We start from the raw sequence: 137,796 nt of genomic DNA, 5'->3' as shown, positions 1-137,796 counted from the left end.
TTTTTTTTTTACTGTTAAATCCTAATCTGTGAAATAGTCATTAATGATAGCAGTCAGATACACAAAGTGAAGCAAAAGGTAAAAATATTTTCCTCTGAAATCTAACCGAGTATAAGCATAAAGTTTGTACATAAAATAGACAAGTACTTCAAAATTTAAGTATAGTATTTGAGTGTATTAGTATTAGTAGTAGAACATAGTATTATAAGTAAAGGGTGTGCAGTCAAAATGTCACTAGTACTTAAGTATTTTAAATTAAAAGTATTCAAAGTATCAACAATAAAAATACGCATAAATCAGATACTATAATTTTATACTGTTATATATCATTGGATTATAATTACAGATTCATTAATGTGTATGTAAGTTTATTGTTGCGGTGCATAGAGGTGGAGCTCATTTTAGCTTGTTCATAACTTTAGCTTTCAAATCGGTGTAATGGATCAATGTAATTTACCTCTGAAATGTAGTGGAATAGAATTAGAAAGTAGCCTGCTATGATATGGTTGTAAAGTACTAATACCTCAAAATTGTGCTTAAGCACAGTACTTGAGTAAATGTATTTAGTCACTTCCCATGCCTTCATAGTGTGGCAAGTCAGAAAAGCACCAGTGGTGGAGGAAGTATTGAGATCCCTTACTTAAGTAACAGCAGCAATACTGAAAAATAAAAATATTTCAAAACAAGTGAAAGTCCTGTGGTGAAAATTTCACTCAAGTAAAAGTTCCATTTTCAAAAATAAAAGCATATGTGAGTATTATACTATTTTAAAGCACATTATTGGATTAAGATTTTACATATAAAACATATGACCACCTTAAACAGGTAAGTGTCAGTTTTATTATTTCCCCAGGTACCCAGAAACTAACCAGTATGCTAAAGCTGAAATGATAAATTGATTAACTGATTAGTCTATTGACAGAAAATTAACTGGCAACAATTTTGATAATTGATTAATAATTTAAGTCATTTTTAAGCACATACCAGCCTCTCAAATGTGAAAATTGGCTAGTTTTTGTGGTTTTCTATGATAGTAAACTGAACATATAGTATTTTGGCTTTTGACTGTTGGTCAGACAAGAGTGATTTGAATATGTGCACTTAGGCTTGAGAGAATAATGATGGGCATTTTCGGACATTTAATAGACTAATCAATCAGTCAGTTATTAAAGAAAAGAACTGCCAGACCTATTGGAAATGAAAACAATTTATGGTTGCAGCCTTACAGTACTGCTATGGTGGAATAACATAGGTAGGTTTTCTGTGTGTTGACTACTGGAAACTTAGAAATAATGGAAGCAATTTGATAAAACATAACTTTACAACAAATAAGCTCAGTATAAACTAAAACAATTATGTACTTAAAACTAGATTTTGACACAAGAGCGGGGGTCCCTAGATAAAGGATGGGAGACCTGACATAGTTGATACTCTACTTCAGTGGTGCAAATTTCCAATAAATTTGTAATTAATCAAATCATTTAGACCCAAATTATATGGAGTAAATGTGGGGTTTTGGGCCCCTGGGGGTCTGGGGCCCACGGGTGGTTGCACTCTTTACCAGGATGGTTAATCCAGCCTTGAAAATTTACATCTGAAATGTTGTAGAGTACGTGGATAAAGTATACAGTGGAAAAACCCAAGTCGGGTACCTCAGATGGGCTCCTGAATACACTAATTAGAACTTTCCACCACCGTCGTGTGATGCCTTTTTTGTCAGCTTTGTTTGATTTACTTTCAACAACAGACACGTAAACAGCCTCGCTGCTAGTGACACTGCTGTACACTGTACAACGTTTTTGGGGCAGGCGGGGAGGGACAGAGGGAGGGGGCTGCTTCTGCTTCTGCTGCTGCTGCTGCTGCTGCTGCTGGAGGAGCTGCTGCTGCTGCTGCTGCTCCTGCTCGGTGAGAGGCAGACAGAGCAACGTAGCGAAACACAAGGTAGGCTGCTAGCTGAGAAGGCAGCATGGCGGGTCTACAGGACTTCCAACAAGGCAGCCACTGTCACAGGAAAACGTGGATCAATATACTACTAGGAATACTACAATTACTTTTGCCCTACGTCCAGCACGGAGGGGCTCAGCTGCAAGGTTTGTCTTCACCTTTATTTTCCGCTTCGGATGTAACGTTAAAACGACCGTTGGAGAAAAAAAAAAAAAAAAAAAAAAAGGGAAAAAAAATGTACGTTAAGTTAGCTAGGCTGACTTGACAGCAAACGTTAGGCTGGAAAATTGGTAACGAGTTGAGTCGTCCAAACTGCATATAAACTAAAGACAGGCGACACATTTTCCCGAATACATTTCCACGCAGTGACTTGGGGCATATTTTGATATTTACCAACTTAGTAGAGGGCTATAGTTGTTGTTTTGTCAACCTGCTAGTTCATGCTAGCTGCCAGTTCCCCGTACTGTTTCTAAACGAAACTAACTTGTTCAGGCAGGGAACTAAGCTAACGTACTAACGGGACTAAAAATTGGTATTTAACGGTTTCTGTGGTCAGTGTAGTGAAGATACACCATGCAGTAAGCTAACACTACAGTCGAGTGTGCCGCAGTAGCAGTATAGATGTGTTTCCCAAGTTCGTTAGCCACCGAGCTAATCTTCCTGCTAATCAAGCAGCTAGCCAACAGCCTTTGTCAGCCTGCCGAGGCGAAGTCATTTCCTCACTTGTCTGTATGATTAACATCAACTACGTTTCAGTTTATTCATTTGTAATAACCAGTAATAATAAAGTGAATGTGACAGTTTGCATCCTAATTGTTTCGACAGCTTAAATTCGTTGCATTTCCAGTTCTCTGTCTTGCCCAGGTTACTAAATTTCCAACCCAACACCTCACTGTTATTTTCTTGCTCCCACAAAGCTCTGAGTCAGATGTCCACCAGCGTGGTCGAGGTCTGGCAGCCAGAGGATGCAGACCCATTAGTCCCGCTTCAGGTAATCATAATTTCTCTCTGGGGTGTGTTTTGTATGGAGGAGATGAGAATATCTATATGCAAAACACAGATCACCTAACAGAAGCTTTCGAATGCAGCCAGATGCACGCACACGTGTGCGGTTAGTGCATCCCCATTGTGTTTGGCTCCACTTTGCAGCTAGCGGAGTTGTCCATATTCAGTCCTTTATGTAAGGAAAGATCGGTACCCATCCGTGATTTTGTGATCATAGTTTTGTGCAGAAGTTTTAGACATCGAGCCAGAAGCCACAGTTCAATACACGACTTTGAAAAGAGACTGGAGCGGGAGGCCACCTGCCATGTGGCTTCTCCTTATTTTCTTTTGTACATAGTGTCCATTGTGGAGTTCAGTCACCAGTAGGCACTGAGAGCACGTTAGGAACGATGCAGTTAGAATACTAGTTTGTAGTGCTTTCCTGCATACTACTTTTCAGTTTTTTTTTTCCTGCTCCTTTAGTTTGCATGTTTTGCTGTTTGTTGTGCAGGTTTTATTTTTTATTTTTTTTCTTAAGAATCTGACATTTTCAAGTTGGCTGCTGGTGTGATGATTATGTAATCATGGAGCAAGACAAGCACAAACAGCTGGAGTTTAGTGTTTACTGATAACCTGTCATGAGGTCACCAGCTGACTGTCATGTTACCTTTGGGGGGTGTGGCATTTTCTTCAGGACTTTGTAAACATATAGAGTTGATAATTTGGTTACTTTGAAAATAAGCAAAAGGTTTGCAGGTTTGCCTTCCACAAAAATACATATACATAGTTTACTTGGTTAGTGTGTTCCCCAGAGTTTTTAAAATGCTTGTATTGCCATCTGCTTACTGCGTTAATTACCGTAGACCAGAGATAACACAGGAAGAGTTGGTAATTCATTCATTCATTCAACACACTCTTAGAGTGTGTTGAATGAATGAATAAATAAATAAATAAATAAGATGGGTTTTAGTTGGTGTTTGGACTTGTTTTTTCCACTCACCTCTATCTTGCAGACCAATTGGCAGACCGCAGAATTGTTGACATTGTTAGGTGTCATGTTTAGATAGGCAGCAGTGAATGGAGTGGCTGTCTCAGTTACATTGACTATATGAAAAAGAGCATGACATGGATGTCTTTCTGCTATAGTCCAGTCCTGCACGTGGTCAGCTGGTTAAGTAATGCATGTTGCTAAAGGCTCATTGAAGTGCTGATCCAGGAGATAGCGTGTCATGTGCCTTGACACATAGTTAAAATCCAATCAGATATTAAATTTGGGTAGGAGACATAACTGAGCAGATATTGTGTGCATATCTAAGGCTCGTAATTTTTGCCATCTTCATCTCCTACCTCTTGTGATTTTGTAAACATTGACTTGTGTTTTGGGTTTGACTATGGATCATGTGTTTGGTTTGGCTGCAAGTTTAGATCCAGTCCCTTAGTAATTGTTATATTAATTCGGGTTCCATCTCTTTCATTTGCCTGGTTTTGTGTTTTTGTATACAGTCTCTTGTCCTAAAAAAATTAAATCTTTGCATTCATCTTAAAATCCCTGCATGTAGAATTCAATGAATTTACAGATGCTCCAGTTCTGCTTTTGAATATTCCCCCTGCTTTAATGGATCACCTGCTGCAACAAGCAGCAATAGCGTGTGCTCTGTCATTGTTGTGCTTAATCAGCTGGAAAATCAGTTTTCTCGTTCATTTAAGCCATTAGCATGCCAGGCTTCAAAGGTGGTGGTGTCATTATAGGATATAATGTACAATAAGACAAGGATACATCAGTTGGAACCTTTAAAGCTGCAACTTGTAACTATTGCTGTGTTTAGACAAGGGACGTGTAGTGATGGATATAACTGATATATCTAATTTTATAATCCAAAATTTAAAACATTATAATGCAAAGGACCAGTAAATTCAATGGAAAAACTGTTTAGAATTGAAATAACAAAACAGAGATGTCTTTCTTTTTTGGTTAATTCACTAAACTAAATGCCTTACAAACCAAGGCATCTCATCACATAAGCGCATAAATCGTATTAATGCAATACTGCTATAAATCAGACCTACCCTTTGATTTGCAACACTGCCTACAATAGCTTAATATGCTATAACCAGAGACATTTAAGGAGTAGCTACCTCAGTAGAAACAATGTGGCTTATATTCTTTATTATCTCACAAAAAGAGCATGTCACTGTTGTGAAGATGTAATTTCTTTGTAATTGTACCAACATACTACATTCCTAAAGGTGTGTGTTTGTATCTGGTGTGAAATTAGAGTAGTTTTCAATAGAGTGGTGGTGGAAAGATGGGGGAGGGGCAATAAAATGCCTGACAGATCATGGTCCACGGTAGTGTTGCTCAGACCACCACTATACTTACATATGTCTTCCATTGGTGTTTTGTGGGGTGATCATGAAGCCATAACGTAGCCATAAGATTGTTCCTATGGAAACCGGATGTTCACCATTTGATGAGACCAGAGCTTATCTCTGTATGCCATGCATGGTGCACATAGCCTACTACACCGTAGTTAACAGTGTTTGCTGTTTGTACTGCTGTGGTGTAATTCTCAGATACCTACTTAGCAAGCCTGATTCAATGAAAGTAAAATATACTCTCATTTTTTGTTTTTCATACAGTACTACATGTATGTGCATTTTGAAATGTTCTGCAGAACAGACTGAAACTGATCCTTATTTTGCGCACGATCAAAGCCGTGCCATTGCAACATTGACAAGTAAGTTGTCAGTTAACTATGAAAGGCACTGCTGGTCAAATTTTCTTTCAAGAGAGGGTAACTAAGTACATGTAGTATGTTGACATGCACAGTGTAATCTGATTAGGCAATGGTTAGAAGTGTGCACATGGTTTAGAGTAACTATAGTTTTCCCAGTTGACAGGATTTGTGATAACTGTGAGAATGTCTGGAAGGATATTCTGTAGTCTGTAGGAAATATATCATTAGTGCTACAAAGTAGGAGAAAGAAAAATGTAGGGAACTCAGCTGTACTGTAACTGGACTGGACTGGATTAATCATGTTGATTTAATTTTATTGTCCTTCACAACTAGCAGAGCATTGAAATTAGGTTAATGGATATATAGAGGTTTTAACCAACACAAAAACCATATGATTAACTAATGAATAAAAAAGACTTATCGTGTTGAGAAAAGAAAAATTAAAAGTTGTATCAGTCCTGATTAACAATTACATCAATGTTTTTGTTTAGTCACCGATCTTCAGAAATTCTGTATTCATTCAGTAATTCCATTGGCACAATGTAGTGGACAACAAACTGGATGTTCATTGTTTTATTCTGATTCTGAGAACATGAGTATACCCTGCCAACACTGGCAGAAAAGGCTGCCTGCTGTCTAATTTGGAGTCAGGGTGGCAAAGATTTAATGCCTGTTTTTTTTTCCCAAGATTATTTCAGTTTTCTGATTGGATGTCCTGCTTTATTTAAAGTGAAATCATATTTTATGCAAAATAAAATCTTTTGACATTTCAAGAAATAAAATGCAGATGCACAGTGAAACATATCAAAGGAGTTGTTGGTTTATCAATATGCATCAGACCTCTTGATTATGAAAATCATCATAGTAGCAATAACATAGTTTGGTATACCAGTAAATTTCCATTCCACTGAGTCTCCTGATATGGTTTCTTTCCAGGCCACAGTGTTGATGTAGAATCAATGGGTTGCAATTAGCTATTTTGACCATATTAACTAAAATGTCTTTTCTTTCAATTTCAGGTGGAGAAGGAGCGAAGAAAAGATGGTCTTCCACTAGACGACAGGTAAGCTTTTTTTAAAAATCCATCTTCTGTGGGAACAGCGTAAAACTGAAACTCTTCAATGGGTTCTTGCACACATTTGTAATATATTGCACATTTCATGACACAGCAACCCACGATGAAACAGGCATGAAAAAACATTTAAACCATCTAACTTTGCTAGTTCAAACATTGGTCAGAGAAAGCCACACATACATTCAGCAAGTTTAAAGTGAATGATGTTGATGAAAGGTTTCCACCTGTTAAAGAGTGACACTCGGGAGTACCTAGAGAGGTTCCACCAAGCCCAATTATTACGAACAAACCCCAAACCAACGTACGGATTACATCATCCTGAAGTGTTTCTCTGGTGTAGACTAGAATTATACCATAAGACACACAATGAAAGCAGAGCTGTGGCGTACATTTGGTTTGTGACCAGCCCACTGGAAAAACATGCTTACCTCTGCATCACCAAAGAAGGATTACGTGCTTATGTACAGACAAGAAGTACTATGGAAAAAAATGTGCTCCAATGTACTATGAACATATTCAACAAATTGCAAAATATAGTACAGCTCTGTTGAATGGTTTATTTAATATGCCGAATCACACTGTAGCTGTAAGGTGACATGTTTTTGTACTCACATAGACAAATGATGTGGTGTGTTTTCAGGGTAACAAGACTCAAGGTTTCTAAAAAGCTTTTTAAAAGTCTTACCCTGTATGCAGGCTTTGTTGTTTATGTTGGTGAGTGAGGGGGTGTGTGATGGAGAGAGTTTGGGGGCGTGTGTTAAAGAGGCACAGAACCAAATTCCTGACTAATTTTAGAACTCCTTGAAAGAAAAAGGAGGGGAGGTCTGTCTTTCCCAGCTGTTTTTGTTCCCGCAGAATATTGTTTGGAGAATGGATGTTTGCTGAAAAATATCATAAAGTCATGGTATTTAGTAATTTGCTGGTATTGTTGGTGTTTGCTCAGAAACAATAATATATTTAGGCTTTTTTTGTCCCTCTTATTGAATAACCCTCTTATTGAATAACTAGTTTTTTTAAGTTACACATATATTCATAGCTTTTGCGCCTGCTTCTGCTCCTTGTTTATCTGTCTAGAGAAGCAATGTCAGTAATGTAAAGAGCCAAGCCTGTCATATACCCAAAACTAGCTCAGTATGTTCCCCACCCTTAACTGTTTCTTGCCTAGACGTTTGTATGTCAGCATGTTGGGCTGTCTTGTCTCTGCAAGATGTTTGTATTGCTCTGATGACGAGTTATGTCAAAGTCATGCTATTGTATAACCAAACATGTACTTGTGGCTATAATATGAAAATAGTTCGTTGTCCAAATAGGAAAGATGTGCTAATGCAACCTAGCATAAAAATTGGGTTCACTGCAACTGTATGTAAGAACTGCACCACACATTGAATAATTTGGACTAATTGGTGCCGTAACATTTTAAAAACACTGTTTTGTAGTACAATACATACATTTTCTGCAGTAAAAGTGTGTTAAATAGACACTCTTACTAGTCGTGAGGGGTACTACTCAGGCTGTGAAAAAAGTTGTTTAATATTTTCTGTGGCTCTGGAGGGAGGTTTCCAATGTCTGAATAAAATAACCCTTATCTCAGCTTGAGCTTGGAGAATGTAAATTTGTATCAGAAAGCCTGCATTATAACTTGTGGGTTTGGAGTTTAAAAGATATGGTCACTTTACCAGGCAGGGTCAGTCTAATAAAAAGATGCTATCAAGCTTCCTTATGGGAACTGTAAGACTAAGTTTTGTTTTTTTGTTTTTTTTGGGTGCTTGACTCTGGATGTCTTGGCTTTTGATTGCGTCAATTTTTGACAACTCTTTTTTTCAAATCTGACTCTTGTAAGTCTCCCTAACGTTTATGAAAGTGCAGTATTAAATCTCTGGAGTACTCCTTTAAAGAGAAAGCCTTTCAGTTTTGATATAAAGTTAATCTGGTTTACATGCAGCCAACATTTGCTGAACTGGGTTGGAATATAGCTATTTTTATATCCAGGGAGGTGTGAGGCAATGGAGGCTTTGAAGTGCTGGTTGACCTCGAACCGTCCAGAGCTGTGGGCTGTGAGGCCTCTCGTGCTTGGGTTATCAGGCACTTGGCAGGCCTGCCATCACTCTCTCCCAGCCTAAAGAGCAAAGCAGGCTGCAGATGCAGAGGTTAATGATATCTCTTTCTCAGTCCAGTCTTGTGTCAAAATGTCTTGGCTCTTCTTCTCGCCTTTTTTTTACCTCTTTTTTTCTTTAATTGCCACCACAGTCATTTCTTATAATGCCCCTACTCCTTTATTGTGCTTATGTGGTGTGCCACATACCTACTCTTTGGCGTTGCATTATGTTAATAATTTGGCACAAGTACTTCTGTGTCATGTGGTTTTAATTTCACTCTCAGTCTTATTGTTTCCCTGCTTTCTACAAATGTGTGTGAGCACCAGTTGACCTAAACTCTCCTCTGGTCCTAACCTCTTCCCTGGAGCATGGCTGAGGTCACTGCTAACACTGACTTTGAGTTAGATCCAGGGGATCAAATAGCAACAAACATAACTTGTTATTTTTGTACTGTGACAGTGAACAGAACCTTTGGACTACAGCTCAGTGGTACGCTTATCGAGAGACTGAGTTTTTCATCAAGGGCAGCTGCTGCTGATTTCAGAGAAAATACTAAGTTACTAATACATATGACAAGGTAATGCCATCCTTCAACTTTAAAGAAGTGCATAGGAACCTGACACTTAAAGACAACCTGACACTACTAACTATTTAAGTGGCAATCTCGAAGATTTTAATTTAAACAAATGTCTGTTAAGTCACTAGCTATTGATGAATGAGGTAACACAATGGTGACTGAGCCTATGGCCCACTGGTGAAAGTATTACAATATTTATATATTTGCAGTATTATGATCTGGGCGTTTGTAACAACATTCCTGGAAAAAATGCTGTATTAAGTTAACTGATAATTCGAGATTGCTGCTAATGCAAACTGAACATTTCCTACTGCTGCAGCTTCACATTAAAAGCATTTAACACGAGTGGAAAGTTATTATGAAGTAAGTACAGGAAATGCAATGTGTTAATCAGTGAGCTTAGTACTTACCGCTATCATTCATCTAAAAATGCACCTACAAAACAAGACAATAGTCATTTTCAGCATTCTTGGACAGCGGATCAGTCTGAATTATTGCAGGGAGTAATGGAATAAGGAGCAGCCACAGTTAGCTGTTATGTGAAGAGCTGCAGGTGACAAGCTGCACACCTCCAACTCCTTTCACTGTGCCCTGCTGTTCACTGACTCATCCTGTATGCAATGTAAAATGAGATTACTGTTGCTCACAAAATGATGGAAAAAGGCCAATTATTGCCTGACTTCTTTATTAAAATGACATTAGTTTATTTTGCTGCCCCCAGAGTATTAAACCGCATTTGCTGTTACCAACAGTAACTACAGGCTTCACCAAATCAAGCAGGACTGAAATCTTAGAGATTGCCACTTTAAAAAGAGTTCAGCATGTTTTCCACTTTGCATTTTAACTTGGAATCTGGCTTTTGCATTTTGAAACTAATCAGTTTTACATTAATCAGCATATGTGCATTTTAATTAGGTAGTGCATTCCTAAACCTTGTCTTTTACAGCTCTTTTATTCCATAATAGTTATGTTTTTAATTAGATAAATGGCTATGTGATATTGAAACTGCTGATCTTAGATTTCCACCAACAGATCTATATCAACTTTTTGCCATTACACAGGACGCCTCTGTAGAGGCATACGACCTCATTTCCCCTAGACATTTGACCCCTCATATGCTCACTCACACGCTCCGACTAACACTGTTTGAAGTTATACTGTTTGACAAGTTATGAATAAACAATTGGAACTACAGAGAGCATGAGAAAGAGGGGGGCATTTGTTATATAATATGTAAGATAGTCTCATCAAGTCAAACCCCTCTGCCGGCTTATTTCTGGTTCTTTATGTTGTAGTATTGCATTTTTTTATCGCAGGCTAAATCTGCAGCAGGAAGACAGAGTGGGAAATGATAATCTGATGTTGTTAAACAGGTGGTAACCATGAGGCGTTATGACAACTCAGTCCCTCAGAGCAGGTGAATGAATGGTTATGACTGGTTGAAAGGCAGAAACTTACTGTTGGTGATAATAGGTTGCAATTTCTGCTGCATGCATCTATAAAATATTGTCAACCCTTTGACACCAGTTTAGTTTGAAGTGAATAGAAAGATACTACAACAGCAAACAAGCAAGACACTGCATGCTCACCTCCTACCTTGCTAAGGTCTCACTGGATGGTAACCTACAGTGAAACATCTTTTTTACATTATAAAATAAGGGGATAATAAGGGGATTTTGTTGATATCTGCCAGAGCTACTCATGCTTGTTTTTATATTTCGGATCCCTTCTTTGTATCCGGTTCCCTCTGTGGCCTCTATGGCATATTTGCATAATGGCAACAAATCAGACAAGGATGCATCTGTTACATGGCTCGGTAATGTAAAAATTTGATATTACATTACATTGATTTGGCAGTCGCATTTGTCCAAAGAAACATAGAGTTAGTGCACTCAGCCTCAATAGGACCAAGCTAGATGTCATCAACAATTGGAAGTGCATCCCTCTTAAACAAGCAAATAAAAGCATGTTCACTTCTATAGTATAAGTGCTTGTGGGATCCAGGTGTGTTAATCAGGTTACACTTACTTTGAATTTGAACTGAGATAAGGTAAAGGAAAAGGTGTTATTTAAGAATCCTGCAAGAATCTGAATTGTATTAATCTGATCATAATCAAATTGTTATTGTGCATGCACACTACCGGTCAAAAATTTTAGAACACACCCATTTTTCCAGTTTTTATTGCTAAGTCCAGTGAAAAACCTTAAATGGTAAAAAGTTTAGGTCACCAAGAACTGAAAAATCCTGTAAATTAATAGAAAACAGGCCTTTTCATGGATTGAGAAATTGGTTAACTTACAGCTTTCCTGCAGCAGTGTAAGTAAATTAAGCCTTGAAAGTTGATGCAAACAATTCCTAAAGGTTCTCCTGCTTTAGCTGATTACTTACAGACCGTCTGTCTGTACAAAGGCAGTGTTGGAACAGACTGTGTTACTACACCCTCTGATGTATTATTTGGACAATACTGTACTACAGAAGTAATACTGTATATTGCTATCAGAATGGTGAAAAAAAAAGTCAAGTAACAGAGGAAGACAGAGTGGTTGGTCGGTGGTTCATGCTACATCAAGAAAATGACCCAAAACACTACAAGAAAAAAATTAGACGGCTTCACATGATGGAAGACCAGCACAGTCTCCAGACATAAAACCCATGGAGCTGGTTTGGGATGAACTGGAGAGCAAATGAAAGCAATGCAAACTACAAAGTCAATACATTTGTGGTAACTTCTGCAACAGTGTTGGGACAAATTTTTTTAACAATATATGATCTCCATTCTTGAAAGAAAATCACGAGTGTGTTCAGCTGCCGGACGAATCAAAAATTTAGGTTACATTTAGTTCAACAAGAAGATTCCATGATTCCTTGTTTTGTAAAATCGCCGATTTTTAATTTGTTCTATGATTTAATTTCATAAAACACCGAGACATCGGATTATGTAAATTTAAATCACAGCTGCAAAAATTGAGGTGCTTGAAAACTTTTGCATCCTTTCCAATTGCCTATATAGGCTTAGCTGCAGCTCAGAAAGTGACCCAGTTCACTAGAGCTTTGGCACAAGTGGCTATTCACAACAATACAGCATGTCAACTTAGTGATTTTTGAATCCTAGCAGTAAACACTGTTAAACACTAACCAAACTAACCAAAACAGAAGATACAGGTCTGTACAGGTCTGTACAACACTCTCAGACCTTGCTGTTAACTCTGGCTATCTCAACTATGAGCAGATTGAACTGAGATGAGTCTGATTTCCTGCACATTAACTTCACGCAGTTAGAAAAGTTGTACTGGGCTGGCTTTAGCAGTACTCAAATCACTCTTAACTTTGGATTAATTTTTGTCAAGTAATAGTCACACTTAAACTCAGCTACATTTGTACTGACTGTTATAAAGCTATAGTCTATACTGGAATTTATACGAAGAGGTTATATGTATAGTAATGTTTATTACATGAGAAACTATCAAGACCAGACAGAAAGTGAAAGCAATGCAAACTACAAGTGCAACATATTCGTGAGAACGTCTGTAACAGCGTTGGGACAAACGTCAATATCTGATCTCCATTTTAGTAAGAACACCACAAGTGTGTTCGGCTGCTGGATAAATTTAGTTAAACCACTACAAATATTGCAAATGAGATTGCTGATTTAACAGGAAAAGGTTCAATCTAAACATTTCCTAATATTTGCATTTACTATATAAACAGTATGTACTGTTACATGTCTGTGTATGCCTGTTCATAATTGAAAGTCTTCATGAGTGATATGGCACTGCCTGTTTTTGTTGTAATATATATAACCTGTGAATATCGCGAGTGCTTTGGACATGATGCTCAATTCATAAATCATTTTTGGTAGAAAACTTGCTTCAACTTTTCTGTCCTTTTTAGAATGAGTATTTAAAGCAGCTTGCCAGGGAGTCCAGGTGTCTTTCCTTGGTCACTGATTCAGATATTTCTATAGTCATGAAAAATCATGGATCCAATTATAAAGAGTTGCTAAATGATGTCCCAAAGGAGTGTGGGAATTTTTCAGCAATCCTACCCCATGTTTTAGGCGCTAAAAGTAAAGTAGGGATGCTTTCAAGATTAATGCCATGAATAGTTTTTATTTATCAATTAACTTCATACAAAGCGAAGTAAACAGAAAAACCTAAACCAAATACATATTTGCTGTGACTGCCTTTTGCCTTTAAAACAGCACCAGTTCTCCTCGGTATACTTGCACACAGTTTTTCAGGGTTCTTGTCAGGTAGGTTTTTCTAAGCATCTTGGAGAACTTGCCACAGTTGTCCTGTGGATTCAGGCTGTCTCAGTGTCTTCTGTCTCTTCATGTAATCCCAGACTGACTCCATGATGTGGGGGCCAGACCATCTGTTGCAGGACTCCTTATTCCTCTTGTCTCTGAAGACAGTTCTTCATGACACTAGCTGTATGGTTGGTGGTGGTGTCATGCTGCATAAATGAATTTGGGAACGATCAGACACCTCCCTGATGGTGCTGCATGATGGATAAGAATCTAAATATTTAAAGTGCCTAAAACTTTTGCACAGCACTGTCTGTCAGGATAACATCAGGAAGAATGCAGACTCTATCAAGGTAGTTGTTATGTAAAAAAGTGAGTGCCCTAAGGGGGAACCTTGTATTTTTTTAACGAAATTCTTCATTAAGGACTTTCTCAAATGTGTTGAAATCATGCAAACTTGCAAGACTAAGCCCGCATACTGTGTGTTTGTTGTTACCAAATGCACAGCACATATTTTGTGTTTCATAAAATGTGTGTCTGGTAAAGGTCTATTGCTTAAAAACTGATATTTCTTACATCTGGAGTTTATCTGTTGTTTTTGAACTCGGTTGTTTTAGATCAGTGTAAATCAGATAAGTCTTGCCCCTCATATACAAATTACAATGTCTTCCGCCTCTAGCTTGGTCTTAGAATCCGAACTGTAACCCCTGCATCAACTGCTTATCACTTCTTCTCCTGTTCCGATGACAGAGTGCAGCCTGCTTGTTTTTTCTACATAATACACCCCAGACTGCTATAAAGTAGCTGAGGCAGATGACTACTGGTGACTGGTATGAGGAACTGTTACTAATAAGACTAATCACCTGGAGCTCAATTCATGAGCTATTTTACATAGCTGTAATGGTCAGGAGAAGCTGCTAAATGAGGGAACTTATAACCACTCTCTGTGTGTGTTTGTAACCAAATTTAGACTGCTCACCCTGCCTGTGTGTTTAACAGAAGTGTCATTGAAAGAGGACCAGTTTGAATTGGCAAGCTGTAGTGTTGCTACTGTGGGCTTAGCAGAATACAGTCTAGAGTATTCTCACTTTCTGCTGCTGTTCACTCATACTTTAATTCCTTTTTATTTGTGTTGGTACATACTAATTATGTGCCATTAGAGCTGAAAGAACTGATTGATCGGTTAGTCAGTCAACAGAGAATTAATTGACTGACTATTTTGATAATCTTGAATCGTTTAAGTCAATAATAGCAAATATTCTCTAAATTTAAGCTTCTCGGGAGTGAGGATTTGCTTTTTTTCTTGTGATATGTAATAGTTAACTGAACATCTTTGGGTTATGGCTGGATGTTCGATTGATGCCACTGTATTTTGATTTATTCTTTTATTTGGCACTAGCATGTCTTTCTCTGGGCTTTGTAGCTGTCAGATTGCAAAAGGAGCAACTTAAAAAGATTGGCTCTTCAGCTGAAGAATTTAGATAAATAACACACAAGACTTTTGAATCCTTGATTTCCTTGGCGGCCAGTGTGTTTTTTGACTCAAGCCTCACAACTGAGGTGACTCTAAAAAATTGTTTTTCTGCATATAACAATGCAGCTTTTACTAGAGCTTTAGCGTGGCTCTAGATGTAGACTTGAGTTGTTAGGGTCTGTCTCTGTATTCCATGTTCTTTTTTTCCTCATTAATGAAAGCCTACAGAAAAAGAACTTATTTATTAATGGTTACGTTACAATATTTTGCCTGTGTGATCTACATGAACAATTAAATTGTGGTCTGTCCACTTACTTGCTTCTATCGGTCAACAGTTGTGTGAGTCTTCTGTCAACAGGGTTCAGTCTTGTTTTCACACACATACAAACATAGATGCACACACAACTTTAAATCAGCTGCTGTCCCCCTGTTTCAAGGCACCCGTTCCCAGAGCTCATTAGCACACGATGTCTCACACACCGTCACCAATAAAAACACAGTGGAGGTCGAAAAGGAGCTGCTATGACCTCATACAATCCACATTTTCACATGATCACAGTTTTGTTAGTTGCTTTTTTGTTGTTTATGCCATTACATGACATGAGTTTCTAAGTTTTAAGTGTTTTGTAATATGTGTGAGATCCAGTGTTTCATGGTTCCTGTTTTAAACCTAACTTGCCGATTCCTGCTTTTTGACAAAATATTTTGTGATTTTTGCTAAATCACTCTCCATGCTGTTACATTCATACAAAATTTGTTGAAAGTGTTTGACCCATGTACTCAGCATCAAAAGATAATGTAATCATGGTTTAGAATGATGTAATCTGCTATCTGTGAATACATAGGAAATCAAAAATTTTTAATCTGAGAAAATGACTGACATTTATTTAGGACTACGATCTTGTCTGGAGAGATCTGAATTTTAGTCGAAATTTTTTTATCTCTTATTAATAGTAAACTCCCACTTTATACAAGCTCTGAGCTCTTCATTAGAATCTTTGATCGTACCCTTGTTGTAGGTTTAGACCTCCGTTAAAATACACACTATTTATTTATCTGATAAAGGTCCTGAACGATTGTTGAGGAGATGTGCAACTTTTTCCAAAACACCCTAATTATCCCGAGCACTGTGAAATATTGTTGTAAAACAATATTCAATGGAAATAAGTGTGTCTTCATTCATATTATGATCCATGATATCCTTTGCTTGCATCACCTCTTTGTGTGATAGTTGTCTAACTTCTGTGCCGGTATGATCCTATTCACTTTGTTAGGCAAGGAAGTAGATGGTTTGTGGAGTGGCCTGAGGCTGTAATACTTTCAACTGTTAATTCATCCCTTTGAACTGTCACATGCTCTGTTGGAAAAGGGACACAGTGTTCCTGTCCTACATTGTTCGTAAAATGTACAAACAGATGTTTTTTGTCTCATGTTTTACATTTTTAGTGAAACTAATTAAATATAAGTATTTTCCTTTGGCCTAATGTTTTTTTCTATTGTGTTTTTCCTCTCTCCATCAGCTCCTCTCCATATACACGGGAGAATGGGAGGCCCTTGCATTTTCAGCCCCCAGCACAGGAGTTTGGGACACAGTAAGTACTGCTCTCACTTCTTAGTTTAATTATTGTTATTGTACTGAAAATGATGAAATCCTTCTTTAAGCACCCAGTACGATAACACAAGGACAAGAAAACTCCACTGACTCAATTCAATCTGTGCTAAAGACAGTGACGTCATACCAGGTGATATGTTGCTGTAGTGAATACTATTGATTTGGAAGATTTCATAAAGCGGGGGTCCCTGCGTAAAAGAACAGACAGAATATCCAAGTATGGCAGTAAGCTCACTTTCCCAGCGTCCAGGCGCATACTGGAGAGGGTTGACCTCAGTCAAAAGGACTTGAGGACTTTAGTGTCTGCTTCCATACTCCCAAAGCAGAGCGAATATCAGATACTATGTTGGACAGTGGTCCCCATTCCTTCTGTTCAAAACAAACAGTCACAAGCAGCATCTATTTTGTGATATTTTATATCATACATTTGGAATGCAGAAAACAGGCAAATTACAAAAGATTCTCATAGTATTGTATAAATATTTGCCCACAGAAACATAATTGTTTCCAGGAATTTGTATTTAAGATCAAATCAGGAATATGACTGAAGTCCAACACATCATCTTGTGGTTTCCTTTGTGTGTGTGTGTGTGTGTGTGTGTGTGTGTGTGTGTGTGTGTGTGTGTGTGTGTGTGTGTGTGTGTGTGTGTGTGTGTGTGTGTGTGTGTGTGTGTGTGTGTGTGTGTGTGTGTGTGTGTGTGTGTGTGCTGTGTGCGTGTGTATGTGTGTGCGTGTGTGCGTGTGTATGTGTGTGTGTAAAAACTGTGGGAACAGTCATAATTCTACTGTTTAGTTTCACCAGTATTATTAATTAAACTGTATAATTGAGCCCTTTTCCTGTTCTATTCACACATCGACTCAATCAGACATTACACGGACTATGTACTGGGGAGCTGCCAGGGTAAAGTCTGTTTAATGTTCGGTTCAACTGATTTAGACATTTGCGCTCACACATACAGTTCCTTCATGTAATGTCTAGAAAAGTACAGGTTTGCAGTGCATGTGTGAAAGCAGCTTTAGACCAACACTATCTCCTGATTTATATTCTATTGAGCATGTTGTTTAGTTGCTTAAAAACGACATTAAAGTCTTCAATTGAGGTTTGACAAAACATTTCAAATGAAGATGTCAACAATCTGGAAATGATATGTTGTAGACTTGAAACACTTACAGGATGAAGTCATATTGAAGTATTTTTTCCAGTGTTTTTTCTAACCTGGAATTGGCTGTCCTGGATCAAAACAAATATATTTTATTATGTATTCTAATGTACTCAAATTAAATATGAAATTCGCACTTTGGTCTTCATGTTCACCTTTTGACCTGAGAAACAGTTCAGAAACCTCTATCTGTTTTCGTCTGCATTTCGTCTGCAGCAAAATTAGACTTGCAATAAAAATTAGGATTTCTTGTCCCACAAAAAAATTAAAAGAAGTGAAGTTAAATTGGGAAAAAAATAAAAAAAAAGATTTATAATGCACTGTTCCTTTCCCAGAAAAAAACAAAGGATTGGCCTACCTTTGTATTCCTGGGCTTCCTCTGCACTCAAGTACACACAGACCACCATTGACTCCACACTAATTACATCAGCTTCTCCTCAACAATTCCATGTGCTTGGTGTTTAACTATGTCCAGCTCTGTTTAAGCACAACACACTGGCTGTTGACTCCCCCTTGCACATGTATAACTTCTCTGCATTGACCAGCTAGAGAAGACTGTTTACACATAGTGTGTAATACCTGCAATATCTGAGTCATGGTCATAATACTGTACCTTAGTATCCTCATGTATAAACTATCAAAAAAGTCTTCTCAGATAAAACAAAAACCCATGTGAAGGAAGAAATACATTAGACCAACATGTCAAAAAGCTCTTATTGGCCTTAAATATCTTTTGAAAGTTTTCGGATCACATAAAAATATTTGCTATTACGGCAGTCTAAACACTGCAAATGTTAGAAAACCTTTCAGACGAGTACATACAAGTACTTGGTCAACATTTGATTACCAGCCTAGTCGTACACTAAAGGTACAGATTGGAACAACCAGTTCTTCTAATAGTACTTCTGGTAATTTGTTGTTACATTCCAAGAATAGTTCCCGCTGCAGCTCTGCCAGCTTTGTGTTGTGACAACAGTGTCCATGAAGCATTTATAGACCACAATTTGAGAATTCTCAGGGTGCATGGTTTGGATTTTTCCAAGTATTTTAAAGTCTAGAATTTAGGAAAATCTAGATATCCCTACGAAAAATCTGTGATCTCCAAAATGGTCCATATGTGTTGCAGATTGTGTAGATTAGTATATAGGTCAAGTGCAGCAATCCAGCAACTGATGTAAAAACAACACACTCTAAAGGCAAATATTTGTCTATAGTGTGTAGTATTTGTGTTATGGTAGATTCACAACAGGTTCATTTATTGTAGCTTAATTCAATTCAAAATAATTTCTCATCATTTGTTCTCTGGTGTTTGATTAAAACAGGAAGAACATACAATATTCCAAGCTTCATCTACAAATAACAATGTACATTCCACATTTAAATGTTATGTATGGGTTGTGCACAAAATCAACAGAACCAATGACAACTCAATACTATCATGCAGTGTAATACAACAACATGAACTGTGCCATCCAGATATACCATAAAGATGAACCAGCACCTCTCTGGCACAGATTTAACTAACACTGAACTATAAAAACCTCAAAGTGGTAGTATTTATTGCAAGGCTGTCGTATTGGATTACATTATATTGTATAGAGGTTCCTGTTATTGCTACTACCCTCCCCTGCGAGGGTAATAAAACTATAATTGCATTAAGTCATGCACATACTTTGCATTTTCAAGATTTTCTCTAAGACCCAGTCATCTTGTATTTTAACCCAAATGAAAGTACTTCAAATCCCACCTTAGTCAGTCATACATTGCTATTCAACATCCGTTATGAATATTGGTAAACATTTAAATGGATTTGTTATTATATTCCGTGTGTGAGAACACAACATTTAGAAAGTAAGATTGCAAACAGAGATTTGTCTTTTAATTAAATTGGAAATATAATTAATTAATTAATATAATTGGCTGTCACCAGGCAGAAAATGTTGAGTGGTAGCGTGGGACTGTAATAGATTACAGCAGAAATGGCCAAATCCAGAGAGCTAATCTTTGATTTAATGCAAACTAAAGCCTTTTCATAGCCTTTCTTATGTCCATATTTGTATATGTGGTTTTAATTCCGACACCGGGGCCTTCCTCAGATTAAAAATGAAGAGGTCATACTTGTTACCCATCTGTTGACAAAGAGGCAAGTGGCTGGCTTTCTTCTTACAGCTTCCCTATTATGAAAGAATGCAAAATGCTCAGTGACTCCCATGGTTTATTTCTGAATTACTAGGCTAAACTCTAATTTTTAATCACAGACTCATGGTGGATTTTAAAGTTTCATTTAACCTTTATATAAATGCAAATGAAAATGTGTAAAACTGTTTCCCAGTTTTGCTCATCTAAATGTCACCTGAAAAAATAAGCTATTAGTTCACATTAATTGCTGTTACACAGGACCCACTATAAGAAGAGGAAAGCAATATTCTTGTTTGGTGTTTTATATATGACCTTAAACTTGTGATCATGTAGCATGGAAAAATTGTGCTTGGATTATGTGACATCATGTAAAATTAACATTTTGACCATAATTGTTCCAATGGAAGTTGACCAATAAATGATAAATTTTTTAAGTTAACATTAACCATGTTCACTCCAACTGTAATGGGTTAAATGGGCAGCAGAAGGATGCAAAGTAATAGCTAGCTAGCCCTAGAGGACTCATGAATAAGGTAACTCATGTTGTATAGTGAACATTTTGGTGCCCGTAAATTGTGGTGTGCACCTTTTAGTTTCTCAGCTGGCAATTGTGCTTCCTGGGTACCAGCTCAGTTGAGAGCCAAGTTATTTATGATGCTGTTCTGTCTGTCTTTACAGGCCACTGGGGCTGCCAAGAGCTGAAACCATATATATACACAACCCCAGCCAGGAAGTTCCTGTGACACTGCTGTCAATGTTTACATCCAGCAGGCATTTTTACATACCTTCCTTTCACAGAAGAGTAGGTATCCATGTGTATACACCAGTAGGTGCACAAGACATTCACAAGTAACGATGTTTAGAACTAATTCTGTTCAAGTAATTTTTCTATCTTGTAATGATTTATTGTCTCATTTTTCCTCTCTGTCCTAGGTGATCCCACCCAGAGGGAAAGCATCTTTTAAACTAATTTTCCTTCCGTCTGAGGAGGGCAATATAGAAAACACATTATTTATAAACACATCAGCCCATGGGCTGCTGTCATACCAGGTCAGTCCCATTAACTCACCTCCTGCTGTATTGTCTCAGACCATGTTCTGTTGGGATAATGGTGAAAAACCCATCATAATGATTGAGGTCCTTCTTCTCCTTCACCTTTTATCTCCAGATAGAGAGTGAAAAGCGCTCATGTGTTTGTTATATTACCACATTATGAGTTTACTAACAGCATTACTCATATCAGACTTTGATTTTCTTTAAATATTTATGATCCAAAATAACAGCCAACCAGACTGCTGCTCAGAACTTTGCTAGCATCCATAATGTTTGTTTTCGTTTTTCCACCCACATGCACATGCTCATAAACAACGGAAGTCAAAAACTATGTTACTTATGCTCTACTGATTAGTTGATCACACAAATCATGTTGGACCATTGCTTCAAAAACAACTTGTGTTACATATTTAGGCCCAAAAATTAAAAATTTTCACAAGTCGGTCATCGTCAAACTAGTGGGCACTTTACAGAAAAGGTGTAGTTGTTGGTGTTTCCAATGAAAATCAGTTGATTGAGTACTTCACTATTGCCTCAAGATTAAAAAAAACAAAAACCCCTAGTTTCACACAAGTAACATCTTGTTCTTGCTTTAATGCTTTTGGTTTTAATTCCCTTGAATAGACCCACGTTTGGGTTCTGTCTAACTAGAATAATAAGAATACAGTCTGGAAATGTGCATTCACATGCTTTAAACCGCGGTATCCTCTGGAGTTGCTTGCACTCCAGTCCCTGGGTCTGTCTTGTTGCTCCACCTTAACTGCTTTTGCTACCACTGTAGCTCCATTTAATTGAATTTTAGACATTGGGGGCAGCAGAAAATGGTTTGAGTTCCAGGGCTGAGAAAGAATGTTATACATAAGTAAAATTGTTAACATTGTGCTACATTACAGAGAAATACAAAAATGTAATAATGAACCACGCACAAATTGAACCACCTGTTTACAACACCAATAAAAGCAATAATGACTCTGAATGAACATGACTGAACATTTTGATGATATATTTCAAAACACCACACAACTAATGAACACTTGGATAAGCCACACAGCGCATGTTTATCTAGGCTATCTAACATTACAGCAAGTGACCATGCTAAATGGCTAATGGTAGGCTATTTACATGTTTCAAATGATAAGCCATATTTGAGGTCAGCGAATTATAGGCGAATGTTTGCTTGCAGAGTCTGCATGTCACTTTCTTGGGGCTGTCCTTTACCCTCTGGAAATGATCCCACACTTTTGGATTTCCTGCCCGACATATGTAATTATTATCTTAAAACAACAGAAACCAGCCGTATAAACAATATCTGTCCGTGACTGACTGAGTTACTGAGGGTCACCACTTCCTATGGAATTTGATTTTGTTTCTTGTTTTTTTGTTTTTTTGTTTGTCTTCCCCTTTTGGTGATACATTATTATCTCACCTTGTGCAGTATTTGTTTTTATTTATAACCACAAAACGTTACCTACATTCTACAAACTGCTCCAAAAGTTCAATTCAGGCCCACTAAATGATGCTATTCCTTGTTGACTGCCTGGACTTAATATAATGCACACTGTGTAAATAGAATACTTTTATAAATGTTAACTGTTCCTTTTCCAGGTGTATGGTGTGGGAGTTCACTGGGGTTCATTAAAGTCTTTCCAAAGAAAGGATAGTCTGCTAATATTCCCTCACATCCAGAGCATTAAGCTGACCCAAACTCAGGTATGTATTTAAATGTCTGTGTGTTGGTTTGTGCATGGCATACAGATAACTATATAACAGCTCATCATTGGAAACAGCTGATTTCCCCTTTCCTGCCATCCCTGATAAACAGATGGGTGCATACGTACACACACAGGCTTTGTGGTACACACTGACAAGCACTTGTTGTGAAATTACTGAATGTGTTTCAGTCAGCATGAAGGATCCCACAAAATGTTTTTTTTTTTGTCATGGTCAAAACATGAAAATGTTTGCCTGTATGAACCATAAACACTCAATTTAAAATTATATGAGCTTTGTACAATCTTTCATTTGTACACACATTTCAAAAGCACACACCAAAAACCAATGACAAACTAGTGTATAGTTTTAGAAACAAGTCAAGGCAGTGAAAGTTTGTGAGAAGTCATCTGAAAGGGATCTGCGCCTCCACAACAGGAAGTGGGGTGGCAGTTACAAAATGTCAGCTTGGCCAAGTGCAGAGAGGCGGTAACTCTCACAATCACTCGAGACTTCTACTGCCTCTAATAATTCCTTTTTTTTTCTTTCAATGAGCCCCCCATCTTTTAACATGTTGTTAGGCAAAACATTCTCCACATATACAGTACACTTACCTTCCTCCTGGGGTTAAGCATCAAGTTGGTACACTTGCTCCAAATTCATATTGTGTGAGTTTTACTGTCTTTTTTGCAATTCTGCTTCATATAACACCATATTTAATTTCTACACTTTCCAGTATCTTTTATCATTGGCTTTCAGCAAATTGAGGACAAGGCCACAAGGCTTTGTCTTATAGTAGGATATTTAAAAAGTTATAATAAATTGATGTACATTAAAGGAGCTATTTGCTATTGCTACATAGCCAACGTTACTATTAGCAGTGGTTTACTTACCAGTCTAGAAAAAACGTTGCGAGTTCAGCACCGAACTTCATTCCTTCACTCACCGAGTGGTGCCGCCAGCGGTGAAAAGCAATGCCAGTGTTAACCCATGTTTTGCTTCTATTTCTATCACTTATTTTCCTCTACTGAAGTAAGCATGCTAACCAGCTAGCCCCGGCCCAGTTGGCCTTTTTCGTCACTTTCTGACAGCAAGTCACTGTAGCTTCCAGTCTGCTCTGAAGAAGTACCACTGTTCAGAGAGCATTTTATAACCTCTTGTGTTGTAAATGCAACGGTGGCTTAAACTCTCGGCAAGCGACCATACACCGGCTACCGGCAAGAAACAACGTTAAAAAAAAAATTACGAATAGCACCTTTAAACTGTTATGAGGTGATAATGGCTGGGCAAAGAACATAGCAGCGAGTGTGCATTCTAACAAAATGGCACGTTTATAATATGTTGCCATACTTTTTGTGCACATTAGCAGCAGAAAATAGAGGTAGTCCCTCCATGGATATTCAATTCCAAACAACATGGGGGGCAACGGAAAGATCAGCCCAGTTTAGACATAATTACTATGCCACAGGGCTGCCCTCTGACCATTTGTAGAATGAATTGACCTTTGGGTTTACTGGCTAAAATGTTAAAGGGGTGTTTAGAGTTTGAATAATTACTGTATACTAATATTGTAAGTCATGAGCCAGGTGCTGTCATGAATTTGTGTTAGAATTCAGCAAAGAAGAACTGCATAGCCTTTGTGCTCTGTATTTCATTGTGCTATTACTAGATGAAGATGAATTTTTGTAGATGTGTGCATTCACTCTTATTAAAGACAGCCTGTCACATACAATTTATTAATGCAGATTAACCTAATGTAGATCCAATATACCCCTTTGCAGAGTCTGCCATAATAAGCATTATAATTAGTGTTTACCTGGACAATATTTAAACCATGTTTAAAGACTGCAGGAGTTTACAACCTCGAGGTCCCCAGTTGTTCATTGGTCTATGTTTGTGGATCTGTGAGTGTAGACGGTCATTATACTGCTCCTTTTAATTTGCTCAGTAAGAAACCAAACCAACTAAAGCTTCTCTGTTGAATTATTGAATTGCTAAAATGTGTAGTGCACTGTAACACTACTAGAAGTCAGTAGAAGTGTAGTAGCCACTGATTACTGAAACGCCTTGTAGCACATACCATATAAGATACATTTTTAAGATATCCTTCTTTAATGTCTATAGTAAGCCGTTTAATCCCTGATTGCATTGCCTTTGCTATGTTGTTTCTCCTGCAGGAAGATGCCTCTAACATCACTATACTGGGTCTACTCCTGGAGTGCAACTTACCGAAGAGTTTGTTCAACAATCCTCAGGTACTTCTTTTTCCTCAAATCTGTTTCAGCAATTGATATTGGTAAATGCTGTCAAGCCCTTGAATGGTTCATTAAAATTGCACAATCTTGAATCTGCAGGCAGCAACTGGTTTTCTCAGTTGACATAGGGCAGATTTTAAGGAATAACAAAGAAGAAGGGCAGTTCACTACATACTTTACCTTTTTATGATTTGTTACATCGTTTTTAGTTTGTTCCTACTTTGCAAAAATGCAGCTGAGTCATTCTCACTGCTCTCGTCATGCCCACTCCTGTGAGCAGAAGGCCAGCTAGTCTAAATTTTCAACAGACAGCCGGGTTCGTCAGCTGAGCGCCTTCTGTTTTCTCCAGAACCCCTGAGGAGGGTGAGATCATGTGCCAGACTTTTTAATTGCTTTCTCAAGAGACTCTATAATTGACACAGGGCTCCCAGTGCTCATGTGGTGCAATACTCATGATGCAAGAGAGGGCTGCGGACAACCTAACTGAAATCATCCATACATTTTGTTGCATGAGTGTCCCAGTGGTGACCTTCAGCTTGTATCCAAGATCAACACCTGTTCCTCAGTTTTTTTTTTTTTTTTGTTTTTTTCAAGACTTCGCTTACAAAATTGTGAACTGGCCTTTGGTCGGTGTCGATTCTGCTCACAGATTAAATGAGCCTTGCCGGAAGTTAGCAGCAGCCTGGGTTTCAAGAGATTAGGTTTGCTATTGTAGGCCGTGAGCCTTGGTGGCACCAAGCCAGAGTGTCTGTCTACAGGTCTTCAAGTGGTGATTCACCCACCCACTTAGGCGAGCCCTGGTTTGCAGTGAGATTTGCACTCTCCCTCTACTGATCTCAGGGTTTCAAGAGAGTGTTAGTCACGGGTTTCTGTTTGTCAATGTACAGTAAGAGTTGGTCAACAGCAAAAAAAATCATTAAAACTTTTCCATCACCGTTTTTCTGGATGTGGATGTGGGGACAGTGGATTTTCTTTCCACTGTCACCTCAACAACTTTAATTTATAAAGTTCATGCATTCTTTCTGTTCTTATCATCTGGACTGCCATTTTTGTTTTTTTGTCTTTTGTATATTTACAGGCCTCTTCAGCTACTCATTGTTCTCATGTTTGTCTTTTTTCTTTCTTACCCGAATCTGTTTGGTGCGTGACTGGTATGCCTTTCCTGTCCCATCCCAGGGGTCCTGCCTCCAGAGTGAGGAACGCCTCAGTCTACAGATTAATCTGTCGGCACGTGGTGACCGGCCCGCTGACCTGGACAAGCTCAAGCCTTACGTCATTGAGCACATACTGGTGCTGCTGGTGGCCCCCACTGATGGACAGGCTGCAGTAGGTAGGTGTCTATGACCTCTCTGACCCACTGTCTGGAGGCAAATTCACTACGGGAATGCATTACTAAAACAAACCATACAGCTTGATTATGACTGATTTGTCATTCATAAATAACATTGCAGTATGGAAAGAGAAACATCCGATCACAGTCGCGAACTGCTCCGTTGTCAGCCTCAAGTCAAATTACCTCAGTAAATGTCTTATCTGTCAGACTTGTTTCTGTGGTGTACCACTATCAAAGCAAAAGTTCAAAATGTTGAATAGTGTTTAGACTGTTGTTGAATCTAACCTTAATGAAGTTTCTGCAGTTCCTGTGGCTGCTTTTTCCTTTCATTTGACTTGACTCACCGGAAGAAAAAAAGAAAATAATGTTCATGATGTGAAAGAACTGACAGATGAGAGATATGAGGGAAACACGAAAAGACATAACATCTGCTTTCCTGGACTACCCTTATAAAGTTACAGAGGCTAAAGATCAAAGAACAAATAAAAGTAACCACTTGTGTTTACAAAGTATTTTCATCCACATCATTGGTGTACAATTACTGTAAATAGTTTTGTCATGAGCTCGCACAAAGGCTTTGTCATTAAACCACATCAGCAAACCAAATTTGTGTTTCTAAACACGTGTCATAATTTTCATTTTTACAAGGTATTACACTCTTTCTGTCAGCAGCAGACTGCGACTTGATGTAGTCTTGTTAGAACTTTTTGTCAAACTAGTTATGTGAACACAAATGTCATTATTCATTTTCTTTCTAAGGAAATCTGTGTCTGCCTTGGCAAGCAGGTTTTCAACACATTCTAATGACTTATAAAAAATGTAAGCGAGATCTTTACATAGCAGAAGATAGAGATATGCACATAAATCAGGATGACATATAACTGTGTAAACTTCTCAATAATTGATTATATTATACTCTACATGCAATGTGCACTGTTTTTATTTGTCTGTTGATTTGTCTGTTTCCTACAGGGGAACCAAAAATAGGAGTTTATATGTTAAATTCTGGAGGCAAGAAACTCTACTTAAAGGTGAATTTTTCTCTTTGTTTTGCTTTATCATGACCTATGGTAGCATTATTAGGGTTTGACAGGATGTGTTGACATCCCCAGGAAATGCAGGTGCTATCAAAAGTGGAGGCCAGCCTTGAATTTAATCAGGTTCCTCTGCGACCAGAAGCGAGAAATTTCACTGAAGTGGCTATCCTAGCTTGCAGAGGTGAATACTTATTTAATTTCCAATAATTTCTTCTTAGTTCTTATAATTACCTTCAAAGTCCAATTTAATTTGACCCAAATGTCTTGAAATGTTTGACTAATTAATTTTGTATCTGATGTCAGGTTCATTGCCAGGCCATGGAAGGAAATGCTTAAGTCATATCAGTTTTAAAATTCTGGGAAACAGGACAACCTACGGCTTCCCTGGACTACATATCACAAACAAGTAATGTGGAGACCTTTTGCCATTTCACACCCAAGTTGTCCTAAGAAACTGTTAGCAAAGCAAAGCTTTTTGTCCTTATGTTTGAAAACACTGCAGTTGTAGCTAGTGACAAGCACCTGGAAGTACACATATTTATTGTGTCTCCTCTTATGAGCATAAATCCATTACAGCAATTGTTAAAACACTTAAACGCTTAGGAATTGTTAAGAACATGTGATACTGAATAACAGAGGATTATGGTGTAATCTGTTGTAATAAATTGTTGCTTTCTGCAAATGAACCATGGGGGATTTATTCAGTTTGTTCCAGGTGAAACAAAGACATGCAGATCAGGTGGATCTGTGGCTGACAAACCCCCACCTCCTGCCCCTCACTGTGATGAATGCCAGCGTCTCACAGAAACTAAAGGGAGTAATGAAGGTATGCATCAGTGCATCATATAATGATAGGAAGCAGATCTAATCACAAAATGATAAAATGGTGATCAGCAAACCTTCTGTCAGTTTATGCCAAGTGGATTCCGATGTGGGCAAAGCATACTACATTTCACCCATTTATCATTTGGATGCTAAGTTAAGGACAGGTTTTGACACTAATGTCTCTGCTGCCCCCTGTCTCTCAGGTGATGAACTTCACCAGTCCACTGACAGTTCCCCAGGGCTGCTGGCGGATCCTGTCCCTCCAGGTGCTCAGCAGGGCCCTGCCTGTCAATCAGCTGTCCACCCTGAGTCTGGATACCAGCCTGGGCTCAACTCTACACATTCCCCTCTACTTTAACTCTACTCCTTCCAAGGTAAAAGGGCAGCTCTGGTGGTTAGTTAGTAGTATGTCGAATTGGGGACCAGTATACAAGATCAGATGTGGTACTGTAATTGAGGATGTGTTCATTCTCTCAGCAGGGGGAAGTGGTATTTGAGGCAGAACGAGAGTGTGGGCGACCTTGCCCACTCAGATTGTCTGAAACAGGTGAGACATGGCATGTCATAATCCCTTGTGTGAGAGAAAAAGTCATAATCTGAGTTTTTTATTATTCATTTTTTTCTCTTGTCACATCAGGTCGTTCAGAGTGGCAGCGATCTCTCCTACCAGACTTTTTCCCCTCATCCTGGGCTGTAGACAGCAAACTGGCTGCTGAACTCTGCTCTCGATGGCAGAGCCACAAAGACAAACTCCCCTGCAGGTCAGTTTTAGATGCAGCACACTGCTTTTCTTTTTTTGCCATTGTGAGCCTTGTAGTTGGTCATGACACAGCATTAACGTCATTAATCATGTGAATCCTTCTGTCCTCTCAGGTGGCCTAGACTCCCTGTAGAGACATCTGCTTCTCTGGACTTTGGTGCTACACCCGTCAATGAGAGCAAGGTTAGCAACCCTTGAATATTCTTCACTGAAAATGATGGTTTTATTTTAATGACAGACTTGACTTACTTGTGACATTTGTCTAATAGAAAGTGTTTTTATGTTTCAGGTGAAGACTTTCATGCTGAAGAATCCTTCCTCTTCAGTCGTTTCTGTAGAGATTCGAATCCTCTCCCTGTACCCTGCACCTTTAGAGGCTCTGGACCTCCTAACTAAATGGTACGCACAGTACAGTAACTGTTTAAATCACAGACAATGATTCAATTGAAACTGATTTTCTGCTTCAGATGTTTTTTGCAATGATGCTGCTGCACATGGCTCTAGTTAATTTTGTGAATTGTTTCCTTTGGCAGGTTTAATATCAGCCCCCTCTCTGTCAACATCAGCAGCACAGAGTTTTCTCTGTTAGCTTCTTTCCCAAAGGTAAATCATGAAAATGCTCCTGGGAAATAAAGTTGTGGAACTGGTTAATCTGTTAGTATTTACTCAGCTTTTTGGCTGACAACATTTAATTCTTATCTAACTTTTTTCATTCATTACACACAATTACAACACTGGCATTCTTGTTGTGCTTCAGTCTTGCCTATGCTGCCTCCCCTGCTAACTTCCCCCCTCTTTTGTGTGTGTGTGCATCTTCAGGAAGGTGAAAATGTGGAGGACATTACACAAGAGGGTGTCCTACGTATGCTGCTGCAACCCTGGGAGGCCAGAGAGGTCGCTGTGGTCTTCACTCCCTCTGAACACAAACCCACCACTACCATTCTCATTATCAGGTACTGATTCATATTAATAGGATGAGAATGTTCATACCTTTTGAATATATATGGTGTTTAGTTTTCCTAACAGCAGAGAATTTAAAAATCTTCTTAAGAGACATTCACAACTACAGTTTATTTTGTTGCCTGCCATTTTTAAGGCAAATGGTGTCCTGTAAAAGTGCATTGGAATATGTATAACCGCCCACTCCAATAAGACAGTTAATGAGAGGGTTTTTGGAAAAATTAAAAAAAAATCTATCATAACTGTTGATTCCCTACATGGTAAAACAAAATCTTAAACACTGAAGAATACATTTTAAAAAATGGTAACAATTAAATGGCTTTGACTTAAATGTTAGTTCATATTGTATCTCTCCTTTTTAGGTGTGAATAAAGGCCTTAGTTTGTGTGTATTCTTAACTGTTTTTCAGGAACAACCTGACAGTGTTCGACATGGTGACGGTGCAGGGCCATGGGGCGAAAGAGTTGCTCAGAGTTGGAGGCAAACTGCCTGGCCCGGGAGCCTCACTGCGCTTCAATGTTCCTCAGTCAACTCTAATGGAGTGTCGTGATGGTGAGATTGATTTTTGTTAAGTAATATTGTCTTTCATTTTATTAGTAAGTATTTACTTCATAAATGGCCAAACATTACTCTATGTCATTCCTAGGTCTGCGTACGAACAAGCCACTTTTCGCCATCAGAAAAAGTTTCAAGGTGGAGAATGCAGGAGAGCTTCCTCTGACAGTCATGTCAATGAATATAAATGGATATAAGTGCCAGGGATTTGGTTTTGAGGTGCTGCAGTGTCGCTCCTTCAGCCTTGACCACAACACCTCCTCTGAGATCACCATTGCGTAAGTGGAATTTTAGACGTCTTAATTATTTACAGTGAATTGTTTTTAATGTTTTGCTTAGTATTTGAATCATTGACAAGTAATATCTTTAGTACTAGGTGCATATTACCAAGTCTGTTAAAATGGAGAAGGTTCTAATGTCTTTCAACTACAGACAGTGCCCACATTTGTTTACTCATTTTCTACTGTCTCTTCCTTTTTTCCATCCTTGAGGAGCATCGCTAAGATCGAACATTTTCCGTTTGCTATATTATTATTTCATGCTGCCTGGACTGCTGTAACTCTTTATATTCTGCACTAAACAAAAAAGCACTAATTCGCAATTTGTGTAAAATACTGCTGCTGGACTCTTAACTGGAACTACAAGAAGAGATCACATTACCTCAATCTTTGCATCCCTTCACTGGCTTCCTATTGCTTCTAGAATACAGTTCGAAATTCTGTTACGACACGTTAACCGGATCAGCTCCAAGCTATATCTCTGAGCTCTCTCTGCTGAGCTCATATGTATAAAGACACACAATTAGGTCAGCAGAAAAGGTACTTCTTTCAGTTCTGAAGTCTAATCTTGCAACATGGTGGGCTCCATGGAAGAGGACTCGCTCCCAGTGTAGATATGAAGGGCTCATTCTAAGATAAAGTAAACAAAACAATTCCTAGTTATAGGTGATTATAAACTAATAAAAACATAGTTATGAATGTAATACTCCGTTGCTGCCAATAGAGACCCTAAATCCTAAACACTAGCCCTTTTAAGAAAATTGCTAAAGATTATTATTATTATTATTATTATTATTATTATTATTATTACATCTTTTCCTCTGTCATTATCTCTACATGTCTGTTTCCTCAGGTTCACCCCAGACTTCACCTCATCCTGGGTTATCCGGGACCTCACTCTGGTGACATCTCGTGGCACCTCTTTTCCTTTCACCCTCAATGTAACGCTGCCGCACCACATGTTGCCTCTCTGCGCTCAGGTGGTTCCTGGTCCAAGCTGGGAGGAAACCTTCTGGGTGATCACCCTCATCTTCACATGGTTAGTACCTTCTAAGCAGTTATTTTATTAAAGGATCTCCTCCAAAAACATTTTAATAAATGTAAAATTGTCTACACAGCATAAGATTTTGTGAAGTATGTTATATCCCCAAAAAATGTATAATGAATTACTGAAAATCATTTAAAATCCACTCCCTCTCGCTCACTGACAAATCAGAATCAATTAATTTGAAAAGCATACATATATATACCATCATTTGTCCCCTTACTTTACATTCTTAACACAATAACAAGCTAACACAGCCTCACAAACACACATATCATGTAAAAGTGGTGTTTCATGTTCAGAAATAAGCACAGAGAAGGTGCATGTCTAAACTGTGACAGATTGTTATTATAAAGAGATTATTCTAATCCTTGTAAAACTAATCACAACAATAAGTTGTTTTTTGTCGTTCAGATCTTCCGATAATATTTGTATCTCTATTCTTTGCAGCTTCTCGCTGTTTGGTGTGTGTCTGATGGCCTTCCATCAGGCTCAGTATATCCTGAATGAGTTCTCCACACCCAGCATCAGAAGCAACCACAACTCTGCCCTGTCCCGGGACAACAGCTCCGTCAACAATATCACACCCAATGGAGTAAAGTATGTCTAGTGTTTTTTTTTTCAGTCATTTACATGCAAAGTTCATTGACTAATTACTGTTTGCACAAATTCAAATACTGCACATGATTTTTTTCTGGTGTTAAAATACTTAGATATGTCTTTTTTGTATCTTGTTTGTGCAGTAAAACAAAGGGAAGTTGCAAGAGCTATGTGGACACCTGTCACACCTCTGATAAAGGTAAGGGGCGTGGCTCTCCAGCTTTGGCCAACAGCCCTGCCCCACGTTCTCAATCCTCGAAGAAAAGCTCCTCAACTACCCCTTCCCAGCCACAAAAGAAACACAAAGTTTCACTTTATTACACCAAGTACAAGTCCAGCTCATCTACAGCAGCACCTGGTGCTGTGACGATGGATGAAGAGCATGAAGACCTGACACTAGACGCTCCCCTGACCCCAGACCCCGATGTCTGCAACAACAATGAACCAGCTTTCATCAGTGAGCTGGATAAGAAGACATCCACAGACTTTAAAGAAGAACCTCACAGCACTATAGAAGATAGAGTGCCAGCAGCAGTTATGTTTCCCATGGAAATGCCTGCTGGTTTCCCAAATAACATCGCATTGGGTCCAGGACCTAGACCAGGCCTGTTAATGTGCAGTCTTGTAGAGAAGAGCTGCACTGAGCACTATGCAGAGAAGATCGACTCTGACAAAAGGGACAGTTCTGAACTGGAGGTAAGACAGGGGCAACAATTTACAATGCCAATGCCTATTGCAAAGAACATAATCTAATGGGTTTCTATGAAAAAATAACCATTATCACTTTATGGTTTTGACCATTCCAGCTGAGAGAAGATGGTAAATGCCAGAAAAAGAAAGCACAGAGTACAGACACTGGCAATGCACCAGGGAATAATAAGGGAAAGAGGAGTCGCAGGAAGACAGAAAATATCTCCAGGTAGACCTCACTTTACCTATTTTTTCATCTATGAATCACTTAAAATTAATTCTGATCTTTCATAGTAAAATACCATATGAAGCTGGTCTTTGTTGTGTGATGTTTAAAGTGTGAACAAAGAGCCACATCTTTGGAACTAAATATAACAGACACTGTTATCAAGCACCAACAGCAGTAAGTAAAAGTAAGATAAAATGTTTTGTGTTTCTGCATTATTACGGAATTAGTGCTCCTGAGCACAATGTGCTAATGATGCCAGAGAGGGAGAAAGAACCTGACTGGAAATCGGGGGACCGTAACATCAGTGGAACCCGCAACAGAAACCGCTGCTGCAACAGCTCCAAGTCAGAAGCACTTAAGCCTGGATATAGTGCTGAGGGCCCCCTTAAACAAAATGGTGCGTATGCTCCCAGCCTGTCACAGTTCTCTGCAGCTTTAATTCAAGCACAACTGTAGAGTTCATTTTAATGTCACTGGCTTTTGTTGATGTCTTACAGGTGTGTGTCCTTCCCGCCCTCGAAGAAAGTGTGCTGCAGAGCGGCGTGGCGGTGGAGTGTGCGAGTCAGGCTCAGACTCCGGCAGCTCAACAGGCAGTGTGAGGGCCAGCAGAGGGAGCTGGGGCAGCTGGAGCAGCACCAGCAGCATGGAGGGAGAAAAGGACGCCATTGCCCGGACACATGCCTGCACTACCTCATCTAGAAAAAGTACAGAGTGCTTATGCAATACCTTTTCTAGGAATATTAGAGCCTCAACTCAGATTTTAGCGCTGCAGTACGTCCCTCTTTTGAGGTTATAGTCATAATATTCTATGCAACAAGTTTCATAACTTTCCCACAATCAGATGCATAACCATTATGCAGAAAAATGGACAGTAACCGTCATTTTATTATAAATAAGAATGATGATTTGCTAAATTTTGACATTTGTCTTCATTTTACAGGGGACTCCATGCAGTGCGGTGTCTACCCAGCAGAGAGAGACTGCTACCAGACCATGAATACAAACTACAAGGCACTGAGGTACTAAAACAAACACAAACTCAGATGGATACAAGAACTGGCTCTGATGATTGTATGACCACAGAAACATGCTCTTATCTTAGGGTTTTTTTTGGACATTGTCAGCAAAAGATGATACTAGTTCATCTATTCCTACGGACTAAATTTTAAAAATTTGTTTAAAAAAAATCAATGAGAAATGCACTCAGAATTTTTCAAGTTATATAAAAAAAGTAGGTAATTAGGGGAATTAAAACACTGGTAATGAACTAAAAACTCTTAAAAGTTCAGTGTGAAGGATTTAGTGGCATCTAGCGGTGAGTTTGTAGATTGCAGCCAACTGAATACCCCTCACTTTCCAGCATGTAGGAGAACCTATGGTGGCCTTCAGGTACGTGAAAGGCCCTCTCTAGAGCCAGTGTTCGGTTTGTCCATTCTGGGCTACTGTAGAAAAATGGCGGTGCAACATGGCGGGCTCCTTGGAAGAAGACCCACTCCCTATGTGGAATCAAAAAATAATTATGAATGTAATATTCCATTTCTGCCAGTGGACCCCCCTAAATCCCACATATTGGTCCTTTACAATATTGCAATTAAATATATATAGCTAAGGTGCACAGGAATGTTTTTTTAATCTTTTCTATTAGTTTTTCTATTGCCACAAAATGTTGTCATTTACAAGAGTGGACTAAATTTTATTTAAACTTGTGAATCAGAGAGAAAAATCAGATGTTTATGTTATCCACTTGTCACCATGACCAGGCCACTGTTGAAAATGTCCAGATTGTAATCAGTATTGTTTGAGAGAGGACTGTGAAAAAAATTTTTTTTTTCATCCAATCCCTGTTTGACTTGTAATCTTTGCCTTCTCTCTGTTTAGCATGAACAGCTTGTACCGTAAAGACTTGTGCCAAAGCCCTGATCCCACAGCTTCTAGCTTTGCCCCGAGTTTTGCTGCTGTTGCTGCAGGAATGGACAGGAACATGGGTAAAGGCATTCATAACAAATACATACTTGCTGTTTTTTAAGGAAGAGCAAAGTCTGAAACCGGTACGTCTCTTTAGCTAAAAAGCTTGTGCATAACTTCTAACTTCTAATGAAAAGTTGTTGTGTTCCTCCTCAGACCTGACTGGTCAGTATTTGCCCGAAGAGACGTGGTCGACTCAATCCATGCCCCTCACTAATGAGTTCAGATACAACACCACTGAGGCGCTGCCCTACATACCTCAGCAAGCAACCACCGGGCCGTACAATGGGTAGGTATTTGAATGCATGTAAATGTCTGTATTTATCTGAAAACTCTATTGATATGATGCGACTTAACCCTTCTGTGTAAACAGCATCCCTAACTGCTTAAAATAACCTTATTAGTAATCACATAGGTCTGTCCCGGCATGGTGCTGATACTAGTTTATAGTTTGAATAATTATCTTTCCAGTGCTGTATCAATATCTGTGTGTTTCTGTAGATCAGTGTTACCGTTTTATCTCCTCCGTTAAGCCGTTGGATGGAATGTTTCCTTGTTTCCTGCAGGTTTACTTGGAGTAGTGCCAACAGCCATTGCAACAGTCCCTACACCTACTGTGAGGAAGCCAACTACATAGGTACAAGCTCATGATGTGCAGTCTACTTATATTGGAATCCAGTTTTATATTCAAATTGCATTTAGTATAATGTGTAATTTTAATGAAAAAGAAAGAAGTGACCTGGAATTAAATCACTTGAAACTCTTACTGCAACAAGTATTCACATTGCGTCCTTAGGGTTTCTCTGGACTCAAGCTAAGCATTTGTTTGTCGTAATTATTTTGTAGGTAACGGAACATTCCCGAGTGGTTTTCCCGGTCAGGATGGCCAGAACACACAAAGCAATCAGACCTGCTGGAGTGAGGAACAGCCTCAGGAATCGCCCTCAGCCTGGGACACAGCAGCCTGTGTGGGCAGCAAGGTGACGACTCACATTACCAAACTCTTGTATCTGATCTTGCTGCTGAACTGCTGCAGCTAAACAACATTTACCAAAAAGCTTAAAAATAGCTAAAACCATTATTTGGTTATCAAAATAGTTGCAGATAAATTATCTGTCCATCAACTAATCGATTAATTCTTGCAGCTCTGCTATGTTGTGATGCAGGTAAAATGTCTCATCCTGGTATTGCAGGCTGCAAGGTGCTGATTGAAATTGACAACGGCGCCTCATATACATATTTGTAATGATTATTTTCTCAGAAATCATACCTCACATTATTGTAATTAAGTTTTAGAGTATTTAAATCTGATAAATACTGCCCAACTCTAGGCACATATAGTACATAAACTCGAAGAAGATAAAACCTTGAGAAACGTTTTTCCCTCAAGCAGCAGACAGTTGCACTTAAATACAGATGTATAGGATGTGGTTAAAGTTGTGTTGTCCGGAAATGAAAAAATAAAGGCAGTAGGTAAACGACAATTAAAATCATTATATAAATTGAACACAGTTTGAAATAACACTAAATCTTAAAAGTTATTATTCATTGGGACTATTGTAAGGCTATATTATAAACATTAAACAGGTAGAGACTATGGAGAGACATGGAAGGTAATTGCGGTTTTCTAACACAACTGATAGCACTGTAATTACAATGTAATCACATTATAAAGCGCATTGACACAGGAGCTTCTTTTCTGTTTTGACTCATGTACCTTTTAGAGGAAGTTATCGACTCTTGTACTTTAATAACTCCACTCTCTGAGCAGAAATGAGGAACAAAGGCATGTGGTTTAATAGACTCACTCGTACCGAAAGGGGGTTTTTATAAACCCCTTGCATCTGCTGCTTCTCCTTTTTACACAGCTGTGTGAAGCTGGCGCTTCCTATTGCACAGTGTTCCATGCACTTCACATGCAGTCTTCCTCATGTTACTTGAGCATGAGCTGATGTTATCAGCCAATATTGTCTTGTCACAGATAAACCAGTGTTGGTGTGTATGTTAGCAGATGTCCAAAAAGAAACTGCAGTACATAAATATTCTACAAAACTGCAAATGTACCTTTGATAGGCTTTTCTTGATTTTAATATATAGTTATTGCAATTGCGTTTTAATCGGTAGTTTTATAAAAATTCGAGCATGGTTTTCAGAATGTACCCTCTTTATACAATATATTTAGTCTTGCTTTCATAAACAGCACTTTATTAACAACTGTAAAATACAATACCTCAGTTCAAATCTCTCAACTTTTAAACAAAATTGATGGATGCTTACCAGAACTGTTTGTGCCAAAAACTTAGTTATATGTTTGTGTGAAAAAATTACTGGCTGATATATTATCAGATTTTTTTAAGAATGCATTTAAAAAAAAATTCTTTATATATTCATTTTGTTACATTTATACATTTTTTTTAACTCTCAAAAATTGGCTTTAAAAGTCAGCCTCGGGATTCTGGTATCTGTTGTGATTAATGCAAACTCAGTGAGGTAACAGTTATATAAAAACTTTGTAATGACATTTAAGATCAGACATCAAACAATGAGGAATTGCATCTTGTAAATTGGCAATAAGCGGAAAATGACCACACGCTAAAATACATTTCTAGTTTATAAATGTTACATGTTCCACGCAGCAAGTTGTACTTTTTAAATTTTGTTGTTGTTGTCCTGACAAACAGACAGAAAATATTTCTGTAGCCTTTGTATGATTGAGTCTGGTACTATAGGCAAGTGCCAAGGCAGAAAATCAAAAAAAAAATTTTTTTTGCTTGAAACTTTGAAATATGGGCTGCAGCTGAAATATTTCTTGAAGGCATAACCTTTATTTTGAGAAAAGATTTTTATGGTATTTTTGCCTGAGACTGTGCCAATAGCAACAGACTGGAAAGATTTGGGAAGAGAAGAGTTTGACACGCAACAAACCTCCCCAGCTGTAATCAAACGGGGGACATTGTAATTTCATGGCAAGCGTCTTAACCCGAAGTCACGGCGACACCTGAAGTGATAACTTTTTTGCTGCGGATGGGGAGATACTTTGCCGCCTTTTCTAGAGCAGGAAGGTCATTTTATTTAAGCTGAAAAGGCGAGGTGAGATTTAAAAGCTGCAAAATGACAGCCACGTCATCACCACATGGGAACAGACAGCCAAATGTCCAGTGGTAGCACAGTTACAGGTAAGGTTAGAAAATGTCATGGAAGGATAATAATGGGATACAGCCTCTTTAGGCGGCTGTATGCAGTTGCACCTGAGCACACAAGCTAGCTACAGTAGCTCAGAAAAATGGCCTAAGAGTTCACGTTTTCCCTCTTTTCCTCCTTCACAGCCATACTTCTCGGGTACCCGCAGCCTCTCCCCAATGTCCAGCCTGTTTGGATCCATCTGGACGCCTCAGCGCGAGCCCTACCAGAGCAACTTCCAACCAGAGCGATCAGCCCCGATGTCCCCCGTGTCCCCCATCACCCCACCTCACTCTCCCTTCAACCGGGAGCCAGAGGGGACCTGCAGACCGATCCAGTACTCCAGCTTCAACCCGTTCGGCCCACACATGAACCTGGACATATGGAACTCTTCTTCCAACCGCAGCTCCAACTCACAACTCTCCAACGACTCTGGCTACTGTGGAGATGTTTAAAACAAAAAAACAAAACCGCAGACCTTAAAAATAATTGCAAACATATAAAACATTGATATGTAAAAGAAAGGAAATAAAAATGAATGTTCTTTTATTATTATTGGGGAAAATGTGAATATTCCTTTTCTTTTATGTTCCCATTTTCAAATGTTAAATGTTGTGAAAGGTTAACCATCTGTTGTATATTTTTCTAGATGTTTTGCAGTTTTGATCATAGAAAATAAAAAAAGGTTTTGTATTGAACACCATAGCAGTCTTTTTCTTTATAACACAATTTACCTACCTGCCCTAATTTCAATCATTTGTCAGAGCCCCAGAGTTTAGCAGCTTGGTTTTTTTTTAATCCTCTGCATCATTTCCCACGCACCAGTCTAAAAGTTTCAGGTAAAACATATTAGACCACTGAGGAACTGTTTTCTGAGAGTGCTGCCAAACCAAGGCATCTCCCGCCTCCTTCATACAGTTCTGTGCAAAAGTTTAAGCACTAAAGGTAAAGTAGGGATGCTTTCAAAAAAAAGCCATGAATAGTTTTTTATTAAACATTTCATTTCAAACAAAGTGCAATAAACAGAAAAAACCTGAATCAAATCAGTATTTGTTGTGACCGACCAGTTCTCCTATATACAGTTGTGCACATTTTTTAACGGTACTTGTCAGGTAGGTTGTTCCAGGCATCTTAAGAATTTGCCACAGTTCTTCCGTCTCATTTGTGACTCCATGATGTTGAGATCGGGGCTCTGTGGGGGCCACACCATCTGCTGCAGGACTCCTTGTTCTTGTCGCTGAAGACAGTTCTCAATGACTGGTTGTATGTTAAGGGTCGTTGTCTTGCCGTAGAATGAATTCGGGACACACCCGACGCCTACCTTGTGCGCCACTCCAGGTAACGTTCTCATTGTAACTGTCCTTGTAAAGTATTTTTAGAACTTGCAAACTCCCGCACTCACTGAGCACACAGAGGTGATGTTCATTAAAGGGGTGCACTGTCATGCAGGTAGAGGACTTGTAAGACACGAGTTTAAAAAAAAATAAATTGTGCTGCAGGAGCTGATATGGTACATCCTGATTTTTAATCTGTTACAGGGCAGACTACAAAGACTCTGGATCCTACATTTGATTTGATTCTGTCATAAACAACATACACATATCAACAAAACAAAAAAATTACACCTACAGGTGTTTAAGAGTCAAACTCGTGCATCTGACTTGATTAACAACTCTGATTCGTTTTTCCTGTCAGTCACAGTAGAAACACATTCATTAATGTTATCATAATCAACAGAGTAAATGTTGTAAATGTTTGTTCAAATAAAATGGCACCCGTTAGTCATGTAGCAACCTGATGGGAGAGAAGGGTGTGGTTTGTTGCAGGTGCTGATCCACCTCCGGCATTTCAGGCTGTTTTTGCTTCTGTCAGCTGTCTACACGAGACTGAACTGTGAACAAACCACGACCTTCCGGTTGTTAATGAGATTATCTAATTCCAAAGTTGTGCCAGGAATCAAGCACGCCACTTCCTATTGGGCCGGATAAAAAAAATGAAAACGGGGAAATAATTTACAAACTAGAGAAGTGATGCAGAAATCTGAATCATTGAATACATCTTTCTGTCACGCCATGACTGTGCTGAAGGAGGACAAGAAATTTCAACTGTAAGCAAGACATCGAGACTCATCAAGGTATTTTCACATGATTGTCAGTCCTTTGTCATGCATTGTAGATTCTCCTGCAGGAGTATTTACTGTAGAAACCTTCTCAGTGTTTGATTGTAGATGATAAACTGTCAAATTTTAAAAACCTATTATAAATCATTTAATTTATTGTATGTTTAAATGATGCACTGAAAACTCAAAAATAATAAAAAATAAGACATCTTGTAAATGGAAAAACAAACATTTAAAAGCCTTTTTAGCATAATTTTGCATAATTTTCCCTTTTGAAATTCACAAATTAATTAATTGTCTAGATACAGAGTATAGACACACAGTCGAAATATTAAGTAGTCATATCAAGTATTAAATGTGAATATAAATCTATTATTGCTTTTCTTAATTTATCAGTTTATGATTTGATGACCGATCACAGCCACAGAGATTTCACAATTCGGATTGGTCAGCAGAGGTGCATCAGTAGCTAGTAATTGGACAGCATGGTTGCCATTTTAAATTAACTTGCCAGCCTTAAACTGTAGATAAAAACAGCAACAGTGGGGCTTGCAGTAGCTAGAGAGCTTGGAACTTGTGGTATTAGTGCAACCAATAAAATAGATAAATATCTTATCAGCAAGAAAACAAAGTCCATTTTTAATGTGTCTGATATTTCCATGAATCTGGCCATACAGCTTGAACATACAACATGCCAGGTAACATGTCGCCCTTAAACACTGAAGGACATAATTATTTCTGTGACGCATTCCAAACTCCATAATAGGCATTTTTCTGGGAATACACTTTGACATGACAGGTGTAAGTGATAAAATTAATCATGGCTAAATTCAATTTAGCTGCTTCAGTTTCAGGGTCAGTTTGTTTGTTCAGTTTGTATTGTACGCGCTGGCTCATCGTCACACTGTCATTGCTGACGAGTCAGAATGTTTGCTGTGAAAAAGGCCTATATTTTACTGAAACAGAATTGTGAATCTGTGTTTTACAGGAACTCAAGATGAAAATCCTGACATTTCTCATGTTTGTCATTCTGCTAATGCATCAAAGCTTCTCACTTTCCAGGCCACAGTGACACATCTGTGAACAAATGTCATGTAACTGCTCGAGACAAAACCGGAGGAAAGTCCCTGCAGCCCCCTCAACGCTCATCGCTGAACTCGATATCTCATTCAACAGACTGGAGACAATAATGAAAGATGATTTTGTTGCATATGCCAGTTTAAGGTCTTTGATCCTGAATAACAACAAAATCAAAACAATCCAGGAACAAGCATTTGTCCCACTGATTAATCTGGAGAAATTGGACCTGTCCATAAACGGTATAAACCGTTCTTAAACCATAAATGGTTTAAGAACCTTTTTTCCCTTCAGTACTTGAATCTTTTGGAAATATAAAACATTGGGTCTTAGCGAGCTGTTCCCTTCACTGAAGAAATTAAAGACCCTACATTTTGGAGGACCTCACCTTGACTCTGTCAGAAAAAGTGACTTTTCAGGGCTTAGTGGTCTTGATGAGCTGTTTTTTGATGGGAAAAACCTACAGGACTATGCAGAAGGAAGTTTGAGGCAAATTGGGCCTATTAGCCATTTGACACTTGGTCTGAATGGTCTGTTTCAGAGAAATCAAGTGCTTGTAGAAGTCTTACCGTCAGATGTACACCCAAACACAACGCTTACTTTCACTGACACATGGTTCTTCCCAGAGTATCAATTGTTCCCATTTTAAGTGTCCGACAATGGCGGTACTACAAGTGTTATTTTTAAAAATGTTACCGTGACGGTTGCAGCATGTATGGTACTTCTAAAACTGCTGTCAGACCTTGATATGACTATGTTGGCACTTGAAGATACAAAATTACTCTTAACACCTCTGGATGGCATTATGTCAATCCCAAACATCGAGCATTTGAAGGTTGTTGTCCTCAAAAATGTGGATGACCCTCGGCTCTACAGTTTTCCAGCCCTCTCTTACCTGCAGCCACTACTCAGCGAGGTGCGAAGGTTGTCTGTGCTAAACTCCAAGTTGTACGCCATTCCCTGTGAGTCCTCTACTGATCTCTCAAAGCTGGAGTATATAGATATCAGTGACAACTTCTTCAGTGATCTTGCACTGAGCCAAATGATGTGTGACGGCAAATGTGTGCTTTGGAGCCTGCAAACCATCAATGTTTGCAGAAATCACCTGCTGTCGATCAACAGCCAGCTCTTCACCAAACTAGAAAAGCTTAAAAACATCGACATGAGTGGAAATATGTTTCATAGTATGCCTGAGACTTGTTTACACATCCTTGATCTGTCAGACAATGATTTAACTCAACATTGGACTATCTTTTCTCACAGAGTTATACATCTCTGGCAACAAGATCATTAGTTTGCCTGATGGCGGTTTAAATCCTCGTCTTGTATCTTTCTCCATTCAAAACAACAATTTACAGACATTCAGCAGTAATAATCTGAATGATTATAATAATCTGAAGAGTCTGGAGGCTGCTGATAACACATACGTCTGTTCATGTGACTTTGTAGCATTCATGACAACTGACTTGATGAAACATCGAGTCAGAATCGGAGGTGAGTTCAGGTCGTACATCTTTGACTCCCCTGATACTATGAGAGGAATGAGTGTAGCAGATGTGAGGTTGTCAGTGTTTGATTGCCACATGGCTTTATCTTTTTCTTTACTCTGCCTAGGCATCCTGGCAGTGATTCTGCTCATTGCAGGTTTCTGTCATAAATTCAGCATCGTGTGGTATATGAAGATGACCTGGGCCTGGCTGAGAGCTAAGAGGAAGCCAAAGTTAAAAACAGGAGAGCTTGAGTATGACGCCTTTGTGTCCTACAGAGAGATGGACGCTGGTTGGGTGCCGCGCATCTGGTCCCGGAGCTCGAGCAGTCTGAAAACCCTCTCCGACTCTGCCTCCACAAAAGAGATTTTGTTCCTGGAGGATGGATTATGGACAATATCATGGACGCCATTGAGAAGAGTCACAAAACAATCTTCATCCTGTCTCAGCACTTCGTCAGGAGTGAATGGTGCTAGTACGAACTGGACTACACCCATTTTAGTTTGTTTGACCAAAACAACGACACAGTTGTGCTGATTCTGTTGGAGCCCATTGAACGAAAGACCATCCCCAAAAAGTTCTGTAAGCTGCGGACAGTCATGAACTCTAGGACGTATTTGGAGTGGCCTGATGATGACAACAAGATCACCAGGTTCTGGCAGAGTTTGAGAAGAGCTATTAAAAGACCTGTGATAATGACAGGGTAAAAATATTCAATGCGGCTGGTAATTTGGTGTTTTCAATCACAGTTTTTTATATATGTAGGTAATTTTTGAAGCATTGCTGTGTCACTTTCAGTTGGGTAAAAGCCTAAAAATGTATTGTCTCATTAAAATATCCGTGATCAGCACTCTACTCAATATTTCTCGTGTCCATCCATCCTTTCTTCATACTGCTTATCCCATTGAGGAATGCAGGGGGCTGGAACTTATCCCAACACACACTGGGGGGCTGATTCACTTGGGCGTTTTCACAGCTGTTGTAGATCTATACATGCTGCAACTGAGGTCAGTATATGTGTGCCTTCAGTTTAAGTGCTGAGCAAAACCTCAATTTTTAGTTCCACGTGTGAAGATTTCTATATTAACAATGGTTCAGATGACTATGTGAAATGTGAAAGGGGTGACTCGTAAAAGAGAAACCCATAGACAGTTATTACCCAACTCTGCGGTTCCCTTCTGCGGAGCACTGTGACGGCCTTTAGCTCATACTGGTTCACTCTCACTTCTCTCATCAACATCATTTCCATCAGAAGCAGGCAGTTGTTTTCAGCCAAATGACTCTGATAAAAGCCGCTGTACGTGTCCTGCCCAGCAACGAACAGTTAACAAGTTTGCGCCTAGCTCGTGAACATAGTGGAGCATTTAGCAGCTAAAGAGCCAATCCAGAACGTGCCAGTTGAACTTAAAATTTGTCAGGTGGCCACAAACACGACTACTAACGAATGCTAATGTTTCTTTGTGTCAGCTGGATGTGTAAACTTCTTTCTAATATCCAGTTTGCTAGGTGATAATATGCCAATGTTGTGTTACAACTTCAGCAGCCCCCAGTGGCCAAAAAAAAAAAAAAAAAGAAAAGAAAATCCAGCAATTTTGCTTTAAAGTAAAGTGAAATCTTGTCAGGAGGTTCTTGAACGAAACACATGTAATGCAAAAGATGCAAACAGAGCAAATTGAGCAGTCGCATCATGACCACCAGCGTTTTAATTGTTGGGAATTTAATAATGAAGACTCATCTAAACCTATAGAACTCTATCGATCTGTTGCACAGTTCAGTGTAACATAACAGGCTGGGTTTGACTGAGTTTCCTGTTTTCTTGTTACCAGTTAAATATAGCGTAAATGTGAAGATAATATAGGAAAGAGGTATGAAAAAAATAGGTTAGTTGAACAGAGCATATCACAGAAAGGGCAGCAGACCACAACAGATGATTTACCATTCAAGATGGTTGGAGGTACAACATAACGTTTTCCTTGTAAGCTGAATTTACAGTAATGCATTTCCCATCACTTCAAAAGAAGGTGACAATTATTAATCAGCTATAACACTATACATGTATACGGAGCTTAAATGTGTGGACAAACATCTAATCTACAGTATTTAAAGAAATTATTATTATACATCCACTGCAATATTTTTGTATTTGTGTTTAATGTTGTAACATAGAAAAACCTCCCTGATGTTTAGCCTTCAGATAAACAGACACCTATAGAAAGTATTGATCAGCTTTTTTTCTGGAATATTGATTTAACCATTGTAGCTTTTGCAGTTAATGTTTTTCCATTTAATATGATAAATTTAACCTATGAGACAAATCTGAAAAGTCTGTGTGCGGGTGTGGGTGTGTCGGTGTGTGTTCATGTGCTTGTGTGCCTAAAAACGTGTGTAATTCATTGTCAGGCTCTTGAGAGTTGACATATTGCCGCTATTGATCTTTAGCCCTAAAGTCAACACAGAAGCTTGGATACTGATGACAGGGAAGCCAGGGGAGCCAGGGTGTCCTGATAACACACACATACACTAACACACAAGCACATTAATGCTCAACATGCACACATGTACAGAGTTACAGATGTCCGTAAAAGTCAGTAAAGTCTGGTGAAGTGCACGACTCCATCAACGGGACGTCATCAGATCATTGCTTTCAGGATTGACACGTTGTATAATTGCAGGCCCTGACACATAACTCATCCACGGCCGTACAATAAAGTGACATGAGTTTATCTACCAGGAGCGATTCTTCACACCCACAGAATTGTATTTTAAAGTTTGAGAAAGATGTCAGTGTTTTCAAAGTTCTTAAACACGTCAGGTTAAAATGTGGTTAAATGCAAATAAGATGACACACAACGCATCTAAAATATTTTTCATTCAGTAGTCATTTAGTCACGCAACACGTAGATACAGAATATAGTATCCCTTTATTTTATGAAAACCATCATTTTTTGAAATTGAATTTTAAATTCCTAGTATGTTTCCTGAACAGGACAAACATTGAGACTGTTATGGAACAGTATATCTCATACTTCTCCACTTATTTATTTGGGTTTGTAAGAGAGAGCTAGTAAATGATCCAGTAATTGGGATCAGTTTATAAACAGCTTTTCATTTCCAGAAAAAGGATTGATTAGTACGAGCTGCTAAAATCTTAATTCCTGGTACAACTGATAGAGGAACATTTAAAACCATGTAAATATTCCTCTTTAGGAAATTATAAGGAAGCTGATGAAATGAAAAAACAAGAGGGCATTCGGACATTAGGACCAAAATAAGCATAAATTGATCCTACTGACAGGTATTCTGTGTAGCCAGAGCCTGGTATATCATATTACTCTGTGCCAAAGAGCTTGTTGTTCAAAGACTATTAAAAACACATGAATAAGCCAAATTCACAATTTAGCCCTGTTTGAGTCATGTCTGCTAAAAGCTACTGTACCCAGCTGTTTTAGGATTTTAGCCTTTTTTCAAAATAAAACCATATATTTGCAACCGATTTTAACTTTTAGATTAGTTTTTTTAAATTTCTGTCATGCCAGACATCTGGCCTATCCCACACGCGAATACAAGACTCTGCTATTTTACAAAACATGTCTCCTCTTGTAGTACAGGGATAAAAAATACAAAAAAAGAGAGAAAAAGGTTACAACATTATCAGTACTTCTATATTTTTTCGAATAGCATATGTGTCAATAAAATCCAAATTATCTGCTCACAGAAAAAAAGTGCCACAGTTAATTCTGATAAAGGCCTTTTTTTTTTTTCCTTTTTTCTCCACGTAAGTGGTTAATTCAAATGTTTCATACATGAACATCCAATTCAGTCTCTCTGCATTATCCATATTTACAAAGACAATTTCTGTTTTTTATCTCTGGCAACAAGATCATTAGTTTGCCTGATGGTGGTTTATATCCTCGTCTTGTATCTTTCTCCATTCAAAACAACAATTTACAGACATTCAGCAGTAATAATCTGAATGATTATAATAATCTGAAGAGTCTGGAGGCTGCTGATAACACATACGTCTGTTCATGTGACTCTGTAGCATTCGTGACAACTGACTTGATGAAACATCGAGTCAGAATCGGAGATGAGTTCAGGTCGTACATCTGTGACTCCCCTGATACTGAAAAGGACAATGGAAAATCAGTCGGACAGCATGTTGAACAAATCTGCTTTTCTTCCTCCAGATTGACATACTGTCCTCTTTCAACAGCAAGTGGTAAAATACCTCAGCTGAGCACATAGCGATCTTTGCGTTTTAGCTAAATTATATAGAATGTCACTCTTAGTACCATATTTTAAAGTTTTACCTTTTAGGTAAGATCAAAGTGGCCTGGCGCTGAGTGCCACAGACAAAGTAGGGAAGTGGGAAAGTATTGAGAGATTTACTAACGCATTGTTGCTTTTGGGCTTTTTGTGGGACTATAACAACCATATAGAATATCATATCTTTTAAACTGGCCTTTTTCTTGGTTAAGTGGATTCATAATAATTAATGCTTTCAGAGTTGTCATGCAAAGTGCTGACCTGCTCAGCGGGAGCAATTTGTTACTTGAGGGCGCTTTGTTTTGCTCTCCTACCAGATCTATTTTCACCCCAACAGAGTTTTATACTCTAAGTCGGTCAATGACCACAGGTGAAGCTGATGTAGTGTCTGAGAATTTAGTCATCCTCTTGTGGTCGAGGCTCATGGCTCTTGGGGAGTTTGATGGGATCGAGTCCTAAGAGTTTGATACTGCATCCCATTTAAAAAACATTGTGGTGCGTCACGTGTTGCGGTGAGCCGCGTCTGGCCAGGTGTTGCTGTACCCCTGGTGTTGTTGGTGACGAGTGGTGGGCTGATGTCGGTTCAGAGTGTTCCCCTTTAGAAGTCAAAACAGCATATGATTTGATTTCATGCTCTTTTATGCTTTAACTAGCCTGATAACAGGGACGGAAAAGGCAATGATGTGTGTGTGTGTGTGTGTATAACAACTCTTCATCATCCCCTAGCAGAGGATCCATTAGCCTTGGACCCCCTCCATGGTTGCCCAGTGATAAAGTAAACAAAGTGTGTTTGACCAATCCGGCAGGCAAATATTTGATCTGGACGCTGCCTCATCCGACAGGAGACACACACACGTCTGCAGCCGTGCGCTGAGGTATATATACAGTGACAATCCTACTGGACCAGTATTACATATGCACACACACAAACAGAAAAGTAGATCCATCAGTGACCCAGGCCAGACCTTTTCTTGGACACAGATTCACCTGAACCTGGCGGACAATTTGCACTTCCCTGGGTAATAAAACTTTAACTTTTTCAACCATTTTCAACATTTCATCCTGTCAACAAACAGCTTTCCTGTGAGATTCTTACCTTTTCTCTGCTGTAACTGTCTCCTCAGTGCTAATAAGCCAACATGGCAGCAGGCATCATCAGGAACTTCCTTGTCCAGGCCCAGACTCCAGCCTACTTCCCCCTGATCTTCCAGCACTCTCCGTGCAAAGAAGACGAAGAAGAGAAGCTGGAGGAGAAGCAAGAAGAGAGGGAAGATGAAGAAGAAAGAGAAGAAGAGGAGGAGGAGGATGAAGAATCTGAAGCTCAGGAGGAAGAAGAAGAGTGTTTAGAGGAGGTTTTCCTGAACCCGGCCCATTATGCTTTGGATGTGACCAAGCAGCTGCTGAGGTTTGCAGACCTCATCAGTCGTGATGTTCAGCGGTATTTCGGTCGCTGCTCTGGTGACCAGGAGGCTTGTGACATCTACAGCGACTCCGTCTCCGTCACAACCAGCGGGCGTCTGCGTTACTATGATGACCTGCTGAGAATAGCGAGAGCGGGAAGTCCAGAGGAGCAAGAAAACAGCTTTGTGACTTGTAGTGATTATCGAGGAGTTGCAGTTGCTAAGAGCAACAGCAGTTTGGGGCCCCTGGCTGAACTGTTCAACCACATGGGCCCGAGTCAGGGCCGTGGCCGACCGATGATCAAGCGGCATCTCCCGCTCAGTTTCTGGACTGAGCCGATGCCCTGCTGCTCTCTGGTCAGTTTCAGTAACACAACTGACGTCACACACACAAACAGTGACACACCGTCACGGGGCGGCACGCACACAGACGCTAACGCACTCGTGCACTACAATGCGCTCACACACCACAACACACACACCCTCGACAACAATCAGCCGGACTTCAGTGACTTGCTGGCAAACTGGGACCCAAACCCAGAGCTCACACACGCACTGACGGAGAACACACACATGCAGCATTAAAGCCTGCTGGGACTGACGGCCGAGTGTAAGAAAAGACTTCATTCATGTCCTTTACGGTTTTGATACATGCTTGTAAAAGTTGAATAAAAAGGAAAATAACAGGAAACAACTAATTTTCTGTGCACAGTTTTCTTCTGCTTGTTTTAAAGGGTCAGTTCACCCAAATACAAACAAAACATTATCTGACCTACCCATAGTAGTCTCTAGTCATGCAGACAGTTATGGTTTTTTTGTACCCAGGTTTTGAGTTATGCGTCTCTGATGAGATTTCACTACTGCCCTGATAAAATACTGGTGAATGGAATTTAGTTAGTGGAGCTTACAGCTCCGGAAAATGACATTTAAATAATTCAGCAGCAACTTTCCTTTCCGGAGACAGTGTCTCAGTTACTCTGGATATCTGTAGACTTCACACTGAACTGCTTTAACCACTTATTCACTAAGAAATAATGAGAATGAGAATAGTTCAGCCAGTTTGTTAGCATTTTCTAAAATCAATTTTCATTTTTCTTGATTATAGTCAAGGCAGGCCATGTTCTTTGTAGTTTTTGCCGAACTCCGGAGGTTTAGCTCCAACCCCACGTGACACCGCTGTTGGGTGTGGATACAGGTGCAACAGATCACACCTGTGACCACAGCCATCCGTGATGCTGGCAGTTCTGGAGGGAGTATTGTGCCTTATTTGAGTAGAAGTACTAATACCATGCAGTAAAAATACTCAAGTAGGAGTCCAGTATTCAAAATGTTACCCAAGTAGGTGAGTATTATTAGCATTGTACTTAAAGTATCGAAAGTACTAGTAGTAAAATGTCCCTTGTGACTGTTATACCACTATATATTATGTTATTAGATTATTATTACTAATGCATCAATGCATAACCAGCATTCTACTGTTGTTGCTCCTCAGGGTGGAGTTCATTTGTAACTTTTATAGGACTGCAGCTAATGATTATTGATGAGCTTTTAAGCCAGCACGAGCAAGAAGTCTCTTTTGGTTCTTCCAAAACAATGGAAATTTTATCATGTACAACTCCGGGACAATTGGGCAAACTCCATCTGCTGACAAAGATCATGTGATATGATCCAAAGCTCCACAGTAGCTTCTGGATCAACCCTGTGGTGATTGTTTTGTCAGCTAATATTTCAAAACCTCAGCACATACAGCAACCCACCCAACCAACACTATCTGTCTGACCAGACATTACGAATTTGGGTGAACTGACCCTTTAACGGGAACTAAAATATATAACCATCCTTTGATTAATGCATACCATGAATCTGCTGACAATGTCCTAACGTCAGCAACAGTATAGTCTCTGAATAAACCTGAAATTTCAATTTTATGTTGCACGCTTGAAGCAATAAAGGTCAATTTCCTGTGTTTCTTACCGACGGTAGAGCGAATGAAAGGTTTAAAGGAGGGTGCGAGAGAGGAGGGAGAGGGGAAAGTGTTTACTGTAGTTTAAGTAAACAGAAATGGTGAGATAAAACAAAAGAGTGGAGAAGCGAGAGCCGGAAATCCACGCAATTACTGTGCTCACACTGTTTTTAGGTAAATGAGGGTCTGATAAGGCCCAGAGAGAGGAGTCACAGTGGGAGGACGGAGTGTCTACATGTGCATGCTCCCATCTGTTGGGTGATGGGCTCTAATAGAAAAACAAGGGAGGAGAGAAGACAGATAAAAATACGTGTACGTGTGATGATGTCCTGAAGCCTTAACAGTCAATCAGCTAGTTTGCCCTGTTCTGACTCTACAGGTCACCATGCGACTGGTTTAAACTGGAAAAAGTCCCTCGCAGGCGCACCTCCTGATTGGATGAGCAGAAAGGCCAGTAACATTTCGACACACACTCTCTATACTAGACACATAAAAGTACCAACTTTCAGTGACACATATATTGAAGGTGCCCATACCTGAGCGGAGGTACCACAGCGGCTCAGACCGGAACGCCAACATGAGGACGTGCACGCTTTTGTCCATAACTCTACTGGGCCTGCTGCTTTGGGCCTCCTGCATCCGGGCCGACAACGCAGACGAAAACGGCAACACACGGACAGAAACACAAGAAGAGACATCAAAGGAGACAACAGGAGAGACTTCAGGAGAGACAGAAGAGGAGGAGGAAACCAAAGAGGCACCAAAGAAAGAGAAAACAACGGAGATAGAGGAGGAGGAAGATGTGATGGTTCTCCACATCAACAACTTTGCCAGAGCTCTCAGCGAGAATAAGTATATACTGGTCGAATTCTGTAAGTAGTTACGACACAATATATAAATAATAGAAAATAATAAAAATAATTCTCATGGTGAATTTACTCTTTTGAGTAGTATAGTTTCTACTAAATTCTTACAATAAAGTTAATTACCTCTGTTTGCTTTCTTTTTGACATTTGTGATGTTTTTTAGCACAAATGACATCAGTGACCACATGTTGGGATAAAATGGACTCATTGACAATCCATTTTGGCTGATAACGACATTGTGTTATAATGTCATACAGATGTGTGGTTTTTTTTTGAAGACATGCAGATGTGATCTTTTTTGAGACCGATAACAAAACTAAAATGTTAACTGAGTGTGCAGGTTCACTCTTGACCTTGGGAACACATATACTGTGATAAAAGTTCTAGGATCCGGCCGAAAAGCTGCAGGAATAGTTAAGTATGTGAACCTTGAGTCCACGTGGCCTCTCCCGTCCAGATGTTCTCCTGGTTCAACTCTCCCACAGATGAGCTCAGCAGTAGCAGAGGAGAGGTCATGACAAGGAAAACAGCAAAGGGGATAAAGGCGGAGCCCAACCGCCACTGTTGCAATCAGCAGCCTATTTCCATGTATATCTGGACATGCTGATAGCAACCAAAAGTGGACAGAGCAGAGGCCTGGTTTGGTTCATAATCCCCTCTCAGTTTTCAGTATCTGTTCTACGCGTACCGCAAAAGCACGAGAGCGATGATCTATATGTGTTCACTTGGACAGACGCTCCCTGGTGCGGTCACTGTAAACAGCTGGAGCCAATCTACGCAGAGGCTGCTGGGAAGCTGAAGGAGGAGGAATCGGCGATGCGTTTGGCCAAAGTGGACGCCATAGAGGAGAGGGAGTTGGCTGAAGAGTTTGACATCGGCGGCTTCCCCTCTCTGAAACTGTTCATGAACGGAGACCGCAAGCAGCCCATCGACTACACTGGTACACCAAACACAAACTCACACATCACACACAAAATCTCCTCTTATTCATCAGTCATCAACTATAAGCCCTACTGGTAAAGCTGTTGTCCATCTTTCCAGATTCACAATCATATGTGACTTCGTCATCAATAAGCCTGACTGTAACCTGAACAGAAATCTCTGAGTCTAGTGTGTGTAGTGTGTGTGTTATGGAACAAATTCTTTGCGAGCACATTAACAAACTACTGTTCCCGTAAAAAAAAAAAAACTACAAGCACTATTTGTTTTTTGGACAGAGACAGGCTAGGTTTTACCCCTGTTTCCACTCTTGATGCTGCACCGTAACCCGCTGCCGTCTGTCGCTTCATATTTTCCATGAGAGTGGTGTCAATCTTCTCATCTAACTCTTAGCAAGAGAGCAAAAAAGAGCATTTCCCCAAAATGTCAAACTTTTCTGTTAATGCTGTTTTTCAGACACATATACCAAGAGTTCCTTAATAGTAAACCTGATCGTGACATTAACAGACATTTCTGAGCGTGCATGAATGTGCGTGTGTTTGGTTATCCTGCATGTTCGATGTGTTAACTGCTCGTTCACCCACTCACCTCAGCCTATTTGTCTGAGTCCTCACAGACTTGCATATTTTTACCACCTGTTGGTTTGAGCTTCACCGTTACTTTTGTTTTTTCCGTTAATCTTATACCTTGGTGCCTTTAATCAGCTGAAATAACTCTTGCGTGACTTGACATGACTTCATCTGTTTGCGTTTGTATGTGTTGCCCAGGTAAGAGGTCAGTAAAGGCAATAATCCAGTGGATGAAGCGTCGTACAGGCCCTGGTGCTCCAGTGCTCGACTCTGCAGAGTCTGCAGCTCAGTTCATCGATACCCATAGCATCGCTGTTGTCGGATTCTTTGATGTACGTTTTTATCTATTTTCATCCATCCAGTGTTACCTATAACTCATAAAATACATTTATATTCATATTTTGATTTCATTTACATTAGAATCTGGAAAGTGAGGCGGCTAAGGCGTTCAAGGAAGTTGCATTGGATATAACTGACACAGAGTTTGCCGTGACTGCGACTCCAGAGGTTTTCCAGAAGTATGAAGTAAAAGCCAACTCAGTGGTCCTCTTCAAAAAGGTATGAGCATGTACTGACATTGACAGAGAGGCAGGGAGTCCAGTGTTTTACATAGAGGCAGCAAAGCTAACATGATTAGGCCCTAATCATGTTAGCTTTGCTGCCATCTAGCGCCTAGATAGAGTGCATACAGTATTTTCCTGTTAGACGTCTAGTATAGAAAAATTGGGTATTTTGCTGATGCTTATTTCTTTAAAGGGTTTTCTGACCTTAGGATTTTGATTTATTTTCACAAAATGACCACAGAGAGACACAAAATAACCGTAAAGACACATGGAGACAAAAAGAGATACAAAACAACTACACAGACACAAAAAACAACTACAAAGAGACACCAAATAACACAAACGACACAAAATGACCAAAGAGACACAAAATGACCACAAAACGACACGGGCAACCACAAAGAGACACAAATTGGCCGCAAAGGGACACAAAAAAATATAAAACAACACAAAGAGACACAAAAAAAAGCGAGAAACAAAAAAAACAACAAAAAAAAACAAAACAAAAACAAACAAAAACAATGCAGTGATGCGTTTTCAGTCTGGGTGTCTTGATCCCCTGTATGTAGGATCCGGGGCCTGTCCGTGCCCAGAGGCTAATCGTCTCATAATCCGCCCATAGTTACAAACTATTTAGAGTTTGTTTTATCTCATATTATTTCTTAGCATGTCCAGGTTGAATCTGTGGGGTTTTTTGTGTTGTGTGAGTATTTAGTGATGTGGGTTGTGTGTCATGTTGTTTATGACCAAATCAAATTAAATACTGTCGGGCAGAAGATTGCTTGTTTTGTCAGTCCAAATACAAAGATATGGAATTTTCAACGATATAACGCAGAGAAAAGCAGAAAAACCTCACAAATGAGAAACCAGCAACTGTTTGGAATTTTTGCTCGATAAATCAGATAAACAATTAAGCAATGATCAGATTTGTTGAGGGATCATTTTCAGTCGACTGCTTAATCAACTAATTGTTACAGAACTAGAATAGTTTGGGCGATTGGGGTCATGGTCTAGCGAAGTTTGGTAAAACAAACTTGTGTGTGTCCTAGTTTGATGACGGCAGAGCAGACTTCGCATTGTCAGAAGAAGGGACGCTGGAGAAAAATAATCTGACCTCCTTCATCAAGGAAAACAGCCTGGAGCTGATCATCCCATTCAGTGAGGAGGTAATATATACGCATGCATACACACACAGGATTAGAAAACTAAAATTACATGTAAAATTATATTGATATCATACTGTGTGTGTGACTGTGTGTGTGTGTGTTTGTTTGTACGTGTGTTTGTATATGTGTGTTTTCAGACTGCAGATAAGATCTTCACCTCTAGCATCCTCCTGCACAGCCTGCTGTTCATCAACTCCACTGTGGAGAGTCAGACAGCCCTGGTGGACGAATCCAGGACTGTTGCCAAAGAGTTCAAGGGCAAGGTAACAGTGTCATGTGTGCGTGTGTGTGTGTGTGTGTGTGTGTGTGTGTGTGTGTGTGTGTGTGTGTGTGTGTGTGTGTGTGTGTGTGTGTGTGTGCGTACGAAAGTGTGTCTTTGAAAGTAAGTCAGTGATACAATGACCTAAAACTTAACTTAACCTTATTGTCATGTTTTTTTATGTCCCGTGTTTGTGTGTGTGTGTGTGTGTGTGTGTGTTATGCAGATGCTGTTCATTGTAATCGACGTGACAAAAGCCCTGTCTCACGTGCTGACATACTTTGGCGTGTCCGCGAGCGACGCCCCCACTGCACGCATCATCAACATGGAGACAGGAAAGAAGTTCAACATCGCCTCCCGGGATCTCACCGCAAATTCACTGCGACAGTTGTGCCAGGAGGTTGTGGATGGCAATGCCAAGGTAAAACACACAAAGACACGTTTCATATTCAGTCACACAGTAATATTTAACCCAGTGGTGGAAAGTAACTAATTACAGTTACTCAAGTACTGTGCTTGAGTACAATTTTGTGGTACGAGTACAGTTTATAATTCAATACATTTTAGAGGACAATAATTTACTTTTTTTCTCCACTACATTTATCTGACAATTTCAGCAACTAGTTACTTTTAAGATCAAGATTTTACATAAGAAAAAAACACATGTAAATACTATACATTATTAAAAATGAACGCAACCATTTTGAAACGTGACAAGTTAGAAAAAACTTGTCTTGTTGGCGCCCTTTGTCACAGATGTCTATGAGTCATTAGCAGCTGAGGGGAGCGACTTCCTCTCTAAACTCCTGAGAGGTTTCATTTAAATAAACCGTCTGTAATTACCAGAAATTCAGAACAAAATCAAAGATTAGAGAAGAATCCAACAAATGAAATCAGATTTCTGTAGCAGAACTTTGGTTTTTTCTTGTCAGGACCCCTCAAATTTATCGTGTGACCCTTTGGAGAGGTTGACCCCTAGGTTGGGAACCACTTGCCTAAGCTACCCAACATCAGTAATAACATCTTATTAAGTCGCGGGACATTTTACTCCAGAAGGAGTACTTTTACCTCGATACTTTAAGTACATTTTGCTGATAATTCTTCTGTGCTGTTACTTAAGTAGGATTTTGAATGCAGGACTTTTACTAACTACTGAGTATTTTGAAACTGTGGTGTTCGTTCTTTTACTTACATAAATGATCTGAATTCTTCCACCCACTTTATGCCACACTTGCACCACTGACTAAACCCAATAACTTCTCCCGTTTTGTGGTGTAGCCCTACTATCGGACAGAGGAGATCCCGGAGGACTGGAATACAGGACCAGTCAAAGTCCTGGTGGGGAAGAATTTTGAGTCTGTTGCTCTGGACCCCACCAAAAACGTCTTTGTGGAGATTTGTAAGTCCGTCAGTCTGTAGGAACTCTGACTTGAATTTAGTGAAATCAGCTGATCTTTTATCATTAAATCCAATCCATTTTTCAATTAAACTTAAAATTGCCAGCTACCATTTTCATTCCCACTTTAGAATTTAAAATGAGTAGCTCTTGGCTTCAGCTGATGTGATGTGAAATGATGATTTAAATGAATGATTTACAGAAACGCTGGCTCTGTCTGAATTCTGAACTTTAAGCTTTATGCACTGTATAGTGCTCTCAAGAATTCCCTCAATATCGTTACCATTGCAGTGCAATGCAATTCTTCACAGTTTCTGAAAATTCCATTTTGCTTGTTTATTATGTAGTACTTTCTGTACTTTGCGGATTTCCAGCTTCTATGTACCGTTCACCAACCAAGTTGTAATTACAACTGGGAACCTCAGATTTTCCTGATTTTGATATACGTGAGATAGAAGCATGATAAATCTGACAGCTGCTAACTTTTGTTCAATGAGGTGAACGTCGGAATTTTTCCCATTCCTACCTTCCATCCGACATGGACGCAGCGTTATTAACATACATTGTATTTGTCCAAAAACTCTGCGGAAGACCTTCTCTCCAGCTTCAACACATTGGGTGATCACTTGGCTATCATTTCTATTGGTTATGATAACATTGTGCTCACCAACGCCATTGCTGGGATTTGGGAACACTGCAACATCAGTAGAGCGAAGTCCAGCGGGGCAAGAAACATGAGCTGTAAACAAACCAACAATTTATCTCAACCATTCTGAGGTATTCTGACCATTTCTGAGGTAAAATCAAAAGTGAGCGCGCCCAAATTGTCAGTGATAATTCCTTATCCCCTCATGTATAACTTTTTTTTTTTTAAGCATTGTTGTTGGTGTTCTCAGATTTCAGCAATTAACTCGGTGAGTACGACGTATTATTACTAATAGGAGTTAATAATAAATGGAATGATGGAAAGAACAATGAAAATAAGATCCAAATTGTACAAAACCCTCCAGAATGATCCTTTAAGAGTCGCAGAAACCAAATCTCTAGTCTGTATTCTCTTTCAGTCCCCACATGCTACTTAAAATGATCTAACCTTTTCAAAGCTTTAAGGCAGCAGAGAAATATGTGTTTTTATTTATAGTGAATTCATTGTGTGTGTGTGTGTGTGTGTGTGTGTGTGTGTGTGTGTGTGTGTGTGTGTGTGTGTGTGTGTGTGTGTGTGTGTGTGTGTGTGTGTGTGTGTGTGTGTGTAGATGCTCCATGGTGTGGACACTGTAAGGAACTGGCTCCCATCTGGGAACAGCTGGGCGAAAAGTACGCCGACCATGACGACATTATCATAGCCAAGATTGATGGCACAGCCAATGAGGTGGAGTCTCTCGAGATTCAAGGATTCCCCACACTCAAATATTTCCCAGCCGATGGCAAAGAGGTACACACGCAAACACGCACACACACACACACACACACACACACACACACACACACACACACACACACACACACACACACACACTCACACTCACACACACACGCACACGGAATGTTTGTTTGAATGTGAGTTTTTGACTATTTCTCTCCGCCACTGCCAGGTGGTTGACTACACCGGAAAAAGGGATCTGGAGACCTTGTCTAAGTTCCTGGATGACGGAGGAGTGTTGCCGAAGGAGGGAAGTAATGAGGAGGACGATGAGGATGACGAGGAAAGCGAGGAAGGTGATGATGCTGACGACGCCGAGGACGATAGCGAGGTTTGTATTTCTACTCTTACTTTTCATATATTTCTCTTAAAAACAACTCCACTCCGCTCACCACTCTCCCATTTATTTATTCTTCCCTCTTTCAGGAGACTGATGAGTCTGCAGAGGTACCGACCAACATAACATCTAAAGATGAGCTGTGATGTCATTTTGGTTTCTGGCTAATCAGAATCAACCTAGCATCTTCCAATTTTTCTTAATAAAATTAATTTTGGTTTAAAAGTGTTGTGCACTCGTGACTATTTATTTAAATGACTTTAAACCTTGCTTTTGTTTGTGTTAATACTTGATTTGATTCTATTCCCTTTTCTCTATAAATATACAAATGTCTCGTGAAGCAGTTGTTGTAAATAATGATGGACATACTGAACATGCTGTGGAATATAGTCAGATTGAGATGAAACAGTAGGTAGAAATAACATACAGCACTCCTGTGTTTGACAGAAAATACCAATATTACCTAGTATGAGTACCCAGATACAAACTCAAAGTCTTTAGCCAGGCTTGTGTCTCTGTGAAGCTGTACTGAAGCACAGCGGTGCCTCGAGCTGAGTGTTAATGTCAGCACGCTAACAGGTTCACAATGATAATGCTACTGTGTTGATGTTTAGAAGGTATAATCCTTAACATCTTAGCTTAGCACTAGATGGCACTGGATGATGTACAGGGATCAAAGTATTTGTAAAATATACCTCTGCGGACTTTTGAATGTCTGTGAAAACATTTGATATTAATCCAGCCAACAGTAGTTATCACGATGTGATATTTCAGTAACAGCCACAAACTTCAACCTCATGAAGGCACATGAGGAAAAATTAGGGGATCACCAAAGTCATCGGAACTCATTGTCTGGGAACCGTGAATGTCTGTACCAAATTTAATGCCAATCGATTGAGTAGATGTTGGGATGTGTTGACAAATAAAAAAGTGGTTAAGTTATTCAGTTTCTGTTGACATTTTTCTTTTAGGAGACTGCAGTTTGTGATGCTGTTGAATTGGATGACACTATACCGACAGGTGTTTCTATTATTTTGTCCACTCCAGTTGCATCACCGAGCATAGGCTAAATACCAGAAACACCTTTCTTTAAAATGCAAACTGAAAATGAAAACTGAACACTATAACCTTCATGAAGGATTTATTGCAGGACTGTTGTATTAGACAGTGGGTGTAACCAACAGCAACCTAACTGGCAACTGAGTGTACAGGTAAGTACCTTTTTTGTACCAAGATACTGTAAATACATGGTGATTACTGCATATTCGTTTATAGTTTATGACTGTAAGTATCACCAGGGAAAGTTTGTTCTGCACCTATTAATTTCTTCATACCAATGTTATTTTGTGATATTCACTTTTGCTTTTCATACAAACAATTACTGCGTTGTTATCCAGTAAATACTTTTACGTCACAACTCAGAAAATCTCTGGACTCAGAAGCACAACTCAACACCGTCTAAAAGTTCAACCAATTCACAATTCACTGTAAAAACACTCAAGTCACTCTACAAGTAGAAGTCCTGCATTCAGAATGTTACTTAAATTAACGTATGTATGTATTTGCAGGAAAATATACTTCAGCCTAAGTATCAGAAGTAAAAGTACTCATTGCAGGCCCATGTGAGTGTCTTCAGTGTACACTCACCGGGCACTTTATTAGGAACACCATAATGATACTGGGTAGAGCCTCCCTTTGCTCTCAAAACTGATTCAGTTCTTTGTGCCATGGATTCCACAAGATGTTGGAAAAGTTCCTTTGAGACTCGGGTCCACGTTGACACGATTGCATCGCATCATTTCTGCATATTTGTCAGCTCCACATTCATGTTGCCAAGCTCCCATTCTACCGCATCCCAAAGGTGTTCTACTGGATTCAGATCGGGTGACTGTGGAAGCCACTGAAGTTCACTGAACTCACTGTCATGTTCATGACACCAGTTTGAGACAAGTTTTGCTTTGTGACATGGTGCGTTATCATGCTTGAAGCTGGATAACTGGATAACTTTACTGCATATTCGTTTATAGTTTATGACTGTAAGTATCACCAGGAAAGTTTGTTCTGCACCTATTAATTTCTTCATACCAATGTTATTTTGTGATATTCACTTTTGCTTTTCATACAAACAATTACTGTGTTGTTATCCAGTAAATACTTTTACGTCACAACTCAGAAAATCTCTGGACTCAGAAGCACAACTCAACACCGTCTAAAAGTTCAACCAATTCCCAATTCACTGTAAAAACACTCAAGTCACTCTACAAGTAGAAGTCATGCATTCAGAATGTTACTTAAATTAACGTATGTATGTATTTGCAGGAAAATATACTTCAGCCTAAGTATCAGAAGTAAAAGTACTCATTGCAGGCCCATTTGAGTGTCTTCAGTGTACACTCACCGGGCACTTTATTAGGAACACCATAATGATACTGGGTAGAGCCTCCCTTTGCTCTCAAAACTGATTCAGTTCTTTGTGCCATGGATTCCACAAGATGTTGGAAAAGTTCCTTTGAGACTCGGGTCCACGTTGACACGATTGCATCGCATCATTTCTGCATATTTGTCAGCTCCACATTCATGTTGCCAAGCTCCCATTCTACCGCATCCCAAAGGTGTTCTACTGGATTCAGATCGGGTGACTGTGGAAGCCACTGAAGTTCACTGAACTCACTGTCATGTTCATGACACCAGTTTGAGACAAGTTTTGCTTTGTGACATGGTGCGTTATCATGCTTGAAGCTGGATAACTGGATAACTGGATAACTGTGGCCATAAAGGGATGCACATGGTCGGCAACAATACTCAGATAGGCTGTGGCATTCAAAACACGATTGATTGCTATTAAGGAGCCCAAAGTGGGCCAAGAAAACATTCCCCACACCATTAGACCACCACCAGCAGCCTAGACTGTTGACACAGATTATTCAGACCGGGCTACGATTTTCCAGTCTTCAACTGTCCAGTTTTGGTGAGCCTTTGCCCACTGCATCCTGTTGTATCCCAGTCACCTCAAAGCTCAACGTATTTTGCATTTTCAGATTCTTCTCTGCTCACCAGAGTTGTAAAGAATGGTTATCTGAGATATCGTAGCCTTTCTGTCAGCTCTGACCTCTCTCATCAACAAGGCGTTTCTGTCTCCTTACTGGATGTTTTTTGTTTTTGGCACCATTCCGCATAAACCTTAGAGACTGTTGTGTTTGAAAATCTCAGGAGATCAGCAGTTTTAGAAATTCTCAAACCAGCCCGTCTGGCACCAACAATCATGCCATGGTCAAAGCCCATACTGATGTTTGATGTTTACATCAACTGAAGCTCTTGACCTTTATTTGTAGGATTTTAATGCATTGAACTGCTGCCACATGATTGGCTGATTGGATAATTGCATGAATAAGCAGGTGTACAGGTGTTCCTAATAAAGTGCTCAGTGAGTGTAGACACATGCATATACACATGTACACAGTCGGTTTTATCTGTGCTGTTGTTTTTATGCTGATTCTTTTTTATCGAGTTATTTTTTGGACGTTTTAACCTCAATTTAAAAACACTATACGTTACATCTGTTGCGCTACTTATCTGTTTGTAACAATTTTTATCTGTATGGTCCCTGTTAAATAAACAAACTAATAAGTAAATATATAAACTGCCAAGCGAATGTTTCACATATTACTATTTTATGTTTCGGCAATTACCGTGCCGTGAATGTCTGCCAGAGAATGATATAACTTTGAGGAAACAGGTGAGTGAACAGGTAAAGAGCGTTGGTTTGCAGTCAGTGGTAAGAAAAATGTTTCTAATTCCAGAGGAAAACAGGTTCAACTGGCTGTGATGTCACGACTGTCACCAACATGGTACGTGTTTCCTCCTGCCAGCCGAGCTTCGTCATTCGTCCAAGGTAAGACCACTGCTCTACTCTATCTCACACATCACACTGTTTAATTAGCGAGGGGGGACACGTAGTGCTCTCTGCAGAGAGTATTTGGAGTTTGTATATGGTGAGGGCAGGTTTGTGCTTCAGATACCATGGCTTGGCTGTATCTTGTTTACATAAGAGAGGAGTCCCATGTGAGCTACACTTACTTGGCTGCATTCAGCAGGCCTGTTCAGTGACTGATACAGCTGGTTTTAGGTGACATATTGGCATGAAAACACTTCTTGTGGAGAAAAGGTGAACTGGAGTCGCGTGATTCAGCATTTTTTGTGTGGTCAGTGTTGTTTTGAACTTACAGTAAGTGTTTCACCGGGCATCTGAACTGTAACAAGGTGATAGTGAACGTGACATTTAAAAAGATAAATACTTCACAGCAATTTCATTAAAGGAAAAAAATATTTCAAATATACATTATTATGTATGTTAATATATGTTTATTTAGTGTTCTGGACTTATTCTACACAGGAAATAGCCCAAATCTTTTGGGGGAATTAACTTTGAAAGATAAATGTGTAGTACCACACAGTGTGTAAGTAACTGAAGTAAAGGACAGGATCTCTACTTTGTCTTTGTACTAGCTATACTGCAGTGTCGTACTGTGTATGTGGTGGTTTGACGGTGTCAATTTTAAACCTCCACTCTTCCAATGAAAGTTCAGATAGGTGAATACGGGATGATCTCAGGCGTAGAGCGAGGAGGGAGGATTTGGTAACAGTAACTTGCACAAAAGAATCAGAGCAGCCGACTCGGCTGCAGACGTGACATCTGACATCGGACAACTTGAAGGACAGAAACACTCGGGGCTGAGATGTTCAGATTACTTACAAAACTCAAAGACGGACATCTCCCTCTGCCACCAGCGTCTGTACACACAGTGGGCTGGTAAACAGGTAGTATAGCCACTTGATAATTAAATCGAGACCTCAGTGCCAGTACAGTACATTTCCTTTATACCACTTACTGGAAAGTGTCACGCTGTAGAGTAAGAATGAGAAGAAAGCTATTTTCATCTGCAACTGAATTCAGATTTTCATGAAAATACCTATTGTGAGAGACAATCACGGGATATATCGTGTGCCGGATTATTTTCAGTCAAGTTAGTGCAGTGGTTCTGTAGCTCAGGTCAAAAACATTGCAACCTGCTGTAGGGCATTTTTGTCATATCATGCGAATCTTAAGCCGCTGTGCATCGGCTTTTTATTAAGTACTTGTAGAATCTTCGAAACTGAAACGTATGTGTCGCTTTCAGTCCATTCGTTCCCAGTAGCCACGCTCTCTGTAGGAGCTGCCACATCACAGATGTTTGAATCCTACATAGAGGCACTTGGATATGCAGCTGGATCCAGATCAGAGCTTTCAAACCTTTTCTGCTTGTGACCCCTTACCACAGCTCATGGTGCAGACATGACCTGAGATGTATTCTCTGGAAAAGGACTATAATTTAGAGGAACAAATTAAACACTTGCAGGGTATTCAAAGGCACATGTTTAAACTGTTTAAACACACTCTCTCTCTCTCTCTCTCTCTCTCTCTCTCTCTCTCTCTCTCTCTCTCTCTCTCTCTCTGTCTGTCTGTCTGTCTGTCTGTCTGTCTGTCTGTGTGTGTGTGCATTACAATTAACGTTATCTACATCTGTGTCTGTCCTCCTTTTCATCACCAGCGTCCTGTTTGACTGGACGATCTCCTAATGGAACCTCCTTCGTATGAAGAGGCCAGTCTCCACCCTCCTGCTCTGAGTACAGAAGGATTCAACATCCCCCCTCCCCCCTACTACGACGCCTCCCTCTCCTCCCCCCCGACGCCTCCTCCCACCTATGGAGAAGCAGGTGAGATAAAGTCTCCCTGGTCTCCCTTTACTCATATCTCTTCACAGCTTATCAGTTATCGAAGAGAATTCACCCGCGCTAAGACGGGTGAACTTGTAGATTCATCTTTTTCTCTCCGTTTTGGCCCCTTGTCCACATAAACCTGGGTTTTGTTTTTTTCTAAACCATTTCCTAAGCTTTCTTGAGACAGTATACAATATGTAAATATATAATATAATAATATATCTAATATGATATAATATATAAATCTGAAAATGCCTGCTTTGTTTTTTTAGCCTACACCAAAAAATGTAGCTTTTCCAAAACAATGAAGCAAGCCTGCTAATTTAAAAAGTCAATATAGGCGATTACAGGGTGTTAGCTGTTGTCATTGACTGTATTTACGTTTAGTTTGTCAGGCGACTTCATGGTCATATAATAGTGATTTTGCCAATGTCTCAGTGTGTGAAAGGCTGTTGACCTGCATTACAGGTGGCAATATCTATATTCGCAATATGTATTCGCACACACTGGAACACCAAGCCGGCGTTTTGAGATTTACACCCTCGCTGGAGGCTGTTTTGGAAAAGCTCGGTTTTGGGGTCTGCACAAAGGGCTGAAACAGAAAGACAAAGATGTGTTTACGAATTGAATTTTTAATTTTACTGTGGACGTGCTCTGAAGTATTTCCTCCTTACTAGTTACGATCCAGCCGGACCCATTTCCCGTCCTGACTTCACCCTCTGTGCCAATTGCTGTGACATCACCTCCCCAAAACACTGGAAACATAATCCATCCACATACACAAGGTATTAACTACATTTTAATTATTGCTTTTAATAACATACATATAATCCAACTGAGCGGGTGAAAATAATATTTCCTCTGCTTCCCGCCTCCCGTCCTTATTTCCCCCTGGTATCCCCGTCTGTCCTTCCTGTGTCTTCTGTTTACCAGTTGGTGTAACACCGACTGTCAACGGCAGACAAAGTCAGCCAGTAGTTGTGACCCAGCCACAGCCCGTCCCTGTCTCGGTGGCATATCTGAGAGACATCCCTGGTTTGGTATGCTGCCCACACTGCCACCGCACTGTCACCACTAAAGTCACATACCTGCCTGGGAAGGCTGCCTGGTGCATGTGTATACTTCTCACACTGATGGGGTGAGAGATGCAAATACACACGCGCAAGTGTTTGGATGTCAGAGTGCTGTTACAGCTTTAACAAAAGTTAAACTATGTATTCTGTCTCTGCATGTGTGTTTGTGTGTGTGTGTCTGTTTTTTCCAGGTTGGTATGTGGTTTCTGTCTGATACCGTTCATGGTACGTGGACTACAAGATGCACATCACTCCTGCCCACAGTGTGGGAACCACCTGTACATATACACAAGATGACAGTGACAGGATTAATAAGGCTCCTTTTGTCCTCAGTCCCCCCGAAATCTTATAACCCTCATAAATTTATCACAACGTGGATAAATAGTTTGTGGTGAGTTAGAAATAAGTAAGCGGCTCACTGTACAAGCTACAAGGGGAAGCGGAGTGTATTTACGTGATAATAAGTGTGATAAGAAGTGGATTATGCCACAAGAGCAGTTTGAGAAGCTTCTGCGGACATTTGTGTACATTTTTTTCCACTGCAACAAGTTGTCACAGTTGAAATCTCTGTAACCGACGGGAATTCAAAATACCTCCCCAGCCTTTCACAATTAAAGCCTACAGGGGGTGAGTATACAATACCAAAAAGATTTAATTTTTAAGTGTGAATATTACTTTTCTAATTATATTCCATCTCTGTAGTTGGCATTTTTGAACTTTTTAGGGCATTCTTCACAGCTACACAAGCATTTCTGATTTATATTGAAGAAAATATTTTACCACAATTCAGAACACAAACAGAAGACTGAACCGAGAGGACATGTATGACAAAACAAGATGATGTCCGACTTAATTTGTATTTCCGCTTTTGTTTTTCATGCATTGTAATGATTGTATTTTCCATATTTAAATACTAAAAGAACAAAATCTTTGTTTTTTCTCTTTTTCTAATGCAGGCACAGCTAATGCTAACATTTACCGAATGTAATGAAATGGGAGAAACTTGTCCAGGTATGAGTGCCAGGCATGTTGGCGTTTGTTAAACCAAACAAAGCCTAATGGAAAGCATGTGAACTTAACACACTATCATTTATTTTTCTGCATAATTCTTCTTTTAAAAGCTCTGCATACCCACACAGTGGTTTTAATTGTTCTGGCTAGACCTCTTCCGAGGACTGTGTCACTTATTAGTACATGGACATGAGTTGACCTGATGCTTCAACCTCAGCAGGTCTACGCAGACAGAGTGAGGTAAAGCACCTGTGTGGGTGTGCAGGGCCCGTAAGTTGCGATCTGTGATCCAAACGCTAACAAACATTTTTGCTCCAACTGAACTTTTGATACACAGAGCAACACAAGACAGAAACTAAATGTGAACACAAAATGGTGATCTTCAACTCCTAAATTCAAACTCAAGCTCAAATTTACCTCAGATTTATCTAGTGAAAAAAAATACACGCAGTCCTTTAACTGAATTACTGTGATACATACAGAATGTACGATTTTTGCTGTCAATGAAGCAGATTATATGCTAGTTTTTCAAATTTAATTCCATGTGATAAATTTGCCTATTTGCCTAGATGTTATAGAGAAAAAGACAGTGTGTAAGTAGTTGCCCTTATCTTTACAAATTTGTATTTTGAAAGGATAGTTTATAGTCATCTTGGGAAAAACGCTTATTTGCTATTCTTGCCGAGAGTTGAAAAGATGTTTGGTAAATATGAAGCCGGAGCCAGCGGTTGGTTAGCTCAGCATAGCATAAAGAGTGGGCTCTTAAATTAGCTGAACTGATTGTGTTAATATTGGAATTTTTAAGATATAACCGCCAGCAGCCATGTTTCCAGTGCTTTGTTTAAACTTCTATAGTTTTTATCAGCAATTGGGAGATATCGTTGTTCTCAGAAATCCCTGATATATCCAACTTGGACTTACAACTATGATGTGATGTGAACAGTTTCTGCATCTCGGTTGTTCGTACAGTCTGAACAACGTGAATGCCGCAATAACCCGGTGTAAAACACCAAAAGTCAATCAATCAGTCAATGAAACTTTATTTGTATTGCACCTTTTGTACAGGTTAGTGCAATTCAAGGTGTTTTACAGATGACTGACAAGATAATAGAACATGACAAATATAAATATATAAATATACAAATATATTTTAGAATAATAATAAGTTTAAAATAAATACATTAATACATTAATAAAATAAAGTATATAAAAGGCTATGACAAATAAAATCATGAAATGGCATAGAACATTTTCAGATATTAATAAATCAATATAAATGATTAATTAAAATACTTGATGACATAAAACATTCTAATCAAAAGCCAGGCTAAACAGGTGAGTTTTAGGTTTATTTTAAAGATACCACTTATCACTTTCAGCTCACCATTACACTTCGGTTTATGTACAGATTAAACGAATCAGGTTAGTGAGTTTTAGAGGTGTTAGTAGGCGGATTTCTTTACCTTTTGACGGAGCCAGGCTAGCACCCTCAATGCTAAGCTAACCGACTCTAAGCGGTAGCTTCATATTTACCATGCAGATAACGTATGGGAGTACGGTATCGATCTTCTCATCCAAATCTCGGCAAGAAACCAAATAAGCTTATTTCTCAAAATGCTGAACTATTCCTTTAATGATACAGACTTGACGTATACTGTGATTGGACCTGCTGTGGATTCCTGGTGTAGAAAACAGGGTGGAGGTTGTGGATGAAGCATGTGGTAGTGCCTGTACTGCTGAGTCTGTGCACTGCAATGCAATGACTGACTAATGCATCTTCTTCACCTGCCGTTGTAATGATGTGTAACGCTCAACGTCCCTGCCAAATTGGACTCCGATTTCTTTCTTTTTTCTTTAACTGAATCAAAATGTTGTCATGTTATTATTTATCATTCTATCATGTTGATAGGGAAATAAAAGTGGTCCTGGCTACTTTGACAAAGCTGTGCTTGTTGTATTCTGCGCCAGTGGGTGAATGTTGCATACGTTGCATACGTGTATGTGTTTAATGAGTGTGTTTGCATGGGTTGGTGCTTCCATTTTGACCTTGTTGAGGCTAACAGTGGTAGGCAAAGGGCATATGGATATTAGTAATATACTTGATATGAACAGCAGCCAATAGCAGAGATCCAGCAGGGCTTAGATAGGAAAGTTAATCAGCTACAGACTGGTGGGTCTAGTCGGCAGATAACAGAAGCGTTCACCACTACCAGCTCAGCACTGATACACACGCACGCACACACACGCACACACACACACACACACACACACACACACACACACACACACACACACACACACACACACACACACACACACACACAAATACACACACATATCAGCCCTTCCTTTCACCACTCCCTTCATACCTTCCCGTCAAGCTTGTTCCATTGTCCAGTTTGTCAGATTGTGGGTGAACCGTCATGAGGAGACTGTTGCTGCTTGGGGTGACAGCCTTCTGTCTCTGTGTGTTTGTCGCCGCTGACACACAGCTCGACCGACAGGGAGACAAATCTTTCCCGGAGAGGGATGGAGTTTTACAGCTGAAGAAAGGAAATTTCAACAGGGCACTGAGAAAATACAAGCAGCTCCTGGTGTATTTCTGTAAGTCGCGCACTAAGGCTTGCACACCTGGATCTCGACCTACATGTTTACATAGGCTAAGCATAGAAATGACACCATAAGAGTGATTAAATGGTTTATCAGGGTCTTTGGAATAAAATAACCACCTCACACTGCAGCATATTTATCATATCCTTGTTTATATTCTCTTGACGGTGCGTGTTTGTGTCCATGTGTGTAGATGCTCCTCTATCTGGACAAGGCCATCGTGTATCAGCAGCTTTTGAAGGTGCTGCTGCAGAGCTTCAGGAGTCTGAGGTCAAACTGGCAGTCGTCGATGTGGCAGAGGAGAAGGACCTGGCTAAGGATCTCAACGCCACAAGTCCCCCAACAATCAGGCTGTACCTCGCTGGAGATAAACACAACCCCATACTCTGCCCTGGTGCGTGCGGGTGACAAGTGGTATATCCTTTACTCATTCATACCTGCAGAAGTTTTACTGTTTTCCTAACAGCTGGGAATGCTGTTATAGTCATCTGGTTTCAGACAGCTCAAATGCTGTCGAGCTATTCAAAGGTCTGGAGTTGCTCACAGGCATTTTCCTGGTTGAAGAACAACTGAGCCAATAGGAGCCTAATTAAACATACTGCAGTCAGGGTGAGCAGTTAAATTGCTGCTGGTGATAATGGGTTTGTAATCGTCTAATAAGTACAAATTAAACATGCTGTATGACAGTGGTGGGCAAATAGCAGCCCATGGGCCAAATCTGGCCCTCCAACAAAAATATTTGGCCCCCAAACGAAAGTTGAAGTTTTCCCTTCATAGTTTGCATCAAAACTTTTGCATACATTTTCATAAATCTACTGTCAGTAACAATGTAAATAAGAGACTCGTGTAACTCGCAATGAAGATGACCTTGTAACTACAAATGTAATCAATGATTTGTGTTTCAAACATTAATAGATAGCAGTCTCAGTTACACATGGCCCGCTGATAAAAAATAAAAATTATATGGCAATGATAACAACAGCATTTTCATTCAGCCCTAAGCGAAACAGGTCACTGTTTAATGGGTGTGGATAACACTCAGTGGTGCAACTCAAACCATACATTTGTGTATATGTGCATGTACTGGACGTGTATGTGTAGTCAATTAACTGATTAGTTGATCAACAGACAAATTTGACATTTGAAGACATCACCTTCGGCTGTGGGAAATTATAAAAGGCATTTTCCACTGCTTTCTGACACTTATAGACAAAAATAATAATTGATTAGTTAATGAAAATAATTTTTAGTTGCAGCCGTGATAAGTCATTTTTTGTCAGTGGGGAAAAATGGCATCTGTCCTCAGATATAACGCTAAAGCAAGTTTTATAAAACTCTTTTATTATTAAAAGCAACTAATCGTCTCCAGCTCCATAGTGAGATTGGTATCGATCTTTTCAATTAACTCTCAGCGAGGAGATGAACTGGTGTATTTTCCCCAAATCTCTTTAATATAGTAACATTGAAAATTATTTGGTTTGGTTAAAATATTGAAGGTAAAATTGATTTGTTTTCCCGGATTGTAATTCAGTTCCTCAGAGCTCGGCCTCCATCTTGACCTGGCTGAAACGGAGGGCGGGGTCTGCTGCTGACCTCATCACTGATCTTAGCCAATCAGAGGCCTCAGAGGAGCTGACAGTGGTTGGATTCTTTAAGGTGAAAACCAGCTGTTTCATTTACCTTTTCTTCTCCCTGGTGTAGCGACTTTACTCGAGTTTAACAATTTGTGTGTGTTTTTGTGTATGTGTGTTTGTATGTGCGTGCGTGCATGTGTGTGTGTGCGTGCGTGTGTGTAGGAGCTGGACCACGAGTACGTCCAGGTGTTCTACACTGCAGCCATTGACCTTCCTGACGTTAGCTTTGCTGTGACACAGACCAGTGAGGTTATCAGTAAATATGGTCTCACACACGATGTTGTGCTGCTGCTCAAAAAGGTGCTTCACATACTACTTATAGTTGACACACACACACACACACACACATTAGTACACAGGGACGTACAGGACCAGAACCCCTTTAATGAAACACTTTTTTTAGAAATCAAACAAATGGTATTTCATCGCTGCAATTATAATTCACAAAAAGAAAATGGGTTTGATGCATTGCTGTCGGTGTAGAGACGTTACATTTCAAATCTGTCAGCAAATACAGAAATTGTTTGCAAAGACTTTAAATGAAGACAAAAGTATGAGATTATTTGAAAATTTAAAACATGAAAGCTTAATCACATCTGTTAATTCTTAATACATAAATACATCAATTTTAGCAATGTCAACATTACATCCACAGTTACAATTAAAGAAAAAAGGAGCTGTAATAGAATATGGAGTTGAGGATTTTACTGACTACCAGTGTATTATTGTGTATCCTTCCGTGTGTGTGTGTGTGTGTGTGTGTGTGTGTGTGTGTGTGTGTTTGTGTGTCTGCTGCAGTCTAAGCTCATCCAGGCTTATAAAATGATGCCTCAGACATCTAAAGAGGAGCTGATCATCTTTATCACTGTCTACCAGATGGACCCAGTCACTGAGTACACCGGAGAGGTTGAGTATTAGATGCATGGTACATTTCCACACTCATATACTGTAACGGCTCTGCTTCAGGGCAATGACAGTTTAGAGCAGTTTTGTCTTTTTTTGTGTTTAAACTCACTGGGATTATTTGACTATATTAATATATTGGGATTATTTATTGTCCACTCTAATGATCAGCTGACTCTTTGTACGTTTATGAAAAGTATGAAATTCTCAGACCGATTAGGCCTCATATACACTCAACTCAAAATCTGTTCAGTTCCAAAGACCCGTGGGCGTGACCCATTGCTATTAAAAGCATGTATGTTGCTTATATTTGTTGTGATTGACTAACATAAGCAGCTACCCACATGTAAAACAATGATACCTTTTCCATTGGAATCCACTGGAACAGACATGAAATCACGACGACCAGATCCATTGTTGTCCATGAAGGTTAAAACTACGCTAACTTTTAACAGCCATCTTTTACGCATACAACCACAAGTCTTCAAGACTAACAAGATAGATTTTAAGCCGAGTAGGCAGTTGTATACAATAGTTTGGGAAAATTACATTCTGTGTTGATCTTTAAAGTGAAAAGAAGTAAATACATTTCCATTAGACATTAATAATGATCCTTTTCTCAAATGTTAATGCACTTTACTTTGTATTCCGTGAATTTAAAAAATCGAGAAAAAAAAATCACAATCTAAATGCAGCATGTGCAGAAGTTTGGGTAGCCTACTAAGTCAGCACATAATAATCCTGCCTTTGGCAGATATCACAGCTTTCAAAGACTTTTTGTAGCAGCTAAGAGTCTTTCTATTCTTGATTTATGAATTTTCACCCACTCCTCCCGCAGATTACTTTAAGTTCTGGGATATTTTTAGGCTGTCTTGCCCACACAGCATGTTCAAATCAACCCACAGATTTTCAGGGGACTGTGAGGGCCGCTCCAAAAAGCTTCAGCTTGTGTTTCTTGAAGTTCCCAAACCTTTGCACGTGCCACAATTACTGTTTAATTTTTTTTACCTTCTTAAGTTGATGAAATAAAAAGTAAGAGCGCATTAACATTAGAAGAAAGGTTTATTTTTGATGTCTGTTTGCGACAGGGGTTATATTTACTTCCTTTAAAACATGTAATCTTTTTGCATACCACTGTAATTTAATATTATATCCCGTCCAGTATGTCTTGACTGCCAAAGGCACTACACTGCTGTAAAAAAAAGAAAAGGTAAAGATAAACAGAACAAGTCAAAACAATGGTAAAATATTCAGACATGTAGAAATATCTTTTTCTTACTGCCACTGGAACCACAATAGCAGCATAAAAGTGGTTGGCAGGTGTGGGCACAAGGCATGTAGTTACATAGCTGCTAATTTTGATTCAACAATTTGCACTGTGTTTAACTTTTTAATATCTCCATCTACAGTCTATGACGTTGACTGAGTACATGAATGTTATTCCATCTCTTGCAGACAGCCACTCACATCTTAACCTCACCTGTGTTAAACCATGCCCTCCTGTTTGTCAACAAAAGCTCTGCAGACTTTAAAGAGATTTACTCTGCCTTTAAGAGTGCTGCGGAGCCATTCAGGTTGAAGGTACACACACACACACACACACACACACACACACACACACACACACACACACACACACACACACACACACACACACACACACACACACACAGACACAATCTTTCAAACAGCAGCATTGCAGCACATACGGTATTAGACTAACCTCATGCAAACTGTTTGAGTACTTGGCCTCTGCATGTGTATGTGTGTGTGTGTGTGTGTTCAGATTTTGTTTGTGTGGGTGAACGTGGATGAGCCTCGTAATGGCAGGCTGATGGAGTACTTCCGAGTGCGAGATTTAGAGGCTCCTCTCATCCGGATGGTCAACCTGACGGACCATGTGACCTATCACCTGCCCTCTGACACTCTGGACGTAGAGACCATAAAAAAATTCTGTCAGTCCTACCTGGACGGCAAGGCCAAGGTAACCTACACTTTCATCTGGTGTGTAAATACATAACAGAAACTGGGATGACAGGTTGTCCTGATGTATGTAATGTGTTTCTGTGCAATTTAATGTAACAGCCTAAGATGCAGAGTGAGCTGATACCTGAGGGATGGGACAAAAAGCCGGTGAAGGAGCTGGTGGGAATGACTCTGGAGAAAGTTGCCTTTAACCCAAACAAGACTGTTTTTGTCCTGTTCTGTATGTAAACACACTTTCCCCCTTCAATCTGCCCAGTGAGAATGGATTTGGCCATTTTCAGGTGAAAAGACTAAGCTTTTAAGTTAAAACTGGGCTAAATTAAGCTGAAAAGAGCTTTTTGAAAAATGTCTAGCTAACATTTAGCCATTGTTTCAACGTCATTTTAATAACTGAATAAAATAGAATAATAAAGCAGGTAACAAATCTGATATGTAGTCGTTTTAGTCACAAATTATATTAAAACAAGAGTTAAATGTAGCGTAGACGTTTAAAAAATGTACGCTGTTTAACCAAATTGGGGCCTAAATGTCATTCGGAAATCAACAAATCCATACTTACTAAGTAGGTCAACCACACTCAGTTCTCAGTTCGGCTGTATGTTTTGTGGCTATATTTTATCTTCTGCTGTCGTTGTTTATTTTGTGTACTCACTGTTTTCTAGCCTTGTTTTTAATATTATTATATTATAATATTATGTCCGGCCTGTTTTATTGGCTGACTCCCTCACCCAAAATTATCACACAGCTCTGCAGTTCCCCTCAGCTTGAGCCTCTTTTAGCTCAATGTTTTGGTTTTACGGCCCGCAACATTACTGTTCTGGATCAGTCCCACTGCTCTCTTAAACACCTTTCGAGCAGCGACAGGCAGCTGTTTTCAGCAGAAAAGCTGCCCATCCATCAACCAAAAAATGGACAAAGTTAGCAACTATTTGGTGAACACAATGAAATATTTAGCAGCTGAAGAGCCAGATATTTGCCTCAGGAGTTGATGAAGACCAAACACAGAGGTAAAAGAAGAGTAAATATTGGACTGTAATTCGCTATGTCGCCAGAAAAACTTGACTCAAAATCAGAGTTAATTTCACTCACTGTCTGCTGGATGCGCAAATAAGAAAGAGTTTGCTAAAACGTTCACTGTAACAGTTTTTAGAGGTGATAAGAGATGTCGGTGCTGTGTTTTCATCTTGCTCTGCTGCCTCCATGTGGCCAAAAAAATCTATTTCAATGTTTGGCAGGACCTAAATAGACACTGAAAGATAGTCATTGAAACAATGTTAAAAGACACCATTTCAATGACATCTAAATCACTGAGTCATCTAAAAACCAAAAGCAGTCCAATTTGATGATGATGCCAAGACACATGGATATCATTTGACCGCCAAATGCAAAAAGTCAAGCTTCCGGGTCGTTGCTTATTGTCTGCCTGTGTTTCCTTGTGTTCGTTGCTCTCGCTACTTAACTTCTCCGTGTTGTCCATCGTTGCATCAATGTACAGTATAGCTTACTCGTACTTGCTACCTGTACAAATCCCTGGTAAAAGCATCTTAACCTTTTCTCTTACCGTGTGTGCTTCAGATCTGCCCTACAGTCAGGAGTCCCGCGCTCTGTTCCCCCTGTGGGAGGAACTAGCCGAGGCCTTACAGGAGCGAGAGGACGTGGTCGTCGCTCGCATCGACGCCTCAGCCAACGACATCAACATGTCGATGCAGGGAACCTACCCATCGCTCTGCCTGTTTCCTGCTCTGTATGCTGAAAGGGTATGAAGCCTTAGTTTTTGGGATGTTTGTGTCTAAACTTAACTTGTGTTAACCATCTACAGAATGCATACTAGTTATGGATGTTTGCAACTATCAACAAAATCCTGATACTGTTAATAATATAACTTTTTAAGTAACTGTTGAAGCAGAAACAAAAACATTGTATTATTTAGGATAAATAATGTGTCTTATTCACTAAGAAATTTCAGTGACTGAAAAATATTGGATTAACCGTGCTCCGTGTGACAAACTGGATATCTATTAAGGTTCTTAATGTTCAGTACGTGGATCTGTGTTCCCCTCAGGTGGTGGTTTACACTGGAAAAAGAAAGTTGAAGGACCTAGTCAGGTTTATGGATAAAGAGATGGAAAAGGCCAAAAAATACAGAGTTAAGGTAATGCTGGCCAATGCTTTGGTTTGAGTTTGTATGACTGTGTGTGTTTGACAGCATCCTTTTTCTCTGTTAAAAATGAACTTCTATCCATTGTGTCAACAGGAGGATGAGGACAGGAGGAAGTACATAGAGACCATAAAAGCTGAAGAGGCAAAAAAAGCCAGCAAAACCAAAGAAGAGCTTTAATACAAGAACAAAGAGAATACAGTGAGTGTGTGTGTGTGTGTGTGTGTGTGTGTGTTTGTGTGAGATACCTTTTAGCCAGTACTTTCTAAACATGGAAACATAGATCTGGTTTTATCTGTTCGACAGAGCTGTCACTGACTGTCTGTCCAATCAAATCCAATAAAATCTCCAGTTAAAAACTCCGATGGTTACAAGGTTTTTCATTTCACTTCAGTGAGCTTCTGTCTTTGTCATGTTGATCACTGGAATTCAAAGTTGAAGCAGAACTGGTGCTGACTTCAACTAAGTTACAATAAATGTGCCAAAAAGACCCCATTGACCCTATCTGTGGATTAATAATAAAATTTTATAGAGCCCAACTGACGGTGGATATGATCGACCGATTTTAGCTTAACACGGATATATTGGTTTTACTCATGTGTTGGCCAAAAAGTGGCAAGAATGTATGTTTGAGGTAATTTAGAAACAGCGTCCCCGTTGAAGTATTTGTCCACCTGAGAGCTCTGACAAGTTGATTCTGTAAAAATGTCCTGTTCAGTACGTATCTGGGTAACAATTCTTTCAATATTGTATGAATTCTAAGTTCAATCTTAGATTTTCCAAAATGTTCTTTCGTGTTCTGTGTTTGCATTAAGAAGTGAATATCGTCCGGTATATCATTTTCTGGTCTTTTTAATAAGTCTTAAATATATAGACATTGACCCTAAAAATCTGGTATCGGTTAGGCTGTAGCAGCTAATAGTTAATACTAACACTAATACATTCAATAGAACAACTACTTGTCACAGCAAAACATCATGTTTCACCCGTGACAAAAAGTTATACCACAAAAATTCAGGAGATTTGCAAATATCATAAACTGCTGTACTACAGTAACACAGACTTACCATAGGTAAATATGCTATAAATACACAATTAGGGCAGGACAATATGGTTGGCATCAATATCACAATATTAATATAATATACATAATTTTCAGTTTTTACATAACAATTTCACAAATATATGTAAAATCACACACAGAACATTCAAATTAAAGTTCAAAGAATTTCTGTGTTGCGCTGCTACGCAGGACACAGCTGCCACTGAGGACGCTGAGGTTATGTCCTTAGCTTTTTAATTTTTTCTGGGAGTTTGTGGGGTTTAGCTAGGCCAACATTTAAAAAGAAAAATGACATTGAAAAAGGTTTTAAAAATAACACATTTTATACTGTATGTTTTTATATTATAAAATAAAATGTGTTGGATATTTTAAAAGCTGATTCCAGGATTTTATGACTAAACTTTTAGGCCAATAAAATCACAATAATAATAGTAAGAATAAAGTATTTTCTATTTCCTAAAACAAAATTTTCCTGGCAGTGGGGCATGCTTTGAAACAGCATTTATGTCTCACATAGGGAGATAAAATGTATAGAAATTTTAATTTGGATGGATAATCTATGGTATAATCCAGGAGAGACCATTTGGGAGGTGGGGGCTTGGGTTTATGACCCAAACCGTAATTCTTGCTACGGCCCTGCTGTACACAAAACTCTTTACATGTGCGAAACAAATACTTCATGACACTGACATGACATACGGCCCAGCCCTAAATTACTGTTGCCTACCTATTGCAATTCCCTATTATAGGAAAGTTTAGGTTAGCCTATATTTATCCTTTTGGGGAGGGGGGGGGGGTCCTCCTCATGAGCCCAAAATCTCATAAACACAACAAAACAAAACAAAACGACACAAAACAACACAAACAAAAAAACACGTAACTATCTGAATTTGGGAGCATGATGTCTGTTCACGGTTAACGCCGCTGCATCCTGCGATCTGCTCTCGGTGACGCGGTGTGACTTCACACGGAGGCTGGAGGAGGAGGACGCCGCCGCAGCCGCCGCCGCTCCGCGCCGACCGTCTCTCCGACCGTCTCCTCTCCTTCTCTCGGCGGGCGTCAGAGGCTGCAGAAACGCGGAGGGATGGAGCCAGCGGGCGCGTACGGCGCCGGGAAGGCCGGGAGCGTCGCCTTCGACCCGGTCGCCTTCTTCACGCATCCCCGCACCATCCTCAGGCTGCTGTCGTGGGTAAGCCTCCCCTGCAATGTGTCGGTTATCATGAATGGACGGGCCTACCTGTACGCCCCCTTTCTCCATCTCTCTCCCGTTCACATTTTTTTTTTTTCTTTTATGTATCTCTGCCTCCCTGCCTGCCGATGCGCCTTTTTATCCAGTCAAGTGAGGATTCGTGTAAATGAGCGTTTTTAATAGAAGTCTGGGGACGTTTGAGTTGGAGCTCTGCTGTGCTGTTAATCTCAGGATCGTATTGCAGCCCGACCTGATCAACAGAAGTCATCTCCGTGATGCAGCCCCTGGCTGGCGCCTCAGGACCAGCGTTTATCTGGGTCCTCTTTGTGTCTGCGAACGCCTTAGATTTAAAATGCCCCCCCAAACCATAAACGAAACGCGTCCCGGTCGCCCCTGTGGTTTTGTTGCCGTGCAGCTGTGAGTCACCGAAACGGCATTTAATGTGCTCTGAAGGAACAAAGAACAATTTTTTGGTTTTTGAAAGGAGGCTTGGCGAGTTAACAGATGCACATCAAGCCTCTGTCTCTGCGCCTCGTGATCCGATTCAGTTTCAACGTCGTCCGTCGGAAGCAATTTGCCAATTCCTTCTTGAAACAAAGCGTATCTACGGGGTATAATTAAATACGGTAGAAACAAAATCAAGTCACAAGGAAGCATGTCAGATAAGAAAAAACTAAGAGATATTACAAACTGGAACAAGTGAGTATGATAAACAATGTGAGATGTAGACCTTACAGTGAATTCCTGCAGAAAGAAATTAGGACAGAAAGTCATGATTATTTTCCTCATCAATTATGGATTTTCTAAATTAATCATTGGGTCTATAAAATATGAGAAAATACTGACGATTGCCCATCAAATTGCTCGTTTTGCCCAACCAAAATATTGTGAATTTACTGTCACATAAGACAAATACTCTCAACTGAGAAGCAGCAACCAGGGTGTGTTTGGCTAAAAAGAATAATCAGTTGTCAAAATTATTTCTTGATCAATCAGCTAATGTATTAATTGACTAATTGTTTGGTAAATGAGAATGAACATATTTACCTTGCATGCCGTTGACACGCCTTCATTGTCACATGTTGTGCAGGTAAAATCTCTGGGTAAATGTCTGACATTACCATCCAGTTTTGTAAGGACTTAAGTAACTAAATATTTTAGTAGGATCTCTTCACCCAAAGTGGGGAACACTTGCCAGTATCTTCTAATGGGAAGATGGCTTCGGCTTGACTTGTTGAGACTCTTGAGATGTCCGACGCCAAGTTACTGTCGAGGTAAATGGCAAAGCTGGATTACTGACCTGCCAAAGTGGGCAACTTCTCCAGGTCCACAAACACTCAGGGGCCACAAAGTCCCAAGGTTCACTGCTTGGCAATTATTTGGGGGAAATTTGATGGACTGCTAATGTTTTTTACTGATATGCTACATTAAAGCACAATATACTGCTTAATGAAATGTTAAGGGCCTCGTGGCGGCTCCTGCAGTTTTACCTCATCTTGAAGCCATGCTGTATCTTGTAGATTGACCCTCTGTCAAAATATAGTTTTAATACCTTTAAATGTGCCCTGTTTTCTTTTAAACAAAAAGAAGTTATGTTTTCGTTCAGTTTTTCTCACGTAAACACATTGTGTGTGTCCTAACAAATGTGTTGAATGCCATTCTTTCCTCATAAAAACATTTGCAAAGCCAGTTTTTCACTCTTTTAAATCTTCAGTTTTTTTTACATTGATGTTTACTGGCTTTCAACTCCTACTCTATCTTGCCTTTATTGGTGCATTCCTTTGTTTCTTTGTACGTTACTGCCAAGTGTGGATCAGCAGAACAGCATGTGGCAGGCCCGTGTATCCCGCTGCCTGTGTGCTCTTACGGTTGCATGTGCCCCCTGACGTGTCTGCACAAAAAAAAAACAAGGGGATACACTTGTATAACATTGCTCCATAGCACTACTGGTGGTCAAAAACTCCTCATGGTGGCCTTAACATTTCAGCTGACATTCTGCTTATGTAGTCCTTAAAGGGGCAATCAAGAAGATTTCAGTCCTGGTCTATTTGGTGACACCTGTAGTTATTGGTGGTGACAGGAAATGCGGTTTAATACTACAGGTCACAGAATTCTTGGGGCAGCAAAACAAACCATTGTTGTTTTAATAAAGAAGCTGGGCAACAATTGACCTTATCATTCTGTGAGTAACTGTATTGGCATGAGTCTGCCAACAGCAGCGCACGGTGAAAGGAGTTGGTTACCGCGCTGAGAAGTTGGAGGCGTGAAGCCTGTCGCCTGCGGCTCTTCATCTAACAGCTCACTGTGGCGGCTCCTTCTTGTTCAATCCCTTCCTGCAATATTTCAGACTGATCCACTGTCCAAAGATGCCTAAAATGGCTGTTCATTTTTGATGAACGATACTGGCATGCTAAGCTCCCTGACAAACTCATTGCATTTCCTGTGTTTACTTCTTAATAAAAGTCTACTTGTGTTGCGCCAGTTAAATGTGAAGCTTCGACAGTAGGAAACATTCAGTTTGCATTAGCAGTAACTTAATACCGCATTTTTTGAGGAATGTCCCCACAAACACCCAGTTTATAATACTGCAAATACATGGGCCATAGCCTCAGTCACTACTGTGTTACCTCAGCTGGCAATAGATAGTGACTTAACAGACATTAGCATTTTTTCAAATCATAACCAGACTAACCTGAGGGTAGGGGAGGTCTAAAATGAGGCCCTCAGCTCATTTTTGCCCCTTTTGGGTGGATCCAACCCCAGTGAATGGAATTATGTTTGTGGTCCTAAAAGAAAATTTAGCAAAACAAAATTATTTTACAGTGGAAAAACTCAACAGTCATGAGTCTTCCCTTAAACAATCTCCATGATTACTTTAGATACTCCACAGACATCGATATGGAGGGTTTTCTACCTTACATGGAAGACTGTTTCTAATACAGTATCTGTTGTCAGTGAGTTCTGTGGATTATCCACAGGAACCAGGAAAGTAACCTGGAAAGACAGACTGCTCATCAGTTTTTATCAGTGGTGGATCCCTTTTAAAATCTCTGCAAATGAATCGGAATCTGTCTTCATGGCCCAGTACCATTAAGTGCGATTGGGAAGATGTTTTGTAATTTGGGTGAAGTGATCCTTTAAGAAGTTTTGTTTCTTGATCCTGTCTTTACTAAACTGGGTGAAAATTTGTAACAACTTACTCTTCAGCACCAATAGAGTTGTACTTTGCCAGACAATTTCGGAATTATCTGCATGGGCAGATATGTATCAGTAGGGGTAATTGGTGAAAATATGGCTTTTGATTTGTTTGTTTTTTTATTTTGGGTGAGCTTAACCTTTAAAACTATTACATAATTATCGAAGAGAAGTATATTTTTGTATCTTTATTACAACTTCTCTCTGCCTCTCATCCACACACACTTGAACAGAGTGTGTGTTTGTACTGGTGTGTCCGTGTTGTTGCAAGTATGAGGAATGGTAGGCATTCATACACCAGTGTGAGTTAATTCTCTTTTACCTGTTAGATAATAAAATAGCCCACGTGTCTTTCCCTGCAGGTTTTCTCCATGGTGGTGTTCAGCTGCATCGTGAACGAGGGCTACATCAACATTGGCAGCGAGCGTTTGCTGTGCGTCTTCAACAACAACGCTGATGCCTGTAACTACGGTGTTACTGTTGGTGTGGCCTGTTTCCTCGGCAGCATCTGTTTCCTGATCCTGGACTTTTACTTTCCCAGCATCAGCAGCGTCAGGGACAGAAGACGTGCTGTCCTGCTGGACCTCGTCTTCTCTGGTATGAATAAACACAAATGTCACGGACTGTCGATTAACATTTAGAATGAAACATGGGCAAACTTCAAAAATCAAGTTATAAATAGGCAACACATTAAAAACCAAGAATATTAAAAACAAAAGCAAAACTGGACAAGAATAAAAATAGAATAAGGTAAAGCTAATTCCAGGAAAATAAAAATTTCCCCAATGTGAGATATATTCCAGTCCTCCGAGGAGACTTTAAAGGACCATTTGCTTTCTTGCTGAGAGTCAGATAAGAAGACTGACACCACTCTTATGTCTGTACAGTAAATATGAAGCTACAACTGGCAGCCAATTTGCTTAGCTTAGGACAAAGACTTGAAACGGGGAAACAGCAAGCCTGGCTTTGTCAAATGGTAACAAAAGCCACCTAACACCACCACTAAAACTCACAAATTACCCCGTTACATCACATTAGTTTTAATCCACATGAAAACCAAAGTGTAAAAATGACACATGATGGTTTTACATATGTTTTTAAGTAGGTTTTACGGGTTATGTCCTGTAGTCTCTGCTGGTCATCTGTCAACCTCACAGTGACGACGTCACACGATCCCCTGGCTTTTAGTTTAGGGCCTCCAGCAGGTCAAATTTTTCAAGTATTCATTGTAATATGTCAACACCAACAGAATTTATTGCCACAAAATGTTGCACAAAAATTCATGGTTCTCAGACGACGAAACCTAAAAACTTTGGTTATCCCATGACCTCTAGCGCCACCATCAGGTTAACATTTGTGGTTTTGAGTGAAATCTCCGGACAAATATGGATGGATTGCCATGAAATTTGGTACAGAAATTCATGTTAGCCTCATGATGAATTGTAAGAACTTTGTTGATCCTCTCTTTTTATATAGCACCATCATCAAGTCAAACTTTCAATTTGTCGAATACTTCAGTTTATGACGAAATACCTGCAAATGTAATAACAATCCCGTCAGCCCCTTCTGTACTTTGTGTTTGGTGCTAATTAGCAAATGTTAGCATGTTAAACTAAGATAGTTGTAGTTACACCTGCTAATCATCAGCATGTAAGTATTGTCTTTGAATGCTTGTTAACATGATTGCATTAGTATTTAGCTCAAAGCACCACTGTGCCTAAGGTAAGCCTAAGAGAGCTGCTAGCATGACTGTAGTCTCTTAGTTTTGTTGTTACTACTGTTCACCGGATTTTCACCCATAAATTGAATAAGTGGGTTTCCTTCCAAATGTTCCTCAAACTTTAACCAAATTTCGAGAAAATCTGCAAAAGACAATGCAAATTAATGCAGTTTACCATCTACTACCATTAGGCAAATATTAGGAGCTGGATCACTGAGATAAACAGCTGATGGTGCTAATTCTGCCATTAAAACTGTTGCAGAAGAAGAGGGCGCAACAAGAAGAAATAATTAAAAGAGCGGCAGTTAAACCTCAAACAGTGGAAAAAAAAGAGTACAAAAGGTAGAAAATAATGGAAATGCGGCACGTGGTTGTTTCATGTATCAATGTGTGGAACGTCATCGCTCCACACGTTGCCGCTCCTGCCGCTATTTTTTCGTCTCAGGAGTGGTTGTTTAGGTCAAATGCTACATGCTAAATGATTAATTCGTTAAGTCTGTTTCCATTGCACTTTGTTGCAGTTTCCTTTTTATCGATACACCAACTTTTACACCTCACACCCCACCCGCCAGTGTGATTGTTAACAACAACCATTGAAACAATGCTATCTGTAGGTGAAGAAAGTTGCTCATTTAAAAGATGTGAAAAATGAAAGAAAGAAAAGATAATTCATGTAAAATCAAGTAAAAAAAACCTCAAGTAATTTTCTGTTAAAAAAATTAAGTAATATCTGGATAAACCATTTGATTAAAGTATGTTTGAAGAACGGGTTTAAAAGACTATTCGCATCACCTTTTACAACCAAAAGCTCTAAAAGACCATCTTTGTCCCTCTCCTCCAGGCCTCGCCAGCTTCCTGTGGTTCGTTGGCTTCTGTTTTCTGGCCAATCAGTGGCAGGCGACCTCTCCAGACGAGCTGCCACTGTCCCAGGGCTCTGACGCTGCCAGAGCCACCATTGCTTTCTGCTTCTTCTCCATCCTCACCTGGGTCTGTATATCTATACCTGAATGTACACCTTCCCTCTGTCTATGTGTGTACATTCAAGTGTATCTGTCTTCATCATCATCACCATATATGCGTGTCTGACCGGCAGTGTGTGTGTGTCTGTGTGTGTGTGTGTGTGTGTGTGTTTGTGTGTGTGTGTATGTTACATTTTCAGGGTTATCAGTGTCTGCTGGCAATGAACACATTTAAGAGCATTTCCTTCATGGAGGACAAGCAGAGGCTGCTGCCTAGGACCCCTCCTACCCTCTCTTTAGTCTAACACACACACACACACTCACACACTCTGAGTCCCACCTGTATATTACTGGCTGATTTAAAGCATATCTGCAGGCCTGTGATAGTGTCAGATTTCATACCGTAAAGTAGTGGAATCAGCAGATTTAGAGTAAAGCTTGGTGGTATGGTCAAAGTTGATACCACAATATGAAAAAAATATATATTTTTCCAATATTTATATATTTATTATTATATGTCATATGCATCAAAAAAATCACGAATGACATAATCAAACTGATGCTCATTACAATGTGCTGCAGTCGACTGTACATCAGACAAAACTCGTCATGTGTAAAATAAAAACTGATGGAATTCATATTAGTTTTTAATTATAGTTAAGTCACCGAGCAATAATAATGAATCCCTGCCAAGTACTACATCACTGTGTGAGTGTGAACGAGGTGTTCATAAAAAAGAGAACATTGCTCTCAGTGATACCTCACCGGTACACAAAAAAAAAAAAAATTGCAATGCCAGAAAACATCACCGCTCAGACAGAGACCGGCCGATTTATTATCCGCTGGTAACTCAATGGAACCTGTTAAAACTATCTTACCACCAAACATAAAGCAGCCATTCATCTCACTGTCAGAGGATGTGAAGCTGTAATTGTGTCACGGATGTACAGTATGATACAAGATATCTATAGGACTAATAGTACTGTGTTAAATTATTCCAATATTCTTCTGTAGAGGCTTTATAGCAAGTGACAAAGAATGAAATCGATTTGTTCTTTTGAATTTCGATACCTTTAGTGGAAGTCTACTCTTTTTACACATTAAAGTCGGTTTACTAGTCAGGAGGAGTATAACTCAGCCTGTGAAAACACTTGTTTTACGTCTTCTGGATTTCTAAAACCCGAGAAAATGTCTTGAGTGATTTCACCGTTGTTGTTGTTGGTTTAATCTGGGCTTTGAGACTACTAACCTTTGACGGAAAAAACTGTGTTACAAGCAGGGGGAATGGAGTATGAAAGATGAGGGGGTCTACCAAGCACGGAGGCTATATTGTAAAGATGCTCTGAAGTTGCACTATGGGACATGCAGGATCCAGAGTTTGACACATACTGGATACTCAATGTCAGGATATATTGGTCTCTGCTGCTATGATTTTGACTATTCCTTTTTGATCTGTCCCTTTTGAGTCCTCAAACTTTATAAAAATACAACACAAAATCGCTGGATTTTCTCTTTTAAGCACGGTTTTTCCAAGCGATCTAAGCCTTTTGTACCCTGCTCTTCTAGTTTCTTCAACCCTCCTTCCCTTTTTGCGTAACTGCACTTTTACCCGTGTGTGTAGGTATGTGTAATAGAGCTTTTCCCCTGCAGCCACATTAAGAAAACATAACATACTGCACTCGCTCTTCATCCACTTTGGAGATGGATTCCTTGAACTCAATTTCCGCACTGCTCAGGAGGTAATAATAAATGCAATTTCCAGGTCCTTTCAGGAGTTGCTGTCTGCGCTGTCAGTTGTAATTGGTCAAGCAGATGTGTTGTCACGTCACAAGTACAATTACAACAAACACAAAAACAGTAACCACCATTTTATCACTGAATCTGTATCGAATAGGACAGCCAATACTCGGAAGTCAAGATGTCGATGCCCTCATTGGTATTTGGGGAGAGGATGCCATTCAGAAAGAGCCAGAGCCTCACAACATTCTTAAAGGTTTAGGTTGTGGTATTCTCTAGATTCGGGGTTTGTTACATTTATTTTAAGCCACGCTAGAGCAGTGACTCTAGTGATAGTAACGTCAGTCAGCCCACCACCAGTGGTGGAAGAAGTATTAAGATCATTTACTTGAGTAAGAGTACGAACAGGCTAGAACGATGCAAAAAAACTCAGTTAAGAGTCCCTCACTCAAAATTCTACTGAAGTTAAAGTACAGAAGTCCTGCTAAATACATTTAAAGAATCAAAAGTAAGAGTATTTGTTCCGATATATCATTGTATATGACATTATTAGATTTTGTTAATACTTATGCATCAATGTATAAGCAGCATTTTACTGTTGCAGCTTGAGATAAAGCTAGTTTTAACCACTTTATATACATTTAGCCAGTTTAGTTGTGTGGCTCCCAAGCTAGGCCTCAGGGAACCTCCTTGAGGTTCATATGAATATACATGGGGTTGTAAAGAAGAAAAATTCTGCAACACAAATTAACAAAGTCATTATTTGGACTTTTATTTCATCTTTGTTGTTTTGTTTTATTTGTGAAATATTGCTGAGTTTTAGCTCCTTGAGCCTCGAACAATTATTTTAATGAAACCATTCAAGAAGTTTGAAGGGGAAATCACTTTGGTGGGTTTGGGATTTGAAACAGACTTTTTCGTAAGGGTGTCACAAGCCAAAAAGATTGGGAATCACTGGTTCATCAATATATAAAAAATACACTGTATTTTATAAAATTTAGCAGATATTTTTTTATGTAAAATTCTAATCTGAAAAGCAACTCCAGCTATAACGTAAATGTGGTAAGGAAAAAACTACAATATTTCCCTCTGGAATGTGAGTTTAAGTATAAAGCAGCATGAAATTGAAATACTCAAGTAAAGTACCTCAAAATTGTACTTAAGTACAGTACTTCAGTAAATGTACTTAATTATATTCTACTACTGGTCCAGACTGAAACACGGTATCGCAAATCTATTGGATTGATCCCTGACTTGCACAAAAATCCAGCAAAACTAATGATGTTTGCGTCATCCTCAACTGTACTTTGTATTTAGTGCTAATTAGCAAAAGTTATCATGCTACATACCAAACTAAGATGGTCAACCTGGCAAACATTATACCTGCTAAACAGCCGACGTACAACTCTACAGACGTTCATCCTCATTTGCATAAAGTTACAATTTTTCACTTTTATGCAAATTGTGATTTTGCGTCGCTGGTCAGTCCCACGTCGCCTGGAATCCCACAAGTGTTTGTTTTGATCTTTACCATTAATCTGCAGGGAAAGAGTGGTTCGACAGTAACCATGTGTTTCTATTGCAAATAAATCAGTGTGTAAGTAGCAGCCTCTGCTAATGCCTGTGTGTGTGTTTGTGTGTGCGTCACTAACAGGCTGTACTGACGCTGAGTGCACTGCGACGCTTCCTAACCGGCAGCAACACAAACTTGTTCACATGGCAACACCTGGAACCCACCCCTAGCAACGCTCGAGCTACACCTTATCCCATCGCCAACGGTGCTACCATAGTAACCACCAACCCCTACCAAGCCCCGCCCTTCACTGAAACCCTGGACCCCCAGAAACTCACACAGCAGAGACCCATGGCTCCGGCCTTCTAGACACAGACAGATGGAAAGAAGAAAGAGAGAGGAGGTGTGAGTTGTACAACGCCACACGGACAACTTCCTGCCTCGCTGCTCAGTGGCTTTCCATCCTCTCCTGGGATGGGTGAGATTTTGGGTCATGTGATGTATGATCTCTTTTCACCATGGCAACTGCTGGCTCAGCTTAGTTAGTTGTAACTCTCTGTGTCAAGAATACTGTCTTATTTTCCTGCACACACACAGATATCGACGCACGCAAACACAGCTGTACTCACTCACACCTGGAAACAGACATACTCGTACACCTGGAAATAAATGTATACTTCATACACCTGGAAGGACACACAGACACAGACACACCTTGACTGCATGTTCACAAGGTGAGGTGCAGATTAACATAGATGTAGATCAGTGATGATGCTTCACCTGCCTTATTAAGGGATACAAGGTATTTAGTGAAGGAAACATGGAGAACAGTGAAGCTCCATTTATCTGCTTCTGTTCTATCTGCCCCTCAGTCAGTCTGACCAATCACAAGCTGCCCAGCAGACATGTGGCCCCCCATTGGCTGAAATTGAGACAGTCAGGCAGCCTGACCAGTAGATTGTAAGCGAACGAGTGAGGAGGGGGTAGAACTTGCAGAAAGTGGTACATTTTCTTGGCAGGGAAATAAAGGCAGCACAGCTTAATGCATTCTGAACGCTATAGTGTTTCAGTGTGAAATATTCATGTGATTAAATATTTTATTGTGATATGCTGAAGTGGTGTAATGAAATATGAAAAATAAAACCTATCCACCACCACAACCACTGTCAGAGCTGTGAGTCTGCCCTTGTTCGCGTCATCTTTAAATAATTTCCTGTTTGCTTCTTGCAACCTGAGAAACAGCTTTTAATATAATGTCGTATTGAGACCGAGATCCGAGGATGTGTTAGGCATATTAATCAACATCTGCTGGAAGGCCATAATTAGACGGGGTACTCGAGTTATGTTGAATTCGTTAGCAGGCAGCAGCTGTGTGTTAGCTTTATTTTTAGATTAAACAGCTCATGTTGAAGGACTACACCACAGCCGGTCCTACTGTGTGTGTGTGTGTGTGTGTGTTGTTTTTTTTTTTTTAATCTCTTTAAATAGGGGCAAAGGAAAGATTTAGAAGCAAGGTTATGGAGTCAAATGAAAGTCAGAGAGGAAGTGGTTTTATTCCAACACTGTCCAATCATGTTACTGCAGGTGAGCTTCCAGTATATCATTCCCTGCTTCTGAGAATCTGCAGGATCATTATATAATACTATGAACATTTGCATCATCCAGAGTTATCATCATCATCATCATCATCATCATTATCATGATCATCATCATCATCATTGTATAACACTAACATCACCATCATCCATCCTTATCATCACCAGCACCAGCAGATAAAATGACATTCAAAAATGTAGAAATTCACCTTTGCAGTTCTCATATCATCGCTGCTGTGTTAATAAAATATAATCTTAGCCTTTTTCTACAAAGTTTTACACAACGTCGTGTCACTTGAATAAGCCCTTCTGTACATCTGCTTCAGTCTACCTTTCAACCCGCGCCCGTCAAACACCATAATATCTTCAAACATCCAAAGACACGGGCCAGCTCCGGCTTCAGACAGCAGGGGGCGATCTAACTCTGCAGACCTCTGATCACATGCTTCACACTCACTTGTGTCTGAACTACCTCTACCCTGAGAATACTAAGTCAGAGAAAAGGAAAGTGGAGGGGAGTGAGAAAACTAAGCTGTCTGAACATTCGAATGGGTTGGATCAGGAAAAAGCGAGGTAGAGACTACTAAAGCCTAGGTCACACTACAGGATCTCAACTTGGAGGCTCTGACAGAAAATGTATTTTTCTGACTCTGAGGGCTGGGTTGGATTCAGGCGAGGGAGGAAAAATCCCAGAAAAATCAAAAAGGTATCAAGGTTTTTCTGTGACTGTAATCAACATCCGGTGGCATTTTACTGTGGGTCAAGAGGTAAGAAAAATTAGAATATAAGTCATATTTATCAGCTAAAAACTCCAGCTTGGTTAAATATAAGATTTGCATTTTGCTTCACTTTAAACAAGCTGCTCTACAATTTGTTTTGCGGGAATATGTCTCTTACAAAATGGCAAAGTGTTTGCACCAATTCATATAAGTGTGCAATTACAAATTAAGCAATTTCATATAAAAATCTTTAACTGTTGTAAGTTACCATTTAAAAATCAATTTCTTTTGTAAACATAAACTGTAATTTCTGCACCACAGAGCAAGAAATGTGAGACTTTTACTTGCATTAAATAGTTCTGGCAAATTAGACAATTCTTATTAGACAAAATTAGATGCTGTGTGTAGATTAGCGTAAGTGCTTATCCAAGAGTAGCAATTATTCTAATAATTGACCTAATGAATCTTTAGGTCTGTTTTCCAGCATGATGGTTTGTGAATTTCTTCGTCTAAAGTTGTAGTGAATTGAATATCTTTGGGTTTTGAACTTTTAGATTGACAAAAAATACTATTTGAAGACATCACCTTGGGTTTGAGGATGTCAAACAGTGTTTTATAGATTTAAATGATTAATCAATGAATAGAGAAAATAATCTGCAGATTCATCAATAATTAAAATAATCATTAGTTGCAGTCCCTAGCTATGTTATCTCTTTTTCTACATGTCTATATTTACATGAGCAGATTAGTCAGTAACTTAACCTTTGCTGCACCTTTTGGGTGATTTTGTCTTGTACTCTGACCTAGGCTTGAGGTGCAAGGTTAAGGATGAGAGTAAGGGGCAGAAGGAGGAGCGCAAGCAAGGGGAAGGTTAGTGTTTGGGTAAATATAGCTGGAGAGTGACTGCTATGTCTGAACTAAAGCTAGGACTATGACAGAAGAAAAAAGGAAACATCTTCTTATGTGCATCTTCTGTGCAAATAGCACAAAGGGGTAAAAGTCTTTGAGCACATACATACACTGTCTGAAAGAGTTTGTCTCAAACGCCCTGTGAAAATCCTGTGATTGGACGGGACGAGGCGAGGGGCGTCGCCCGAAACAGGAAACAGGTGTCCTTCCTGTTTTGGATTGCGAATCCCACCCCTCTCCTGTGCTCCAGCAGCATATTCGTCTTCTCCACTTTAGAGAATAACCAGTCCATCCACCCATCACTGGCTTTGTTTAGTCGTCCACAGATTCCCCCTCCGGTTGATTAGGAGAGAGGGTTGTGGCATCAAATGACAGAGTCCGCCTTCTCAGCTCTACACTGCTGTCCATTAGCTGGGTTGCCATGGTAACTGGCTCCTCCCCCGGCGGCGGGCTCATCCTCTGCTTCCTGTGCGTGCTCGACACCGGGGACACTGATTGGCTGAGGCGGCTCCTGTGCTCCCCCGGGCTCGGGGTAAGATGTCTACCTTTGTGTAAAGAGCTGGGAGGAAGTTGTTTGTGTGAGCGACTGTGAACAGAACTGTTAATACGGCTGACTTCCTCATCAGCTTCATCTAACTGGGGGCCGGGTTTGGAGCCAGGGCTGGCAGCTCTGGAGCTACAGAGCGTAGCTGATAGGGTGGATTCACGGCTGGGAACATTCAGACTGGAAAGGCTCTGCGGGCTGACAGGCCTCTTCTCAACATCTGTTTCTGGCTGCGCGCCACAGATGGCCTGCTCAGGTACACGTTCTTGTCCAGTGGTTTCACTGTGGCTCCGGCTGTGGCTCCTGCATGAGATGACCCTCTGGGAGTGTGTATATTTCAGTATGTGTACACTGGACGACCGCTGGCGTGGTGGCGTGGAAGAGACGGGGGACACAGTGAGGTGAGGCTCTGCCAGATCATCAGCTGAACCGCTCCCATCCAGAGAGTCACAGCGCACAGCCTCCTGCAAACACAAGACATGCACAAACACACACAAATAAACACACAGTCTTCATTGTGTGTTGGGTATTTATAAAAGAATTATTGAATACCATGTGATAACTTGGCACAACAGCAAATGATGAACAATATTTGTGAATGCAATCTGTTGTAATTTGGATGCAGTCACGACAAAAAGCGTAAAAGTGTGTACTGTCTGGTGCTTGCAAATCACCCTGGGGTGAAACATGGGAGACAAAATCCACGGTTGTTGCTATGTATATTCAATACATTCTTAAGTTCATCTGAAGCTAATATGAAGTTTTAGCAGTCTGAGTTGCTGAGCCCGATTTGTCCAACTCAGACTGCCTGAGCTTCACATTAGATTTTGTCACCAGTGTTTCACAGTATTGTCACTTTAATGAGGGATATCTTCATGGTCAGTATGAAGAGGAGAAAAAAAACTAGGTCAAAACCTATTATGCGGCCGGACCGCCCTTTATCTGTTTGCTCCTCTCCTACTCTCTGTGCTCACATATACAGTATTTTAATACAGCCGAATTCCCAATAAATCTGTTCTCATTTACATGTTTCGCTGTTTCTGTTGTCAGACAACGGGACAAGTATGAAATAGTGACTGAAACTTGGACCATTAAGACTACATGTTAACCAGCAGTCACTTCCAAGATGCTGCTCTGCACTGCTAAAATCCTGATTTGACAAAATCACCATACACGGTAATTGAATGACACTAAGCAAGGTTTGTCCAGAAAGTCACTAGATTTATCACTAAGTGCTTCTGTGAAGAAAAGTCACTAAAAGGGTGTGAAAAGCCAATAAATCTACTGACAAAGGCGCTAAATTGGCAACACTGTCTGTAAATGCCCCCCTGATGATGTAATAGAAACTGTATGCGCCAATTCATTTTGAAAGAGCAACAACCAATGGGCAAACGCCAACACTTAGTCACATGGCATTTGGCTGACCAATGGTGTAACTTTATCACTCAGTCAGTCAGTCACGGACATTTGTAGGGCTCGTCCCACTGTTGCGGTCCACCCAAAATTTACAGAAACAAATAACTCTTTCAGTGAACATACTGTATAGGAATGTGAGTGTCCTATTCAGATGGATTGAATGTTTTAAAAATCCATACCAGGAATTTTTGACATTTTTACCCCCCTTTTCTACAAGTAACAACAAATCGTATTCTCTCCAGTATAGCTAAAGATTTTACAAATGTTGCTGTTGTGTCTTTTGGTCTTTGGCTGTATTTTTCGTGCCATTCAGGCATCATCCATTCCCCTTCTTAAAACTTGCTTGGGTTATGTAATCCGTCACAGTGAACACAGTCTTAATTTACCTTAACTGCCTTTACTTTTACAGATTGAGTTGAAACGTCTGCACCGTATCACCATGCAACAATAATGTAACTTCGCGCTAAATTCCCGCCATTTGTGAATGTCTAACTAATAAAATGTTTTAATATGTACTGTGTTGCTCCTTCGGCTCTTTGGACTTTTGTCCTCCTCTCTTGTGCTACTGGCCGGTGAATCAGGGGACCTGCAGCCAACCAGTCCATCTCGGGGTATATAACAGCTGAGAAGCTGCACTTACAGGTGTCTTGGACACTTTTGCTACCAGTTTACACCCAGAGCATTCCTGTTTGTGAGCTATTTGGTCAGGACTTAGTCCACAGCACTTCTATATGTTGTCAAGTTGAGGTCAGAAAGTAGTGATTTTTCTGTTGAATTAAAGTTAGTTTCTGTCTCCTTTTGTTTGTATCTTACCTACTAACTTTGATCCCTTGCCAGGGTAACAAAAGCTGCTTTTTTGTTACATTCCTTTATTTAATTTATTTAGTACTGTAACTTTATTTCTACTTATGGCTGTTTGACAACTGTATATATATATTGTATTAGTGGATGAGTAGTTGGGACTATTAGGTGTCTGTTAAAGTAAAAAGATTATAAATAAAGTTTGAAAAAAAAATGAAATACTGAAAGAATTGACTAATCTAGTTCTAAGTTACTCCCCCTCTGTCCTAGACCAATTTTGGATCATAACACTTGTGTTCACTGTGATAAATAATATAACTCGGCAAGTTTCAAAAGTTTGCTAATTCATTTTCCATACTGTACAGAAATAAACTGAAATCAATAGCTGCCTGGAACAGCAGGAAAAATAATCCAAAAATTCTAAAACTGTACAGCATGCATTTGAAAATGGTGAAAAAATGAAAGTATGCATGTGTGGCAAGAGAAGATGGGAGAAGAGAAGAAGTTAATAATAACACACCTGTCTCCGTAACTGTCTGCTCAAAGTGCGGAAAGATGCTGGTCTCTTCAGAACCGAACCATCCGGGACGTAGCAGGGACTCAGCTTGTTTCTGTCTAAGCTGTCTTCAGGACTGAGCCAATGAGAAGGATGTCTGCTGGCCCTGTGAGTGGGACTCAGTCTGAGTGATGGATGTCTCTCTATACTGTGACTGGACATGAGTTTAGGTCTGTCTGTGTTTGGTTCTTGATTCAGCCTGTATCCATCCATACTGTGAGCAGAGCTGAGTCTGTGTCTGTTTATCCGATGGGCCGGGCTGAACTTGTATCCGTCTATACTATGAGCTGAGTTAAGTCTGTGTCTGTTTATTCTGTGAGCGGGACTGAACCTGTATCCCTCTATACTGTCAGCTGGACTGAGTCTGTTTGGGGAGTGTCTGTCGATGCTCTGAGAGGTGCTGAGGCAGATCATGGGCCTCGTGCTGCGTCCACAACCCAGTGAAGCGTGGCTTATGGCGGGCAGAGCTCCTGGAACCTGCAGCAGAGAGCCGCCTCCACTGGAGCCCAGAGATGACATTGAGCCTGCAGAAAATATGATGGCAAAGAAATCACATGAATGAAAGGAAAACAACAGCATAAGGTACAGTATTTCTAAATCAAAACCGGAATCAGCTTTATTGGCTAGGTACGGTATGTGTACACATACAGGTAATTTGACTCAGATTTTCTCTTGATCTCAGTGTACTTACACACAGTTCCAAGAATGATTTCACAGGAGAGATAGACAATAGACATACAGCTAAAAATAAGGACAACAAAGCTAAATGGGGATAGGTGAACACAAACATTTAAGTAGTTTGTATATTCAAGAATGGGAAAAAAAATAGATGTGTATATAAATATATATTTCAAGAAATCGAATAATGACCAGCAACATAAAATGTCTATAAAGATATTGTATGTATATTTATATGTGTGTGTGTGTGTGTGTGTGTGTGTGTGTGTGTGTGTGTGTGTGTGTGTGTGTGTGTGTGTGTGTGTGTGTGTGTGTATATAATTTTATTGTATGTATACAGTATGTTTTGTTTTGACGGTAAAGATGATCTGAACATCCCCTGAAAAAAACAAAATCAACAATTAGCTGATCCTATTGATAAGAGTTGTCTGTTTACACAAAGCCTGATATACAGTAGCTTATTTCTCTGTGCCATAGACTTCCATTTCTGTCCAAAAACTGTTGAAAACACACCGGTGAGCCAGACTGTTGCAGAGTGACATGTTCCTGCATTATGGCGAAAATGAGCACTGTAGTTTATCTTGTCTCAACCCCACATACACTGTCCTGCTGCTGTGAATACTCACTACAGCACCAAAATGTGTATTAATCCGCCACTGAAGATAGACCCCGAGAAATACACTCTTGTGTATTTCTTCTGTTTCAGGAATGTTTGATAAAAACTACAGTGCCCTGCTGTTTTAGGGCATATTTAGCCTTCTTAACGAATAAAAGTATATATTTATGACCCTTTATGACCTGGTTCATGGGATCTGTTGATAATAATAAAAATATACAACTAAAAACACAATGTTTAAAAAGACGTCAACCTTTGTTTGTTTTAGAATTTTGTTTTGTTTTTATTACATAAACTAGATAAGGTATATCTTGGGAACTGTGAGTACCACCAATGCGACTCATTATACCACATCACACCTCAGCTGCCTTCTAAGCTATTTATGGAAGCAATAATCTTAACAGCAATCAGTTAGTGGTTATAGCACAGTAAAAAAAAAAAAAAAAGTTTCTTAATTTAATAGGCTATAAACAACTAAGGTACCTGAGTAGCTGTAGCCGGAGTAGGCCTCATGGCCAACGGGAGGATAAGAGGAGCATCTGAGTGGCTGAACATAGCTGTCGCTGGGGAGAGACAGTATGCGTCCCATGCTCAGCAGGTTGCCATGGGAACACTCCTCATCCTCAACCTGCACCTGCCACATGAGATCATCACCGCTGTCATCGTTACTGTCACCTCCGCTCCCTTCTCCTCCACACATGCAGGAAATATGAACTCACACTGTACATTACCTGAGCAGGTGTATCCACGTCCAGGTCTGCGCTCAAAGATGCAGTGCTGAGACGCCGGTTGGCCTCCTCCCTCTCCCTCCTCTCCTCCCTCTCCCTCCTCTCCTCTCTCTCCCTCCTCTCTTCCATCTCCTCCAGCTGCGCCTCCTTGTTGCTCTCTTCCAGGTGCTTCATCAGAACGGCTACAACCACGTTCACCAGCACGAACTGAGCTGTTAGGACGAAGGTGACGAAGTAGATGGGGGAGATCAAGGGCAGGTAGGTGAGGCAGTTGCGATCCTGTGGGCGACACTCACGCAGGGTGTCCTGGACGACGTAGATAAGAGAAGAGGATAAAGGTGGATGTTTGAAGCAAGAAAACTGATCATAGATAAAGGGATTAAGGTGATATTCAGGTCTATTAACGCAGTACATTGTGCTTCCTCTCCTCTCCAACAGGGGGAAATGTTGATCTGAGCATAAAAGGACCTTGGGCCTGTCATCGAGGAGTAATACACTATCCTCACCCTCTAATGTCAGCAGCTCTTACTCTGTCATAAAAACAGTGATCTTCACTCTGCTTAGTGCAATGCCCGTCTCATAAACGTTGCTTTGAGACACACACATACGCACAGACCAAAATGTGGACTTTGTCATCTATCCATCCTCTTAAAAAACTCCCGCAAAGCAGAGGAGCAAAAGAGGAATAACCTTCATAATCCCATTCCAGTTGTCCCCGGTAGACACCCTGAAGAGTGTGAGGAAAGCCATGCCAAAGTTGTCGAAGGTAGCGTGGCGACTAAGACCCTCACATGGGTTCTCGTCCGAACACTCTGAAAGAGGATGACAAGAGGAAAAGAGTATCAGAGGCAATAAGTGTGGGAGAGGAAGGCGAGGGGAGAGAAGAGTAGTGTGCGTAGATTAGAGCACTGATTAGAACACCGATTCTAAATTGACATAATTAATGTATATAACACAACAAAATTTATTCATATTACGTAATCCATGGATATCTCACCAGTGTCAGCTGAGGCGCACATACATCTGCACATCAGCACCAACTCATATGCACACACACACACACACACACACACACACACACACGCACACACACACGCGCACGCACATGCATGCACACACACACACTAACCCAGTTTTCCAAAGAGCTCAACTCCCAGAGCTGCATAGATGAAGAACAGCAACATGAAGAGCAGACCCAGATTCCCCACCTAGACAGACATATTACACGCACACACAGATATATACAGTGTGTGATACACAGAAAAAAGACATGTACAGTAAACAGAGAGAGAGAGACGCAAACATGCAAACAGATAGGAAGAAGCCATAGACAGAGACTGCTAAGCCTTACTGCTTTGATGTTTACTACTTCTTAGAAACTAATAGGAGCCATCATGATGCCTGGAGTTGAATCCTATCTCAGTTTTCAGTTTGAGAAACAGAGCTGCACTTTCATAGCCTGGATCCAGCCCTCATGAATGACAAACATGCCTGTTTATTTCGAATTACAAAGCAATTCAGGCCGGACCTGGCTTGCCTTCCCTCATGGGAGGAGTTATGGAGATGTCGAATTAGATGATGGATAGACCTACTGATGAAGTGCAGGGGAAAAAGCACTCAGGACACCACTGCAGAGACCTGGGTTATCCTTGGGAGTGATGTGTCACTTCAAAGACAACTTTTGTGGGTGGGCAGGCAGTGATGGTTATTTTGCTGCACTAGAGATTCCTACTGGTTCGTTTGAACACCTGCTTAATACTCTGAAGCTCCAGATGTTTTTGGAACTACCCATTCAAATTTGCGAGGAAAAATTAAAATGCTTATAATTTAGCTGAAGTTCATTAGCAGGACCACACCTCAAACAGTCCATAAATGCCTGCTTGCCCTGCATACCTGTTTGTTCCTGTTTACCATGCACCACCCTCCCTGTCCCTTTCCCTCTCTACCCGCTCATCTTTCATAGGGTCCCCAGAGGGTCCGCCGAGCCCGGAGCTGAGGTAGATCCCTCATGAAGCCTTCCCACGCACCGCAGCCAGCATCATACCCGACTGTTCTCATTCAACAATAACTACTCCAAAAAAACATAGCATCATCAATGAGACAGGTGCCACTGAAGAGGGCTTCAGCGAAAAGACAAACAAAAACAAACGTAGGGTCACCTGCCAAAAATTTGAACAAGGCATCATAGATCGCTCTAGCTGCATGTCATCCAGAAATCCTCTTGCTTTGGCCAATCAGATATGTGTAAGTCCAAAAATGAAAGAATATTTGGTTGTGTGTCGCTTGTAGCATTGTGCTAATTTTATTGTTCAGCTCACAAACATCCAAACAGAGGAGAAAAATACTGCTGCCATGATAACTTGACAGAGTTTTACAATCCCGCCTCAAAGGAGAATAGACTGCTCTATGGTGTCTTTGTGTTTGATAAGCTTTCAGACCGGACTTTCTGGTTCATATTTTATCTTTTTATAGATACCGAGTAGCAACTAGCTGTGAAGTTATGTGCCATAAAGTTATGTTAAAGTCAATTAGCCTTTGGTTAAACATGACGATGTCCCCATGCTTGTTTAGCGGTCATTTTGTGTCATTAGTGTCATCATGTGGGAGGCAGTCAGTGCCAGGCCTCATGATTTGCTAAACAAAACAAGCCATCTGCATTTCATCAGATCTGGAAACCAGGCTAGCACTTAAACACACATCTTTTGTTTCATAGCATCTGTGCTGCCGCTTACCTGAGGCAGAGCTTGCATCACTGTATCCAGCAGAGCTCTCATTCCCGTAGCCATCTTCAGCAGCTTCAGCACTGAAACATTGCAACGTGTCGACTCTTATCAGCCACATATCATCCTGTTTGGTAGTTGTGTTTTTGTGTTTGTGTCACTGTACGTGTGTGTGTGTGTGTGTGTGTGTGTGTGTGTGTGTGTGTGTGTGTGTGTGTGTGTGTGTGTGTGTGTGTGTGTGTGTACCTCGTGTTATCCTCAGGACTCTCATGATGCGTATGATGGTGGGGTTGATGGGCAGGGAAGCATTAAGGTCTATTTCCTCCAATGTGATTCCCATGATGGACAACAACACAATGGCAAGGTCCAGCTGGTTCCATCTGGACAAAGACACGCGCGCACAATTCGAGTTTCCCTAAGGAGGATGCTATTTGTTGGTAAGTGTCTTTGTATTCATGTGAGGGCGTGAATACCTCTCTTTGAAAAAGCGGCGCAGGCCAAAAGCGATGAGTTTGAGAATTGCCTCGATGACAAAAACCAGGGTGAAGACGTAATTGCAGTACTTCAGTATCTCCTCAAGGTACTGCAGGACACACAGACGCGCACGTCAAAGACCCACTGTAGTTGTACTGTACAACCACATACCGCTTCATCATTATGGTCCTAGAGCAGGTTGTAGAAGGTGTTGTCATGGTTACCTGAGGCTGGTTGTAATGCTCCATGCTCATGGTGAGGAGGTTTGTGAAGATGATGATGGTAATGAAGAGATCCAGGTAGTAGCTGGTGCACACGGTGTGGATGGATCGACGCAATGGGGAGTAGTCGGCGTAATACGGCTTCTCCTGGGCCCCTGCGTTGCACGCGCGCGCACACACAAACACACAAACACACACCCACACGGTTATTAAAATGCTTCTGAAAGAAAAATAAGATATGGGCTATGAAGTCACCGGTGAAGTGGGTGCCAAGTGGCACACTGCTGTGAGTGTGCATGTATGTGTGTATACAGACAAAAAGTGCCACCTCAGGAATTCAATCCTATTCATCACGCACACGCACACACACACACACACACACACAAACACTTCATGGCACCTCAAGGTGTCTTTGGGCAGAAACCCTCGCTGTCTGCTGCCAGACAGTTAACTGACTAAGAGGAAAGTACTACAAGAGATTACTCTGCAGAGGGAGAGAATGACAGAGTGAGACAAAAATGAGGTAGAGCGGGAGCAAGAGCATAACAGAGTGTGTGCGCAGCACCGTTAAGAGTGTATCTGGGTGTAATATAGGCAGAAATTATGCATGTACTCATACAAAATGTATGCAGGGAAAAGAGGTTTATCATGTGTGTTATCATGTATCTACACTATATGGCCAAAAGTACATAGACAGCCATGTCTTGTATGTGTTTAGTTTGGGGCTGTTCCTCATGAGTAGGGTTAGGCCGCTTACTTCAGATTAAAGGAAATCTTAATGCTTCAGTGTTTTAGACAATAATGTGCTTCCAACTTTGTAGCTCCAGTTTCATCACAATAATGCTCGTGTGCACAAAGCCAGGTCCACAAAGAAATGTTTTTCCCAGGTTGCTGTGGAAGAACTTGACTGGGCTGGACAGAGGTCTGACCTCAACCCCATTAAACACATTTGGGAGAAGCTCACTCCACTCCCCTCATCAGAGTCCGAGCTCACTAATCCTAAGTATCCACCATGTAGGTGCATCGTGGTCCAGTTGCACCGTGGATCTGTCATGTGTACATCATGTTTCTAGTGTCAACGGGAAATGTGATTTGTTTCCAGTGGACACTGGAAACATTGGTTACTTCTTCTTTCAGTCTGTTCTTCAGCAGCCGCATTTCCATTTAGAGTAGTTTGAGTGCCATTTTTTGCATGCCACCTTATCTTTATTTTGGATCTCTATTTCCTGAATAGTATATATTAGCAGAAAGAAAACCATCTTCTTCAGACTTTGAAGCAGAAGCGACAAAAACAGACAAGAATAACACATTTTGCAACATGAATGTAAAGACATAGTCGATAACTACTGAAGGCATCATTACATATGAAATTAATGGTAATTTTGTGTTTCTGTGATTAATGCACATTAATCACAGAAACATGAACTGGTCCAGCAAAAATAGACCCGAGGTGAAAAGAAAGCAGGGTAGAGAAAAGAGCCAGGCGTACGCCGCAAGTGAGAAGCCCTAGTCATTGGTAGAGTGGACACTGACACACAAGCTAGAATGGCAGCGGATCATCTCCGGCAGCTGCTGTGTAGCCAGAATGCAGTGGACACTAGGAATAAGGCTTTTGTGGCTGAATGGAAGCAAATCCCTGCAGCCAGGTTCCAAAATCTCGTGGAAAGCCTTCACATTCTGGCAGCAGATTTTTGCCCATAGTTTTGGAATGACGACAACAGTTACATATGGGTGTAATGATCAGGTGTCCACATACTTTTGGCCACATACTGTATGCCCCCCCCCCTTCGTGCTTTCTCACTTCTCCTCCTCTTCTCCAACCGCCTCTGTCGTTTCTCCTCCCTCAGACGTGCCTCCTCCTCCTCCTGCTGTTGGCGACACTTGTGAAAGTTTTCCACCACCACGCCCACAAACATGTTGAGCACAAAGAAGCTGACGATGAGGAGGAAAGAGATGAAGAACAGCAGCATCCATGGATTGTTGTTTCTTATTGGCTGCAGTAAGAGATAAAAGACAGAAAATGGAAGAAGAGAGGTGGGGAGGTAGCATGGGGACAAAAAGGAAAAAGAGGAGAACCGAAGAGTAATGAAAGGTGGGTGAGAAGGGGTGGAGAAGAAGCGGAGAGAGCATAAACAAGAAGACAATGTAAGTCCTGAGTCAGCAGTGACACTGCCGGTGCCACCGCCACTGTCAACTCACATCTATTTCCCCATCTGCCTTTTTTCTTTCCTTACACCTCCCTTCTCTCCTGAAATATTTCTCCTTTCTGCTTGAAACAAACAAGATCAAATGGAGCCTGAGACTGACACAAAACAGAACCAAAACTCCGTGAAATGCAGTATACACTGGATGAATGGTTTGTATGTCTCCCTGCTGTTAATTTTTTACTCCACACAGCCTGTTTGTTCCTGTGTCTGTGTGTCTGTGTGTGTGTGTGTTCACCTGCTGGTCCACTGCGACAGCATCCAGACCGTCGTACATGATGCTGACCCAGCCGTCTTTACATGACAGCACAAACAGTGACATCAGCGCCTGAAAGAGTGATGCACATGGAAATCAGTGTAATGCTATCAATCAGTTTGTTAGAGCAAGTGTCTGTGTGTGTGTGTGTGTGTGTGTGTGTGTGTGTGCGTGTGTGTGTGTGTTTGTGTGTGTGTGTGTACGTGTGTGAAAAAACCTGTCCCAGGTTGTCAAAGTTGTATTTCCGTCGAACCCATCGGTACCCTGCCTCCAGACACTGGCTTTTATTGGTGATGTTACTCACGTCGAGCCCATCGCAGTAGAAGAATTTCCCCTTAAACAGCTGCACACACAGACAGATGTGTGCACAGATAAAAACACACGAGAACACTGTAACCTCAAGGAAATGTAAACAAAGCTTGAGTGAGCAGAGATAAGATTGATGTATTGGTGTACAGTAAATTACTCAGCGGGGGAAGTGAAGGACCACCTGGTCCAGCCTGCCTTACAGACATTACAAGCACTGAAACACCCCAGCATGAAGTGTTCTCATTAAAAGATAATATTGTGTTTTTGAGAAATATGCCTCTGTGTTAATATTAGCTTCTGCACTTATCAAGCGTCATTTCCAATAATGCAAAATGGAAACTAGAATAAAGAGGAGGAGAGCTTATTGAAGGCCTTTACATTTTAGTACAAAATTACCATTGAAAAAAATTTGGTTTTACATAGTGGTTCCCAATGGTTTTGGCATGTGGCCCCTTAATATGAAGAAATATGGATGTGAGAGATTTGCAGTTTTCAAGAGCAATTTTCCCCTTTAGATTCTTTCATTTAAAGGATTTTTGAGGTCTGTCGTGGTCTGAGGAGGTGAAACTATCCAGTATTTCACAAGGAAAAAAGCAATTACGAGTCAAAAGTAGTAACAAAAGAAACATAATTTTGTGTTATAGAAACATTTTTTTCTTTCTTATACTTTTAATTATTTGGGATCCTTCAGATGTATTATGAGGTTGGGAATCACTGTTTTACAACAACATTTATATCAAATCGTTTTTTATTTTTTAGCTTTTTATTTTAAAAAAACAAATCTATCTCTTTTATTGGTATGAACAAAAGGGATGAATATTAATAAATGAAATATATAAATAATAACATTTATCAGTTCAAGAAAATAATTATGCAAAAATCCAGGTGAAAATCGAATTTAAAAAAATCTCCTCTCAGCACAATCCCCCTGTAGGTGAAACATTTTTTTTATAATTACTTCCAGGAACTCTTGTGCATAATCAGCAGCTCAATTTGCATTTTCTCCCAATTTTTCTCTTCCCTTTTTATTACCTGAAGCATTTTCTGAGCTCTGCCTCATTTACTTTAAATTACAGTGATCAGTGCCTTCTTGCAGCAGAAAACACACCAAGCTTTGGATGTTTGGCGACATTAAACTGTGCGACAATAAGTTTTGGCTATTTTTCGATGAACCTCAGTCAAGGGGTGAAACGCTGAGCCTTATCTTAAATCAACAGTTGACGAGCAGGAAATATACGGCATAAATGATTACCTGGACCCCTAATATTCCAAAAACGATGAAAAAAGCACAGCAGATGAGGACAATATTCCCAATGGGTCTGAGAGATGTGATCAGAGTCTCCACCACCAATTTTAGGCCTGGAGCCCTACTTATCACCCTGCAAGACACACACACACACACACACACACACACACAGTCACACACCAATGTACATACACCAGATAATTTCAATGGAATAAACATAAGAGAAAATCTACCATACACCCACCTGAGAGGTCGCAGTGTGCGGAGCAGACGAAGCACGCGGAGGATGCCTAAGATTCGATTACCGCCTGCTGATGCAATGGAGACCAGGATGTCCACCAGTGATACAAACACCAGCAGCCCGTCCAGTATATTCCAGCTGCTCTGGAGGTAGACACCGTTTCCAAAGTACAGGCCCATAGCTACCACCTTCTCAAACACACACACACACACACACACACACACACACACACACACACACACAGATCTAGCAAAATTACTGAAATAATAAAATAATATGAGGTGTAAAATGAGACCAAAACCAATTCCGATCTCCACCCAGGAAGAAAATTGCCCTTTTAAAAGTAAGATGAGAAAATGTGAGGTGCGCTGTTATGGTTACCTTCATCATCATTTCACTCACGAAGATCACAGTGAAGATGTAATTGGACACACTGAGGAACACCCGTTCCTGTCAGACACACACGCACACACACGCACACACACACACACACACACACACACACACACACACACACACGTGAGAGTGTACACAGACACACACAGAGAAGCACATTTGTCCGTTTATGGGTTTGTGTCCCACTAGCTTTAGCTTTGATTCTGGACTCAAACTAATTACAATGTGTTACATAAAGAGGTGAAAAAACACTCGTTAAAACTAAAGTTGAAGCATCATGAAAACATATTGGGAACAGCACGTGCTGTTATCATGACTCCCAAACCGCTCTTACATCAGCTACAATTATACGAGAGTCGTTGTCCTCGACAGCTTGTGCTGTTTTGTGATGTGTCGTGTGTGTGTGTGTGTGTGTGTGTGTGTGATCTAGTTCTTCAATATTTGTGAGGACCAATTTTTGTTTTGACGTTGGCGCCGCTCTTCTCTGAGCAGTGTGAGGGTTAAGACTGGATGTTGGGGTTATGTTTAAAATTGGATTTAGCTTAAGGTGAGGCGAGTTTATCTGAACAGCACTTTAACACATCGCATTTAAAATGGCATTAAAACAGCATTTGAAAACACAATGACCGGGCCAGACAAGGAATGCAGTTTCGGTGCAAAATTACAACCACTGAGTTTAGGTCGAAGCTTGGGGTTAGGAATGTTGTCACAGTGCTGCTAGGAAATGCATTAGGGCCAATGAGGGTCCGCAAAAAGTATCGAGTACGAACACGTGAGTCCATGTGTGTGCATGCGTGTGCTACCATGCTGTTGGGCTGTATGTCAGGTCTCTCCAGTGCAATGGTGATGCAGTTGAGGAAGATGAAGAGGAGGACGACATGATCGAACATCTTGTGGCCTACGACCCTCTGACACCACAACCTGAACCTGAAGAGAGACACAAAGAGAGGGAAAGAGCATCAGCAGCTCTTCCTCTATTTCTTATATGATTTGTACTTATAAAACATAACCTACGTCACTGCCATTACTGCATTTTTCAACATAATGTGTATGTTTACACTTGGCCAGATTTACTGGAAAAAGAAAAGGAAGTGAAGATTGTATGGCTAAGCCTTCGCTGGAACCTTCGCACTTTAACTTGTGAATTTTCACACGTGCTGTGATTTAAGCCACCTAGGCCACTCAGGAGAGTATCAGAGGCTGTGTGTGTGTGTGTGTGCATGTGTGTGCGTGTGTGTGCGTGTGCGTGCGTGTGTGTGTGTGTGTGTGTGTGTACCGGTTGTGAGGAGAGAACAGATAGAGGGACCACTCTTCATGCTCCAGGCACCACTGAGGCTCATATGGCTCCAGCATCTTCTTCAGCTTCTTACATAAACTCTGGAAGGAACACACACACACAAACACACACAAACACACACACATTTGCAAGAGACACACGCTTAAATACGCAGTGAAATGAGATATTGTTGTTTCCACTTTGTTCGCTCATTTTGTAAATTATTATGCTGTGAGGTTTAAAGCTGATCTTACATATCAGTACATGTGCGTGAAAATTCAAACACAGCACAGGTTGTTCAAACAATGTTCCCAGTGTTGTCTCATAATTTAGATGCAGCTAATTGAATATTTTCAAAGTTACGTAAGTGTCTAAGGTCACTAAGGTGGAATTTATGCCTTCGCAAGATAATTAACAGACGTTTTTGAACTTCTGAATACACCTAAACAAGCTCTTTTATGAACTTGTTTTAACTAAAAATAACAAGCAGGACACCATCAAAATGCATTTTCCTCGTGACTTAAACATGAACCAGTTACACACCCTCACATCTATTTTTTAATCAAATGAATAAATAAAACAAATGCCCAGAGATTCACCTCTTCAATCTCTTCCTCCTCCTGATCACCGTGGTAAAGTGTGGTCAGGGGAGCGTCGTCGTAGCAGTTGTCAGGAAGGTGAAGGGTGGTGCCGTTGCAGTCTGGCGGGTGAAGCACGGGCACCTGCAGGTACTCAGGCTGGTCCAGAGACTGCTCCCTGCTGCCGGGGTTGGAGCTCATGTGCGTGTCCGACAACAGGGACTCCATCTCTCCCGACTGGCTCTTCCTGTGGAGGCTGGGGGCTCGACTGATGCTGGTCCAGCTGGAGCGCCGGCTCTCTGGCCCACTGTCCCACAGAGACTGTGAGGACAACTTTAAATAACAGTAACACCTGGTTGGGTTTCTGAGGCATTTTTCAATTTCAAACAAAAATTGAATTCCTCACAGACTAAAGCTACACGGTGGAGTTTTGGCCACTAGCGGTGCTGTGTTTTCATGAATGGGTCCCTTTTGTTTTTATCCCATGCTCTACCGGCCCGCACATGAGAACGAACATTAGGGCTTCATGTTTATGCAAAATACAATTTCATTTTTATGTGACAATTATTCTGCTGTGCTTGTATTAGTGTACTAGATGTGTTCCATTAAAACAAATGCTCCTAATTTCTTCCAAAGGCGTATTAACAAGTGAGTGTTATGCCATGTAACAAATTGTCCACAAGAAGGGGGGAGGGACAGTAAAATGCGGTGAAAGAAAAAAGCTTTTTAGAAACAACAAAACTATGTTCAGAGTTGAAGAAATTCAGCAATGGTGTGGAAGAACAAATACATTTATCTGTGCCTAGTTCTGACAAAAAGGCTGTGATTGTACCGGTTAAAAAAAAAAGTGCAATGTGATGTGTGAAACTATATTCATAGAGGGTGATGACAGTCAAATTCACCTGTGTTACTCTGCAAGCAAAAGTAAAACTGTAAAATAGTCCAGCCACCTGAAACATCACAAAAAGGCCAGCAAAACTTCAACGTAAAATCCACATCTCCATCTACTTAAACATCCAGAGCTGGAGTCTTGAAAACACTATGGATGCTGAGTGTCCCTTAGAATTGTTGGAGAAAACCACAGACTGTTAAGAAAAAGGGAGAAAACTTGATTTTTGATTCTGAACAGAAACACTTCTGATTCTCATTTTAACCAGAATTGTGCAGCTCCGGCGTACAACAACAACAACAACAAAATTGTGAGTTCTTCAAATGGTTGGACCCGAAACTGAAACAGACCCATGGAAAACCCAATCTGAACCCAATGTGCATTTATTAATCTTCAAATAGAGAGATCCAATTCAAATGGATGTGGGGACATTCAGACCATTCCAAATAGACTTAATTCAAGATACAGTCCACCAAAACAGACCCTAATAGGGAGGGAACAAACCACCAACACTGGCAGTGGCATGATTGGCCACCAATTAACAGGCAGCAACGGTTGAAAAGTGCAGCAATTCATGTCATTTTTCCCTGCACTGCACAGGTTTCACTCTCTGTCACACCTCAAAAAACACATTTTTCTCCTGTCATGATTCTGACAAACGACATGATCTGAGCTGATAATAAATTTGCTTGGATGCACCTGGGTATTACGGTATGCCTACAAACAAAGCACTTCAGGAATGTTTTTCAGTTGTCCGTTTCGTGCACATCTGACAGAAGAGATACACCCTTACTTTAATCAATCCAGCTGTCTACACAGGCTGCGAAAAAAGATTCAGTTTTATTCGCGCTATACACCCATAAAATGGTCCAAATCTATTTTTCTGCAATTTATACATGTAACTCCAGTGATTGTGTTTTGGGCTCTGATCACTTCCAAAACACAGGTGACCTGCAACTCAATACTGTGCCTGAACGCCTCCTGTGTAGAGACACACGGTGCGCTTAAGCTGCTGCTTCCGCCCTGCTAACATGCCGCTCACGCTGTGCCTCATGTGTAGACATGGCGTGTGACATTATGACACACAGACCTGAGCCAGGGGGCAAAAGACCAAGATGCTACCTATTTAGATTGTAAACTGTACACTGTAGTTTGGACCTGGCCTGGGACTCTTGGGTCGGCTCAGTTACTGGGCAGGGAGATGACAGTGAGGATCTCTAGTATCCATCAAACATAAGCCATGGCATAGCAATTAAAACAAGGGCGATATGATTCAACTGATCTGCCAGTTAGTGGTAGTAATACTGCAAAAGAAAGAAAGAAATGTGCCAGCAAGAGGCCCCCAAACACGAAGACTGTCAGCCGAAGCAATGCTGGTCCCAAAATATTTGGATTTGCAAGTATTTCATAAGGAAGGAAATGCATTTGTGTCATTTTTTTAGGTCTTGACAATACACACTATGGATTTTGTAGAGAAACACTGTACGTAAACAAATAAAACCTCGCAAGTTACCTTTAATATGAAGTCACTATTTTTTTTCTCACTTAGATAACACAACTCTATTATTATTGCAGGGTTTAAATTGCGCAAAACAATCACAAATCTGCAGTTTTAGAATTTGGAAACTGATCTTTCTAAGCACATTTAAAGCACGGTTCACCCCGAATTGATCCCCTTGTAATATATTTTAACATTCTCTGCTCGACTCCTTTCTGTAAATAAACTGGATTACTGATGGTTGATGTGGTGACAATGCAGGTAAAAGCATGTGTCCAAGGCTCACCAGTGACCTCTGCTCGAGGCTGTTGATGTCCGAGGAAGTGCCACTCGCCCGCCGTGACTGGCCGGAGTTTATGGTGGGTGTGGCTGCGGTGTGTGTGATGACTGGCAGAGGTGGAGGAGGAGGGTGGGGCATGGAGGCTTTTGGGTTGAGGAGACCATTGGGGCTCAGTATCATGGCCTGGATCTTCAGCTCTGCGCACGCACACACAAAAGCACAAACATTTTTTGTTAAAAGATAAGTCCTGTTTATCAAAACTCAGGATTACAGTATTTTCATAGTTTTGGCCAACGTTTGTATCAGTTATGATCAGAGCAGTAACTAGCATTGAAGACACGGAGGCCATGTCCACAGTAGTTATTTGTTCTGGGTATTAGAGGACCTGAAGTGTAATCCACATTTTATAATTTAAGGATAAACCTAGTGAAATTTTAAAATTTGGATACCAATATTTTTCAGACTCAGTGCTGTTAAAAATGGGCAATTTGTAGGCCAGGGAAAACTTAAAAATACACGAATAAATAGAACACTTTAATAATTAACAGAATTTATTCCTTGCACACTAGAGAAGAATCTTAGGAAACCGCTTTTAGATCTCCGCATAGAGAGACTCTAAGACATGCAGTTAATTTTAAACAAATAAAACATCACGGATAACTATCCAAATTAAAATCTTACAAAATTTTTCGGTTCCTTCAAAATGATCTGAGGGTGAAAGGGATCGCATGACTTCATGACCTCTAATCAGGAAAACCATGTCTGATATATATAACTACATCAAGTATGGTAGGTGAGAGTTCAAACACGAAATTAACCCGTAAACCGTCGTTGATAATTTTACTACGTTTGTTTGTGCTCTCTTCAAAATAAATTTGGTAAATGATCATGTGACTGGTTGTGTGTCTCGCCCTATGTGACTTTGTTGTATCGATGTCGCTGCATTCCCAGATCTCAGCAGTTATTTTGGTAAATACAATGTTATTCTTACCAGTGTGAAAGGTTACCACAACCACACAAATAGGACCCAAGTTATGATAAAGCAACATTCTCTTTTAAGGTGATTGTAGGTGAATTTGTTTTTCCTTATCCAGTACTAAGTTGCGCTAAGAGTTTGTACCTGCGGCATATAACTCTCTCAACTTCTCCTCGTCCTCGTAAGATAGTGATTGTCTCTCGTCATCTGCCTCAGATCTGTTGGCATCACCCTAAAAACACACACACACCGCACCGGGATCACCACTATAATAATAATAATCTTCATCATTATCATTACCTTCCTCTGTCACTGTCTGTTGCCGGTTGTAAAAGTAAAAAATATGAGCAAGTTGAGAGGGAAAGACTGAGAGACAAAGAGAGGGATGCAGACGGGTGGAGGGGATCTCCAGTAGTTGAGTTATATGCATGGCTTTGGCAGCCATCTCCTGTAGTCACGCCAATAAAGCTTTTCTGAATTTAATTAAAATTCATGCCAGATAGATGGAGGCAGACGGCTTTGGCAAAGGGTATCTGTATATATGTGTGTGTGTGTGTGTGTGTGTGTGTGTGTGTGTGTGTGTGTGTGTGTGTGTGTGTGTGTGTGTGTGTGTGTTTATGTGATAAAGAGAGAAAGAGAGAGAGCAAGTGCTCTCTGATGCCGGAGATAAAAGATGAAAACTAAACAACAAAAGCTCACCAGCTGTGAATGGCAGGCGATATCAAACACATCCCTACCCTGGAGAGTATTGTGTGTGTGCATGTGTGTGTGTGTGTGTCAGCGAAAAAGAAAGATGCAGAGAAAGAGAGGAAATGGGTGGAAAGGAAGATAGAGGACAGGAGAATAACTGAGAAAGAAAGAGAAAAAGAGATGGATAAAGAGAGAGAGGGGAGAAACCACACAGACGGGATGCCGGAGATTATTCTCTTGTAGGCGGCTTTGGTATCATCAGTACAACAGAGCTCAATTAGTCTCGTTCTCTATGCTTCATTCTCTAAGCAGCTCAAATAAAACTGCATCTTTGCCCTTACTTCAGCTTGAAAGCCCTCAACCAAAATGGCTACGAGCAAGTTGAAGAGGACGTAGTTGCCAAAGGTCATGAGGGCAACAAAATAGAGGGCAGCCAAAGGCGAGGTGGAGGCCATCCCATTATAGAGCACGGCGTTCCAGTCTTCCTGGGTGAGGATCTGCAGATGTGAAGAGAGACGGTGGAAGAAATCACATCAAACACAAAATAGCTAGTAGCTGTTCTGAATAATCCTTTAATGTCTCATTGTCAGTTGAACAGTAATGACGCTCATCAGTGTTAAATGAGCTCCTGTGGAGTGTGTTTCATTACTCTTCCTCTCCCTCTTATTGTGAAGTGTATCTTACCTGCCCACTGGGAGAGTTTTAATATTTTGTAGAAAAAATTGAGTGTGAGCACTCCCAAATTGGAGCAAATGAAATAATGGAGAAGACTGTCAGGACTACCACCGGTGACAGCAGCTGCTGCTATTTGGAATTCATCCCAATTGAGTTTAAAATCAAGTTTAGTAGTAATTCATCAATGGGGACATTCTTCTAAATTAAAGTACTCTCGGTGTATTTGTGCACTCATACACATCTGCGTTTATTTGTGTGCTTGTCTAACCTGAAACACAGTGACAGTCGCCCAGAGCAGAGAGTCGAAGTTTTTTCTGTCAGGTAAAGTGTCTCCACTGTCTTGTCGTAGGCCGAATTTACAGCCAAACAGATGCATCCCCAAGATACTGAAGACACAAACACACACACACACACACACACACACAGACACACACACACACACACACACACACACACACACACACACACACACACACACACACACACACAAACACAGACACACATACACACACACACACACACACACACACACACACACACACACACACACACACACACACACACACACACACACACACACACACAAACACAGACACACATACACACACACACACACACACACACAAACACACACACAGACACACACACAGACACACACACACACACACACAAACACACACAAACACACACACACACACACACACACACACACACACACACACAGACACACACAGACACACACACACACACACACACACACACACACACACACACACACACACACACACACACACACAAAACAATGGAAAAAAAAACATAGCTTTCATTACATGGTGATTTAATATAGATTCTGTGCAACAAGATGCAGTAATGCAGCCTGTGTGAATAACTGTGTTTGTGTGGTGATGGTGATGATAGATGTGGTAATATGTCCTGTATCAGTGTAAGAAAAAGGTCAGTAGCAGTGATTATAATTTTTGTAAGGAATAATCAGTATAATTATAGCTGAGAAAAAAGATGAGAAACATTTGGGGTTGAAAGTCAGCCTGCAGCATTGCCTTTGGGGAAAGAAAGAATATACCGTACCTGAATATGAATATAAAGAGCATCAGCAACATGCAGAACGTGGCCACGTTGTCCATGGTCTTCATCAGCACCACCAGCTGCCTCCTCAGGGCAGGAAGGAACCGGACCAGCTTTAAAACTCTCAGCAGACGGAAGGTACGCAGAACCGATAAGCCTCCCTCTGCCTCCCCCACAATCTCCCAAACACTAAAGCACACACCGGTGACAGGCAGATTTTAGACACAACGTTAAATTCACATTTATGCAACCAAGGAATCAATACCTACTTAACCTCGGCTGTAACTCTTTTTAAAGTCAGCGTTACTAACAGCTTCAAAAATCCTCCCCTGCAGGCAGGGATGGTGCTAAATTCTTTTTCATTTGACGTGTGGCAACTGAAAAGAGTAAACGGGCCACTGCTGTTTACAACTTACCAGCCAATAAAGAAGGTGAGAGCAGTGTGCACTGGCACAGTAAGCAAGCAGAGCCTGCAAGCATAGATACATAATTTAGCTTGTAGAACTACATAATGGAGTGAATACAGGCCCCCTAGACTACAAGGGCAACCACTTGGCTCCAATGCCAGAATCTGCATCACTGTGCTAGCAGCATTGGAAGATGTGACTGCAGTAGTGCTGATGCGTGAGGAGGATTTTCCAATGACAAGTGGTATATGTAATGACAGAAATTCAATTTTTGGGGTAAACATAAACCCAGGAGAGAGCCCCACCTGATGATGACAATGACGCTGTCAAAGCCGTTGTAGGGGTTCTTGATGTAGCCAAAGAGCCCAAGAGCCAGGAGCTTCAGCAGCATCTCAAGACTGAAGAGACTTGTGAACACCATGTTACTGATCTCCAAAATATCTGTCAGCTCCTGTGGCTGAAGAGGTGCGGTGTTTGTGGAGAGAAAAGAGGGAGAGATTGATGTACAGAGATAGACGGGCACAGAGGAAAATGAACAAATAAACAGAGACGGACAGAATGACAGTGTGGAGCGCTGAAACCTCAGCATGTCAGGAATTTCTAAAATGCCAGTAAAGGCTACAGTGTGGGTCTATGTGGATAAAATCTTAGATATACACAGAGGAGCTGCCTCAGGATTTGAATGAAGGGGCGTTTTTACCCACAATCAGTTCCAGTAGAATAAGTGAATGCGCGTTTATTATTCATATAATTGATATTACTAAGCTTCTCAGACCGAGGGGCAAGCCTCTCCTCTTCCCCTGTGGAGGTATTGCAGGAGGGACAAACATGACTGGGGGAAAATTTTAGAGTCACATCTAAACTTGAGTTGATCTTATTCATTTGAAACAAGGTCTCGTGTTAGCAAACAACTGGGGTCTCATGTTAGCAAAGCTATCAAGACTCATGTTATCAAGATTTATTTGGACCCCAAAACATATTAAAGGAATACTTCCACATTTTTGGAAATACGCCTATTCGCTTTCTGGTGGAGAGTTAGATCCGTTAAATATAAGGCTAGAGTCAGGTTAGGTGCCAAACTCTTTCTTGGCTGGGTGCTGTCACCATGAGGGCGTCAGGCAACCAGCGGAAACTCCAGGAGATTACAACTCCAAGACAAGAAATAGTCCAGCATATGCCCCCCTGTAAAACAGTTAAGTGTCATTTTAAACAAAACAAAGGAGGTATAAGGCGTTAATTCTCGAGCTTTAGATGGTAGGCCGATTTTGTTACCGCTCAACGGAGCCAGGGCTAGCTTTTTCCAGTCCAGCTAAGTGCCGGAATATTCTCTGTAGTTAGTGATACAAACTGGGAAACAGGCCAATCAAAAACAAAGTCAATAAAATCTAATGAAACCTTTCTTGATCTCAGGTTGACTGTCAGTTAAGTGAGAGAGTCTAAAAATCTGGCAATTTGGGCAACTAGTATTTAACTATTAATTATTATTTTTAATTTGCACAACACTAATTGATTATTATTGGTTTAAAACAATTAAATTAGTTTACAGTGGGGCAGGGACATGAAATCTTTTCTGATTCCAAAGGGGGGCATAAAAGAAAACGTCTGAGAACCACTGGTTTAAAGGATGAAGCTGGCTATTGGAATCTTTTAACCCTGTTGTGTTTGGGGTCCTTCTTAACAGCTTAAAATCTACTTTACATTGTTTTATCACCCTGATATTTCACGACTCCTTTTTTTTTAACTTGCTTTTAAACACGATTTTGAACTGATGACATGTTTTAGAAGACACATCACCTCTTTTCCGGGTCTCAGAGAACCCGGCTGTAAAAACATGGTTAAATACAATGGATTTTCACATGCTGTGGTTGGTGTTGACAGCACGTTTTATGCAGCACTGCCCCCCTCATATCCTAAATAATACTATTTGAATGCCTCTTACAGAAGTTTTAGAGTTTCAAAATAGGTCATGTAGGATAACATACCTTACATTTCTTTGTTTGTGAATGATTTATTGGTAAACAAATGGTAAATATATATTGGTTCCTTTGTAGCCCATATACAGAAACATGAAAAAGATGAAATATTTCCTTATTTGGTGTTTTAACAATTCTTTATGGTCAGTATTCAGTATTTTGTCACCTCCATCAAATGCGAAAGTGAAAATGTGAAAGAGAGGGGTCAGAAGAAAAGAAAAAACAATATTTAAAGTAAAGAAGACTGGATGGTTTGAAATAATTATTGTTATTTTTACAAATACAGCAATGAGGTCTGTGGGACCACAAATGATCAGCAGGTAAAGCCCATGTCAGCAAAATACGAGGGTTAATGTTATGAACAAATCTTAATAACAAGTGGCCTATTGTCTGAGTAACCAAAGTCTAAAATAGCTCAAGTCTCTGTGGCATAGCACTGTTGTTGAACAAAAAAGGTTCGTATTAAAAACACACAAAGGACCTATATCATTGCAATTGCGTGACATTTCTTTATTACACTGAACACAGCCACTGTGGTTTATTCCTTTTGAGCTTGTAAACTAGCAAAGCTGTGCAAACAAGTAACAGTGGCTCTGAGCATGCCCAGTGACATCTGCCTGACGCAGAGCTACTCTCCAGGGATCAAAAACAAGTCTCTGCGGTGTTTGAAAAGGAGCTGTACAGGTCACGTTCACTGAAATGATGGATGGTCGCCCACTGAGACCGTATGGTTCTTATTGGTATTCCAATACTTTTGGATGACAATACATTTCTATGGCACAAAGAAAAAAGCCATATCAGGCTTTTGCCCCACATTCATATGTTATTATATTCATTCATATATCGTCATTGTTGGTTTTGGTCTCTCAAGGGGATTTGTTGTGGCTGTCCTTATCCTTTAACATTAGTCATTCAAGAAGTTAAAGCCATCCAGATCTGTCATATTGTTCCGGAAATGGGCCACATGCAATCTCCCCTCATCTCCCACCCACAGTCTATCCCTGCCTTTCAGCCAATCACAATGTCAGATCTGTCCTCCTCCTCCTGGCTCCTTCATTCGCTCCCGCTCGCTTCCCTCACTCGTTCTCTGCACCGCTCACTCTCTCTTCTGTCCCAGGGTCACGCTTTAATTAACACTTCAGGTCTTATGAGTTTCTCCATCTCCTGATACGTGTGTGCACACACCTACATACAGTTACACACACACACACACACCCTCGGAGTTCCCATATGCTTTTGCTGTAAGTGTTGATTGGAGGGTGAGTTTATCGACTCCACTACACACAGTGATTAGCACATCCATTTTCAATCAAACTGCAGTCACATCCAATCTGCAAGAGGCACGCACATGACTGTGCACGTGCGCACACAAACACGCAGCCTCTTAGTCCAACACACACACAAACATACCTGTTGGTGGTACTCTATGCCCATCGACAGCGTATTAATAAGGATTGCAATCATGATTCCTCTGTTGAAGTATCTGCTGCCAACAATGAGTTCCAGTTTAGTTCGGAGACCCGCCCAGCAACGCTGGAACAGCCTTTTCTTTGGCTCAGACACCTGTGCCTCACCACGGCATGGGCTGTTACTATGACACGGGCTGTTGCCATGGCGTGAGTTGCTGTACCCAAGCTGCTGTTCTTCAGGTTGCTCATTAACATTTTCGCAGTCACTAAGTTGGTTATAGTAGATGCAGTAGGGGCATACTGAGGACTCTCCTGGGACTTCACCTGGCAACGGTAACGCAGGATGCCCGGTGCCCCCACCTGCACAGACAAAGGGAGGAGGTGATGTAGACATGGGTCACACACATCATACATCATGCACAAGGGCATAGCAGATAGCTGATTCTGTATGTTGTGGTTATGTAGACATTCTGGCAGCCAATATATTCTCTGCTCAGTAAAGGAGAACACCTTCATTTCATTTCTGGGAGACAAAAATTCAATAACATGGAAGCCACTGTGCAGTTGGGATGCTTTTGTGCAGAAGGGGAGATCTTTTATTAGAACTGGGATGTGTGTGTGTCTGCGTGAGTGTGCATGCGTGTGTTTGTGTGTTTGGGGGGAAGGGGAGTGGAGTGAAGCGGGAGTAAGATATCAGTGGAATTCATTAGCAAGCAGCTCGGGAGGAATGTTCCAATGACAAACAAACGCTAATCTAGCACGAGCAGATCACTTGTCATCGCAATTACAACAAATTCATGTTTCACTGGAGACTGATATAGTAAATCCAATCTAGTCATTCTGTGGTGTGTGTCGATAGATAAAGTGGGCTGCAAGGAAACTTTGAGCCAGCAGGCTTGCTGAAAATGGCTCTCTACTACATACACAGAAAATACACTGATCTAGAGCTGTGTTTTTCAACCATTCTGGCCCAGTATCCCCAGTGTACATACAAACATACTGAATAATTTCTCTGAGTTTTTTGTGTATGGAAAATGTCCCTGCAACATTAAGAATTTATTATTGAATTGTATTAAAATTTGATATGTATTTTCCGTGTTACTTGCGTTACCACTTTTAACACATCAAGGTTAGTTTACTCAGCATGGGGAGTTCTACCGAGCCAGTGAAAACAGTTGTATAATATTGTCTGAGACTGGAGGAGCTTTGTAAAGTCTGATATGTCGATCGTGATGCCATCAGGGTTATTTTGGCTTTGGGTTAGAGACTGAAAATTTTGAATGGAGTTTGACGGACAGTGTTTTTGAATAATGACCCATACTAGGAATCAAAAGTCAGGATATCTTGGCTTCTGCTGCTTTAATTTTAGCCATCAATGTTTATCTCTAATTGAGAGTGCAGTGTTAAGGAGTGCCCCTCTGAACCCTTGACATCTGGGAAATCCACATCGCAGAATCCCGAAGGAAATCCCATTTTTCTAAGTTCTTCAGTTCTTCTTTCAGTAAGTTGTTAAGTCAAAAAAAGGATGTGTCATTTATCCAGAGTAACTTGACATTGTCTCTGGCTAAGGTATGCTGCTGTTTCAAATATATATTTTCTATATATATTTTTTTTTAATGTGGCAACTGTTCTCAGCACCACAACTCAAGTAAAAGGTTTTTGATCAGGGGCGTGTCACGTGTAAGGCAAAGAATGCTGTGAAAAAAATCTTCAATATCCTGTTGCGAGTGATTTTCATGAATATTCAAATCCTATCTCTCTCTCAGATTGCAGGAAATCCTGCACAGAGAAGGCGATCTGGACAAAGAAGTTCAGATCAGACTGAAATGTTTCAGCTAAACTGTCTGGAGACACTTTAACCTTTAGGCTTGAACAATGAGTTTTATTTGATCATTATGCTCTAATTTAACATATCGTTCTTTTATACTCACTTTTATACTCATCATAGCATCATTGTTTATGGAGTATGCAGCTGTTGTAAATATATGTTTCCCTTCTCTTTGTTTTATGCATTGCATCCCTTATTCTCCATATTGGTAGTCCATACATGTCATGGAACTACAATACCCTTCAGTGTGATCTTGTGCTTTGAGGATAATTACCTGGATGTACACAACATTAAAACCAGATACCGGTTTTAACAGACTGCAAGAACACTGTGGTTCCTGCATTCTGTTTGCTTTATATGTCTGTTGAAGGTCTATGACTCAAAGCTTGTGAATATATCAAATAAAACTTTGCAGATTCTAGCATGCGAAGGTTCTTCTTCTTTTTTATAATGCTTTGAGCACCAAAAACAATATTAAATTCACCTCCACTGTGTCAGAGGTGGCAAAAGTCTCAACAGCAGATGTTTCGAAATTTCGCCAAATAAATCCGAAGAGATTTGCAGGTCTCAATACTACTGAAGGTGATTAGAAAAAAAAGTTGGCTTTTTTTGGTGTAATTTGGGGGAAAACCGACGCTTAGGGATTATTTCTTCAAAAAGAATTAAGAGAAATTAAGTAAAGATAACTTAAAAACTGATAAACAAAAACAGAAGCACAATAACTTTGTTTTTCATCAAAAGAATCAACACTACTAACGCTGCTAGAATATACGGGGCTCAGGGCTGGTTTTTGCCAAGGGCCTCCAAATCTATGAACCCACCCCTGTAAGTCCCAGGTTGTGAATCTTTGACCTTGACAGGTCACACAGAAAAACACACACCCCTTTGTTCTCACCATGCTCCAGCACCAGCTGCGGCAGTCTGTTGGTGGTCTCCGTGGCAGCCAGCCGTCTCTGGTCCCGGCCTTTTGCATCCAGGTGACTGAAGAGGGGCGATATGAAGGGATAATTAAAACCGTTGCCTCCGTTACTGACAGCAGGCTCAGACTGAGGCTGGTGATGCTGGTGATGATGTTGGTGATGATGATAGAGCTGATGAAGGTGAGACAGGTCGTTGGGGGCGTGGCCTGAGTGCCGGTTGGCAAGTCCATTCATCTCCCCAACACCGCCCCCTCTGGCAGATCCACTGCCTCTGTCTGTCTTGCAAACGCACACGCAGTGAAAGTGCGGACTTGTCTTAGCATAGCAGCGGGACAGTCTCCGCCATGCCTTGCGGCCAAGGTGCGCCAGGTAGCGGATGATTTCCTCATAGCAGCTTCCTGGTTGGCTGTCGCTGTCCAGCGTGGAAGCTGATTGGTGGAGCTGGCGGGCACGCTGCTCCGATTTCATCAAGGCGTGTTCTCTTTGCTTCGTTTCCGAAAACTGGGTTGCTATGACGACCAGGCACAGGTTGATCATGAAGAAGGAGCCCACCTGGTCATGACAATACACACACACACACACACACACACACACACACACACACACACAAAAGCTGTTAAGCAAGTTTAACTTTTTGTGTTGGAATGTGTGTGTGTGTGTGTGTGTGTGTGTGTGTGTGTGTGTGTGTGCGTGCGTACTTACTATAATGAGGAAAATGAAGTAGATGAAGTTGTAGAAGGAATGTGCATCCATGACATAGTACATGATGTCTACCCAACCTTCTAGAGTAATTACCTGAATGAAAACACACACACACAAACCCATAGTAATCACAGTAATGTGTGTAGTGTACATATCATTCACAGATTAAAGATGTATCCCTGTGTTAAAATCCTTCAAACATTTACCTGAAAAATGGCAATCCATGCGTATCCAATGTTATCGAAGTTAATAGCTCCTTTGTGTGGGTTTATTTCTCCGGCCCGACACTCATTGTAATACTGATACCAGTTTACACATGAGACTGGTTCATTTACCCCAAGACCTATCTCTGGACGGGCCTCCTCAGCCCCCAGGAAGCAGGAGGTCCCGTCTACACGGCGCCGAGGCACATCAGAGCACCGAAGCATCCCGTTTTCTCTGTCTGTCGAGCAGATGAAGGGGTGGTCATCTGTGCCATCTGGCCGATAGTAGCCACTTAGGAAGGAAATGTTATATCTCCTGGAGCGGGTGGATAGAAGGTTGATGAAAAAACATTTGATGTTATTTATTATGCAGGCCTATAAAATTATTAACTAGTATTCAGTCATTTAATCCAATAGGGGACTGTATGTTTCCTTGTTGGCAACAAATACAATGGAAGGAATCAAAAAAACAAAGCTTTAGTCTGTTTCTTAGTACTTTCCAACTTCTCTTTCTGTCTGTGGCACTCAGCCCCAAGCCCATTCAGTCCTTATGGGGATGTAAATCTTCAAAAACAGCTATATTAATATAGTTTTTTTTTTTTAAAGAGCCGGACACTGTGGTTTTAAGCAGTCATTACTCAAACAGGAGTAAATATTGCGTTTGCCGGGGACTACTTTAAGTAGCATAGACCTTTGGTCTACTAGTGGTTATCTAAGTGAGACTGAGTCAAAATAAACTACAGTGCCCATGTTCATTCAAATGAAGGCACATGTCACCCAATGCAGCGTGGGGCTCACTGATGGGTTTTTAATCATTTTTGAACAACAATGGAGCTCTATGGGACAGAGGAACGTGTTATATCAGGCTTTGACCACACAAATAATACTTGTCGGTGAGAACAGTTCATTGTTGGTTTTCTTAATGCGAAAACATAGGATATCGCCAGCTGCTTTAACCTGCCAAAACAAGATATGGGCCTTAAATTCAAACAATACGTTTTTGGAGATATTCAGGTGAAGTCCAAATGGTTTTCAGGGGGATAAATCATTTAATGGACCTGTTCTTTGTACAAAAGATCTGTTTTTTGGAAAAGCAAGAAGACAGTATGAAGAACACAAGGGTGCTAAATGAGGAAATGAGGAAACAAAGAGAAAAACAGATGAAGGGGGAAAAAGAAAAGAGAGAGGGAGGGTGCAGTGGAGAGATAAGCAATCAATCATCTGTGGTGTAACAGAGAGGTCACAGGGAAGCGCTGCTCTCACTTCTTATTTGAAAAGGTCATCTTTTTGTTTATGAAGCAGAAAAAAACATCCAAATTGCTAACTGAAAATATAATCTAGACAAGGATTAGTTTTGACTAAAAATGTATAGGCTACTGTACAACAGGGTAATGTGACCACATGTGAATAAAGCAAGATAACAAAGTGATATAGCCTTTCCTTAAACAGCTTTAATATATTAGAGATGCAATCACAGACTCCCGCCTCAGTGACAAAATTAAAAGAATAACAAAGTTTCTGCTTTACAAGGCTGTTAATCACTTTTGGTCATCACTGATGCTTCTGTTTTTTTTTAATATATATTTCTGTGTCACAGTCACAATAACCTGAACTATTCTGAGTCTACAGTTCTCCAATGTGACAACAGAGAGTCACTGGCTAGTGACTGAGTAGTAACCTCTACTCAGTTGCTCTTAAATCAGTGTCTTCTTAACACTTATCTTTTAAAAAGTCCCTCTATTAATGTCAACCCAAAGTTTTATTCTTCCAGTTCAACTATGTTTTATGTGTTTTATTTGTTTACTTTACTGTATTTACCTTATTTTATTGTATTTGGGGTATTTTATTATATTTTATTCAGTTAACTTTTATTTGCTTGATAATTGTGTCTTACCGTAACATTGTTTTGAAAGGTGCTATGTTAATAACGTTTATATTCATTATCATTATCATTATCATTATCATTATTATTATTATTATTATTATTAGTAGTAGTAGTAGTAGTAGTAGTAGTAGGACCCCCACCTCTACATATGACCCCTGTCAAGATGGTCGTGCAGATGTGAGGTGAGGAGGTGAACATGTTTTTAGGTGATGTTTAGTGATATTATAGGATTGTGCTTGTGAACGTGTGAGCGGGAGCGGGAGCGGTGGTGTAACAGCGTCAGTCAGACAGTGATCGAGCATGACATGAAGGATCATGCGGGAGAGAACGGGAGTGACACAGACACTCTGAAGGTCTGTTGTGTTTGTGTGAGAGTCCCTGGATAACAAGAGACAAAATTCTCTTAGTCTCCTTAATCCCTTTATTTGTTATCTATAATGCGGGCGGTTCCAGCAGGAAACACATTTACACGTTTACTGCCTCCCAGACTTGAGCTGATTAGAGAACAATCAGCTCCGTCTATCAGCGATATCGATCCCCTTAGAAATAATAGCTGGGTGAAAGAAGATCAGATGTGAGCAAACTTTTGACACGGGGGTTCACAGTAATGAGGCCAGTGCATTGCTCGTTGTGACATCTGCCGGTTACTATAGTAACTCACATCTTGACATCCTCTCCCATGAAACAGCGATTCCTCAGTAGCCCCGCCCACAGCTGCACGCCGACAATGCCGAAGATGAAGAAGACAAAGAAGCACAGCGCCAGCACGTTGCCCAGCATGGGAAGTGTGTCCAGGAGGAGGGTCACCAGGATACGCATACCTACCAACACACACAAACACACACACATATACAGCATAAACACCAAGACCTGACACTAAACAAAGAAAGAGCTGCATGTAACTAAGCCTTAAATTTAACAAAATGTCAGTCACGAGAAGTGTTGGCCTGACAGGAAGACTCTCTTAATGTATTCTGCACAAAACTGGAGCAGTGCAATTAATTGAATGGCAAATAATTAGAGTTCAAACACTGATAATTAGCCTCCACTCAGCTCTGTTGAAGAGCACTGACACAAAATCTTCCTCCTCATTGCTTCTAGACGTTCTCCTACTTCAAACACACTCTCCAATTTTACAATAGCTCAGCCTGAGTTGTGCCAAGGTCAAAAAGAGTAGTAAAAAAGGAAAGGAATGGCTTTTTGGCTGGCCAGCTTGTGCACCGAGCTGTTAAGAACAACATGAGCATCAGCATGATTTCAATGACTTCGTTCACTGCGTCCTGATTTGTTTACACATGCGTCTGTCAAATGGAGGGCTGCAGCTGTTAATGGCTGTGCAGCATGGCAAGTTAAAGAAATGAAGTGGAATTTACGGTGCAGTCAGAGAGAACAAGGACAGTGCCACATTTTTCATTGTCTTGGCTCTGACTAATTAGGTTGTTGACATTCAGCTTAGGGTGTTTCCACATCAGTACAGGAATTTTAGTCTTTTTTACGCATGGTCCACCAATTATAGGGCACAGAAAGTTGATTGGACAAGTTAACATAAACTTAAAGAAGTCTTGCACAGTCATCATATTTAATATTTTGTTTTGTCTTGTGGCTTTTGTAGTCTCCAACCCACAGACATCAGCAGCCATGTGGTATCTTTCCTGCTGATGTTCTTCCAGGCCTTTAATGCAGTCATCTTCACGTTGCACTCACTTCAGGGGCTTTGTACCTTCGATCTGGTCTTAAGCAAGTCAAACAAATGTTAAGGTCATGTTATAGACTCGTCGGGTCAAGAATCTTATACGGTCTGACCATTAAAATCCCTTCTCTCTTCTCTGTCTTTACAGTTTTTGACCTGCTGAATTGTTCTAAAGTCTGGAGAGTCCTATAATGTTCACCCAATTAGGATGTGAACACACTTTAAAACTTATTAAGTTTACAGTCAGCACTTTAACCTCACAGTCACTATTTCATTTAAAATCCAATGCGCCAGAGCACAGAGCCAAAACAGTAAAAGACAATAAAAAACTGTCCTAATACTTTCTAATTGCAGTGCATGTCGGAGTAAAAAGGAGAAAAACTCACTGGGAACTCTGTTGATGGCTCGCAGTGGGCGGAGAACCCGGACAGTCCGGATAGCTGATAGGCTGACGTTGTGTCCATCAAGGGAGTACTCCAGCATTCTGCGAAGAGGGAAAGCCACTGCTGTGTCACTGGCATCCTGATCAGCCTGACCTTGGCAAATCCTGAATTTCTACTGGGAATCCACCAGAACGCAGCGCACGGTCTTTGGGATACATAGCCTTTTAAGTAACCAATCACCGAGGTCTTTGTCTCTCAGGACCGAATGATGCGATTGTCAGTCTGCGGAGCTGTCACACACACACACACACACACACACACACACACACACACACACACACACACACACACACACACACACACACTTCCGTCGGTATGTCTAAGCATGCACACACACACGCTTGACATTTAACTGGCATTAAACAAGTGTCTAAGCTTTACACAAAACACACACATACACACACACTTTTGGCTCATATTTAATGTCAGATGCGCGTGTGTTCGTGTGCGTGCGGCTTGTGTGCGTCTGTCAAGCACTCACCCCACTATAACAATGAAGAAGTCCAATCTGTTCCATGTGTCGCCTAGGTAACCACTCTGACCTATGACCCCAAGAGCCACCATCTTCACCACCATTTCCCCAGCAAAAAACACAAAGATCCCATCATCCAGAGCCTGCATACACACACACACACACACACACACACACACACACACACACACACACACACACACACACACACAAACCCAGAGGATTAGTGTAAACTGATTAATTGGAAAAAAATTAAAGCAAAAACTTTTCAGACCCTTGATAATAAAGTCTCACAGCTGAACATAATTAGGCTGTAATTTCAGATTGTGTGTGTGTGTGTGTGTGTGTGTGTGTGTGTGTGTGTGTGTGTGTGTGTGTGTGTGTGTGTGTGTGTGTGTGTGTATATACGCTCACATATCTTTCTATGGTTGTGTGGACAAATTTTAGTTTGAAACCATCATTCTGAGAACATTTCAGCCGGTCCTCATGACTTCAAAGGGTTGTTTGACAGTTAAGACTTGGTTTTAGGGTTCAGGTTAAAGTTAACAACTGAAAAACTACAGAAAGACCAACATGTTTGTGTGTGTGCATGTGTGTGAGAGTGTGTGCTTTTACCTGTAGGAAGAAGGGGGTGTGGCCACAGGGCTGGAACATCCCTAGAGTCACACAATTCAGCAGGATGGCCAAAATGCTCACACGCTCAAACCATGTGGGACAAAGTTAAGGGTCAACACCGCGGCAGAGTTTGAACATTGAATACAATAACAATTTGAACATTAACACATTTTCACAAAGCTGTGCTCGTAAATTTAGCTCATTAGTTTGACTGACAGGAGTCTCAGCCAATCACAACAAGCCAATGAGACAGCTGCTTGCTTGTCCCACTTCACCTCCACCCAGGTGTCCTCCCCTTTCCCCAAATTAGACTTTTCTGGCTCTAGTATTTTTTCTAGATGTTGGGAAGCAGTAAACCCAAATCCCAGCTTCACACATGCTATCAGAAAACAATAAGTGCTGCGCCCATGCTTTTCTAGAGTCTGTGGAGTTGACTGAGTGTTAAGATTCAATTAATGGAATCATAGATGACAAAGCTGACAAATTAAAGGAAAAAAACAACAAATAGTGTCTTAATAAAGTGCTGGATTGCCACAAGCTAACAGAACAGCTGCAGTGATCTTTGGCATATATTCACCAATTTGTCTGGAACTCCACTGGTGGGATAAACACTATTCTTGATTTGGTGTTTTGGTGATGGTGGTGAAGAGCACTGTCTAACACATCTGTCCAAAATCTCCTTGTGCCCTGTGTGGAGTCATCTGCATTCATTACGCGTCTCCACTCATTTATTCAGGTTTTTCCTACAATTTGCCACCTGTCTCTATCTAGTGGTGATGTCTGTAGTATAAAACATCAACAGACTTCATTTACAAAATATCTGTCTGTCTGAATTTTGTGCCTCATAGCATGTAAAATCAAATTTACAAGCACGCAACTGAATGTACTAACCTAAGAAACAACTTCAGTGAGGGTAGAAACTTGCAATAATAAGCTTACATGTATCAACCTTCACTTACAAGCACAACTTCTAATGAGACATATTAACATGTTTAACATTCACAGCTACAGCTACCATGAAACAGTCAGTATGACATCTGAAGTCAGTTTACATTACATTACATTTACTCATTTACTCAGACCTTGGAGTAAGCAGTAAGTACTAAATCTGTTCAATAAGACAAAGAGCAAGGAGATCAGTTAAAGAAGTGCACAGTAATTGCTAGTCAGGCATGTTAGGGTGTCAGAGGTGTTAGGAGGGGAGGTGATCTCGTAAGGGGTGCGTCTTCAAGAGATTCCTGACGATAGAGAGGGACGCGCCTTCTCTGATAACATTTGGTAGCTCATTCCACCATCGGGGAACCAAAGACGAGAACAGTCTGGGCTGAGACCGCCTCGTGTGTAGGGATGACAATGCCAGACGACATTCCTTGGAGGAACGTAGTGGCCGAGAAGTTTGATGCGTGTTTGTTGCATCTGTGTTGCCTGCTAGCCTTCAAGCTTGAAGAAGGAGCATGGCTCAGAAAAGCAGGGAGGTTTAAAAGGGAAAATAGTCTGAAGTGGAAAGTTAAAGGAAAGATTTTGTTGGATTCTTACACACACACACACACACACACAGAGACACACTCACACACACACACACACACACACACACACACACACACACACACACACACACACACACGCAAACACTCTCTCTCTATCTCTCTCTCTCTCAATTGAACACAAATGTGAAAACTGCTGAATGGATGACAGGAATGTATTCAAGAGCCAAGGACGCATACATAACCAAGCCTGGAGCATGCACATGAATACATACACATAGACACATGTGGGCGCACACACGCGCGCACACGCAGAGTCCCCTTCCCGGACACTTTGCTCTCGAGAGGGCGGAAAAATTAATGAGAGTACAATCCTTTATCACCCTTGAGACAGAGAGAGTGAGAGGAGCGAAAGAGGGAGAGAGAGAGGGTAATCCAGTGTCCTCCCTTTGCTGTGGTTGCCATGGGAACCCCCATCTCACCGTGGGAACTGACTTCAGAGTTTCGCAATCCGCTTGCATCCTGTCTGGACTGGAACACAACACAATTAATACACATACACACACACAAACACATGGGCACACAACAGAAAATGATGTCCTTCAGCACAACACAACTGAGCATCGTTCTTCTCCTCGATGCTGAGGAGGGTTGTTTTAAACCTATTCCATCTTTATAAGTTACAGCAGCTTGAATAACCCTGTGTGCCCATAAAAAAACATGCCCACACACACACATAGAGACATGCACACATAGTTAAACAAGGGACGGGGCAGGGTCAAGGTGCGAGTGATGGATGAGATGGGAGTATTTCCACGGTTGGCCCATCATTCAACATCAGCGATGAAACACAGAGGGAACGTCCTTTCCTCAGTTTTACTCTCCCCATTGCTTTTCCTTTATCTCTTCGCACACTAAACCTTTCCCTCTATCATCCCTCATTTTCCTCTACAGCCTTTTCCCCTCTCTTTGGCCCAATTATTATTCTCTTTGCTCTGCTCCCCCTGCTCTCTGTCTCTCCCTCTTCCTTTATATCGTGCGGTATAATTTCCCATCTTCATTCCGTATCATTTTTCAAATATCTTTTTTGCCTCTCTCATCCACTCCCATGCACATACACACTCCTTTCCCGACAAATCGCTTTTCCTTGGTACCCTCCCCATCTGTTTCTACCATCTCCACCTATGACTGTCCTTGGGTAGAGCTTTAGTCTCTCTGTCAGAAACCTGACACTCAGCCAACAGATAAACTATAACTACACTTAATAATTAACATCGTCAGAGAGATGGAGAGGCAGAGAGACAGACAGGGTGAGAGATGGAGAAATAGATACGCTAAGGGAGAGGTTGAGGAGATAACAGAGGGGGCAAGAAAGAGGGGCAATTAGAGACGAGGTGAAGAAAAATGGTTTGTTGCCTAAGGGAAAAAAAGCACAGTTGAACAATGGGATGAAAGAGGTTAAGACCTTGACGAGTTAAGCTTTTAAGTGTAAACAAATGCAAATGTAGCGTAGCCTCCACGCTTCGTCTTCTCCCCCTAATTGCCTCATCCTCTCATCTTCGCGTTCTTCCTCCATCTCCGAGAACCACCACATGCCCCCTCCTCTGCCTCCGTGTCTCCCGTGCTCTCCCTCTCTCGAACTCTCTCTCCTCGAGTGCCAACACAGGTAATAAAGGTCAGGCAGACATTATAAATCAAATCAGATCATATCTCCCTGATTTTTCTGTCACCATCCTCCACCCTTGGCTGGGATACACATGCTAAGGCCAGCATGTGGGAACATTTTCACTTGAAACGTTCATTACCTTGAAAGCATCATCCACAGGGATACACAGGCCATCTGGATACATGCAGGATATGGCCTTTTTTTTTTCCCTTCATGCTTGATAAGAATTTAGATTTTCCCATGTGGTACCACCGTCTCATAAGGCACCCTTTATAAAAGGTTAGAAGTTGCAACTTATAGGTTTATACTGTATATCAAGAATAAACCATCAAGAAGAACAACCGCTGGGCTGCCAGGTTGTAGAAATCCAGTTGGCTGGTGTATACTCTCCTTGCTAGGTCTTACTAACTAACTCTTAAACTCACCAATAAGACCTCTCCAGTGGACCATTTGACCACTTAACTTCTAGAAAAGCTCTGCAGATAATGTGGACAAAACCCACTTATTATCAGCTTATTAGTAATTACTTACTGCAGACTTGATGGATTATGGCTTACTACAATGGGAGAAACCCTTGAGTCCTCATTAATTAGTTCTGAACTAAAAGATGATATATTTTTATTAGCCTTGCTAGTGGCTCTATGGATAACCATGTCAGTTGTAGGTTGATCGGTTCACCGCTTTGATCTATACTGAAATCGCTCAACAGCTGCTGGATGGATTGAGATGACATTTGGTACGGTTGTCCATGGTCCCCAGGGGATGAATCCTAATGACTTTGGTGATCCTCTTATTTTTTTCCTAGCACCTCCAGTTCAAGTTCACATTTATAGTTTTCAGTGCAAAGTATATAACATTTTTAATAAAGGGAAAACCAAAGGATTCTGAAAAGATGTTGGTGTCACTCATGAACTTCAATAATGTTGTTAATACAGCTTGTTACTTTTGCTTTTTTTGTTACTTTTTTCTCGTGATAAAGTTCTGTTTATAAATAAATTTTTGTCTGATTGTGTTTTCTATGTCTGATATACACATCAAATCAGAATAAATACTGTATATTGGATTAAAAAATGTATATAATTTATAATTGCAGACCTGATGGGTTATTAGAAAGGGATCAACTATGACCCTTTCAACCCTAACAGTGCCTTCCAAAAGTCTTCAGACTCCTTCACTATTTTCCCGTTTTGTTATATTTTAGCCTTATGCTAAATTTGTTTAAATTCATTTATTCAACATCAATCTACACTCAATGTCCAATAATGGCAACGCAAAAACATAATTTTAGAATTTTTTCAAATTTATTAAAAAGTAAAAACTGAAACATCACATTGACAAAAGTATTCAAACCCTTTTCTCAGTACTTAGTTGAAACACCTTTGGCAGCGATTACAGCCTCGAGTCTTCAAAGCAAAAGGCTTTGCACACCTGGATTTGGGGATTTTCTGCCATTCTTCTCTGCAGATCCTCTCAAGGTCTGTCAGGTTGAATGGGGACCGTTGATGGACAGCCATTTTCAGGTCTCCCCAGAGATGTCCAATCGGGTTCAAATCAGGGTTCTGGCCGGGCCACTCAAGGACATCCACAGAGTTGTCCCTAAACCACTCCTACGTTGTCTTGGCTGTGTGCTTATGTTCATCGTCCTGTTGGAAGGTGAAACTTCGGCACAGTCTGAAGTCCTTAGTAATCTGGACCGGGTTTTCATTAAGGATATCTCTCTACTCCGTTCAGCTTTGCCTCAACCCTAACCAGTCTCCCTGTCCCTGCCATTGAAAAACACCCCCACAGCATGATGCTGCCACCACTATGTTTCACTGTTGGGATGATACTGGGCAGGTGATGAGCGGTGCCTGGTTTCCTCCAGACATGACATTTAAAATTGAGGCCAAACAATTCAATCTTGGTTTCATCAGGCCAGAGAATCTTGTTTCACTGTCTGAGGCTCCTTTAGGTGCTTGTTTGCAAACTCTAAGCAGCTTTCATGTGTCTTTCACTGAGGAGAGGCTTCCGTCTCGCCACTCACTCTCATAAAGCCCAGATTGGTGGAGTGCTGCAGTGATGGTTGTCCTACTTGAAGTTTCTCCCATCTCCACACAGGATATGTGGACCTGAGGCAGAGTGACCAAGAATGGTCACTCTTGCTGAGATACACCTCTCTTACCATGGCCCTTCTCCCCCGATTGATCAGTTTGGCTGGGGGGCCAGCTCTAGGAAGAGCCTGGTTGTTCCAAACTTCTCCCATTTAAGAATTATGGAGGCCACTGTCCTTCAATGCAGCAGAAGTTTTTTGTAGCCTTCCCCAGATCTGTGGCGAGACAAAATCCTGTCTCTGAGCTCTGCAGGCAGTTCTTTCTACATCATGGCTTGGTTTGTGCTCTGATACACATTATCAGCTCTGAGACCATATATAGACAGGTGTTTGCCTTTCCAAATCATGTCCAATCAATTGAATTTACCACAGGTGGAATCCAGTCAAGGTGTAGAAACATCTCAAAGATGATCAAGAGAAATGGGAGGCACTTGAGCTAAATTTTAAGTGTAATGGCAAAAGGTGTGAATACTTATGTCAATGTGATATTTCAGTTTTTCCTTTTTAATAAATTTGAAAAAAATTCTAAAATTCTGTTTGGTGTGTCTTTATGGGGTACTAAGTGTAGATTGATGAGGGAAAAAATTAATTTCAATGATTTTAGCATAAGGCTGCAACATATCGAAATGTGAAAAAAGTGAAGGGATCTGAATACTTTCTGAAGGCACTGTAATTGCAGTTACAAATATATGTGAGTCATTCATAAGATTGTCAAGAATTTGTCACTTGACTATAAGCCATGAAGTCTGCAGTTGTTGTATTGTAACATCATTAATAGTCCTACAGTTGAATTAAAGAGCTACCTTAAAAAGACAAAGCAAGTATAGATAAGTAAGATTTTTTACAACCTGGCAACCCAAAGGTTGTTTTTATTAATGACATAAAACTAATCTATAATGCATTGGTAATTAATTTATTAACCATTAATAAAACCATTAGTTACAGCTTATAAGCCCTATAGGAGATGCCTTACTAAAAAAGTGGTGCTGATGTGAAAATATGTGGTTTTGCTAATTGGTCCCACACTTCAACTTCGGAATCCACAAACACAGACTTGTTTAAACATAACCTAGTTAAGCTTGAGTGTTTGTATGTGTCTGTGTTAGCACCAGAAAGAGGTAGGGCGAGTCTTAAATGAAGGTGGGCCAAGTTAAGTTACTGTCAAGTTATCAACTCCTCTGGCTCCACCCCCTAAGAATGTGACAGCTGGTAACCATGGAAACGCTTTCTGGAACCACGGTAATTGGCTAAAATGATTTTGACAGCACGTCCTGCTTTGAGTAAGACCTCCTCCTCTCCATCGCTGTCCCCTCACCCCACCCCCGCTTTCACATAGACATACACGCACCTCAACCCAATTAAGAGACAACTGAGGAAAAGGAAAAGAGAGAGCGATAAATAGGAGGGGAGGGGATTGATATTGAGTAAAGAGGGATGAGAGAAACAGGAAAAGAGAGGGAGACCGGAAGAAGAAAGGCAGGCAGAGAAAGGTACTTGTATAGGAGTGACAGAATCAGCTTTTCTCATCTTTAAACAAAAGGAAACGCTCTGAATGTTTCATGCACTGCTGAATAAATTATGTCCTATGTGTGTGTGTGTGTGTGTGTGTGTGTGTGTGTGTGTGTGTGTGTGTGTGTCTGCGTGTGTGTGTGTGTGTGTGTGTGTGTGTGTGTGTGTGTGTGTCTGTGTGTGTGCAGGCCTATGTGTGTGTGTGTGGGCACGCTTGCCCTCTCCACATGTGAGTGCGTGTTTCTCTGCGTGTGTCATAAGTTAGTTACATTAAAGGTGCAGGATGACTGCCACATGGAAAGCTCAGCACTTTACAAAGAAGGCACCTTATTCCGCGCTTACAGTGTAACTTACATCTCCTCACAAAGGCAAAGGGAATAACAGAAATCATGGGAGCTCAGAAGGAATACAGGGGAATGTTATGAAATAGCGAAAGCTAATCTTGTTTTGGTTAAATTAATTTGTTATATGCGCTGTGGGTTGGTGAAATTTTGAGTATGTTGTAAATGTGGCACAAAGGGGGTTTCTAAGAGGGAGGAAATGGAAGGAGGGACATAGGAAATTCATTTGTAATATGTACTGAGTTGCAAAAAAGGCAAAAAGGAACCAGGGGTCACCTCAGGAAAAATAGGACTTACAGCTCCTGGGGACTGCCCCCCCCGTGCTCACATTAATGTCTCTGTCGAACAACATCCACCCACATTGCTTCCCCCAAAGATCACTCACAGTAACGCTCACACACACACACACACACACAGACACACACACTATATACACGTATAGTAATATATACGAATAAACATGAAATGGGACACGTGCCAGTAGCCGTGCTGTATGGACACACAAAGAGAAAGGGAGACAGACGGGCACACAAACCTACACAAAAACAAACAAGTGCTGCAAGCGGAAGTAAGCGGGCCGTCGGGGCAGAGCTACGCTGTTGCCAGGCAACCAGGTGATTCCTCTAAAGAGCCTCTCCATGGGAGATTCCCTCGTTTGTTTGAGGGCATTCACTCGCCTGTGTGCATGCTCGCATTTGTGTGTGTGATCATGAGTGTGTGTCTATAAGTGCGTCCGGTAAGTTAGTGCTGACACAGTGAGCGTACAATGTTCTGGGACGCGACCATGGTAACAGCCCAGCAGGCTGCAGAAGAGCTTGGTTTATGGCATTTGTAGTTTTTTTTTTCTTTCCCTCTTGGTGTACATTTTATTTATTCAGCAATCATGTATTTATATTTTATAGAGTACACAGAGCACTGACGGTGGCAAATACCCACAGACTTGCACTGACAAGTGCACAACGAAACATACACATGCACAATCAGAGGAACACACAATCACACACACACACACACACACACACACACACACACACACACACACACAGGCACACACACTTGGAGTCATAAGCAGTGGAAAATATTCAATTTGGAAAGCCTTGACAAATCCCTGAGGTGTTGCTGACGTTTATGCATGCTTCGGAGTATTCATAGCTGCTCACACACACTACAGCACCGATAACTACACACATACACACAATCACACCTTCACGTCCACAGCAGAAGTGGATAGACGTTGAGAAGGAGTGAGAGACACGGGGAGGGGAATGTGAGGTGAGACAAGAAGCAGACAGAGGTTTGAGGAGGTGACGGGAGTTTTTACTATTTGTGACTCCAACTGCTGTATTCATGGAGGCCAGTAACAATGCTACTGACAGGCAACTGTAACCCTGGAAATTCATTAGGGCTCGTCACTATGGAAACCTCCAATCAGGGAAAAATGTTAGCCATCTTTTCCTACAGCTAATGCGTCCAAGGAAATACCTGAGGACTTCCATGCACACACACAAACACACACACACACACACGCGGACACGTACAATACCGACCTTCTTCCCGTCTCCCTTGTGTTTAAACGTAAAGTAAACATCTAGGTGCTAGCTGTCTTGTAGGAACTATGGCTTTGAGAAAGTACAGAGCTGAAACACTAACAGACAATTTCTCTCTCACATTATAAACAGGAACACACTCATATGCCCGAACACACCCAGACATGTGCTTCAGGGGCACTCCCGGCAGTGAAGGATATGGGTGGCAGACAGCTCGAAGGCACCAGGAGCGGGGTGGGCTGGTTTGGGTCAGAGCCAAGAGAACCACTGGTGCTAGAGCGGGGTACGGCAACTCCTTATCCTCCTCCTCCTCTTCCTCCCCTTCCTGTTCCCTCTCCTCTCCCTCAACTGACACATGCACTTTCTCCCCCTCCTCCTCCTCCTCATCACCTCCCTCCTGCGTTGGTCCTCTGTGCTGCTCGTGCAGGTCTGGCTCCTGTGTGTCCATCATGGCCGTGCTGTGAACAGCCAGAACCTAAAAGAGGGCGCAGGGGCACCAGCAGACAGTTCGGGGCACGTCAACACATCAGCGCATGTGTGTGCATCTGTGTGAATGTGTGTGTTTCTGCTGTGCTACCTTGTGGCTGGCCGGAACTGTGCTGACTGTCAAGCCTGCCATGCTCTCCAAAAGACGCTTTACCCTCTAACACAGCAGCATAAAAAAAAAAAAAAATCCTTCTCTGTTTTTCTTTGAAACAATAAGTGACCTTTGGAAGAATGCACAGCCAGAGAGTAGTTCTGTGCAGGAAACATAAATCTACATAAACCTAAACAGAGTGCACTAGACATGACCAAAGGTGCAAACACAGAGTGAGCGTAGACACTGCGAACAGGAAGCACTTAGACCCCTTCGTTATAATCCTGCAGCTGTACAATTCTATGATGACAACAGGCCATTACTGCTGATGCTTTTAATCCAGACTGGCTTTAACAATCTGTACATAGAGACGGAAAGTAGTTTAGACAGCTATTTCATACTGCTACAAAGAGAACGAAGTGTGGGGTTGGGTACTGATAATGTCAGTTCTTCTATTTCTTTTTCCATTTAAATTTCCGCTCATGATGATTAGTGTTACTTAAAGCTCGCTGAGTTATAATTTTTCCTTGAGCTATAATTTACGATAAAATCCCACGAAATGCAATGACATTGTCGAGCTACAGCAGCCTGTGGTTAATTTTTATGAGAGCTGACTGGAATTTCTTGGAGCATCGGAATATCATGCAGGAAATGTCAAATTGAATGATAATCTCAGTTTAAATTAGGAGCGTGATCACATGAGCACATTCATTTCTTGGCTTCAGATTTCTTCTTTTTCTGAATTTCATTGCATTTTCTGCTTTTTTGGGCAGTATGCAGTGGAGTTTGGCAGGAAAAGATGGGAGTTGGACCATGTGACACGGTCCACTTTGTCACAAGTACACAGTACTCACTCCCCAGTGGTCCACCATGTGCTCATTCCATTGTTTATTGATCCCCAGGCGTTCTGGAAAAATTATTCCAAAGCCACCAATTTGTTATTAAATTGGACCAAGAGCTGGATTATTTGGACAACTAACATAAAGAAGAATCAGGACAATAGAAGTCTGGGCCAACCAGTCATATATACTCTGCCTACAGTAAGACAGGACAAATGGGGAGCTGGCATGCAAGTTCACAGGGTGGAGAGGGGGGTATCTGCGTGTGTGCATGAAAATAATGAGACTGCCTCTGCCAGTATCCATCTTTCCTGTGTATTTTCATTATGGGCACAGAGCCTGGACTGTGTCAAGAGATCAGGGGCGCACAGTTTAAGGCTTTTTGTTGTGATTCAATAGTGGCTCCTGGGCAGACATCAATTAACCATTGAAAAGAAGAAAGCCATTCTTCCGCACAGCTAAAAACCGGCTGATGAGCCCTTTCAAAACGTTTTAAAGACTCGCTATGAGCCTCCCTTGCTGACAGCCAGGCCATGTGGAAATTAAATCATCCTACTGAATCTAAACCAGACACCAGAACAAAATATATTCATACCTCTATAAGACCTCTGAAGCCCATTAATTCTGGTTTTTATGCTCATACCGGCCACATATCACAGATGCAGAAACTGGCCAAATTCTTTAGCAAAGAATTTATAACAGTGTGTCTCGTTGCTCAATAAAACCAGAGCAAACAAAAAATCTCTAGAAAATCAGACGTTTTCTTTTTTACACTTAGTGTTTTACAGTGATATACATCCCTCTGAAGGCCAGCCAGTATCATACACCGACGACATCTATGAGGCCATAGCATTCCCCAGCATTGCTCGGAGCACTCAAACGGAAAACACTCTAATTGATACTATATTAAACTGCAGAATGATATAAAAACCAAATATCTCAAAACAAATCTCAACGTTTTTTGTGTTTTTGTTGCCTGTGATGAACATATAATACAGGCCCACCATGAAGTACAATAAGGTCACTGACTTATTACACTGTATCACAGGCACTTTATAACTGCGTCTGAGAAGATCATTTTTAAATTTTTCCTTTGTGGGAGACACACCGCCATTGACAAAGAGCGACATTTTCTACTGTGCCACGGGCATTCACCCAGCGAAGTGAGCAGGACAGGGGAGCAAATCAAAAGTAAATTATAGCACCATAAACAAAAACTTTGAATGCAGTCCTTACCGGGGAGCAGCGTCCATCCACCAGCGTCACTCACTCCAGGTCCGCCGTGCGCCCTGAGCTCCAGGAGCCCCGGTGCTCCATCTGAGAGCAGCCCGCTGGTCCGCTGCCTCCTCCCCCTGCTGATATCCAAACTCAGTCCGTCAGTCGGGAGGATGAAAAAGAGGGTGTAAATGAGAGAGGAATGTGACGCAGAAGTTTTAATGAACGGGAAAAGTAAAGTTAATTAGGACCAAGTGGTCTCCCGTGCGTCTGCGTCCCCTCGGCCGCTGGACGCGCTCTGCGGTGTCAGGTGCCGGAGTTCAGGCGCACCGGGGAGAGGGAGAGCTGCGTCAAGCCAGCCAGAGAGAGGCGCACCGGAGGCACACGGATTTTACCTTCAAAATAAGACAGTCTGGTCCCGGAAGCAGGTAGTTTAAGAAACCCGTGTGATGTCATCAGGAAATAGGTGCCAGGGACCGACTTCAGGGAACAGAAAAAAGACTTCAGGGAACAGCAACAGTATAAAGAAACAATGGTGTACAAAGCAATGTGGAAATGGCTGTTGTGTTTGGAAAAGGCCTAAAAAAGAAAACAATGTCAGAAAGGCAGGGGTGTTTTTGCCCTAGCTCCAGGAAGTGTGTCCAAGTGTGCGCAGAAGAACGCTCTGTGCCCCCATTGGTCAATATCACAGATGGCATCATGGAAGAGTGTTGAGAGAAGAAATTCTGACGTGCTAGTCTTTTTGTCAAACCGTCCCGAGGAATCCAATGATACACTACACAGGATAAAACAATCAATTGTCACGCCCGATGCCCACTGTCGTTCTAGACGCCCGACGTGCGACTGGTCGGGCTGTCATCGGGCCAATATTTCGCAATCTGAACCCGACTCCCAGCTACTTACTCACTTAGTTTGTGGGCTAATGTTATGTCAGTTTAACGTCGCATCATTTAAACCGTAATCACAAGCAGCCCAGAGGAAAAAAAACAGTCGCGACAGCCTCCTACATGTAATTCTGGACATTGGGAATTTTTGAAACCGACAATATCTCCCACTTGGTTGAAAGAACTACAGACATGCCCACCAACTGTTATCAGCAACCTTCATTTAGGCAGTATCATTTTTTCTTAAAGAAAAAAAAAACCAACAAGTAATCTAGCGTGTTATTCTGAGTGAAAAAAATCTGTCTTTTTTTCCGATAAAAAATGGCAGCATCAAGCAAAGCCGTAATGAGCACTTTGTTTCCATGGCAACCATGTAGCAACAGTTAGCTGCTACTAGGCTAGGCTACATTTACTGAAGTGAACTTGAGATTTGTTGTTGGGCCCCTATTGACCCTCACCATACATGGCAGTTTCATTATTTCCCCAAGCACCCAGAAAACAACCAGTGCTCTAGAGACTGAATAGTTTATTAGTCGATTCACAGATAATTAATTAGGGACCATTTTGAGAACCGATTAATCAATTATCTTAATTTTTTTTTTGCAAAAAAAAGTGTTTTTTGACTGCTAGTCAGACGAAACAAGCAGTTTGAATATGTTTATCTGGACTTCAGGAAAGAATGTTGGGCATTTTCCCCTAATTTCTGACATTTTATACACTAAACAATCAATTGATTATCAAATAAAATAATATTCAGATCTGTTGGTTGGTTGCAGCCTTACAGTTCTCCTATGATATTTTAAACCTACCTTGCTCAAGGTTTTCTGGGTGTTCACTTGACAGACAGAAAAAATAAAAGCAATTTGATAAAACACAACTTCACAAGAAATAAACACAATGTAAACTAAATATATATTAAACAAGATAAACTGAGACCGTCAAAGCTGATATTGAACTTCAGTGGTGCAGATTTTCTGAAAAATTTTTGATTAATGAAATTAGGAAGACCCAAATGTTATGGAGTAAACCCTGGACTTTTGGGGCCCCTGGGGAGTCTCGGGCTCGTAGGCAGTTGCCCGTTTTGCCTGGTTGGTTCTCCAGCCTTGGAAATGTTAAATCACACAGACTAATGTTGAGTTAATTTGAATAACTCAAAAAATCAAATAATAATATTCAGAATATGGCACTGTATCCTCTCCAATAACAGTTTTATTTTGAAAGTTTTGACTGAAGAACTTTATTCTTAATACTGGATAACTTGACGCTGACAGAGTCAGAGCATGTGACTTGTCCCCTCTCCTCCACCTCACAGTACACCCCATCCCAACATCCCTCTTTCTGTCTCTGCCTGGCAGTTATCTCACCATCCAAGGACCCGGACAGTGTGTGTGTGTGTGTGTGTGTATTTGTGTTTTTGCCTGTGTGTGTGTGTGTGTGTGTGTCTGTGTGTGAAGGCGGAGAGTGCTGTCACATAAGAGTTGAAGCTCCACAGTCACACTCAGCAGGGGTGTCGATTCACAAAACCCAAAAGTGTGGCAGAGCACCAACCCAATACCTTGAAATCAGCTTAGGTGTCAGGGGAAAAGGGATTACTAATGAATGATATTATACTACATAATTGTTTACTTTTACTTAAGTAAAGTAAACCAAATTAAAGGTTTACTTAAG

At 40.7% G+C, this 137,796-nt stretch overlaps 6 protein-coding genes and 1 pseudogene across 8 annotated transcripts; 6 read left to right on the top strand and 1 right to left on the bottom strand.

Annotated features, from left to right (window-relative positions):
- The first annotated feature begins 1,867 nt into the window (after positions 1 to 1,867).
- On the top strand, positions 1,868 to 39,137 carry tmem131l (transmembrane 131 like). 2 transcript variants are annotated; one of them, XM_040146253.1, is made up of 34 exons: positions 1,868 to 2,090; positions 2,862 to 2,935; positions 6,686 to 6,729; positions 16,656 to 16,727; positions 20,725 to 20,848; positions 20,980 to 21,096; positions 22,705 to 22,809; positions 24,987 to 25,064; positions 26,241 to 26,394; positions 27,370 to 27,428; positions 27,510 to 27,615; positions 27,738 to 27,840; positions 28,140 to 28,260; positions 28,463 to 28,633; positions 28,737 to 28,806; positions 28,897 to 29,020; positions 29,133 to 29,202; positions 29,309 to 29,418; positions 29,553 to 29,622; positions 29,839 to 29,972; positions 30,389 to 30,531; positions 30,626 to 30,812; positions 31,666 to 31,851; positions 32,308 to 32,457; positions 32,601 to 33,153; positions 33,264 to 33,376; positions 33,604 to 33,773; positions 33,874 to 34,080; positions 34,317 to 34,395; positions 35,255 to 35,361; positions 35,498 to 35,630; positions 35,908 to 35,978; positions 36,188 to 36,321; positions 38,668 to 39,137. In XM_040146253.1, the coding sequence occupies exons 1-34, from the start codon at positions 1,967 to 1,969 to the stop codon at positions 38,974 to 38,976; spliced, it is 4,572 nt and encodes a 1,523-aa protein (XP_040002187.1). In that variant the 5' UTR covers positions 1,868 to 1,966; the 3' UTR covers positions 38,977 to 39,137. The 2 variants fall into 2 exon arrangements, with proteins under 2 accessions (XP_040002187.1, XP_040002189.1); XM_040146255.1 differs by lacking the exon at positions 1,868 to 2,090 and adding an exon at positions 2,219 to 2,673.
- A 1,434-nt stretch (positions 39,138 to 40,571) lies between these two features.
- On the top strand, positions 40,572 to 43,935 carry LOC120800502 (annotated as a pseudogene).
- A 7,458-nt stretch (positions 43,936 to 51,393) lies between these two features.
- Positions 51,394 to 58,536, top strand: pdia2 (protein disulfide isomerase family A, member 2). The gene is made up of 11 exons (XM_040146728.1): positions 51,394 to 51,705; positions 52,433 to 52,639; positions 53,406 to 53,539; positions 53,628 to 53,765; positions 54,820 to 54,936; positions 55,074 to 55,199; positions 55,422 to 55,616; positions 56,474 to 56,594; positions 57,845 to 58,023; positions 58,184 to 58,342; positions 58,438 to 58,536. The coding sequence occupies exons 1-11, from the start codon at positions 51,411 to 51,413 to the stop codon at positions 58,492 to 58,494; spliced, it is 1,728 nt and encodes a 575-aa protein (XP_040002662.1). The 5' UTR covers positions 51,394 to 51,410; the 3' UTR covers positions 58,495 to 58,536.
- A 3,517-nt stretch (positions 58,537 to 62,053) lies between these two features.
- On the top strand, positions 62,054 to 65,475 carry si:dkeyp-75b4.8 (lipopolysaccharide-induced tumor necrosis factor-alpha factor homolog). The gene is made up of 6 exons (XM_040147352.1): positions 62,054 to 62,084; positions 62,159 to 62,240; positions 63,937 to 64,102; positions 64,783 to 64,890; positions 65,039 to 65,243; positions 65,370 to 65,475. The coding sequence occupies exons 3-6, from the start codon at positions 63,964 to 63,966 to the stop codon at positions 65,473 to 65,475; spliced, it is 558 nt and encodes a 185-aa protein (XP_040003286.1). The 5' UTR covers positions 62,054 to 62,084; positions 62,159 to 62,240; positions 63,937 to 63,963.
- Positions 65,476 to 68,574: 3,099 nt separating this feature from the next.
- zgc:136472 (uncharacterized protein LOC678514 homolog) lies at positions 68,575 to 75,814 on the top strand. Its single transcript, XM_040145133.1, has 11 exons — positions 68,575 to 68,793; positions 68,993 to 69,193; positions 70,331 to 70,455; positions 70,596 to 70,733; positions 71,232 to 71,339; positions 72,792 to 72,917; positions 73,123 to 73,320; positions 73,422 to 73,542; positions 74,898 to 75,079; positions 75,385 to 75,474; positions 75,577 to 75,814. The coding sequence occupies exons 1-11, from the start codon at positions 68,613 to 68,615 to the stop codon at positions 75,658 to 75,660; spliced, it is 1,554 nt and encodes a 517-aa protein (XP_040001067.1). The 5' UTR covers positions 68,575 to 68,612; the 3' UTR covers positions 75,661 to 75,814.
- Positions 75,815 to 77,627: 1,813 nt separating this feature from the next.
- Positions 77,628 to 87,899, top strand: LOC120800492 (synaptogyrin-1-like). 2 transcript variants are annotated; one of them, XM_040146631.1, is made up of 4 exons: positions 77,628 to 77,732; positions 81,290 to 81,524; positions 83,489 to 83,634; positions 86,998 to 87,899. In XM_040146631.1, exons 1-4 carry the CDS (start codon positions 77,628 to 77,630, stop codon positions 87,223 to 87,225), a joined length of 714 nt encoding a protein of 237 aa, XP_040002565.1. In that variant the 3' UTR covers positions 87,226 to 87,899. The 2 variants fall into 2 exon arrangements, with proteins under 2 accessions (XP_040002565.1, XP_040002567.1); XM_040146633.1 differs by lacking the exon at positions 86,998 to 87,899 and adding an exon at positions 83,807 to 83,911.
- Positions 87,900 to 90,391: 2,492 nt separating this feature from the next.
- Positions 90,392 to 132,927, bottom strand: cacna1hb (calcium channel, voltage-dependent, T type, alpha 1H subunit b). Its single transcript, XM_040146613.1, is given in 35 exon segments — positions 90,392 to 91,087; positions 93,361 to 93,920; positions 95,174 to 95,318; positions 95,422 to 95,724; positions 96,109 to 96,230; positions 96,548 to 96,626; positions 98,151 to 98,221; positions 98,385 to 98,518; positions 98,612 to 98,721; positions 98,837 to 98,988; positions 100,635 to 100,827; positions 101,276 to 101,365; positions 101,511 to 101,636; positions 102,855 to 102,981; positions 103,093 to 103,277; positions 103,471 to 103,539; positions 104,289 to 104,412; positions 104,762 to 104,862; positions 105,361 to 105,660; positions 108,013 to 108,203; positions 109,127 to 109,214; positions 110,014 to 110,169; positions 110,616 to 110,733; positions 111,434 to 111,619; positions 112,143 to 112,294; positions 115,221 to 115,537; positions 116,541 to 116,562; positions 117,923 to 118,519; positions 118,670 to 118,762; positions 118,876 to 119,188; positions 121,419 to 121,578; positions 122,834 to 122,931; positions 123,372 to 123,505; positions 123,978 to 124,071; positions 132,814 to 132,927. Coding segments are annotated over 34 exon segments (6,351 nt in total). The 5' UTR covers positions 124,017 to 124,071; positions 132,814 to 132,927.
- Between the last annotated feature and the right edge of the window lie 4,869 nt (positions 132,928 to 137,796).

This window comes from Xiphias gladius, chromosome 15 (genome assembly GCF_016859285.1).
Source record: "Xiphias gladius isolate SHS-SW01 ecotype Sanya breed wild chromosome 15, ASM1685928v1, whole genome shotgun sequence".
NCBI classification, from domain to species: Eukaryota; Metazoa; Chordata; class Actinopteri; order Istiophoriformes; family Xiphiidae; genus Xiphias; species Xiphias gladius.
The sequence above is the reverse complement of the archived record's forward strand: the minus strand, read 5'-3'. Positions and strand labels throughout refer to the sequence as shown.

Bases quoted from the DNA above. Each gene is read 5' to 3' on its own strand.
- tmem131l (XM_040146253.1), top strand. From the start codon at position 1,967: ATGGCGGGTCTACAGGACTTCCAACAAGGCAGCCACTGTCACAGGAAA. The intron at 25,065-26,240 runs GTACTTCTTTTT...GTCCCATCCCAG, and splicing joins GTTTGTTCAACAATCCTCAG to GGGTCCTGCCTCCAGAGTGA. The intron at 33,774-33,873 runs GTGCGTATGCTC...GATGTCTTACAG, and splicing joins GGGCCCCCTTAAACAAAATG to GTGTGTGTCCTTCCCGCCCT.
- pdia2 (XM_040146728.1), top strand. From the start codon at position 51,411: ATGAGGACGTGCACGCTTTTGTCCATAACTCTACTGGGCCTGCTGCTT. The intron at 52,640-53,405 runs GTACACCAAACA...TGTGTTGCCCAG, and splicing joins GCAGCCCATCGACTACACTG to GTAAGAGGTCAGTAAAGGCA. The intron at 55,617-56,473 runs GTAAAACACACA...TTTGTGGTGTAG, and splicing joins TTGTGGATGGCAATGCCAAG to CCCTACTATCGGACAGAGGA.
- si:dkeyp-75b4.8 (XM_040147352.1), top strand. From the start codon at position 63,964: ATGGAACCTCCTTCGTATGAAGAGGCCAGTCTCCACCCTCCTGCTCTG. The intron at 64,103-64,782 runs GTGAGATAAAGT...CCTCCTTACTAG, and splicing joins TCCCACCTATGGAGAAGCAG to TTACGATCCAGCCGGACCCA. The intron at 65,244-65,369 runs GTGAGAGATGCA...TGTTTTTTCCAG, and splicing joins ATACTTCTCACACTGATGGG to GTTGGTATGTGGTTTCTGTC.
- zgc:136472 (XM_040145133.1), top strand. From the start codon at position 68,613: ATGAGGAGACTGTTGCTGCTTGGGGTGACAGCCTTCTGTCTCTGTGTG. The intron at 68,794-68,992 runs GTAAGTCGCGCA...CCATGTGTGTAG, and splicing joins GCAGCTCCTGGTGTATTTCT to ATGCTCCTCTATCTGGACAA. The intron at 69,194-70,330 runs GTGCGTGCGGGT...ATTGTAATTCAG, and splicing joins CAACCCCATACTCTGCCCTG to TTCCTCAGAGCTCGGCCTCC.
- LOC120800492 (XM_040146631.1), top strand. From the start codon at position 77,628: ATGGAGCCAGCGGGCGCGTACGGCGCCGGGAAGGCCGGGAGCGTCGCC. The intron at 81,525-83,488 runs GTATGAATAAAC...CCTCTCCTCCAG, and splicing joins GCTGGACCTCGTCTTCTCTG to GCCTCGCCAGCTTCCTGTGG. The intron at 83,635-86,997 runs GTCTGTATATCT...CGTCACTAACAG, and splicing joins TCTTCTCCATCCTCACCTGG to GCTGTACTGACGCTGAGTGC.